The sequence below is a fragment of the Pleurodeles waltl genome, chromosome 3_1, assembly GCF_031143425.1.
Source record: "Pleurodeles waltl isolate 20211129_DDA chromosome 3_1, aPleWal1.hap1.20221129, whole genome shotgun sequence".
NCBI lineage: Eukaryota > Metazoa > Chordata > Amphibia > Caudata > Salamandridae > Pleurodeles > Pleurodeles waltl.
In genome coordinates this window covers 713,177,111-713,321,289 of record NC_090440.1, presented here as the reverse complement: position 1 = coordinate 713,321,289, position 144,179 = coordinate 713,177,111, and the positions used below count along the sequence as shown (strand labels likewise).

At 46.0% G+C, this 144,179-nt stretch overlaps 1 protein-coding gene across 2 annotated transcripts; it reads left to right on the top strand.

Moving 5' to 3' along the window:
• The first annotated feature begins 38,799 nt into the window (after positions 1–38,799).
• On the top strand, positions 38,800–124,467 carry LOC138284559 (zinc finger protein 282-like). 2 transcript variants are annotated; one of them, XM_069223461.1, is made up of 9 exons: positions 38,800–39,021; positions 82,119–82,245; positions 99,058–99,168; positions 100,700–100,813; positions 116,879–116,992; positions 119,025–119,135; positions 120,143–120,253; positions 121,811–121,921; positions 123,456–124,467. In XM_069223461.1, exons 1-9 carry the CDS (start codon positions 38,989–38,991, stop codon positions 124,091–124,093), a joined length of 1,470 nt encoding a protein of 489 aa, XP_069079562.1. In that variant the 5' UTR covers positions 38,800–38,988; the 3' UTR covers positions 124,094–124,467. The 2 variants fall into 2 exon arrangements, with proteins under 2 accessions (XP_069079562.1, XP_069079563.1); XM_069223462.1 differs by having other exon boundaries at positions 38,854–39,021; positions 119,055–119,135.
• Positions 124,468–144,179: the final 19,712 nt, after the last annotated feature.

The following is a 144,179-nucleotide window of genomic DNA, read 5'->3' as shown; positions in this document are numbered from 1 at the left end:
TGATGCCCATCATTCTCCGGTGACCTCGGACTCCCAACTGCTCATTGATTGCAGGATATATATTACTAAATGATAATGTATTACTTACGTTTTATATATTATAATGGTGTGCTTTTCATTTATACGTTCATATATTCATGTGTGGTAAGGTGGTTTATTTGGGCCTAAGTGTTATTTCATATGTGCATTCAAACACAAGCCTGTAGGAATTATCACGAGGTTATGCTTCACATATCTCGAGGGCACATTCTCACAGCCCTCTTTTCAACTAGTATAATTAGAGCGCTATAACTCTTTGGGGGTGATTCTGACCCCGGCGGTTCACTACCGCCGGGGCCAGGGTCGGCGGGAGCACCGCCAACAGGCTGGCGGTGCCCCGCAGGGCATTCTGACCGCGGCGGTTTGGCCGCGGTCAGAAAGGGAAAACCGGCGGTCTCCCTCCGGTTTTCCACTACCCTGGGAATCCCCCATGGCGGCGCAGCTTGCTGCGCCGCCATGGGGGATTCTGACAGCCCATACCGCCATCCTGTTCCTGGCGGTTCTCCCGCCAGGGACAGGATGGCGGTATGGGTTGTCGTGGGGCCCCTGGGGGCCCCTGCAGTGCCCATGCCAATGGGCACGGGCACTGGGCATGGGCACTGCAGGGGCCCCCGTAAGAGGGCCCCACATTGTATTTCAGTGTCTGCATTGCAGACACTGAAATACGCGACGGGTGCCACTGCACCGTCGCACCTTCCCACTCCGCCGGCTCAATTCTGAGCCGGCGTCCTCGTGGGAAGGCTCTTTTGCACTGGGCTGGCGGGCGGCCTTTTGGCGGCCGCCCGCCAGCCCAGTGCAAAAGCCAGAATCACCGCAGCGGTCTTATGACCGCGGAGCGGTGTTCTGGAGAGGGGAACTCTGGCGGGCGGCCTACGCCGGCCGTCAGGGTCAGAATGACCCCCTTTGAGTGGTAACTCAAGTGTATAGCATGTTACTATTTGGCAATAATGTTGAAGAGCATAGTGCTCGTGGCAGGTGGGTCTTAAAAAAAACATATGACTCCAATTTCACCATCAAACTGTAAAAAAACGTAAATTTGGGACAGGTGCCACAGACTGTTTGGCACCGAAACCATGTTTGGTCCAAAGTATTCAGTATATGGTTTTCCCGGCCTCGAAGGAGGATTTGATGTGATTCTTTTGAATGGAATAATATTATAATAAACGTAGATATAGAAAAAACAAAGGGAAAAAGGTTTTAGGAATAGGGGCTCACAGCGAATCACCAAGTTATTTTGTAAGTCAATCAGTCATGAGCATAGTGCTCCTGGCAGGAGGGTCCTCCCCACTCCTCCAATGTTTCTCTAAGAAAAACACAACATAATCAAAAAACGCAAAGACACTCGTGAAATAATAAAGGGTCAAACGTCTGTGTTCAGATATAATAAGGTCCTCATCCAAACAATCAAGTACACTGTAGACTGGGAAACATTAGCATAGATCCAATTTATTCTTGAGGTGTAAATCTCATATATTGGTAAACAGACAACAGCCAACACGTGTTTCGTCTTATGAGAAGATAATCTCATTGAGGGCTGTAAAAAATACATTTATAACCACTATTAAATACATATACTTTGCGTTAAGTCTAAAAATATTACAATTTGGCAAATCATTAGCCGAATTCCATCACCAATCCCCAAGTGACATTGTGATGAACATCATTGTGTAAACACCTAAATTTACTAGATGTGACAGTTCGTGAGTGTTAACAAAGCATGGAGCCACACATAAGTGTAATTATTAAAGGTAATAATAATATAAGAGTTAATAAATCATCTCATTTTAAGCCAAAAGATATACATAACTGATCATGACACCCGCGTGAAAAAAGAACGACGTGGGCCAGCCCATATTAGCCCAACAATCAAAAAAATAATTCTGCGTAAGATAAAAAAAGTGCTCCCAGAATCTCCCAAATTTTTAAGGAAATAGAATCCTTAATTATCAAGAGGAGAATCAAAATATAGAGATTCATACCTCGGAAGATAATTCATTCAATAGTAATGACGATACGGAAGTATTCAAAAGAATGCTTCCCTTAAGGTCCCAACTGATAGTGATCTGCGAGAAAATTGTAGAGATAATAGCCAAATCAGTTGTTAGTTCAAAAGATCTATAATGAGGCTAGCGGCCCGAATTCAAACATACGTAAAGGGTCCAAACAGATACCCACCAAGTACTAAGAGCTGCAGTTAGAATCCGCGTTTATATGTAAGGGGTGTGTGTCTACACCTCCTATCTGCAATCTAAAATTAAAACGTCAAGGGAAAATGTGAAAGAATGTAAGAACACAGATTCGTGGTCACAATAAAACCGCTAACAGCAAAAGACAAACTCGCTTACCATATCGGTAACAGCAGGACACGGAGTAACGTGCCCGGAGAGCAAAATCTCACTCTCTAGTCGGCGTGTAGGCTGCAGGCATGGAGAGGAGTCCGTCTGATAATGACAAATCGCTAGTGATGTAAGAAAGAAAGAAGGGACTTTTTATAATAAATATTTTCAGAATTTTGCTAATTTGAGTGTGAACATTAAAAAACCTATTGAAACAAGTAGTTGATTTTGTGTGGGATTCTGCGTGTGAAATACAATTTCTGGAATTAAAACAGACTAAGTCAAACTCCCAAGTTGAAAAACTTTGATCCCAAAAGAAAATCTGTTATAAAAACAGATGCCCGCATGAAGGGAGTAGGAGCAATTCTACAAAAGAATGGGCATGAGGTGGAAGACACCATCATGTTCATTTCGCGTGGTTGGAGGGAGCTGAGACCAGATACTCAGTTATAGTGAGAGAGGCACTCCCTGTCTACTGGGCAGTGAAGAAGCTGAAAAGGTTCTTGTGGGGTGGAAGTTTTGAGGTAAGGATCACAAACCCCTGTGTTAGATATCTAAAAAGAAGGGTGTGGGTGCCGCGTCACGCGGGATTACGAAATGGGTGGTGACTTTACAAGAATACAACTTTGACATAAAATATATTCCAGGTGTGGAATACAAAGTGGCAAACGTTCTTCCCAGATTGTTACCCAAAGAAGAGACTGATTTAAATGAAACCACAGGATGTGAGGATGTGTGCTTGGTGCACATTTGGGCCCATATTTATACTTTTTAGCGCCGCATTTGCGTCATTTTTTTACGCAAAATTTGTGCAAACTTACAAAATACAATTGTATTTTGTAAGTTTGCGCTGATTTTGCGTCAAAAAGCGGCGCAAATGCGGCGCTAAAAAAGTATAAATATGGACCTCAGTATCCTCTACCAACTGCGCATTCTGAACACACTGCTCGCGCCATGCCTGAAACCCCTCCTCCTTCACACGCTCCACTCACCAATATGCAAAGCGGTCTCCCCTCGAAGTACTCCCCTTTTCACAAGCCGATACAGAGGTCTTCTCTCCTTTACATGCACTGTGAGGGTTGATGCAGAAAAAAACACATCAAGTAGTACTGAAGTAGTCGTAAACACAACAGGTAACGATTGCCAGGGGCCACATACCATTCTAATAGTGTCGGAGGTCACATCTCTATGATGAAGATCCGTCCATGACTTTGATGTGCAGTGTTAGGATCTCCTATATCCACATCCCATCCTCGTCGCCAGTGTAGAAGCTGGTATTAGGAAAGACAGACCAGGTCCAGCTGATCTTTAAAGATGAGTTTATTCAGAGGAATGGAGGTCCCATCTAACCGATCCGAACAACCCTCAGCTTTCTCTGAAGACATTCTAATCCCCACATTCCCATGTTCTCATCACATTCTAAAGAAACATACCCATAGAGAAAATGCAAGTAATCTCATGTGAATGTTGTCATTAACACTTACATAATTACCACAACCCCCAAAACGCTTAATGCGATCAGAGCACAAAAGTCTGAGGCCACAGGAAGCAAAGGCTGGACTGTGCTGCTGCCTGGAAATAAACCACGGCCGTCTTCCAATAGGAAATAGGAAGCTGATTTATATGAAAGGACAAAGAGAGATATGTAGAACTGGTGCTAACTATAATAATCATAGCATGATAGTTATCATTTTTCATAAGCCTAATTGCACTAATATAGCGAATAATAGTAACTAATAATGAACATAGGAGTGATTGAAGTCAATGGAAGGCCAGGTCTATCAGACGATATTAACTTTCTCTTCGTTTGTACTTCAAGGAGTGAGCAGGTACAAAAAAGTTTAAATCCTGTAAGGCAGTGTTGACTTGGATGGAGAGAAAGGCGACAGCCTGATCATGTCGCACCATTAATGCAATACTTTCAACCAGCCTAGATCTGGCCGACCTTGGGAGTCGGTCGGGGATACAAGGAACATATGGACACCATGCGCATCAATTGTGAGCAAAACAGTGCAGCTTGGAGGTTTTACAGCGGGGAGTGGTGAGCCCATTGCACACGAGGACCCTGGAACCTCCAGCTGACAGCCCGTTGAATGTGTAACTTACGGGAGCCTAACAGAAGCTGAGGCAACACAGATCTGCAAGACCTACAGAGTCCTATTAAGTTCCAGGACTTGATCTAAATGAGGTACTCACCTACCTAGAACTTGTATCTCCACACAGTGAGTACACATTTCTTTTATAGAGGATGCGTCCCAACACAAAATGTGGGCAACACAAAACTAGTGTTTGATTAGAGCAAGCTTACTTTCGGCCAACCTGCCTTCATCAAATACCATTTCAGAGAGTGAATTTAATCTCCTGACTAGCATCCATTGGCACATTGCTTTGATATACTAAACAATGTTTTCAGGACAAATTGATCAATTCTATGCACTCCCAACAGAATGGTAACCCGCTTCAATATGTCATATTAACTTTCTCTGCTGGTTTTGCAGCCTCATCTGATCACAAAAGGCGTACCATCAGGATTACAAATATGTGTTCTAGGTTCTCTTCTTGGTATACATGGTAGTTGCCATGGTAAACTAATTACTCACATGCTCTCATTGATACTATAATGTAAGCGCCTCAACAGTAGTAATACCAGTTGCAATTGTGTACATGGTTTAAACATGGCACATTAAACTAATTTGACCAACTAAGATCAATTGTCTAATCTACGATACATTATACTTGGATATGACTTGCTTCGACTGACTCAGGTAAGTTGTCTGCATAATACCTAAATAACCAGATACTAGGAAGGCTGGTCAGTGATCAATTAAAATAAATACTCCTCTTTGCTTCAAGTCACTTCAACCTAATGAACATTTGGGGTATTTTAGTACATTTTCAAGGAACCAACAAGGGAGTACTCACAAAATTAAAATATCCGACTTTGAACCAAAGCTCTCATGACATCAAGCAACTGCAGGAAGTGAACTCAAACATTCCTAAAAGCGCTCCATTGTCTCTTCCAGCTAAGCATCCTTTCACCCTTCTATTCACCATCTGATATCCACCATTTCACCTTTAAATTCTAACATCCACTCATTCATCATTCATTTTTTTACCATTCCCTCCAGTCACACATCCATCTATGCATACATCCATCCAGAGATCCATTCACTCATACATTCATCCTTGGACTTATAAATCCATCAACAAAAGGCTTCCATCCATCAATCGTTCCTTTTTGCCACCCATCAACTTAGATTTTCATGTCTTTGCCATTCTTTCACCAGTCTATCCACCTTTCCATTCACCTATCTATCCACCGACTCATTCATCCACCAACACCTCCATCCTGTCGCTCTTCCTGCCTTTCTTTCATCTGTCATTCCTCTCACCTTTCCTTCCTTTCAATCTTTCATTCTTGTTTTATACATTAATTGTGAACTTTTATCCGTCAAGTTGCAGACAGTGGGGGCTCATAAATAAATCCACCCCCATTGTAGCTGCTAAAGCAGGAGGTTCACAACGCCCCTGGGGACCAGTATAGGTTCACATGGAGACATCTAGGCATGAACATAGGAACAAAGTAATTAGAATAGGAATAGCAGAACCACCTGAACCTAATTACAATAATGACACAGTATACTTTGAAATACTAACCTTGTAACCATTAGCATCTTATAGGGCTGAAAAACAAACTAAAACCAACATTAAATGATCCAAGGTGGAACCATCGAGCCTGATTTGCCAAAGGGAAAACAAACATTAACAATCCAAAGGATGTGATCTTAAAAAAATAGCAGAAGTACATAACCTTGCCAAATCAATGAAACCAACACAGATTTAAAACTCAAATATCTGCTATAAGAGAATATATGAGACAAATAAATAGTAAAAGCACTAAACATGAGGACAAAATCAGCACCCTTAAAGACTCTGAAATCAAAATAAAAAAGACCTTTCCACCCATGCCTCAAAAACCACTACACCTGAAAAGAGAAGTTCTGGATTTGGAGGATAGGAATTGCAGAGGAAGCATTAGAATCTTCTGGAGCTGAGAGGGAACAGAAGATTCTGTAGGTTCATGCATTACATTCTTGGAAAAATGGACCCACAAGTAACCAATACCCACTTCAAGAAAGAAATGGAAAGAGCACATCGGATTCCATCTTGAAAACTGAAGAATAAAAGAAACCCAAGACCAATCATCTGTAAACCTTTAAGATACCAACATACAGAAAGACTTTTTGAATGCATGAGGGAAAACAACCATATACATTGAAATGGCTCTATAATCTTCATATTTCAGGACCACTCCAAATCAACAATAGACATAAGGAAGAAAGTCTAAGCTGAAAAGTATGAACAAACAATTTTCCTTTGAATGTCCTAGAGTCCAAGGAGGACACTGAAATGGAAACTTCAAATCTAAAAGCTAATGTTGTCCAGGTACAGCTTGATCTCTGAAAAAAAGATTTTACAGAATTTTCCTTGGAAATGTCATACTCTGCATAATAATCCATACTGCTGCGTAGCTAATTCTGCAACATTATTAACAACTTTTTACTGTTCTAACATAGATGTTACCCTTTGCAGCAACAAATGTTTTTTCTAACAGCCTTTCAACTGTTATTGTTCTGGCCAATCTCTATAATATAAATTCAAGAGGCCTCATTTTTATTAACTTTATCCTACATTCTAATTTTACCTTAACTAATAAGCTAATGACTTTTATAATGCTAGCTTTATATCTTTACACATTTCTATCAACATGGTGAATGCACTTTAAAGATCTGACCTTTTGTGGTGCATATAAGTAGAAGATAAGTAGGTTGTGTTTATTCTGGTTCAGCTTATAGATCTGAGTTAAATTTTCCTATATGAGATTATGCTTGCTCTGAACATAGTTGGCATGTTCGTTTGACGGTTTTCTCGCATAGAACTGGGTCAGTTCCCTCTATCGCCATTCCCATAAGACATACTTTTTGAGTTGCCAGGGTGACAGGCTGGGGATTGTGAGCTTATTTTTTTGTTTTTATAATTTAATTTTTCAGTTTATACTTTCTCCCTCTCAGCCATGAGGACAACGCAGACACAGCTGGTTGGTGAAGAGGCATAATCACCCGCATATTAGAAGCAAGGCTCAAAACACATAGGGGGTCATTCTGACCTTGGCGGTCTTTTCGCAAGACCGCCGAGTTACCGCCGCGGTGAAGACCGCCGACCGCGGCGGTATGCCGCTGTGCGCATTCCGACCGCTGGGAGCGTTCTGCCGGAAAACCGCCAGCAGCCACACTGGCGGTCGGCGGGAAGGTGGAGACTGGTCAACCTCCACCGCCACGCCAGCAGAACACCGCCCACAGAATTACGACCCACATTTCTGTGTGGCGGTCTTCTGTTGGCGGTCTTCTGTTGGCGGTCACCTCCCCATGGCTCCTGTCACCTCCCGGAGGACCAACGCACAAGGTAAGTTGATCGTCCGTGAGGGGAGGGGGTGGGGGGGTGTTGTGTGATGTGTGCGTGCATGGGGGTGTGCGTGTGAGTGTGTAGAGGGGGTGTGTGAGTGCGTGCATGCGGGCGGGGAGTGCTGCTGTGCCTATGGGCAATGTGTGTAGTTCGGCGGGTGCGCATGTCAGCATGTATGTGTGCGGGTATGTGTCCCCGTTGTGTATGTGTGTGTGTAGGTGGTGTGTATATGTGCATGTTGGGGGTGTGTGCATGTCGGGGTGCGTGTATGTGCATGTCGGGGTGGGGGTGGGGAGGGGGTTCGTACCACCTCTGGGGGGTGGCAGGGGGGTGGAGGGTGTGGGGGGAGGACTCGGGGGGGCAGTGGGGGGTGGGGGAGACCCCTATCAGTGCCAGGGAAGGAATTCCCTGGCCCCGATAGTGCCTACCGCCATGGTTCCCGACCGCCAGAAACCGCGGCGGTAAGCAGGGTCATGATACCGTTGGCGGTCTTGGGTCGACCGCCGGACCGGAGTGCGCAGACTCCAGCCCGTCGGTCATGACCGCCGTGGCTGTCGGAGTGGGGAAGTGGCGGTCGATCGCGGCGGTGACCGCCGCGGTCAGAATGCCATTTTTTTGACCGCCGGTCTGTTCGCGGTCCGACCGCCGCCTCTCCGCCGACCGCCAAGGTCAGAATGAGGGCCATAGTTTTTTATCTCATGTTTATAAATAACAGTGTCAACAGCAACCTGAATGTTATATCCTTAATCACAAAAGGCATGAACCATCTTGCTAGAAAGAAAAAAAATATGGACTACCTATTTAAACTAAAGGGAGACATAGTTATGCTTCAAGAGACAAAAAATGGGATAAGCGAAATTATGTCTTGTAGAAGCAAATAATTTAATTAAATTATATGTTCTAAAAAATAACGATAATGGAGTAAGCATCATACTTTAACAGATTTCAAAGATAACTTGAGGACTATCATTATAGAAGAGAAAAGCAGGAGGAATATTAGCAAACTCCACAAAGAAGATACATAATTTTTTGTTATTAACATTTATGCCCCAAATAAAAACTATACTACCTTCTGTTAATCATTTTATGTGGTGATTTGAATCTCCCTATGGATTGTACAAATATCACACAACTCAACTGCAAATCGCCTAGCAACAGAACATAAAGAAATGAGGGGGTTGAGCTAAAAACTTAACCTAACATATACCTGGAGATTCCATCACTCAGACACAAGGAAATACACTGTTTTTTCCCCTGTACCCCCAACCCCTGAATCACAATTTGTAGACTAGAATTAACTTTTTTCGAATCTCTAACAACTACAAACACAATGTAGAACAGAGAACAATAGAACCAAGATATATCTCAGACCACTCTTGCATAGACTTTGGGGGTCATTCCAACCCTGGCGGTCGGTGTTAAAGTGGCGGCCAACCCGCCAACAGGCAGGCGGTAAAAAAAATGGAATTCTGACCCTGGCGGGAACCGCCAACACAGCCCGCCACTTTAACACTTCGACCGCCACGGCGGGACAAACAAACAGCGCGGCGGTCACCGCCAACAGACAGGCGGCAGACAATGTACCGCCCACACTATCACGACCCACCAATCCGCCACCTTTTCCGGGGCGGGAGCCCCGCCGATAAAAACACAGCGGAAACAGACTACGAACGGGAAAACGCTCACCTCTATACACTCCACGAGGAATCTGGACAGCATGGAACCCGAATTAAACATCCTACCAGCTATTGTCTACCTGCTCCTCTACCAGGAGCACGAACGCCGGCGCAGACGACAACGGTGAGTACTGCACCTACGACACAGGGGAGGGGGGAGGAGAAAAGGTTACGGGCACACACATACGCGACACACCCACCCCCCCACCTCCCCCAAATCCCTACACACCAATGCAGAGCAACAAGTCAGAGTGACACCCCGCAATCCCCCCGGAATAATGCAAAGACAAAATAAATTGATCATTAAAATTGAAGTATATTATAGCATATTTGAAGTTAAGTGAAATATGAAATATCTAAATAAAATATATTACAACATGAACAATATATACATAGCCCAAAAGTCCAGCACATATTGGCTACCTTCCATTGTTCGTGGGCCAATGTGCATAAACACATGGGCAAAGCCCACACACGAGACCCGATTCCATTGGAGAGAACACTGCTGGACATCAGATAATAAAACTACAGGCACCTCAGCCACATGAGTCCACAACGCCAGATCCATGAGGGGCCTCCATGCCCACTGTACCATCCTGGGGAGTGCAAAGCCACAGTCTCTCAAGTCTCTACAGTGGGTGGATTGCCCACTGTACCATCCTGGGGAGTGCAAAGCCACAGTCTCTCAAGTCTCTACAGTGGGTGGGTTGACCACTGTCACATCCTGGGAAGTGCAAAGCCACAGTCCATCAGGTGGATTACAGACTCCACTGGTTATGGAGGAGGCATGTTGGCCAGAGTGCTTCGTGAAGCCCTGCCCAACACAGATCCGGCCCTGCCAATGGGCCAGCGGTGCTTGAGATGAAGGGCCCAGCGGAGTAGTGCTTGACAGGAAGGGCCCAGCGGAGCGGTGCTTGACAGGAAGGGCCCAGCGGAGCAGTTCAGAGACGGCGGTGCCCAGCGGAGCGGTGCTTGAGAGGAAGGGCCCAGCGGAGCGGTGCTTGAGAGGAAGGGCCCAGCGGAGCGGTGCTTGAGATGAAGGGCCCAGCGGAGCGGTGCTTGACAGGAAGGGCCCAGCGGAGTGGTGCTTGACAGGAAGGGCCCAGCGGAGCGGTGCTTGACAGGAAGGGCCCAGCGGAACGGTGCTTGACAGGAAGGGCCCAGCGGAGCGGTGCTTGACAGGAAGGGCCCAGCGGAGCGGTGCTTGACAGGATGGGCCCAGTGGAGCAGTTCAGAGACGGCGGTGCCCAGCGGAGCGGTGCTTGAGATGAAGGGCCCAGCGGAGCGGTGCTTGACAGGAAGGGCCCAGCGGAGCGGTGCTTGACAGGAAGGGCCCAGCGGGGCAGTTCAGAGACAGCGGTGCCCAGCGGAGCGGTGCTTGAGATGAAGGGCCCAGCGGAGCGGTGCTTGAGATGAAGGGCCCTGTTCAGCGGTGCTTGTCACGGCGGGGCCCTGTTCAGCGGTGCTTGTCTTGGCGGGGCTCTGTTCAGCGGTGCTTGTCACGGCGGGGCCCTGTTCAGCGGTGCTTGTCACGGCGGGGCCCTGTTCAGCGGTGCTTGTCACGGCGGGGCCCTGTTCAGCGGTGCTTGTCACGGCGGGGCCCTGTTCAGCGGTGCTTGTCACGGCGGGGCCCTGTTCAGCGGTGCTTGTCACGGCGAGGCCCTGTTCAGCGGTGCTTGTCTTGGCGGGGCCCTGTTCAGCGGTGCTTGCCTTGGCGGGGCCCTGTTCAGCAGTGCTTGTCCCGGCGGGGCCCTGTTCAGCGGTGCTTGTCACGGCGGGGCCCTGTTCAGCGGTGCTTGTCTTGTGTTCCTAGGGAACCAGATCTGGCCAATAATTCCCGCTCAGTCGCCATCCGACCTTTCGCTAGCGGGGCCCTCCTGTGCTGGAGTCCTGGGCCCATGGGTGTCCTCCGTCACACCCGAAATGGGGCTGGGGGGGCCCTCCTGGGCAGCTCGCCTGCTGCCGGACTTGTCCGCCCTGCTGCCCTTGCCCTCCTTCGCCGAATCTCTGGGGCCCTTGCCTCCCTTTGTGGATGTGCCAGGTGACTGTGCAAGGGTAGTGTCCTTGGGGGCAGCCGTCTCAGACCTGTTGCGCCGGCCCTTCCCTTTTTTGGTTCTTTTCCCAGGGGGTGGGCTGGCTGTCCCCTTGCTGCTGGCCGATGTTCCGGCCCTAGGAGCTGGTGGACTCCAATAGCCCAGAACTATGGTCCTAGTAGGTGCAGGGCTTGTGGTGGCTGAGGTGCTGTTTGGACTCTTACGAGATGGAGGGGGTGGGTCAGGTGATGCAAAGAGGTTAATTTTGGAGAGGAAAAACTTTTTAGGAGCAATGGGAAGGGTAGGTGCAGTGGGTATGGGAGTGGAGGAAGAGGATGTGGTTGTAGGAGAGTCAAGTGTGCTGTCTTTGGGTGCAGGTGCTTGTGACGGAGGCTGTCGTGAGATGGATGGCTGTTGGGTGGGTGGCTGCCTGCGTTTGTGTGGTTTGGAAAAGGGGGTGACAGACACAATGGGAGAGGACACAGGGGACGTGTAAATGGCAGTGGGGGTGGTGACTGCACATGTGCGGAGTGCTCTGGTGGGTGTGCTGGTGATGGACGTACTGGCTGATGGTGGTGTGCATGCAGGTGTGAGTGGAGACGTCACAGGGAGGGAGGAGGGAGACGAGGAGGAGGGGGACACAGAGGAGGCAGTGGCTGATGGCATGTCTGCATGTGGATGTTGCTTGTGTGAATGCTTGTGTGATCTGTGGTGCTTATGTCTGGATGAGCTGCCCTTGGGTGTTGATGTGTGTGCAGGCTCGTCTGTAGGTGTGTCTGGGATAGGCAGAGGAACAGGGGAGTGGGACTGGGTGGAGGGAGTTGGAGGAGGGAGGCTGGAGACAGGGACAATGGCTGCCGTCAGTGCTGAGGCCAGAGCGTTGAACGATCGCTGATGGGCAGCCTGACCCGAATGAATGCCCTCCAGGTATGCATTGCTCCGATGCACCTCCCTTTCTACCCCCTGGATGGCATTCAAAAGGGTAGACTGCCCAAAAATGAGCGTCTGGAGGAGGTCAATGATCTCCGCACTGAGGGCAGCAGGGGTAACTGGGGCAGGGCCTGAGGTGCCTGGGGCGAAGGAGATGCCCGGCTTCCTGGCCGAGCGGGCACGGGGCGAACGCTGAGGGGCTCCTGGTTCCGAGGACGTGTCGGTGTCGCTGACGTCTCCACGGGTCCCCGTTGTGGAGCTCCCCTCGCCCTCCGTCTCACTGGTGAACTCGGAGTCGGTTGCAGGGCCCTCCGGGGCCATGTGAGATGCAGCTCCCTCGTGCGCCGATGCCACTTCTCCTCCGACTGATGATGCTAATGCACACATGAACAGGAAAACCAAAAAAAAGGGGGGGGAGAAGAAAGAAAGACATGTTGAGTGCATGCATTGGCGGCACCATTGGCGGAGAGGACAGACACAGAAGCCCCCTGCACACTACGGGGTACACTACTCAATTATTGTGACTTGGCTATGGAGGACAACTGCACACATAGGTGAGGCCGGGCCATGAATAGCTGTACTTAGCACCCTACAGAGGTGGGGGGTAGGGGCACAGGGCCATGCCTAACGGAGGGGCCTAGCCTACAGAAACCGCCCTGGCCTAGAGATAGCCACAGCCCTCCTCCCCCACCCAGACACCTCCACTGTGCGCTAATATAGCAGAATGTGCTGAGACTCACCCCCTTGTGTCTGCTGTGATGTCCTCACGCGCCCATCCAAATCGGGGTAGGCCACCGCCAGGATCCGGGACATCAGGGGGGTCAATTGCCGTGTGGCACCCCTCCTAGGTTGGGAGGCCATCCCCAGCAGAGCCTCGGCGGTCTTTCTGCTCCCGCGGCGGATGTCCTCCCACCTCTTGCGGCAGTGGGTGTCCCGTCTGTTGTGGACCCCCAGGGCCCGCACGTCCTTGGCGATGGCACGCCAAATGTCGATCTTCTGATGGGCGCTGACCTATGTGACATGTACAGGGTGGGAAAAGAAATATCATCACTTTTCTGCATGGTCGATTTGAGTGGCCCCCCCTCCCCAACCTTGCCATGTGGCACATGCTCTCATCTGTCGTGCGTTGCATTCCTCATTCGCTCCCCTCCCCACCATCTTACATCCACCCCACTCAACACAGGCATAGCCCATACAACGTGCTCCCTGTGTACTTACCTGTTGGTCTGGAGGACCGTAGAGTAGCGCATATTGGGGGAGGACCCCATCAACAAGTTTCTCCAATTCCTCAGATGTGAAGGCAGGGGCCCTTTCCCCAGTCGCAGCAGCCATTGTCTCTTCCAGACCGAGGTCACAGCAGCACTTGCAGTATAGGTCCTCTCCTGTGGATGATCAGGTCTCGAGTGATTAAGCAGATAGAAAATGGCGGTCACGCCCGCGCGGTGCGTACCGCGACCGCCGGCGCACATCGTCATTGGCTCATGAGACCCATAGGGTTCAATGTTAACCAATGCTGCTTTGCGCCGCGGTCTTCGACCGCCTACCGCCACGGTGTGGCACGCCAGCGCATTGACCTCACATCCCATTGTCACACTTCACAGGTCAGGCAGCCGCCATTTCAAGGGCCCACATGGCTTAATTTCTACTGCGTCACACAGGCCTAGGCCTTGCATTGCCAATCATACAAGCCATTCAATGCATAGCGAATCGTGTACTGTGCAAGCTGTGGTTACGTACCTGTGGGTTGCTTGACTCTGTGCTCCATGTTGTCCTTCCTAGGCACCGTCCGCTGGGACTTGCGAGGAGATGGAGGAATCCTCCTGTGTACAGACCGCTGGTGGACCTGTCGACAATGGAAGAAAGACATGTCATACTGACATACAGACTTGACTGAGCCACTATACAGGAACTGTGTGCCCAGCTGGAGCCAGACCTGATGTCCCCCATTCGCCAACCGACAGGGATTCCCCCTCTGGTGCAGGTTCTGTCAGAACTCAATTTTTTGGCAAGTGGATCATTCCAAACAACAGTGGCCATATCATCAGGGATGTCTCAGCCTATGTTTTCTAAGGTTTTGTCCAGAGTGTTGTCTGCCCTGATGAAATACATGCGGAGCTACATTGTTTTCCCTGAGGTGGTCGATTTGGCTACAGTGAAGGGTGATTTCTATGCCCTTGGACATATCCCCAACATCATTGGTGCCATTGATGGGACTCATGTGGCTTTGGTTCCCCCCAGTGAAAGTGAGCAGGTGTACAGGAACAGAAAAAGTTATCATTCGATGAATGTCCAGGTGGTCTGTTTGGCTGACCAGTACATCTCCCATGTAAATGCCAAGTTCCCTGGGTCAGTGCATGACGCGTACATCATGCGAAATAGCAGCATCCCTTAAGTGATGGAACAGCTACAGAGACACCGTGTGTGGCTAATAGGTGACTCTGGTTACCCCAACCTGTTGTGGCTACTTACCCCAGTGAGGAATCCCAGGACAAGGGCAGAGGAACGCTACAATGAGGCCCATGGGCGAACTAGGAGGATTATAGAAAGAACATTTTTGCACCAGGATGACCTGAAGGCCAGGTTTAGGTGCCTGCATATGACAGGTGGATCCCTAATGTACTCACCAAAGAAGGTGTGCCATATCATCGTGGCCTGCTGTATGCTTCACAACCTGGCTTTGCGACGCCAGGTGCCTTTCCTGCAGGAGGATGGTCCAGATGGTGGTGTTGTAGCAGCTGTGGAGCCTGTGGAGAGTGAAGAGGAGGAAGACGACGGGGACGACACAGACAACAGGGACACAGTGATACAACAGTATTTTCAGTAGCACACAGGTACGAATCAACCACGCCATTTTACATTTACTTAAAGTCTCCTGCCTCTCTACTGTCTGAGTTTCCCCCCAGTTCCTGTTAACTTAGTTGTGACTTTCCCTTCCGTTTTCAGAGCTGTGGACTCCACTGCGTGACCTCTGCTTTGTTTGCCCATGGACTACAGCTGTGTGACAGTGGTATGTTGTCATCACAATGTAACTGAACATTTTTGCACCGTTATGTCTAATACATTTGTTCAAAATACAAGCAGACTCCAGATTTTTTAAGTGCAATAAGTGATTTTATTAAAGTGCTACATTTAGGAACATGATTGTAAAACGGTGATGGGTGATGGTGGAGTAATGTCCATGGCAGAGTCCAGTTTTCAGTCTCACAGGTGCATTGTCCATATGCCTGTGGAAGGATGGAGCAGGGGCAGTTCAAGGTTGGACAGGGTGACAATGTGGGATGACATCAGGGGGTATCCTTTGCTGGCGGGGGTCTTGGCATCCTACTCTGTCTTCTTGTGAGATCTCAGGGACCGCTTGCGGGGTGGTTCTTCTTCTGCAGGAGGTGGGGTTCTGGTGGCCTGTCGTTGTGTGGGGGCCTCCTGTCCACTAGCGCCGGCGGAGGTGGTAGGCTGTTCCTGGTCCATGCTAGTGACAGGGGCCCTTTGTGGTGCCACATGGTCCCGCAATGTGGTGACTATCTGGTTAAGGGCCACGACGATGGTCCCCATTGCGGAACTAATGTTTCTCAGTTCCTCTCTGAACCCCATGTACTGTTCCTCCTGCAGTACCTGGATCTCTTGGAACCTGGCCAGTACCGTAGCCATCGTCTCCTGGGAGCGGTGGTATGCTCCCATGATGGAGGAGAGGGCCTCTTGGAGAGTCGGTTCCCTGGGCCTGTCCCCCCCTGTCGCACAGCAGCCCTCCCAGTTCCCCTGTTTCCCTGGGCCTCTGTCCCCTGGACGGTGTGCCCACTACCACTGCCCCCAGGTCCCTGTTGTTGTTGGGGTGGTGGGTCAACCTGGGTGCCCTGTAGTGGTGGACACACCGCTAATTGACGTGTCCTGGAGACAGAGGCATGGGCCCGCTGGGTGGAAGCTGTGCTGGTGTTCCCAGAGGGGGTTAGGTCTGGTGTAGACTGTGGCTGTCTGTGGGGAACCGACTGTCTCGAGGTCCCCGATGGGCCGGGCTGGTCATCTGGGTCCAGGGAGACAGAGCTGCTGTCATCACTGGGGGCCTCTTCTGGGGGTGGGATGGACATCTCTGGACCCTCCGTGGCGGTGTGGTGACGTTCGGGTCCTGCAGGGGTATAAGAGTATGGTTATTGCTTCTGTGTGTGGCATTTCATGTAATGGGTGGGTGGCCGTGTACCCCAGTGCTGGCATTCCCTTGTGGGGGCTTTTGTGACGGTGGCTTGTGGGGGTGATGGGTGTGTGCAGTGGGCATGCTTTGGAGATGGGTGTCCATGCTTTGGGGATGCATGCAGGACTAGGTTTTGGGATGGGTGGGTTGTGATGGTGAGCCATTTGCAAGGAGTTGGTGTGATGGGGTGGGGGTGAGGGTGGGGGTATGATTTGGCATGCAGGTGGGGTGGGGGAATGAAGTAGTGGAGATTTGACTTACCAGAGTCCATTCCTCCGCCTACTCCTGCGAGGCCCTCAGGATGCAGGATGTGCAAGACTTCCTCCTCCCATGCTGTGAATTCTGGGGGAGTAGGTGGGGGTCCGCCGCCAGTCCGCTGTACCGCGATGTTGTGCCTTGATACCATGGAACGCACCTTCCCCCGTAGGTCGTTCCACCGCTTCCTGATGTCGTCCCGATTGCGTGGATGCTGTCCCACAGCGTTGACCCTGTCCACTATTCTGCTCCGTAGCTCCATCTTCCTGGCAATGGTGGTGTGCTGCACCTGTGCCCCGAAGAGCTGGGGCTCTACACTAACTATTTCCTCCACCATGACCCTGAGTTCTGCGTCAGAGAACCTGGGGTGTCTTTGGGGTGCCATGGGGTGGTGTGGATGAGGTGAGGGGTGGTGTATGTGTTGTAGAGTGTGGTGAGTGTGGTGGTGTATGGTGTTTTGTGCATGGAAATTGTGTGGGTGATGTTGTGATTTGCCTCTGTGTGATGGTCTACTCTATGCTGTGCTGTCTCTCTCTGTCCTTCAGTCGCAATTGTGGTCGTAAGGGTTTGTGGGTGATGTGGGTGTGTGTTTTATATTTAATTGGGTGTGTGGGAGTGGTGTGTGTATGTGTCTCAGGTGTGTGTATTTTGATTTGTCCAATGTGGTAGTGTTTTGTAAAGGTGTGTGTATTTTGACCGCGGCGGTGTGTACCGCCAATGGAATACCGCGGTTGAAAGACCGCTGCGGGGATTTGTGGGTCGGAATGGCATGGGCGTATTTCTGTTGGCATGACGGTGGAGGTTTGGTCATCGCCAGTTTTGCGCTGGCCGTTGCTGTGGCGGACTTTTGTTGATGTCGGGTTTTTGGCGGTTTGCCAGTTGCGGGTCAGAATTACCGTGGCGGTTTACCGCAATGGTGTTATGGCGGTCTTCTGACCGGCGGTAAGCGCCTTTTACCCCCGAGGTCAGAATGACCCCCTTTGTCTATAACATGTACACTGGTTAAAGTGAGCTCTAAAATATGGAGACTGAATTCTAGCCATCGCTGAACTTCTTGAAGCAATTAATACAGCTATTGAGAAATATTTAAAAGATAACTCGAATTCTGACTTTTTGCCGGTATTTAGCTGGAAAGTGCTAATAGCAACAATCAAAAGTAAATTGATTAGTATCAGATATAAAATGAAAAATCTACAAATTGCAACATGCTAGAACTAAAAAATGAGATTAAATGTCTAGAAACTCTACACATCTATTCTAGAAATAACAGCATTCCTTACCTACTCTAGCAATAAAATATGAATATAATACAGTTAGAAGCACTATCGCACGTAAACCTTAAGACATGTGAGTCAAACAAAGCAGTACAAATTCTAGACTCATACTTAAAATTAAACAATGTAATAATGTAATTACATCTAATACAGACAAATCAGGGACAACTTGAACGAAAACACAGAAAATCACAGAGGCATTCAAATATTTCTTTCAAGGTTTATATTCGAATAATCTCAGTCACAGAAGGTGACTGTGCAAAACATTTAAAAAAGCTGAACATCCCAACACTATCTAAAGAAAACAAAGCAAAAGTTAATTCCCCAATCTTAATCTTAGAGACAGTGGGAATCATTAAACAATTAAAAGAAGGGAAAGCTCCTGGTCCAGATCGATACTTTCCTCAGACTGATATTATAGTAAAAGCGGCCCAAATTGAATTTAGAAAACCTCCAACCTTTAGATTAAAAATAAGATTGTGATTTTTTGTATATTTGTTTGTGAATTAAATAAAATATTTAATCATCTGTGTATCCAATTGATGAATGTTTGTTTCTGTAATTGAGTGTATTATTTTGTGGTTCAGATAATTGAAAATACTTAGGCTGCGGTCCCTGGCTTCCAGTAATACCTCAGTGTGGGTCCCCGGATCCCAATATTGATTCAGTGGGAGTTCACAGAAGTCGAAAGTTTAAGCACAATTGATCTATGAGAAAATGTAATTAAAACGGTAATGTCCCTTTATGCAGAAAGTTAGAGCAGCAGGAATTATTTTGGACCCACTCAAGTTAGCAAAGGTGCCCCCTCTCCTCAGCATTAGTCCTACTGACTTTGAAACCTTTACTTGAAAATATTAGAATAAATAACATTATTGTGGGTATTAATTTCAATTACTTTGCAAGAAAATACAGAGGTCTGTGAGTGCAATATTTTAGTGATTGCTGAGGAAGGTGGCAAATCTATTAAAACCTAGTTAACACTATTGATGACTATGCATTGGTCTCAAGGTACACTCTTAATAGAGATAAATCAGAAGTGAAACCTCTAAATCTTCTGACACTAAAAGAAGCATGAAATGACTCTGGTTTGTCCTGGAAACCTAAAACACTAAAATATTGAGGCATTGAATGTAAGGATAAACTGCTAGACACCATAAAACACAGCGACTTACTAATGCTTCAAAACATAATAGAACTTTTTGAGGAATGGTCACTGAAGTTACTTTCATGGTGGGCAGAACAGAAACTGTACAAATTATGGTAACCCCTGAAATCAATGACTTAATAAGTATGGCCCCATTGATTATATGAGAAGACTTCCTACTCAAACTAGATAAAGCACTTCAATACCCGAAAAAATTTGAGGGAGTTAACTTACCATATTAAAAAAATTACAAATCAGTCTTTATCTTCAAGCGAGGTGCAGGATGGATTACCCAGCCAGAAGACTACTACAATTTGTAGCTGTAAATTGGAAATTCACTGTTCTACCCCAGTGCCCATTATTGTATCATACACAAAATGTGCCTTCCTCACTTGAAATGTATTATGGATAATACAAAATCTGCAATTCTAAAGATAGATGCTAAATTGAATACTCAGATGATAAATTCAAATATGGCATCATCCGGCATAATTCAAAAAACAAACTACAAGGCAGACCCTACCTGGCTACACTGGTCATCTCAAGGGATCCTCTTACCTAGTTTTGAGACCTCACAAGTCCACATCACTTAAACAATATTGAAGTGTATAGGTTCCTAAAAATAAAAACATACTTCACAAACTCAAAGACTATAATAATGATCCCTCCATTCTCCAAATAGTACTGAACTTACATAAGACTGTCCACCGAGTTTGAAGCATACATGAAATGCTACAACAAAACAATTTTAAGGTCATATAATGCAGCCAATCAAAATGGAAAGAGGAATGTCTGATCCCTACCTAACAATGTTCATGTAAAAATATATGGTCCTTCAGATTGAAACGTAAATCACACCTATTTTAGCACATGCCAAATTCATAATTTTTCATATAAGTTTCTGGACACCTCAGCGATTCTTTATACTGGGACTCATGGACCCTCCTACTTGTAGGAATTGTAAAACAAACATTTGAGACCTATCTCATATATATTTTACCGTTCACTCCTAGATTCTTACTGGTCTCAGATCTACAATCTATATCAATGTGATTGTAAAAAAACAGGCAACAAAAGAGTCCACTTTTATAATCACTGGGCCTACAGAATATAAGAATAAAAAAGGAAGAAGATACATTCCTACTAGACCTCTTGCTCATCCTCGGTTGTAAGATTATACTTAACAACTGGAAAGATTCCACTAACATTTCTTGCTCAAACATATTAGAAAGGCTTTTCTATTTAAGGGTTGCAGATAATAATTCATTATCTCATTGTCCGAGGAAAACCGCCCAGAAATCCATCTGAAAATCACTAGATTTATACTAAGCCAATACAAAAGGTCCATGAACTTATACTGAAATTCATCTCACATGCCTTGTTTAATCGCCCATTTTTAGACACATTGCAACATACATTCATGGCCTTTTGCCTTCAGATAATACATATAATAGACGTAGTCAATATCTGTTTAAAAAGCTGTGTATCTATCTAAAATGTCTAATTTAAGATGACATCTCATGCCTTTCCCTTCCTCCTCTCTCTCCTTTGGAGTATCCGAGTTCTGAGATTACTGTACTGTTTGAAAGAAGAAACGTATTTCTTAGTACCCTGTGTCATGAATATGTTATGGAATATTCTGTTAATGACTATATTCGAATACCTTCCCCCCAAAACCCGGTCTTGGTCTTTGTTTTATTACAGTTGTTTATCATTTAGTTAAATACAATCAAATGTACTGAATACAAAAAAACTATAAGGCGATATCTGCGTCAGGCTAACAAAGAATAAAATAAGAAAGCATGTAAGCATTTTGTTTGCAATGATCACACCTGTCTCACCAAATGTTATAATTTAAACGTCGAAATAGAAAAACAAAGACCTGTAATAGCCACAAGATGGTGGCATTGGACAGGAAAAGGTCTTGGCACATACTGTGCTATGCTTTCAATGCAGGACACTACAAATGCCATATTTCTAGTGAATGTGTGGTTGTGAAGTGCTGTATGAAATAAAAAACCCTGATGGAGACATGAGAGTAAACCCAGGCGTGTATTTTTAAGAAGATACTCCAAACTAAACCCTTGTCAGACATGGTACCCAGCCATAGACTCTAGTTTTGAACAAGCTTTATCAAAACGTATTTACATCCTTTCACACAGTGGTTACATTAACTGGTTATGATCACCTACTTTTTAATTTGTTGGTAAAAACACACCTGTTCCGCCGTTGTTTACTGCATATGTGCCCGTTCTGGATTTGACAATCAAGCGTCTCCAGCCCAACTAACTCTGCTGGTCGCTGTCTCTCTGACACTGGGCATTACTTTGCTGGCCTTCTCAGTGCGTCCCCGAGATACCTCACGTCTACTGTGGGCGATACCTAAAACTACACTAGAAAACAAGCATTGGCAAAGCCAATAGGTCTCACCTAAACAAAAACGATTGGCAATGTGTTTTACCACGTCCTACATCAGTGTGGCTGCTGTTCAGCATGACTAAAAGTTAGTGCCATAGAGTATTCTAGAGTGGAGTGGTGTTGAGGGAGTAGAGTGTGGTAGACTGGATTTGTTTGCGTAGAGCATCATGTAGACAAGGAATGAGAGTAGAGTGGTGTAGTGTTGAGTAGAGGGTAGTAGAGCTCAGTGGGTCAGTGGCAGTGTCATAGAGTGCAGTGGCATAGAGTGGAGTGGCGTAGAGGTGAGTGGCATAGATTGAAGTGGCAGAGAGTGTGGTGAAATATGGTGGAGTGGTGTAGAGTAGGGTGGAATGGGGTGGAGTGGGTTGGAATGGACTGAAGACATGGGGTGGACTGGGTTAGAGTAGATGGGGTTGGCTGGACTGGGGTAGACTGGGCTGATTGGAGTGGGTGGACTGGATTGGAGTGGGGTGGACTGAAATGGGGTGAGGTAGATTGGATTGGGATGGATTGGAGTTTTGTGGAATGGAATGGGGTGGACTAGATTGGTTTGGGGCAGACGGACTGGATTGAAGTGATAGGACTAGGGTGGGGTGTGGTGGGGTGGGGTCGACTGGATAGGGGTTGGTGAATTTTATTAGAGTAGGGTAGTTTAGAGCGGGGTGAATTAGAATGGAGTGAGGTGAATTGGACTGGACTGGAGGAAGGTCGAATGGATTGGAGGGGTAGACTGGATTACAGTGGATGGATTGGACTGGAGTGGGGTTGACAGCAGTAGTGTGGATTGGATTGGTGTGGAGTTGATTGGAGTAGAATGGGGTGATTGGACTGAGGTGGAGTGTGGTGGTCTGAATGATCTGGATTAGATTGGATTGGGGTGGACTGAAAATGGGTGCAGTGGATTGGATTGGGGGAGTGGGGTGGATTGGGGTGGATTTGACTGAGGTGGGGTGGGGATTGGGGTGGGGTGAAATGGAATGAGTGGGGTGGATTTGACTGGAGTGGGGTGGAATGGAATGGGGTGGGCTGGGTGTAATGGAATAGAATGGAGTGGGGTTGAATGAAGCAGGGTGGAATGGAGTGGGGTGAATTGGAGTGGTCTGAAATGCGGTGGGGTGGATTGGAGTAGATTGGACTGCAGTGGGGTGGACTGGATTGAAGTGAGGTGGATTGGACTGAGTGGGGTGGATTGTGTTGGAGTGGAGTGGAGTGGAGTGGTGAGGATTGGACTGGGGTGGGTTGAACTGGATTGTGGTGGGTGGATTAGACTGAAGTGGACTGAATTGGTGAGGATAGAAGTGGGGTAGATAGAATTTGGCTCCATTGGGGTGAATTGGATTGGTGTGGGGTGAATTGGATTGGGCTGGATTGGGGTGGATTGGATTAGTGTGGGGTGGATTGCAATGGGTTGGATTGTTGTGGATTGGAGTGGGGTAAATTGAGATGGAGTGGGTGGATTGAGGTGAGGTGAGGGGGACTGAATTGGAGTGGGTCAGATTGGAGTGGGGTGGAATGAAATGGGGTGTATTGGAGTAGGGCAGATTGTTTTGATTGGAGTGAGGCAGATAGGAGTGGGCGGATTGTTTTGAATTGGAGTGGGGTAGATTGAGTGGGGCAGATTACAGTGGGGCAGATTGCTTTTTATTTGAGTGGGGCGGATTGGAGTGTGGTGGATTGGAGGGGGTCAGATTGTTTTGGATTGGAGTAGGGCAGACTTGAGTGGGAGGATTGGAGTGAGCAGATTGTTTTGTAGTGGAGTGGAGTACGCGGATTGCAGTGGGCGCATTGGAGTGGGGCGGGTTGTAGTGGGAAGATTGGAATGGGGCAGATTGGAGTGGGGCAGATTGGAGTGGGCAGATTGTTTTGGATTAGAGTAGGGCAGATTGGAGTGGGGCAGACTGGGTGGGCAGAAGGTTGTGGAGTGGGGCAGATTGGAGTGGGATGGTGTAGAGTCGCGTGGATTAGAGTGGATTGGAGTGGGAAGATTGGAGTTGGGCAGATTGGAGTGAGGAAGATTGGAGTGGTGCAGATTGTTTTGGATTGGAGTGGGGCAGATTGTTTAGGATTGGAGGGAGCAGATTGGAGTGGGCAGATTGTTTAGAATTGGAGTGGGGCAGATTGTGAAGGATATGAGAGGGGCAGATTGGAGTGGGGCATCTTATTTAGGATTGAAGTGGGGCATGTTGTTAAAGATTGGAGTGGGGCAGATTGGAGTGATGCAGTTTGTTTTGGACTGGAGTGGGGCAAATTGTTTTGGATAGGAGTGGGGCAGATTGTTTTGGATTGGAGTGGGGTATATTGGAGTGGGGCAGATTGTTTTGGATTGGAGTGGGGTAGATTGTTTTGGAATGGAGTGGGGCAGATTGTTTAGTATTGGAGTGGGTGTTTTGCTTTCACTTATCTTATGACGAGCTGACAAAACTTCTCTGGAATGCACTTCTTAGTTTAAAGAAGACATTTATTATTATTACTTCACCACAAGGTTCCTGAGAGACGAGATTAGTAGGCTGGAAGCACACGTTTGAAAGGAAAATATATCAAAGTACTTCTCAATTGCAATGTACACAGCAAATATATGTGATTATATCATAGCATAACAAAAGAATAAAAGTCAAAATTCATCACCGTAGGGTACTGCTCTTCATCTTTCTCCTGCCTGCAAGTTGTTGACTCCTGTTCAACTGCGAGAAAGAGATTTTCCACCCAAACGGGAGGTCAGGCAGCTGACATCCGCTCCTGACTGAAGTATTGGATAATTCCCCCCTGCGGCTGCCCAGGGACACCATTTATAGCAAAAATGCTGGCTTGTTTAGGTAAACCTTGACAGTAATGTGTCGAAAGTTGGCCACCGTTTCCAGACATGCCCCTCAAGGTCAGACTGTTTTCTGCACTAAAGAAAAACACCAAAATATGCGCTCTCTTATCACGATAGGGCTCGGTGAGAATTCAAAATACGAAAAACACAGCTTGGTCTACCATGTGGAAAAACACAGCTCATCTGCAATTTCTCAACTGCAATGTCTAACGCCACGATAAAGCCAATAGGCTGCTGAACTGAATACAGAATGTAATGTCTAATGCCATGTTAAAGCCGATAGGCAGCTAAACTGAATACAACATGTAATGTGCTACTGGTGAACATTGAACAACTAATATGCGCAGTGGTGAAACATAAAGTCAGTAGTCAAACACAATTAATGGCATAACAAGTGGGGAGGATTAGTTAGGATTAGAGTGGGTAGATTGTTTAGGGTTGGAGTGAGGCAGAATTTTTAGGATTGGAGTGGGCAAATTAAAGTGGGTAAGATTGGAGTGGGGTGGGAGGACTGGAGTGTGCTGGATTGGAGTGGATTGGATTGGGTTAGTGGGGTGGATTGGATTGGTCTGGGGTGGATTAGATTGAGTGGAGTGGAGGGCATTCAATGGAGTGAAGTGGATTGCCATGGATTAGAGTAAAACGGATCAGAGTGGCATGGATTGGGGTCCACTGCATGATAGTGTTTTAAAGCATAATTTCAGAAATTACACAAAGGAAAGAAACAATGTTGCTTTGCAATATTTAGAACAAGATAATCATCATCATTTGAGAGCAGCACTCATGAGCTTAAGTAAAAGAAAACATGAGTGCAAAGTGAGAAAAGAAGCCTTGGCGAAATGAAAGAAAGTTAAATATAGAAAATAAGTTATTTGCAATTTTGTTTGTCCTGCTGGGCATGTTTTTGCCAGTCATAAGCCTTCTGTTTGCATGGTACTAAAAGTTAAAAACAACAAAACAGTACCTCAACCACATAGGAAGCAGGGGACGGGCATTAATTTTACTTTAATATTACCTACACATTAAAATCCGAATGAACCGGGACCAGAAAACCCCTATTGTCATTTCAAGTATGATGCGTTTGTACTTTTGCTCACAGAAAATGTACTGTTAAAAGTTAAAGGACATGTGATGGCTAAAGGCAAAAGGACGGTGACGAGGGAGCATGGGGCATGCATGATCCTTGGCCCATGTGCTGCAGTCACACATACAGGCAATATCTGGAAATATCCTAAGTTCATTAAGAAGGAGTGCTTTAGGAATGTGGATGCACAGGGGCTTTTTTGGAAACAATTATTTGAAATAGGACATCTGTTGGAAACTATGTTTTTAACAGTGCTGCTTATGTCACTTTCTTTTCAAAATGCTGTAATTAGCAAGTTTTGGTATTGCCAAATAAAATGGTACTGCATATAGCAACCTGTGATAGATGAAAGCCAGATTTGGCCTAGGTGGGATTCGAACTCATGATCTGCAGCTCACAGCAGATACCAATGATGACCAACACTTCACATGTGTGCACCCCAAAAGAAAAAAACAATCTGCAGAGTCCTCATACATACACACACCTATGCACATAGAACCCTACAGATTTACATAACAGGATTTAGCCAGCGCTATTGAACACAATCCTTCAGTCATTAAACAATGCATTCATTACTACATTCCAACCTGGCTCATCTATCCGATATGTATCCTTGAAACAATACAAAAAATAAATATGTAAGTGCAATGTCCACAGAACGCTACCTCTGAACGAGCATCTCAGCATTGTCATGGATTTCAAAAGCACTTGTGTGCTATACGTATGGTTTAAATGAGCTATTTAAACGTATGTAACATGAAATATTTCAAAACAGATGCCTACACCCTGGCACACATTAGTTGCTATCTACAAACGCTACCTAGAGGATGTCTGTTAAACTTTCAAGTTACCAGCTTTGTCCATTCATTTGAAGTGAAATCCTGTTTTTTTTAAAACATATTCTGTAAGTACGGAGAGATATACTCCCCAAATAAATATAATCTGTAAAAATGTATACAAACACAATAATAATATCTACCACCCTACGTGCGTCAGCCGGTATATGCATGATTCTCTAAATGAGCGCTGTAGAGTTCACTACTTATGGTGCAACCTTTTCTTCTCAATAGCTGTAGGTATCCTGATTTTATGCTCACAGAGCTCTTGTGCAGAGAAGATTACAATTGGCGGGAATACCAACATACAAGCAATACAGAAAACAATGTCTCAAGACTCATTGAAATGCACTGCGCTGCAGCAATCTGTTGATATTAACAGTGGCCGCAAGATGAGACTGCAAGAAAAGTAAACAAATGGCAGAGGGAGAACAAGAACCTGGGGAAAAAGTAACAGACACGAGGGAGAGTGGAAAGAGATGGGACAGTGGTGGGTGGGGAGTAAGATGAAACAGGGTCAGGGATGAGGGAAGAGATGTAACGACTGGGGAAGGGGGGGGTGGAGGGACATAAACATAAACCGCTATATGGGAGGGGCCCTGAAAACACAAGCACTCATGTGGAGTGATTGAAAACAAAGAAAAAAGCAGCTCCAAAAAGGGGAGCAGTGGAAGGACACTTCATCCATGCTCTAGGGGACGGACAAACTCAAGAGACAAAATGACCATGCATGCCCTGGCACATAGAAAAGAAGAAAATGCAAGCCACGCTGAAGCTAACCAATGATAAGTCTATGGGCGGGCTGTAGCCCACTAACTTTAAACATGTTTCAAAGAGACACTGCATGCACTTTCTATATGAGACCTGAAAAGAAAACGATTGTGCTGGAAAACACCCTGGAAAACATGTAAAAGTTTACACGCTTTATCTAAATTTCCATATTTTAATTCGAAAATGAACTAAACCAGTCCAAATGGATTGCATGCGTGGATATTTTATGATGTCTATGCTGCAGCCTAAACAATACAATAAAATAAGTATCAGGACCAGGCCCGGTTCTAGTGAGTGGGCCAGGCCCACCCAAACATGACCTTTGGCCCTCCCAGTAAAAGCAAAAGAGGCCACAGAGAAAGCACCTGTTAAGTGCTTCCTCCATGTAGGCAAATGTGATTTTTTGTTTCACTTTTGTTTACTTTAATTATCAGTCAGGGGTCAATGAGAAATCTCTGGTACACATTTTATAGTGCATTGTTTTAATAATAGCTGTTTTACTTGTGTACTGATAGGTAGAAAAAATACTATCTTTAGATGATTGTCCCTATTTTTCTTCTCTCTGAGACAAAACGCTGGGCATGCCTGTAAAAAGAAAACACCCCGGTGGCGAGCTTATCTCATGTCTGAGGCAAGCTGCAGTGGGGAGGTGTTTGTTGGGGAGGAGGAGACAGGGGTTTATGTGCCAATTATGCAGCAGGTGCAGTGCACCAGAGCCCAGATTGTAGGCTACCGCCAGAACTGTAGAAAATTGGGCTCATATTGGCCCACCCAAACACACCCTTGGCCCATCCAGATATAAATTCCTGGTACCAGGCCTGATCAGGAACGCAGGAAAACAAACCCTTTGCACCACGAATATCCATAGGGACCCCTTCCCCTTTGCGAATGGGTTAGCACCAATTAGAAACTGGTGCTAACAGCAATTGTTTTGCGACCGCATTCACGATCACAAAACAATCATACATACTATTTAGATTTGAAGGGATGCTCTGGACACGCCCTTTCCTAATACCAAATCGCAAAACCCAAATTACAATTCGGTAACAAGTTACCGAACTGCAGTTTGGACTTTGTACATCCCAAAAAGCATTTTTCTAGTCGCAAACTTGCAGATTCTGCAAATCGGCTCGTTTGCAACTAGAAAAGTTCTTTGTACCTGTGGTCCTTAATGTTTCAATGTTCGATATATCATTCGACCTCCTATGGAGTTTCGTGGTGCAATGTATGAGGGACTATTATACAATTCTAAAGTTCATAAAATAGTTACACAATAACTATTGTGTGATTTTGATATACATATGAGCATTATATACAATGAACAGTCCTCTTTTGTCTGCTTTTCGCTGCAGGGGGTCTTTTAAGTCAGTAATGGTATGCAAGTCACCCACGTATATTAAAACTAAAGTTGGTCGAGCCACTAAAAGCTTGAGCCAGGCTCTAGCCAGATGCCTGGCTCTGACTCAGCTCAAGATCATTTTATACCTTGAGCTCAAAAATTAGCCAATCCTAGGTTTCCTAGAGGTGATATGTACTAGTGGCTACAACTGCAGCCCAGGCAACAGGTATGAGTCCTGATTTCCACTCAGCATCCTGTCAATCTCGGTAAATCTGCCTGTGCCAAAAATACCTGCACCATAGTCTGTGCCTATTGTGAAGTGCTCTATTTTCCTTGAGCAAAGTTTGTGCTATGTAAAGCTGCCAAAAATAACATGGATTCTGAATGTCACACATGCTCTATTCTCATCCTCCAAGAAGTAAAGACAAATCATTAACCTTTGGTGTCAAAAAGAGATATATGTGTCTAGGGGTTAAATCGAGCAGTGTGAAACTGGAAAATCTGGGCTCAATCCCAACTTCGCTGCTTGACCAAACTGGTTGGTAAATTATGTCACTGAGTCTCCTTTATGTTCATTGTCACATCTGGGAACATCTTCCAATATGGTTTTTGAGTATGTGCACTGTACAAAAGCCTCTCTTGTGTTTGATTTAACAGACTACAATGTTACTCCAAGTATAATTAGAATCTCAGCCACATAAAAGGTGCACAAGGCAAATGACTTGTCTATTAGTTCACTAGCGTCTTTGTTGTCAGGGTGGGGGTGGGGGGCAAAAAATGCTTTTCAGTTGATGTTTAAAAACTCACTTTTAGTAAATACTTTTCAGACAGTCTAATGTTCTAAGGTGAAAAGCTACTGTGTGGTAACTGATTTATTTTATATTCAACCCCCTTAAATAGATTTCAAACAATGTACATCACTCTCTCAAACCATAATCTAAAAACAAGCTTAATAACCATAAGAAGATCTCCTTGTGCATAGTCACTAAATGAATGCAAAGAAAGCACTTTCACATATAGTCATATTTATTGGTAATACATTTGTTATCAAATGGGCATCATGGATCTGCTGCCATATTAGCCCGATCTTTTCTTTAGTGCTGTTTGTTCTGCACAGCGATCAAAGTCCAATTGTTGTGCCAGTACTCTCTATATCTGGAGGTCACACTGTTAATGACTGTTTGATTCCTAAAGCATCTTCCATACCAACTCACGTTGAATGAGTGAGTACAAATCAGTTGACAATATTACGTGTTAATTACTCTGTGAGGTATCTGTGCAACCCAATAACACAATAAAGTAGTTGTTGCACCCTACAGTGAGAAGCTTTATATGAGATGAGTGAGCTACGTCCATGCAGGAAGCCACCAAGCCTAAAGAACTGGCAATAACATTGACATAGCTTTCTAACAAAAGATGTTCTAGCATGAAAAGCATACACATATTCCTTCAAGTTCCAGAACACGCAGAATGCGGTGCTGACTGTAAATGTCCTGCAAAGAGGTCACTCCAATTTGACCAGGAATTGTGCCTCTTAATAGCCTATGCTATAATTATTAATGCTCTCTATTCTATTCTGAAGATCCCAGTGTATGAAGTGCCATGTCCACTAAATATCAATGTTGTTTTTAAATCCTTCAGAAGAAATGTACATTACAAAACAAATTTGTTATTAACTACTCTGAAATTCCTTGAGAAGAATGTCCATACTTTCTATACTGGTTATTCCTAAATGTGTATAATTATAGCAATTAACAGGCCTTGGCAGTGAAAGAGACATCCTTGAATGAAGCACAAAAAAGGCAGCAGCACAAGAGAGCACCAGGCAGACAACATGTTTACCAGTTTCTCATTGGGACACTGGAACAAGTAGTGCACATAGTAGTGTTCATTGTGCAATGTTTTAATGTTGGTAATCTATTATACCCTACATCGTAAGCCACAGTAGTAGGAATAAGAATGAGACTGCGATGCAATGCCTACACAAGAGAACTGCTGGTGTTATACCTCTCGACAGACTATAACACAAAAAAAGCACATAAGGCATACCTCAAAGCAAATTTTACACTTCAATGAGTTCTGAGAGACAAGCCAAGCCAGCATGTATTCCAAACAGAGGTAGCAACAAAAGAAAAGAAACATAATGGAGCTATAGCACAGTGGATACAGGAAGAGAAAATGTAGCATGGCCCGAGACGCAGAGAGAAAGCTCCCTGCGCATCAAGCCATCTGTGTTTTGTATTGAGAAAACAAAATCCCGCTTTGAGAGTTTATTTTCTCCATGCAATGAACTTTGCAGAGAGGGTGCTTTAAATATGGAGGCCACTCAGCAAGCCTGCAGTGCTCTGAATGGAGTGGCAACATGGCAGCTGCCCACACAGCACATAAATTCTGGCCAGGCATGCAGGGATTTCTAAACAGAGAAGATGGTCCTCTGGTCTGAGTGGCAGAGGCTATGTGTTTATTACCCTGAGAGATCTACAGACCGTCACCCAAGTTCAAAATGTCTGCCCATGCATGGTCTATAAGGTTATAGTAAGCAGGACATTGGACATGTCAGGCAAGTCTGCTGGTCTTTGTGCATCTTCAATATCTATGCATGAGCTTGATTATCTATGTGGACATACTCTATGATGTCATTATAGTGCAAGAGCAAATGCAGAACTGGTGATTTCAGGATAATTGACAGAATAGAAGTGATATGTCACTAAACACACACAAACAAGCATGTTCCTCACCCCACTCCTCACTCCCCTCCTCTGTTTATATTATGCAATTGTATTGTCAGGGCAAAGGCAGAGGTGGAGATTTATTAAAGGCAATGAGGTTAGAGCATGTAGAAAAATGGGAAAACTTGGTGGGCTTGGGGGTGACCCCCAAACTGAAACTAATAAATTGTAAATTACGTGACTCTATGGATATTATTATGATAGAAGCACAAAGACAGATTTGGAGACTAAGGCCATTGTTCTGAATAGAATTCAGGTGATAAAGAATGTACATGGTAATTATTGCTACCCTCATGTGGGGTATTTAATGGATAGCATAGTTAACTTTTTCTTAGTTCCCTACCCTAAAGTGAGGCCAAACATGTGGGATCAGTGCTTACCACGCTGTACGTTTTGTATTTATGACTCAGCATTTTATTCTGACATATTTCCTCTGGCGTTTTCCATTGAAATCCATCAGAAGAAAATTGTATAGCGTGGGAGCTGGTGTAAAACTCAGAATTCTGATCTGCGTGCAAGCTTCCATTTGTGATTGGATTGGGATTTAAAAACCAACTTTGAATCAGGGTCTAAGTAAAGTTTGTACATGTATAGAAGGAAGGATTAGGTTATCTCAACAGATATTTGCCTAGCTCTGTATTGCCGCTGTTATGGCCTCACAGTGCTGTAGGGTTTGAATATGCTGTATTGTATTGTAGTTGTAATTATACAGTTCTTCATGCTCTGAAATAGGCGCCAAAGTGCATTTGAGGAGGGGCAGCACACTACTCCACAGAGTGACTTAGAACCTGATTCACAAAGGCAAACTTACATTTTTGCAAAGTTTACAATTTTTCGCATTCACAAATGTATCTATGAGTATGACTGCAGAGTCTCCACACATCGATAGGATGGTTGAGAAAACTGTAAAAGAATGTTTGTCATATGCACAAGTAAAAAGATATGCCAAGCGCCTCTGTCCCTATGCAAGTTCTGGAAAAAAAACCTTGCCAGAAGGTAGAGATGAATATAGTTGGACATTTTGAACTTCTACATCCATCTGAAAGATATATAATGGTCTTGGTGGTGTGGTAAGAAAGTGTCACTGTATAAGAGCATCCCGAACTGTGTTTCTGAAAGAGGAGTTTGCAAGGGAAGGCTTTCGCAAAACATTTTGACAGACAATGGGATACAATTTGCCTCACAGGAGATGCAAGAGTTTCTTAGTGGATTGTCGATTTCACATCAGCACACTGTACTTTGTGTTCCAAAAGTAAATTGTCTGGCAGGAGTTAAGAATAAAATGGTAAAAGTATGCATGCAGAGAGCATTACATTGCAGAGTACAATTGGCACAGTTTTTGAGAGAAACTTTGTGGGCACGGAGGACCACACCTCATCAAGTCACAAGAATTTCACTTTCTGAAAGTTTGAAGGGAAGAACGGTTGAGTCCAAATTAATTCTACGATGGTTGTTCTTGGGGAGTAAAGTGAGTCTTTCAAGGACTGCTGGAGTGAGTGAGAAAGTGAAAAAACATCAACAGAGGGACAAGAATCAATGTAATTGCTCTCACAGGTATAAGGGAAAGTTGTGGAATGGTGGCGATATAATGTGAATGAAAAGAACTCAATTTGCGAAGAAAGGAACTACAATGTTTTGGGTCCTTACAAGATTAAGGAAGTAAAGAGGAAATGTAGATTTGGAACCATGCGATGTGTGGAGCATGTCACAATTGGTGAAGGCCATGAGTACTAGTAGATGGTCTGCCTCAGCTAAACAAGGATTCATTGTTGATCGATATCATGCTCATCCTGGGAGAAACAGAAAGAACCCTGATGAATGAAGGACTTTGTCCGGACAAGAACTGTACATATTGGTTTATTCCAATTACACCTTTGTTATCAGTCATTAAAATCATACTGTTTCTTTGAAAAAATATAGTTTAGTGTTGTATTTCTTCCATAGTTTTACTTTGTTAGTTTTGATGTTTGTTTATGCCTTACTCTTTTGTTGCGTTCTTTGTTGTTGGTACAAAGTGGGATGTCCTGTGTTTTGAACTGATGTGGTTGTTTTAGAACACACTCATGTCCTGACCGTCTATTTTGTAACGAGAAGATCCTTCCTCAGACAATGAGTGGTGACAACTGCTGTGTTTATTAAACCTTAGACACCTTTAAAGAAGTCTGTAGTATTATTGCAGCGGTCTCATGACAGTCCTGCTGAGAATTATTAGTATGGTCGAATACAAATACTTTAGGTCAGATGAGAATCATTGTTTATGTCCAGTACGTATAAAGTGACCCTGCTAAAAAATATTACCACTGTTACGTAGGTGGAAGTTTGATCTGCCGACAAGGTTTTCCTACTGACAAGGGCTGCAGCCCAAATCTTAACAACAAAGGTTAAGCAGCACCGCTGAGAAATGCTGGCACTGTCTAGTAAATGTATGGCAGTCCCGCAGAGATCTGCTGTTATGGAGTGACAGCAAAAGCGTGGCATTCTAGCGGAGAAATGCTGCTACTATCAATGAAAGTATAGCCGGCCTTTTGAAATGAGCATGTACATGCGATGTGATGCAGATGTGATTGATTTGCCGAAGTGCACTAGCAGCTGCCAGGTATCAGGCTGCCCCACACTTAAAAAGCAGTAACATTTCATGCCCCTACAATGATGAGATGCCCGAGTATAGGTTTTCCATTTCTGGCCCAAGCCGGGGACCTCAGAGCTGCACACTGTCAGTGTACAAAACAGGTGCTCCAATTAGGGCCAATGTGCTTGTTTGATCAAAGGAGATTAGGTGGCTGCATAATATGCATCACACAGTGGGAATGAAAAGGGTGATGATATTTTTGCCCGGGTGGCTTCAGCGTCTTCAGCCAGGCTAAAGTGAAGCTATTTAGAGGCAGTTTTAGAGAGAGAGAAAGAGACAGAGAGAGAGAGAGAAACATTACAGGAGGGTAATCTGTGACTGCCTTTCGCTGCGAGAGGATTATGTCCTCAGACCGGATGGGAGTGTTAGCGCGTTGGTCCTTAGTAAGTAAACTTACAAGGGGACTATACGTCAATGAACATTTTGATTCGCATAGTGTGTTCTTACCATAGTTTGGTACAGAAACAATAATCAACGCGCAATAATCAATAACCATTAGTCAAATCAACAAATAATGGAGTCAGTAAATTTCACACACCATGACTCTTCAGCCATGAATAACCACACCTTTAATTATAAGTTTAGTAAGTTTATTTCCCTTTCACTAGCAATACTAAGTCATGAATCTTAATCATCAACTCAAATCAAACAATCCTAATAACACTTGTTAATCAACAAGTCGCAGAAGATGTGATCTAATCAAAGCTTGAATCAGAAGACATTCTAATGCATCAACACAGAACATTAGTAAAACCCAATTCAGCAAATCTATGACATCCATCAGGTTCAGCAAAATAGATCGTCATTTGTCTCTGTAATTTGTCAGTCGTCATGTGAGTAACCTCAACTATCTCAGATTAGCATCAGCATGTGGGGCTTCATGCAAAACACATTTTTGGAACACAAATTTGGAAAAAATATCTACCTAAAGGAAAATATCTATACAGCGCAGTTGGTACCTAGAAAGAAAAAGCATAAAAATGCAATTCAGTCATTGTCATATCTACCTATCCACGGTATGGGTCAGCATGCAGAATCAGTCATTGTCCTCAGGTCATCAGTCGATCAGCAAAGCATCAGGCTTTCAGTCAGAGAGTATGAGCCCAATGACAGAGTCTCGAATCTCCTCTTCTCCCAAAATATCGCCTCATAAAAGCAGGAGAAATCTGAAGTCTTTTCCCTTTGTCACGTTGTTATATCAAAGTTTCCTAAACCATCCCCTTATTTCAAATTGGTCAATTAATCATACGTTATCACTCTAACCAATAATGTCCATTTACCAAATCTATGAATTCAAATATTCCACAGTTCACATATCGTTGATTGGTCTGCTTTACAATGTTCTCATCATCCGGCTCGTCAGGTATCAATTATGTTGCATCTTTGTCTCCAGTCAGTGTCTTCATTTCTTCATTGCTCACGTCCTGGGAAAGTACATCTAGCACTGTTAGACTTTTCATCCTTGGCGTGGTCTCCCTTAACTTTTTGCCTCTGTTTCCCAGGTTGTTGATGTGTGCTGGACTCTGTTTTTGCTGTTTTTGTTACTCTGGGCACTTTACCACTGCTAAGCAGTGCTAAAGTGCAAGTGCTCCTATACAAAATGTGGATGTAATTGGTTTATCCATGATTGGCATATTTGATTTATTAGCAAGTCCCTAATACAGTGCAGGAGAGGTGCCCAGGGCCTGTAAATCAAATGCTACTAGTGGGCCTGCAGCACTGGTTGTGCCACCCACATAAGTAGCTCTCTAAACATGGCTCAGACCTGCCACTGCAGTGTCTGTGTGTGCAGTTTTAACTTTAAATTCGAATTGGCAAGTGTACCCACTTCCCTTTTCTTACATGTAAGGCACCTCTACGGTAGGCCCTAGGTAGCCCAAGGGGCAGGGTGCAGTGTATGGTTAAGGTAGGATATAAAGTAATGTGTTTTATGTCTTGACATTGAAATACTGCTAAATTCCCTTTTCACTGTTGCAAGGCCTGTCCCTCTCATAGGTTAACATGGGGGCTACCTTTAAATATGATTGAAGTGTAGATTCCCTTTGGGAGCGGAAAGACAGGTGGAGTTTGAAGTCTCTTAGCTCACAATTTAAAAATACATCTTTTAGTAACGTTGATTTTAAGATTGTGTGTTTGAAAATGCCACTTTTAGAAAGTGAGCATTTTGTTGCTTATACCATTTCTGTGATTCTGCCTGTTTGTGGATTCCCTGTCTGGGTCAGTTTGACAGTTGGGCTGGTTGCACCTCACACTAGACAGTGACACAAAGGGAGCTGGGGTGTAGTCTGTATTTCCTGATGAGCCATCTGTGCTAGGAGGGGGGGTCACTCACACCTGAAAGGGCTGTGCCTGCCCTCACACAATGCAGTCTCCAACCCCCTGGTGAGTGTCTGGGGCCTGCCCGAGACTGTGCTTTGTGGAACTATCCTGCAGTTGCTGCTTCTGCCTGTGCTAAGAAGACAAAGACCGGACCTTGTGTTGCCTTCCTTCTTGTGAAGATCTCCAAGGGCTTGATTTAGAGCTTGCCTCCCGTTATTTGAAGTCTCAGGGACAGCAAAGACATCTCTGTGCCAGCACCTGGAGTCTCTGGAGAGACTCCTACTCTGCCAAGTGCTGCCCATCCAGTTCCTGGAACCCTGAAAAGAAAAGCTGGCAGCCCAAGAGTGAGAAATCCACGCACAAAACGCAGTGCGGGGAAAAGATCGACGCAACTCCGATCTGAGGCTGAAAGATCGAAGCGCCGGCGGCTTAGCGGCTGAAATTAGACACTCGCCTTCAACGCGACCCGAAGATCGATGCCTGGGGCTGGAGAAACGACGCACTGCATCGCTGACGGAGGCTGGTGAGATCGCAACCTGTGCTGCGTGGTTCTCGGATCATCGTGCGGCTGGATTTCCCACGCAAACACCGCTGGGCGTGTAAAAATGACGCAAGGTCTGCCCGGACCCGAGAGTGCTGACCGGATCGACGCATCACTCTCCTGTAGAGAGAAGAAACAACTAAAGGAGAAACGACCCAAGGTCTCGATCGTGAGTGATATTGACGCACCGCAAGCCCTTTTTGATGCACACTCGTCTGTGCAGGGTTATTTTTGACGCACCCAAGGTACATTTTCACGCTAACAGTGTTAGTGTGTGTTTAAAACTACATGAAGACGCTTTTTGCATTTTTTGTGATAACTTGACTTGTGTACTGTGGATTTTTGTCGTTTTGGTCTTGTTTTGTTTAGATAAATATTCTCTATTTTTCTAAACCTGTGTTGTGTCATTTTGTAGTGACTTCATTAAGTTACTGTGTGTGTTGGTACAAATACTTTACACCTGGCACTCTGAAGTTAAGCCTACTGCTCGTGCCAAGCTACCAAGAGGGTAAGCAGGGGTTAGCTGAGGGCGATTCTCTTTTACCCTGACTAGAGTGAGGGTCCTTGCTTGGACAGGGAGTAACCTAACTGCCAACCAAAGACCCCATTTCGAACAAGCACACATTACACACAAATTGCTACCTTGCGAATAAACTCATCTCCTGTCAATCGGTTCTCATAGGAAGTTTCTGTTAAGCATTTTATTAAACAATGAGCAGTTCATAGTTATTTCACTCTGTCAGCATTTTCATTAAACACTAAGGAATACAGCTTCAGCATGACACCTGGCAACTAGTCCAAGACACTCTCTAAGTTAAGACCTACAATTAATAAGCAATAACATAATTCATAACTCTTAATATGACATATTACTACATTAGTATAATACATTTTCAATATTTCATATGGATTAATCATATTTTAGTACATTTCGCGAACACTGGTGGCCACTCTTCGAGGTCACAATTTCAAGCGTGCACAATTTTCTATGTTATTTCATTTTTCTACATAAGTCATTATTCAAAATACATAAACACTCATTAATAATTTCTAATTAAGCCATGTGTATTAACAGGAGTGAAACCAAAGCCACATGTCTAAACCACAAATCTCCAATGTGCTCCACAAATGGCCCATCTCCAACCTGTCCAGCAAGTCTCACTATTAAACAGCACACCAGGACCTCCTCTGGTTGAAGCAGGTAGGACCTATAACATTGCCTGGCTTAAGTATAAAGGGCACATGCCTGTGCCTCTTTGCTGTGCCAGTATTTCTGTCTGTTTCTAGCTCAAGGGCTTGATCCTTCCGCTTCTTTGAGCTTTCCAAATGAAGATTATTTTGAGTTTATCACACTTTTTCCTCTTAAACTCTAGGCTGTCATTCCATTATAGAATGTAATACTTTCATAATTCTGTTTTGAATTAATCTTGTTTAGATATCCGTATTTCGACGGTTCAGATAGTTAAAATTACGAACTAAAAACTCTTGCCGCAACTCACTCTGTCACACTACAAACTTCACCACTAACTGGTCTACCTAAAAAAAATGTGACGTGGTTGCATCGCAATGTATCACGGTATCAAATAGTAATTATAGAATCTTTCTATATATGCTACTTTCCTAAAGGGCTTGCTGGGTTCTGCGTACTGATACTGCTTGCGTTTCTTTGACTATGTTTTTAAAACCTACAACCCAATGCGTGGTGTAACACTCAGTAGTGTTATCGCTGGAAATAGCTCTTGGAAGCTGAGCGACTAGTGCATCTTGTCCGTGTTTCTTCCCTGCGAATGACCCGTGTTGGTGCAGCTTTAAGTGCCTCACCAGGACCTAGCTTGGCTACTTATTGAGACTGCGCATGCCCAGTAGCTGCACTATGTCTGCGTATGTGTTATGGAGAAGTATCTTTTACTCGCGCGTGCTGCGAGCTGATCCGTGTTTGTGCACTATAGTATGAATAAAGTTTTCTCTGTGCGCGTGCTCTGTGGATTAGTGTCTCCCTGACATGTTTTTGGTGTTCCGGGTATTGCAAGGGATTATAATTCGCTGCTTCTTTGGCCAGGTTTTCTTTGCTTCGGTATTTTGGAAGGAGGTGTTTCTCTGACTTCCAATGTTCTGAACGCTACTGTAACTTTCCTAAAACTACTCCTCTGAGTTGTCATCTACAAAATAAACTCGGAATGCGTGGTGAAATGTCCCAGCGTCTAGACAAGGTGAGTGAGCTTTTGAACTCGACAAGGAAGAGTACGAGGCAGTAAGGTTATCGGGGAATTGAGTCTAAGGAAAGTTGGGCACTTGTGAATCGCACAGTCTGCCCTTAGTATGGCTTCACAGCGCTTTTGGGTAGTCCTCCGAATGAATTTCCAAACGTTACACCTGATTTTGTTTTGTGTAGGTATGCGGTCCATTTGGCGAGTAGGACACCGTTAATGCAAGTTGCACACATGGCTGGGAAATGCACCCTTTTATACGCAGTTGGTTAATGTTGAATCCTGGTTGGCGCAGTGGGGATTAGCGATTTGTGTTATTAAATTTCTAGCAGGTCACAGCCTCTGCCAGAACCTAATGAGAACATGTGAATCATTACTTTAACATTGTATTGAATACAGTGTAAGCTAGGCCACAGCAAAATGTAAAAATATTGCCTTTAATGCAAAAAAGTGATTTCAAAATATATAGTTTTTAGTAGTACGCATCCAGACTGTTCCAACTGCATATATTTTTTGTTGGTCCATGAAAAAGACACGCTCCAGAACCCATTTGGCAACTTCCTACCGTTACCTCCTAAAAACAATGAATCTTTGGACCATTAAACTTCAAGTGATTCCGTCAGTTAAAACCTATATTAACTGTCCAAGGGCACCTGTGTTTTTTAACAAAAAGTGTGTGAACTCTTTGTAAAAAAAAAAAAAAAAAGAATGTATAGGTGCCACTTTCTGTTTATGTTCAGCTGTCACAGCGTGAGCTTCTGCTGCGGTACACTGTGCTTGGCGCGAGCTCTCGCTGTGACGCGTGCTGCATGTTTACGTCACTATGTTCTATTTAGCAGCGCGCTCTGTATATTTTTAAATAACCCATGATTTCTTTTATTATACACTTGTGACATTAAGTTTAGAATTTGGTAGTTTAAAGTAATAGGTCACATGCGTGTAACATGTATTTTGAAAAGTATAACTCTAATATGTATATGTAAGTGCAACATCGATTATGACAGTTTACTCTGTCTCACTGACGCTCTTGTCATGCTGGTTGTGGGCTCCTGTTTTTGAGGCTTAATAAAGAAGTTCCACACTGGATCCGTGCTTGGAGAGCCACATTTATTTTTAAATACTAAGGCACTTGCAACAGCGTGCCATAGATCTGGCCCACTTCAATCTCTGGTTGTGAGTTAGACCAGAGGACTAAGCCAAATTGCCTACCTTTTTATTTGGTTTGTCCCGGTTAATAGGTATGTTTTGTAGGTATACAATATGGGCAAGGGCTTCTACTGTACCCATATCTACTCTCAACAATCTGATTTCAGCTCATAAACCTTTTGAAACAGGCACTCTCCACACTGCAGTCTACAGATAGAAGCTTGCCCTCTCCTCTTATTTTATTTCCTGGTTACCAGTTGACGAAATCCCTTCAATCCACATCCCATCATCCCCAAACCTTTAGTTTAAATATAATGTTTTGTCTCCTAAAGTGGTCAGTACATCTGGGAATTTTTGTTGGGGCATTGCACTGGTTAGCTCTTGCAGACTTTCTAATGACAGTTAGAAACTCACTGAAGTCATTTGTTTTGTTTTTATCTTGAGGTGGGATAGTTGACATTTTTATATTTTAATAAGTCTGATGATATTTGAGTCTTCCCTGTGGGTTTTTGTGAAGTGTTAATTCAATTTTTTTTTTGTTTCAAGAACTGCGTTATTCTTTGCATTTTTTTCAGTAATTGTGCTTTGGTCTCTGTTTTACATATTGCCTCATTATTTTTTAGCCATGTATTTTGAAAAAATAAGTAAAAACATTTTTCAGCTATTTGGGGAGTTGTATGTATTAACATATATTACATTTATGTGTAAAGATGTGGCTGGCCTTTCAAAAATTGTACTGCAGAATGGGAATTGTTGTACTGCAAAATGTGTGCTTATTAAGCATTCCACTGTGCGGGGTCATTTTTTGTGTTTTTATATTACCCGAGGTAAACCCAAAGGAGAAGGTGAAACCTTCAGACACTTCTACACTGGTAATATAATGCTTGAACTCATCTCTTGTCTTGCCTGCTCCACGTCTGATGCCACCACCTTTCTAAATGCCTAAAGCGTCTTTTTAGAAAATTATGTGAAAAAAATGCTCCAGCTTAAACATGCAAGCACAAGTCAAAACCTTCAGCACGTTGGTACTCTAGATGTTGGTGATAATAAATGCTCTATCTGCATGTAGGAAAGAAAATGAAAGGAAAAACAAAAATCATTAAGATTTCATAATAATCTGTGCAACATGCAGACAGTTCATCACATTAGCCAAAAAAGTACTATGCCAAAACCATCAATGAAATCACAAGCAGAACATTTTTCAAGTCAAGCACCACATCAGTCCCCTACTTGACCCACATATCCCACTCTTCACAAACAAGTACAATGCCATCAACCTCTTTTTCCATAGAACAGTAAAGAAGATCCAACAGTACGTAGGCATCACCACACCTGCTTCTCCTTTTACACACCTACTGCTGCTCGTAGAATCCACCAAGGATCATCCTGCAAAGCCCTACCTCTCCCATATCTCGTTGACGTACTTAACTCTTAAAAAGCCACTTCCTTTGAAGGTGTAGTCTTACCATCGTCTCACTTCTATTCATCGTGCCAATGCCTCATTCATCCAAGACAGGTTAGATCTTCCCCCTCCTAATGAATCCTACATTAGACCATGATGACCCTGCCAACTAATGGCCCATCACTTACCTATCCTCCCTGTGCAAGATTATTGAAAAGCACTCTGCACTAAACTCTTAAGATTACTGCTAAGCATCTCCTGCATAAAGATTGGTTTGACTTTAGATCATGCTGCAGCATGGAGACCACTACCTTACACATCATAGACAGTGCCCTACTGCCAAATAAATAAGGGAATTTTCTCCTAGACAGCTCATCTGCCTTGGACACAATGGACCAGCCAACCCTAATTTACATCCTGGGGTTACAAGTAGGATCACTGACGTGCCCTTCACTGGTTCTCTTCCTACCTTTCAAATCAACACCACCAGTTTGTTCACATCGGCACAACCAGGTCACAAAAGATCCCTATTAGCTGGGAATCCTTCCAGGAATTCATTCATACTGTGTTGTGTCATTTTCATATACATTGAGCTTCTTGAGGCATTATTTGCAGATAACAGCATCAAGATTCACTAAAACGCAGACAGTACACGCACTATGTGAAAGTCTCCTCTGCTCCAGACATCTAATGTCTCAAACCCTGCCTGCATCTCATCTAGACCTGAATGTCCAGCATCTACCTAAAGCTCAACACATCCTAGACATTATTCCCGTTATTTCCAGAGATCAAGGTGTAAAGAGTACAAACCTTGCATTCAGCTTGGCCACCAACCTCACCCTCAAGGAACACAAAACTAATTTAGCCTTGTACCATCTCTCTCATCTACTCCTCTAGAAAAAGAGAAACTGTTTCCTACAGAAGATGGCTTTGAAACTGTTCTCCAGGCTCCGTACTCTCTCATCTGAATGGTGGTACGACCTTGCTCCACGGTCCATCTCCGGATCTAGGGTGTATAATAATGTTATTGTCGAAATATGGATCTCCAAATGTATTCATAATCACTCAACCGACCCCTCTAACCCCGACGTGGGCAAAGAACCCAAAGAAATGGTATCTCCTTCAGTGCAGTCATCATCGGTGTCATCACCGTGTGTAACTGGTTACTGGATTGAATCTGTACCTAGAACCCCCAAAGCCAAACATAAAAAGTCTGTTTGCCTTTTAAAAGTTTTGCTCTCCACATTCACAAGTGGAACCTTTTTTATTGAAATCTCCACACAAGATCCACCCCTTACAAGGTCTCCAGTAGAGCAGTGTCTCCTCTCTGTCAAACTCTTCTTACCCCTCTGGCGCTCAACAGAAAGGGAAATACACTTCCACCTCAAATGCTCATCATCCAGAGGATAAACGGGTAAACATAATGTTAATCTAGCACATGAAGCTGCTATAGCGTTTCCAATTACACTTTGAATTTCCAATAACACTTTGCAGAGACTTCTAATAACACTTTGCAGAGACTGAACAGCAGCATCTACAGCAAATTGAAACTTGATATGTCTTTCTTAGCGGATGCCTACAGATTAGAATGTGTTATCACTTCCTCTTTAACATAGGTTTCAGAACCTAGTCAAGACTGAGTACGGCAGGCTTAGATTGCAAAGCCACTCATGTCAGTGTCTCCAATAATGCACTTTCAAAAGTCAGAGGCAATACAGCAAAGCAACCTAAAGCTGTTTTTTTTTGTGTTTTCTTTTTTACAAAAAAAACTTAACAGGCGAGTAGCCTTTTCTCTATCAACCTATGCGACACGTACAAGTTACTTACCTACTGTAATGCTTTTTCTGGTGGATACCTTATCTACCTGTGGATTCCTCCCCTTTTGAATACTCCCAATGCACAAGCATTCAATGAAAATCATTTATTTCTATCTCTCCACATCGACCGTGAGGTACCCACAGGTAGATACTGTATCCACCAGAAAAAGTGTTACCGAAGGTAAGTAACTTGTTCTTCTGATGGATACCTCAACCTGTGGAGTCCTCACCTTTTGAATAGAATCTCAAAGCAGTACCGCACTTGGAGGTGGGTGCCTGTCTGGCAATACTAAGAAATCCTGCAGCACTGAACAGGCAAAATGACCGTCCCTCCTAATTTCTGAGTCTAAGCAGTAATGTTTTGCAAAAGTGTGGAGGGATGCCTTACAAATGTCAACAACAGGTACACTTCTAGCCAAAGCAGAAGTGGCATACTTAGCTCTGGTCGAATGAGCTCTAATACCCTTAGGAAGATCCTTCTGTGCTAGCAAATTATATATATTTTTGCAACAAATGACCCACCTTGTCAGTGTTCTTTTGTGGACAACTTTGCCCTTCATCTTGCCCATATAGCCAATGAAGAGCTAATAATCCATCCTGAAGTCTTTCATCCTGTCCACAAAGAAGCCCAGTGCTCTCTTCTGATCCAGATGATGCAGCCTTTCCTCTTCCTTCGAAGGATGGGGAGGAGGGTAAAAGGATGGAATGGAGATAGATTGGACTAAATGGAAAGGAGTCACTAACTTAGGTTGGAAAGGCGCCCTGGTTCTCAAAAACACCTTATTAGCATGGGAGGTAGTAAAAGGGGGTTTCACACTAAGAGCTTGCAGCTCACTAACACGCCTAGCCCATGTGATCGCTATAAGGAAAACAGTCTTAAACGTAAAGAACCTCAAAGAACAACTATGCAATGGTTCAAACAGTAAACCCATCAAATATGATAAGACAAAATTTAAGTCCCACTGAGGCATTATAAATGGAGTGGGAGGAATCCTATTAGTCAATCCCTTAAGGTACTTTAATAATATAGGGGACTTAGGCAAAGAGGGTTGATCAGGCAAACAGAGGAAAGCCGACAGCGCAGATAGGTAACCCTTCATTGTCACTGCTGCACAACCTTGTTGCACTAAGGAAAGAGCAAATTGCAAAATATTAGACAAATGGACCTTTAAAGTATCAGTGTGTCCCTCCTCACACCATTTGACAAATTTTGCCCATTTGCCAGCATAGATAGTCTTGGTGGATTGTTGCCTGGCCGATAAAATAACATCCACCACTTAAGGGGGGAGAGAAAAAGAATTGAGGTTGCCCATCGAAGATCCGCTGCAGTGTCTCTGGAGACTGTTATTGAGTCCTTGAGGTTTCCTTTGTGTTGAAGTCACTGCTTGCGGAGGCACCACTGGAGAGCCCTCATGTGTCAATGTACATGAGTGGCCAGCAGAATACAGGAAACTAACAGACCGAGCAGGCGTAGGACCTTTAGGACCGGAACCACCGCTCCATCATGAAACATTGGAATCATAGCCTGTATGTCCCAAATTCTCTGAGGAGGAGGAAAGGCATGATTCAATGTTGTGTCCAATACTGCCCCTATGAACAGGAAGCGCTGAGAGGGCTTCAGGTGAGATATGGGCACATTCAACGAAAGGCCCAGATTGAACAACATCTCAGTTGTCATCTGCAGATGGCGCAACACTAACTCTGGGGACTTGAATTTGATAGGCCAATCGGCCAGGTAAGGAAATACAAAAAAACCCTTCCTTCTGAGATTCGCTGCAGCCGCTGCCATCACCTTTATGAAGAGTTGAGGTGCGGAAGTAAGACCAAAAGGAAGGATAGCAAACTGGTAGTGCTGCGACCCCACCATTAAACAGATACTTCCTGTGGGGATGTGAAAATACGCATCCTGCAAGTCAATAGAAATCATCCAGTCTTCCTTGTCCAGCACAAGAAGCATCTGTTTCAGGGTCAGCATTTTCAATTTTTCCTGTTTGAGGAACCAATTCAAAATCCTCTGGTCCAGAATGGACCTCAAACAACCATCTTTCTTGGGAATCAGGAAATATCTCGAATAACATCCCTGACCCCTTTCCTGCTCCAGAACCAACTCTACTGCACATTTTGTACCTCTTGTTGAAGCAACAGTAGGTGCTCTTCTGAGCAAAAGGATTTTTGGAGAGGGAAGGGAGGGGGAAACTCCTGAAAGGAAAGGGCATACCTAAAATGCTCAGCCCCTACAAGTTTGATGTTGGGCGTGGCCTGAGTGCTGAAGGTGGTGGACAAATAATCACAGCGCTCCGGCCTAGTAATATTCCTGTTAAAAACTTGCCCTGGGGGCCGAACGTCATCCCTCCCGGCCAGATAACACACCTCAGTGCTGGAGCAGTCGGATGGTCTAGATTCGAGGGGACCCTGAAAAATCAATCACAGAGGAAAGACTAGGGGGCTGAAGCGGGCCGAGTGACGGTGCCCTGAGTGACAAAGTCAGAGAAAAAAGGAGGAAGGGCGCAGCGTAACACGGCACTGGAGATGCGGCAGAGACAGACTGCAGCACTGCCCAGAAGAGACGTGAGGTGAAACAGGAGGGCCCGCGAGAAGCATCAGAGGGTGGGTGGCACATGGGCCCCCACCGAGAGGACGGAAGGAAGGACAGCAAGGTGGAGCGGCAGCATCAGCGTGGACGAGGGCCGCTTAGGAGCGAGGTCCGGGTGTGGTCTGGACGGTGGTGCCGTAAGTGAAGATGCCAGAAAAAACAAAAGGACTGCTGTGGAACAACCCAGGAGAGCGGCGCCGAGGTGCAGTAGGTCTAGGCCAGGGCGGTGCCCCGGAGAGAGGCGAGGCGGGCCGAGGAGGCCTGTGAGGAGGAACAGCGCAGCAGAACCGCTGCAAACGCGAGCCGCACAGGAACCCGTAGTGACGTCCAGGACAGTGGGTGGCCGGTAGCACTAGCAGACGCACGAGACAAGAGGTCAGTGGAAGGGGGCGGACCAGAGACCCTGAAGGCCAGGAGGGACACAGAGGGGATCATAGTGACAAAGCATGTCGCCAAGAATAGGGAAGGAGATTAAGAAGGTGGAGTCCCCGGGCACCATTGCAGTCGTTGTGGGCCCGCGCGCCACCGGGCAATAGCCAGCAGGAGTACAGGCCCCTGAGTGACCAGGGCCTGTACCTCAAAAAGCGCAGATGGAATCATAAGAACTGAGGCCCCCATGAGAAAAGTGTGCTCCTTCTTACGGCAATAAAGGCCCGACAATAGCCCAGCCCACTTAACAGAGCGTTTTCAGCTCCGAAGACACAGGCAGGCCTAGAGCCTACTGGACTGGTCATGGGGAAGCCCACAGGCAAACAAGGAGACTCACAGGTGGAGACTCCAGGCACGACCCACCATATGCGGGCCACAGAGGGGGAGAATGAATCTATGGCCTCAACGATACAAGCACAATTCAACCGAATCTTGGCAGCTATAGCAGACACTAAAACCACGCTGCAGCAAGACACTGGAGTGGTGTCTGCGGGCCGGGGGCTGCTGCGGGCTGAGCATAGGAAACTTGCGGAAAGGATGACAGAAGTGGAGAAAGAGGTCGAGGACATGCATCCAACCCAGCGAGACCTCAAGAAAGGAATGGGAGGATTAGACGAAAGAGTGCTGAAACTGGAACGGAGGGCTGAAGACGCCGAAGGGCGTAACTGGAGAAACAGTGTAAGAGTGGTGGGCCTGCCGGAGGGTACGGAACAAAATGACATACCTGGAGAACTGGTTTACTTCAGAAGTAGCACCGGGCCGCCTGACATCCTTTTTTGCTGTTGAGCGAGCACATAGGGTCCTGGGAAGGCCCCCACAAAGAGGCAGACCTCCACACCCAATAGTGGCAAGACTTTTACATTTTAAAGACCGGGACACTCTTTTGCAGAGTGCAAGATACAATGGCCCCTACACGATTGACAATGGGAGAGTAACACTATTTCCAGACTACACGTTGGCAGTCCAATCTAAATGGGCCTCCTTCATGTCAATTAAGAAAGCACTAAGTGTAGGAAAGTACCATCTTGCCTGGCATGTTACCCCCATTTTTCACTGTATATATGTTGTTTTAGTTGTATGTGTCACTGGGACCCTGCTAGTCAGGGCCCCAGTGCTCATAAGTGTGCCTGAATGTGTTACCTGTGTTATGACTAACTGTCTCACTGAGGCTCTGCTAATCAGAACCTCAGTGGTATGCTCTCTCATTTCTTTCAAATTGTCACTAACAGGCTAGTGACCAATTTTACCAATTTACATTGGCTTACTGGAACACACTTATAATTCCCTAGTATATGGTACTGAGGTACCCAGGGTATTGGGGTTCCAGGAGATCCCTATGGGCTGCAGCATTTCTTTTGCCACCCATAGGGAGCTCTGACAATTCTTACACAGGCCTGCCACTGCAGCCTGAGTGAAATAACGCCCACGTTATTTCACAGCCATTTTACACTGCACTTAAGTAACTTATAAGTCACCTATATGTCTAACCTTTACCTGGTAAAGGTTGGGTGCTAAGTTACTTAGTGTGTGGGCACCCTGGCACTAGCCAAGGTGCCCCCACATTGTTCAGGGCCAATTCCCTGGACTTTGTGAGTGCGGGGACACCATTACACGCGTGCACTACATATAGGTCACTACCTATATGTAGCTTCACAATGGTAACTCCGAATATGGCCATGTAACATGTCTATGATCATGGAATTGCCCCCTCTATACCATCCTGGCATAGTTGGCACAATCCCATGATCCCAGTGGTCTGTAGCACAGACCCTGGTACTGCCAAACTGCCTTTCCCGGGGTTTCACTGCAGCTGCTGCTGCTGCCAACCCCTCAGACAGGCTTCTGCCCTCCTGGGGTCCAGCCAGGCCTGGCCCAGGATGGCAGAACAAAGGACTTCCTCTGAGAGAGGGTGTTACACCCTCTCCCTTTGGAAAATGGTGTGAAGGCAGGGGAGGAGTAGCCTCCCCCAGCCTCTGGAAATGCTTTCATGGGCACACATGGTGCCCATTTCTGCATAAGCCAGTCTACACCGGTTCAGGGACCCCTTAGCCCTGCTCTGGCGTGAAACTGGACAAAGGGAAGGGGAGTGACCACTCCCCTGACCTGTACCTCCCCTGGGAGGTGCCCAGAGCTCCTCCAGTGTGCTCCAGACCTCTGCCATCTTGGAAACAGAGGTGCTGCTGGCACACTGGACTGCTCTGAGTGGCCAGTGCCATCAGGTGACGTCAGAGACTCCTTCTGATAGGCTCCTTCAGGTGTTGCTAGCCTATCCTCTCTCCTAGGTAGCCAAACCCTTTTTTCTGGCTATTTAGGGTCTCTGTCTCTTGGGATTCCTTAGATAACGAATGCAAGAGCTCATCCGAGTTCCTCTGCATCTCTCTCTTCACCTTCTGCCAAGGAATCGACTGCTGACCGCGCTGGAAGCCTGCAAAACTGCAACATAGTAGCGAAGACGACTACTGCAACTCTGTAACGCTGATCCTGCCGCCTTCTCGACTGTTTTCCTGGTGGTGCATGCTGTGGGGGTAGTCTGCCTCCTCTCTGCACTAGAAGCTCTGAAGAAATCTCCCGTGGGTCGACGGAATCGTCCCCCTGCAACCGCAGGCACCAAAGAACTGCATCACCGGTACCTTGGGTCTCCTCTCAGCACGACGAGCGCGGTCCCTTGAATCCAGCAACTCTGTCCAAGTGACTCCCACAGTCCAGTGACTCTTCAGTCCAAGTTTGGTGGAGGTAAGTCCTTGCCTCCCCACGCCAGACTGCATTGCTGGGAACCGCGACTTTTGCAGCTACTCCGGCCTCCGTGCACTTCCGGCGGAAATCCTTTGTGCACAGTCCAGCCTGGATCCACGGCACTCTAACCTGCATTGCACGACCTCCTAAGTTGTTCTCCGGCGACGTGGGACTCCTTTGTGCGACTTCGGGTGAACACCGTTTCACGCATCCTCGTAGTGCCTGTTTCTGGCACTTCCGCGGGTGCTGCCTGCTGCTGAGAGGGCTCCTTGTCTTGCTCGACGCCCCCTCTGTCCCCAGACGCAATTGGCGACATCCTGGTCCCTCCTGGGCCACAGCAGCATCCAAAAACCCTAACCGCATGATTTGCAGCTAGCAAGGCTTGTTGGCGGTCTTTCGGCGGGAAAACACTTCTGCACGACTCTCCACGGCGTGAGGGATCCGTCCTCCAAAGGGGAAGTCTCTAGCCCTTGTCGAAACCTAAGCTTCTACTGTCCAGTAGCAGCTCCTTTGCACCCACAGCTGGCATTTCCTGGGCATCTGCCCATCTCCGACTTGCTTGTGACTTTTGGACTTGGTCCCCTTGTTCCATAGGTACCCTCGACTGGAAATCCATCGTTGTTGCATTGCTGGTTTGTGTCTTTCCTGCAGAATTCCCCTATCACGACTTCTATGTCCTTTGGGGAACTTTAGTGCACTTTGCACTCACTTTTCAGGGTCTTGGGGTGGGCTATTTTTCTAACCCTTACTATTTTCTAATAGTCCCAGCGACCCTCTACAAGGTCACATAGGCTTGGGGTCCATTCGTGGTTCGCATTCCACTTTTGGAGTATATGGTTTGTGTTGCCCCTATCCCTATGTGTCCCCATTGCATCCTATTGTAACTATACATTGTTTGCACTGTTTTCTAATACTATTACTGCATATTTTGGTATTGTGTACATATATCTTGTGTATATTTGCTATCCTCATACTGAGGGTACTCACTGAGATACTTTTGGCATATTGTCATAAAAATAAAGTACCTTTATTTTTAGTATATCTGTGTATTGTGTTTTCTTATGATATTGTGCATATGACACTAGTGGTACTGTAGGAGCTTCACTCGTCTCCTAGTTCAGCCTAAGCTGCTCTGCTAAGCTACCATTATCTATCAGCCTATGCTGCTAGACACCCTATACACTAATAAGGGATAACTGGGCCTGGTGCAAGGTGCAAGTACCCCTAGGTACTCACTACAAGCCAGTCCAGCCTCCTACATTGGTTGTGCAGCGGAGGGATAAGTGCTTTGAGACTACTTACCACTCTTGTCATTGTACTTTTCATAAGAGAAAAATATACAAAACAAGTTCAGTGTGTGTACACATAACCAAAAAGTTTTGCATTTCCTCTTTTCACTCTTTTCTAAGTGCTGAAAAGTACTTCCAAACTTTCTAAAAAGTTCTGAAAACTTTTTTCTCTTTTTCTATCACTTAAACTCTTTCTAAAAATGTCTGGCACAGGCCAAAATGTTGATCTGTCCAAACTTGCATATGACCACCTTAGCTGGAAAGGAGCAAGGAGTCTCTGTGTAGAAAGAGGTTTGAGTGTAGGGAAGAATCCTTCTTTGGAATTATTGCTTAACATGCTTAGAGGACAAGATAAGGCCATAAGGGCCCCATCTGTTGAAAAAGTAGCTAATGGTTCCCAATCTGATCCAGGGACTCCCCTAGGAAAAGATTCAGGAAAGAAACTTCCTAGCCTGCCCAATACTAGACAGCCTAGCATAGTTGGTACTGAGGTTGAGTCACACCATACAGATAGTGTTGTCTCACATCATAGCAAAAGCATTCATTCTCACCACAGTAGAAGTGATGTTTCTGTTAACCAAGCTGTTAGGGTGCCTTCTGTAAGGGACAGGTCTCCTTCTGTCCATTCTCACCACACTTCTGTTTCAAGGAATGTCCCTCCCACCCACCCTGATGACAGATTGTTAGAAAGGGAGCTCAATAGATTGAGAGTGGAACAAACCAGACTGAAGCTCAAGAAGCAACAGCTGGATTTGGATAGACAGTCCTTAGAAGTAGAGAAGGAGAGACAGAAACTGGGGTTAGAAACCCATGGTGGCAGCAGCAGTATTCCCAATAGTCATCCTGCAAAAGAGCATGATTCTAGGAATCTGCACAAGATAGTTCCCCCTTATAAGGAGGTGGATGACATTAACAAGTGGTTTGCTGCACTTGAGAGGGCCTGTGTTGTACAGGATGTCCCTCAAAGGCAGTGGGCTGCTATCCTATGGCTATCATTTAGTGGAAAGGGTAGGGATAGGCTCCTTACTGTGAAAGAAAGTGATGCCAATAATTTTACAGTTCTTAAGAATGCACTCCTGGATGGTTATGGCTTAACCACTGAACAATACAGGATAAAGTTCAGAGAGACCAAAAAGGAGTCTTCACAAGACTGAGTTGATTTCATTGACCATTCAGTGAAGGCCTTGGAGGGGTGGTTACATGGCAGTAAAGTTACTGATTATGACAGCCTGTATAACTTGATCCTGAGAGAGCATATTCTTAATAATTGTGTGTCTGATTTGTTGCACCAGTACTTGGTGGACTCTGATCTGACCTCTCCCCAAGAATTGGGAAAGAAGGCAGACAAATGGGTCAGAACAAGGGTGAACAGAAAAGTTCATACAGGGGGTGACAAAGATGGCAACAAGAAGAAGGATGGTAAGTCTTCTGACAAGGGTGGGGACAAATCTAAAAATGAGTCTTCATCAGGCCCACAAAAACACTCTGGTGGGGGTGGTGGGCCCAAATCCTCTTCTAATCAAAACAAAGAAAATAAACCATGGTGCTATTTATGTAAAATAAAAGGCCATTGGACAACAGATCCCAGTTGTCCAAAGAAAAGCACCAAGCCTCCTACCACTACAACCCCTACTGCTACACCTAGTGTCCCTACTAATAGCAGTGGTGGTGGGAGCAAACCTACTAATGGCCAATCCAAGGGAGTAGCTGGGCTCACTTTTGGTAACTTAGTTGGGGTTGGTCTGATTAGGGAGACCACAGAGGCTGTGTTAGTCTCTGAGGGGGCTATTGATTTAGCCACCTTGGTTGCTTGTCACGTTAACATGGATAAGTACAAGCAACTACCCCTAATAAATGGTGTTGAGGTTCAAGCCTACAGGGACACTGGAGCCAGTGTGACTATGGTCATAGAGAAACTGGTCCACCCTGAACAACACCTACTTGGTCACCAGTACCAAGTAACCGATGCTCACAACAACACACTTAGCCACCCCATGGCTGTTGTAAATCTCAACTGGGGGGGGGTTACTGGTCCAAAGAAAGTTGTGGTAGCTTCAGATTTACCTGTAGACTGTCTATTAGGGAATGATTTGGAGACATCAGCTTGGTCAGATGTGGAGTTGGAGGCCCATGCAGCAATGCTGGGCATCCCAGGGCATATTTTTGCTTTAACAAGGGCTCGGGCCAAAAAGCAAAAAGGACAGGGTGACTTGGATCCTGGAACAATGGACCAAGTGCTCCCTAAAGCTAGGGCTAGTAGAAGTAAAGCACTTCCTACTATCCCTCCCTCTACAGTGGATTCTACTTCTGAGGAAGAAGAATTTCCACCCTGTGCAGAACCTACACCAGAGGAGCTGGAAGCAGACACTGCTGAGCTTTTGGGTGAAGGGGGGCCTGCCAGGGAGGAGCTGAGTGTGGCACAGCATACCTGTCCCACACTAGAGGGTCTAAGACAGCAAGCTGTCAAACAGGCTAATGGGGATGTCAGTGACTCTCACAGAGTTTACTGGGAGGACAACCTCTTGTACACTGAAGCAAGGGATCCTAAACCTGGAACTGCCAGGAGGTTAGTGATTCCTCAGGAGTACAGAAAGTTCCTCCTAACTCTAGCCCACGACATTCCCCTAGCTGGACATCTGGGACAAATGAAAACTTGGGACAGGCTTGTTCCCTTGTTTCATTGGCCTAGAATGTCTGAGGACACAAAAGAGTTTTGTAAGTCCTGTGAAACCTGGCAAGCCAGTGGCAAGACAGGTGGCACCCCAAAGGCACCCCTTATTCCACTGCCTGTGGTTGGGGTTCCCTTTGAAAGGGTAGGGGTTGACATAGTTGGCTCCCTTGACCCTCCTACTGCTTCAGGCAATAGGTTTATCTTGGTGGTAGTGGACCATGCCACAATATATCCTGAAGCAATTCCTTTAAGGACCACTACAGCACCTGCAGTGGCAAAGGCCCTCCTGGGAATATTTTCTAGGGTGGGCTTCCCAAAGGAAGTAGTATCAGACAGGGGAAGCAATTTCATGTCTGCTTACTTAAAGGCCATGTGGAAGGAGTGTGGTGTGACTTACAAGTTCACTACACCCTATCATCCACAAACAAATGGACTGGTGGAGAGATTTAACAAAACTCTCAAAGGCATGATTATGGGACTCCCAGAAAAACTCCGCAGGAGATGGGATATCCTTTTACCATGCCTCTTTTTTGCCTACAGGGAGGTAGCCCAGAAAGGAGTGGGCTTCAGCCCCTTTGAACTCCTCTTTGGACACCCTGTTAGGGGTCCACTAACACTTGTCAAGGAGGGTTGGGAACAACCTTTAAAAGCTCCAAAGCAAGATATTGTGGATTATGTACTTGGCCTCAGATCAAGGATGGCTGAGTATATGAAAAAGGCCAGTAAAAACCTTCAGGCCAGCCAAGAGCTCCAGAAGCAATGGCATGATCAGAAGGCTGTTTTGGTTCAGTACCAACCAGGGCAGAAAGTGTGGGTCTTGGAGCCTGTGGCCCCAAGAGCACTCCAAGATAAATGGAGTGGACCCCACATAATTGTTGAAAAAAAGGGTGAAGTCACCTACTTAGTTGACTTAGGCACTGCCAGGAGTCCCCTTAGGGTGCTCCATGTCAATCGCCTGAAACCCTACTATGACAGGGCTGATCTCACCCTGCTCATGGCAACTGATGAGGGACAGGAAGAAGACAGTGATCCTCTACCTGATCTCTTCTCTTCCACAGAACAAGATGCTCTAGTGGAAGGTGTAGTTTTGGCTGATTGTCTTACTGCTGAGCAGAAAGACCATTGCATAAATCTCCTGGGTCAGTTTTCTGAACTCTTCTCTACTGTGCCAGGTACCACTTCTTGGTGTGAGCACACTATAGATACTGGAGACAGCTTGCCTGTCAAAAGTAAGATCTATAGGCAGCCTGACCATGTCAGAGACTGCATAAAGCAAGAGGTGCAGAAAATGTTAGAACTGGGAGTAGTTGAGCACTCTGAAAGTCCATGGGCTTCTCCTGTGGTACTTGTACCAAAACCTCATTCCAAAGATGGAAAGAAGGAAATGCGGTTTTGTGTAGATTATAGAGGTCTCAACCAGGTAACCAAAACTGATGCTCACCCTATACCCAGGGCAGATGAGCTCATAGATACACTGGCATCTACCAAGTATCTAAGCACTTTTGATTTGACTGCAGGGTATTGGCAGATCAAATTATCAGAAGATGCTAAACCTAAAACTGCATTTTCAACCATTGGAGGCCATTACCAATTCACAGTAATGCCTTTTGGATTGAAAAATGCACCTGCCACTATTCAAAGGTTGGTGAACACAGTCCTGCAAGGGCTGGAAGCTTTTAGTGCAGCATATTTGGACGATATAGCTGTCTTTAGCTCCAGTTGGGATGATCACCTGGTCCACCTATGGAAAGTTTTAGAGGCCCTGCAAAAGGCAGGCCTCACTATCAAGGCTTCAAAGTGCCAGATAGGGCAGGGGAAAGTGGTTTATCTGGGACACCTTGTTGGTGGGGAACAGATTGCACCACTTCAGGGGAAAATCCAAACTATTATAGATTGGGTTCCCCCTACTACTCAAACTCAGGTGAGAGCCTTCCTAGGCCTCACTGGGTATTACAGGAGGTTCATTAAGAACTATGGCTCCATTGCAGCCCCTCTTAATGACCTCACATCCAAAAAGATGCCTAAAAAGGTATTGTGGACAGCTAGCTGTCAGAAAGCTTTTGAGGAGCTGAAGCAGGCCATGTGCTCTGCACCTGTCCTGAAAAGCCCTTGTTACTCTAAAAAATTCTATGTCCAAACTGATGCATCTGAATTAGGAGTAGGGGCAGTCCTATCACAACTTAATTCTGAGGGCCAGGATCAACCTGTTTCTTTTATTAGTAGGAGGTTGACCCCTAGAGAAAAGCGTTGGTCTGCCATTGAGAGGGAGGCCTTTGCTGTGGTCTGGGCACTGAAGAAGTTGAGGCCATACTTGTTTGGCACTCACTTCATTGTTCAGACAGACCACAAACCTCTACTTTGGCTAAAACAAATGAAAGGTGAAAATCCTAAATTATTGAGGTGGTCCATATCCCTACAGGGAATGGACTATACAGTGGAACATAGACCTGGGAGTAGCCACTCCAATGCAGATGGACTCTCCAGATATTTCCACTTAGACAATGAAGACTCATCAGGTCATGGCTAGTCTTATTGTCCTTCGTTTGGGGGGGGGCCGGGGGGGGGGGGTTGTGTAGGAAAGTACCATCTTGCCTGGCATGTTACCCCCATTTTTCACTGTATATATGTTGTTTTAGTTGTATGTGTCACTGGGACCCTGCTAGTCAGGGCCCCAGTGCTCATAAGTGTGCCTGAATGTGTTACCTGTGTTATGACTAACTGTCTCACTGAGGCTCTGCTAATCAGAACCTCAGTGGTTATGCTCTCTCATTTCTTTCTAATTGTCACTAACAGGCTAGTGACCAATTTTACCAATTTACATTGGCTTACTGGAACACCCTTATAATTCCCTAGTATATGGTACTGAGGTACCTAGGGTATTGGGGTTCCAGGAGATCCCTATGGGCTGCAGCATTTCTTTTGCCACCCATAGGGAGCTCTGACAATTCTTACACAGGCCTGCCACTGCAGCCTGAGTGAAATAACGTCCACGTTATTTCACAGCCATTTTACACTGCACTTAAGTAACTTATAAGTCACCTATATGTCTAACCTTTACCTGGTAAAGGTTGGGTGCTAAGTTACTTAGTGTGTGGGCACCCTGGCACTAGCTAAGGTGCCCCCACATTGTTCAGGGCCAATTCCCCGGACTTTGTGAGTGCGGGGACACCATTACACGCGTGCACTACATATAGGTCACTACCTATATGTAGCTTCACAATGGTAACTCCGAATATGGCCATGTAACATGTCTATGATCATGGAATTGCCCCCTCTATACCATCCTGGCATAGTTGGCACAATCCCATGATCCCAGTGGTCTGTAGCACAGACCCTGGTACTGCCAAACTGCCTTTCCCGGGGTTTCACTGCAGCTGCTGCCAACCCCTCAGACAGGCTTCTGCCCTCCTGGGGTCCAGCCAGGCCTGGCCCAGGATGGCAGAACAAAGGACTTCCTCTGAGAGAGGGTGTTACACCCTCTCCCTTTGGAAAATGGTGTGAAGGCAGGGGAGGAGTAGCCTCCCCCAGCCTCTGGAAATGCTTTTATGGGCACACATGGTGCCCATTTCTGCATAAGCCAGTCTACACCGGTTCAGGGACCCCTTAGCCCTGCTCTGGTGCGAAACTGGACAAAGGGAAGGGGAGTGACCACTCCCCTGACCTGTACCTCCCCTGGGAGGTGCCCAGAGCTCCTCCAGTGTGCTCCAGACCTCTGCCATCTTGGAAACAGTGGTGCTGCTGGCACACTGGACTGCCCTGAGTGGCCAGTGCCATCAGGTGACGTCAGAGACTCCTTCTGATAGGCTCCTTCAGGTGTTGCTAGCCTATCCTCTCTCCTAGGTAGCCAAACCCTCTTTTCTGGCTATTTAGGGTCTCTGTCTCTTGGGATTCCTTAGATAACGAATGCAAGAGCTCATCCGAGTTCCTCTGCATCTCTCTCTTCACCTTCTGCCAAGGAATCGACTGCTGACCGCGCTGGAAGCCTGCAAAACTGCAACATAGTAGCGAAGACGACTACTGCAACTCTGTAACGCTGATCCTGCCGCCTTCTCGACTGTTTTCCTGGTGGTGCATGCTGTGGGGGTAGTCTGCCTCCTCTCTGCACTAGAAGCTCCGAAGAAATCTCCCGTGGGTCGACGGAATCGTCCCCCTGCAACCGCAGGCACCAAAGAACTGCATCACCGGTACCTTGGGTCTCCTCTCAGCACGACGAGGGAGGTCCCTTGAATCCAGCAACTCTGTCCAAGTGACTCCCACAGTCCAGTGACTCTTCAGTCCAAGTTTGGTGGAGGTAAGTCCTTGCCTCCCCACGCCGGACTGCATTGCTGGGAACCGCGACTTTTGCAGCTACTCCGGCCTCCGTGCACTTCCGACGGAAATCCTTTGTGCACAGTCCAGCCTGGGTCCACGGCACTCTAACCTGCATTGCACGACCTCCTAAGTTGTTCTCCGGCGACGTGGGACTCCTTTGTGCGACTTCTGGTGAGCACCGTTTCACGCATCCTCGTAGTGCCTGTTTCTGGCACTTCTGCGGGTGCTGCCTGCTGCTGAGAGGGCTCCTTGTCTTGCTCGACGCCCCCTCTGTCCCCAGACGCAATTGGCGACATCCTGGTCCCTCCTGGGCCACAGCAGCATCCAAAAACCCTAACCGCACGATTTGCAGCTAGCAAGGCTTGTTGGCGGTCTTTCGGCAGGAAAACACTTCTGCGCGACTCTCCACGGCGTGAGGGATCCGTCCTCCAAAGGGGAAGTCTCTATCCCTTGTCGTTCCTGCAGAAACCTAAGCTTCTACTGTCAAGTAGGAGCTCCTTTGCACCCACAGCTGGCATTTCCTGGGCATCTGCCCATCTCCGACTTGCTTGTGACTTTTGGACTTGTCCCCTTGTTCCACAGGTACCCTCGACTGGAAATCCATCGTTGTTGCATTGCTGGTTTGTGTCTTTCCTGCAGAATTCCCCTATCACGACTTCTATGTCCTTTGGGGAACTTTAGTGCACTTTGCACTCACTTTTCAGGGTCTTGGGGTGGGCTATTTTTCTAACCCTTACTATTTTCTAATAGTCCCAGCGACCCTCTACAAGGTCACATAGGTTTGGGGTCCATTCGTGGTTCGCATTCCACTTTTGGAGTATATGGTTTGTGTTGCCCCTATCCCTATGTGTCCCCATTGCATCCTATTGTAACTATACATTGTTTGCACTGTTTTCTAATACTATTACTGCATATTTTGGTATTGTGTACATATATCTTGTGTATATTTGCTATCCTCATACTGAGGGTACTCACTGAGATACTTTTGGCATATTGTCATAAAAATAAAGTACCTTTATTTTTAGTATATCTGTGTATTGTGTTTTCTTATGATATTGTGCATATGACACTAGTGGTACTGTAGGAGCTTCACTCGTCTCCTAGTTCAGCCTAAGCTGCTCTGCTAAGCTACCATTATCTATCAGCCTATGCTGCTAGACACCCTATACACTAATAAGGGATAACTGGGCCTGGTGCAAGGTGCAAGTACCCCTAGGTACTCACTACAAGCCAGTCCAGCCTCCTACACTAAGGGAGGAAGGAATCCACTACTCACTGTTGTTACCTGCAAGATCATACTGAACGGTAAGACCCAGTTCTATGAAGACCTAGCGGTGGTGTGGGACTGGCTCGACTCATTCAAAACAACAGGAACTACAGCTGCCACTAGAGAGCACCGGAACGAGGACCCACAGAAATCGAGGAAAAGACAGAGGAGACCACGAAGCAGACCAAGGCAGAGGAAACCAAGTAAAGTGGAGTCAGACAGAGATAGGGCAGCAGCACTACATGCAGCAGCGGATCTGCTGCATAAATCAGGAACGGATTCTGAACAGGAGTCACAATCAGGAAGCAGTCAATAGACTCTTGAGTCCAGGGGATGCACGTAAACACATAAAGTGCTCACTGGGGTGACACCTCAGTCAGTGGAAGACCTGATCTGAAAGGACGGGCAGCCAGAAGACGCTACGCACTGGCAACAGAGAAGCCAGTGCCTTAGGTCATGAACAGGGAGGACACGAGGAAAGATGAAACAAACGGGAATGAGACTGCTGCGGGCAGGCATGATACCTACCAGGGACTGAGACATCCAGGAACGCCTGACATCCCCAGACGTCTGGGGTTGCTTTAGAAAAACAGAGGGTCTCCGCACCTGTAGCCTGGGCCGGACCCCCACGATGGAGCAATGGGTAGGCTGGAGCAGTCCATGATGGTACCCTAGGCAGCCCCCTTCATCTACCCACCAGCCAAGCTGGGTGAACTGGACCAGATGTGTTTAATTTTTTAACTTTGCACGTTTGGACGGCCGGCCGTTGCTGGGTGGTCCTGTGGATGGGGAATTTAGAGTTGGGGATTGTTTTGTTTAGACATTTCTGGAGTAAATAGCTTACATATATGGTTGGTAGGGCACAAGCGTAGACAAGAGTTGGGGCACAGATACATGACATACATAATCCACAGATGGCAAGGGAGGGTCACACATTGACGTGCATTTCCTGGAATGTAAGGGGAATGGGGTCAGTGTCTAGCGATATGCCATCCACCGCTACCTGAAGCGCAGAGGGGTACAAATAGCCATGTTACAAGAAATCCACCTGGCAGACACAGAAATAGACCGCCTCCGTCGAATGTGGCGGGGACCGCTATTTGCAACATCCTACTCTTCCTATGCATGAGGGACCCTGCTATGGATAAAGGCGGATATTGCCTTTGCACCCTCTCACTCTCTGATAGACAATGAGGGTAGATATATCCTGGTGACAGGTAGGTTATGGGTAAAGAAATCACGCTAGGAAGTATATATTCACCTAACCATGACCAACTGGCCTTCTTGCAAACCCTGTCCACACCAATGAGGAAACTGGCAAGCAGTGCATTGTTGTTACGGGGAGACTACAACTGCGTGACGGATGTCCTGCTAGACCGCTCTACTCCTACCTTACCAAGTGCTCCTCCACATAAAATATCTGCGGCTTTGCAGAATGGCAATGTAGTTGGGGCTTAGTTGACATCTGGAGGGTCCATCATGGAGAGGATCGGGAATACTCCTTTTATTCACCCCTACACTCACTAGATGCCTTCCTCTGCTCAGATCAATTGAGTGGAAGCATATACTTCACGGAATACCTCGGGCGCACGTTGTTGGACCACAGCCCCATACTACAAGGGTTACATGTATCTGCCAACAGACCAATGATCCCCATGTGGTGACTGCAGCCGGAAGTGCTAGATGACCCAGTGTATTGGGAGGTGCTACGCACAACTATAGCTGACTTTTTCACCTCTAATCAGGGGACAACTACATCCCCCTTGGTGGAGTGGGAAGCGTTCAAGGTGGTGATATGGGGCCACTGTCTGGGACAATCGGTGGGCATCACTAGGAAGCCCACTGCAGAACTCCACACATTGGAGACACCGATACACACATTGGAAACGTCCACGACCACAAACCCTACAACTTTTCAACAGTTAATAGATACTAGGAAACAACATTGGGAGGTAATGGAAAAACTGAGATGCCACAATTATAAAACATTCATGAGCAGAATCTATACAGAGGAGGGTAAATCAGGCAGATTGCTGGCATGGCTGATCAGGCCTGAATCCAGGGTGTCTCCCTAATGACACAACTAAAGATGGCCACTGGAACACAGGTACACGATTACATGACATGAGATAAAACAGGCAATAAAAGACATGGCAAAGGGTAAGACACCAGGCAATGACAGACTCCCAGCGGAGTTTTACGCCACTTACGCCACCCTGCTGGCACCGAAGCTGGAGCTCCTCTACGCAGAGTCGCTATGACTCGGGTCTCTGCCTGCCTCGACTCGTGGAGCTGCGGTGGTGCCTCTGCCCAAGACATCAACAGTTGGGGAACCAGTAACAGCATTTTGTCCCTTATCTATGCTTTATATGGATTTTAAAATATTACGGAAGAGGTTAGCAACCAGACTGCTTCCACACATGCAAGCACTCGCACACGAAGATCAAAATGGTTTAATCCCTCAGTGGAGCACATCAGTCAACCTCAGGAGACTTTATCATGTACTTTACCACACAGAGGTCATGACCCAACCAGCAGCACATCTCTTGTCGATAGACTTAGAAAAGGCGTTCGACTCCGTACGGTGGGACTACCTGATGGGGGTGATGAGTAAGATGGAAATGGGGGAGGACTGGATGAAGTAGGTTGCCCTACTGTAGGAAAAACCGACGGCAAGGGTTAAGACAGGCACCACAGTTTCAGAAGAGTACAACATTTACAGACGCACCAGACAGGGTTGCCCGTTATCGCCACTTCTATTTGCCCTGGCAGTAGAACTACTGGCAGAACATTTTCATCAGCATGGGAAGGGAGAGGGCATTCAGATAGAGGGCATAGAACACATCATATCCCTGTATGCGGATGACATCTTACTGTATCTGTCCAGTGGTGGAGCAGGGGTGGAACGAGCGATGCAACGCCTGGAAGATTTCAGCATAATATCAGACCTTAAGGTTGACAAAACCAAGACCTATCCGTTTCTTTGTCAGCAGGACTTGCCTACCCCATGTGACAATCTGGCGGGCCTACAATGGGCGCCAGTGACCTTCAAGTACTTAGGCATCCATGTATACCATCAAATGGATGATATGAAAGAAGGAAACCTAGGCAGGGCGCTACGCACAAGCGTGACATTTTGGAGAACCTTGAGCCTTCCACTGATGTCTAGGGTGACCCTCTCCAAGATGGTGATGCTGCCCCAACTGCTATATTATTTCGCCAATACACCGGTGAAATTACCTGGAGCATGGTTTAAACAGCTAAATAGCCTGCTCAGAGATCTGGAATGGGGATAGGCACAGAGTCTCACTAAATAGCATACAAAGACCAGCAGGGTTGGGGGGACTGGGGATACCAGATTTTGAGTCCTACTACCAGGCGGCTCAACTACAATGGGTGACTAGATGGATAGCTGAGACCGAGGAACAGAGCCCAAATCGGTTGGGGCTAGCACCTAACCAGAGCAAACGAATTGCTAAATTAGTACAACAAGAAACTCGGCTGCAGTGGACTGGAGTGTTGATGCAAGCAGCCATATATGGGTGGCGTAGGAGTACGAGACGAATGAGGGAGGCCCTGAGGTATACTCTAGCACTGCCACTGGTGGGACTACCCCATGAGAGACCAGTGCGTTACTTTACTGAACGCCAACTAAAGGTATGGACGGAAGCAGGGGTGACCACGATAGGAGACTGCTTTGAAATGGGGACGCTGTGCCCTGGGCCAACCTGGCAGATACATTTCAAATCCCACCTGGACAATTCCTGTTATATGAGGCACTAGTGAACGCTTTCCAGGACCTCTGGGAAACAGGACCAGAGAAACCCCACAACACCAGGTTCTGCACACACTGATAACCCTAGGCACTTCCACAAGACAAATGACATAGATATATAAGGCACTAACTGAGATGAAACGATCACCTATGGCCGCACTCAAAACCAGATGGGAAGAAATGCTGGGACATGGTATTCCAGACCCGAGCTGGTACAAAATCCTCCCATGTCCTGATAATTTATCGTGCAACACTAGATTAAAATGCATACAATTTAACTATCTCCACATGACATATCTTACCCCACACAGACTTCAAGTGATTTACGGAGGGGATACTAGACACTGCCTGAAATGTCATACACCAAATGCTGATTTCAAACACATGGTGTGGGAGTGCCCACTTATCCAAGAGATCTGGGAGGCAGTTGTACAACGCCTTGGGGATCGGATTGGGCAGACACCTGCGTGGACAATGTTAGCATGCTTGTTGGGAGACTTCCCTAGACCCGCCAGGAGTAAGGTGGGTACAAGGTTCCTGGACTTGGCTCTGGCCCTGGTCAAGTGTAAAATCGCGATGGCAGGGAAATCTGGCACTGGAATGAAGGTAGAAAAATGGGCAAAGGAGATCACTGATTGGGCCGGAGAGGAGGGACGGATTCTGCGCCGAGAAGATGCGCAGGGCACTAGACGCAGACCTATGGCTGAGCTACGGCAGGAGGTGTTGAACAGATGGGAAATACCATCAACACCGGGACTGAGAGGCGAGCGGAACAATATGAGGGTAGAAAGTGCGATGGACGGGTCAGACCAGGGTGGAACATAGTAGGGTTAATTTTGGACCAAGAAACATGAGAGGGGCAATAGACCAAGTAATCAGAGGAGGGAACAGACATTACACCCCCACACACTGTGTATAAATAAATAACATTTTAAATGGGGAATGGCTATCTCGGAATGTTGAGGACAGAAGACCCATGCCACTTCAGGCATCAGATCACGACCGATTGTGCCATACACTTTACTAACATGCCCTTACCCACATGCCCGCATACTTAGAAGGAGAGGGGGTCCCAGAGATCTTCAGGTTAAGTTCAGGTTTAAATTAGATTGCAAGCTATAATGCAGTCATAAATGAACATGTCTCTCCCCACACCTGGGATTCTAATAAAAAGAACACAGAAAGAGACGTACAGGACAAAATAGGAACAATAGCGAAGAAATGTTGATGATTATTTTTCTTGTACTACTGACGAACTGAAAGTTCTAAAACCAAAATATATGTTTAACAACAAAAAAAGCATTAAAGATATCTTAAAAAAAAAAAAAAGTCTGATGTTATAAACTCCCACTCTTGGAGAAAATGAATTAACCTCCCCCTTTAGGCAGCACATGCTGCAGAAAGGGGAGAGAACTAGGGCTGCTTCCCTGTCAGGTTCCCAGTAGAGGATGAAGAGGAGGAGGAGGAAGGCTGCTGAGTGGCACCACATGTTCTAAATCTTCCACAACCTCTGTAGGACCTGTAGCGGGGGTTGGCAGGTTGTTGACTTTGGAACTGCTGCCTCCCACGAAAGAAGGAGCTACAGCCAAACCCCCTAAACCTATGCACAGGTCTATAGGTCGAGGAGAGTGATTGAAGACCTAAAGACTTAGCATTGGCTTTGCTGTCCTTGAACCTTTCAAGTGCAGACTTGGCTTTCTCACCAAACAGTTTGGATCCATCAAACGGGAGGTCCATCAAAGTGGATTGTACATCCGGGGAAAACCCCGATCCTCGAAGCCATGCATGCTTCCTAATGGCCACTTATGTTCCCATGGCTCTGGCAACAGAGTCAGCTATATCTTGTCCAGGTTGAATAACCTGCCTAGCCACTGCTTAACTATCCTGCAACAATTTTGTAAAATTTTTCTGCACATCCTGCAGCAGTTTAGGAACAACCTCTCTCGCCGAATCCATTAGTGCATGGATATGCCTGCCCAGCACCCATGTAGCATTAACTGACTTTAATGCCATACTACACGAGGAGAAGATCTTTTTTGCAGATTGTTCCATGCGTTTTTATTCCCTATCTGCCGAAGTTGAAGAGAAGGATCCAGGAGCTGCTTTTGAAGAGCAAGAAGCCTGGACCACCAGACTCTCAGGTGAATGATGCTGAGTAAGAAATTGTGGGTCACCTGGCACAGCTCTACATCTTCTGGCAATCACCTTGGACACAGCTGGAGTAGTGACAGGTTTGGGCCACAGGTCCAAGACCGGCTCAGCCAGAGTATCATTAAAAGGAATTAAAGGCTCTGAGGTAGCAGAAGAGGTGCTAAGAAATTCGGTCAGAATGTGTGTTTTTAATTCCAAAGTGGGTAATGGCAGTTCTAAAAATTCAGCTGCCTTCCTTATCAGCTCATGATAACCATCAACTTCCGGAGGAGGAATACCCCCAAGCGATAACAACTCCTACTCCGGAGAGGTATCTAATCCACTAGCCTCCCCAGTGCCTTCAAAACCATGAGAAGGTAAAGGAATTTCCCCTTCCTCAAGTTCTTGTTGCTCCTCATAATACTGCTGCCCTTCTAAAAGCTTCAGGGCTTTTCTTCTAGATCTCAGTCTAGATTCCAGTCTCTGCGTCGATAAAGCATGTCCCGACATCGAAGATGCCTTTCGTGGCACCAGTGAAGCCGGAGCCAGCACCGGGTTGTCAGCCTGAGTGGAGTGACTCTACGCCGGACGAGATTTATCTGACCTCAGTATTGGCGCCGTCGTCTCCAATGGCGTTGGAGCCGTTGGCATGAAAGGTAAGAAAGTAGCATGTTTATATGGCGCCAGGAGTCCTCCAGGACTAAAGGCCAAAGGTCCAGTGGAGTCCATCGGCGCACCAGCAGGGGCCATAACTGTATTAAAAATGCTAAACCTAGCATTTGAAAAGGCAGACGGGTATGTCCCCGGAGTTGGAAAACCCAGATACTCCTGCTGAGGCTGAGCCTAACTTGACTCCTGAATTTCGTTCTCCTGATCAGTTGGAGTAACAGGCAAAACCATGCAGGACTAGTCAGCGATGCCAAAATTCCACCAAAGACGGTGCCGGTGATACACCAGGCGACTTCGGCTGAGGAGGAAATAAGGTCGGGCTAACCTCCCAAATCCTACCTGCAGCCTACCATGGCAAATTCCTATTAGCAGAATGGGCAGTCCTGCCATGCCAGTGAACATGGCGCTGCCCTCAACTCTAATTAAAGAGACTCATTACTCAGTCTTAGATTGAGCACACCACAAGTGTGTGCGCCCTTGCATCAACACTTAGCTAACATGTGCCATCACTGTAAAGTGCTCCTGAGAGTTCTAATGTTTTCCATGACATGTGAGACTAGTTAGTCAGGTTCAGATTTTTGCTTTCCATTCTAGGTGTTAAGGTCTTGGTTTTATAATGTGAAAAACAAGACTACAAGTCCAGGAATGCAAATTAAAAAAAACTGGACTGAATGGACAACTCGCCCAAGGAACTTTGAAACTTGAGAACTGTGGTACCTTCACACTCATCACCTACTGCTTAAACGTGAGGTATCGGCCCACTGATAAGTGTTCTGTGTGCGAGGCATGACCAGCTAAGCAGTCTTAGCACTAGACTGAATGAGGGTTTTGCTTAGCAAGGAGAGAAAAACAAGAAGTGGTGGTATAACCCGCTCACTCCTTGGGTGCTGTGTGCTCCATCCTAACCACAAACGTCCTGTTTTTTTTCCTCCTGCCTTGACCAGGACGCGAACTTGGGCATCAGAGCCCTGCAGGAGTTGGGTATGCTTCAGAGGTGCCCCTGTTCTCTTTTGTTATGGGCACAGGTGAGAAGGACACATAGTGAAGGGAGTCAGGCTGTGGAACCTGACCCTGTCACCCCTGGAAGAGTATCCCAACTGGAGTTGGTTGCCAATAAGGGTCACGTAAGAAGTACCGCATGATTGAGGCAGCCGACGACAGGATTGACCTGGTGGTAGATGTGGGTCTAAGTCCGGGCTGCCAGCTAGAGCCACCGCAACTCCATGCGGTGGAGATGGGCGAAGCAAAAGAGATGTTAACACGTGCAGTAGAGGAAGGGCCATGCATGCACAATTTATCCTTATAGGATTTTCAAAAGCCTACAGTTGCAGTGTTTTTGAGTGGGACCTCACGCCGCAGACAGAGTATTTAGTAGAAGCAATGGGACATTGACACATTATTGCAGTTGAACTCGGGCACTGTGTTTGGAGCGTGAGGTGTTTCTAAGACAGGTTATAGGCAGAAGGCTACTATACAAATGGGCACACATTGTAGTAAGAGGAGATTTTCTGATACTCCCAACTGTTGTCCTTCCTCTTCTAGGAGCATGAAGGCAAGACAAAGGAGAGGGTTCATTGGAGGACACAATTAAAACAATTGTTTTGTAAACTATGGGGGTGATTCTAACCCTGGCGGTCGGTGTTAAAGCGGCGGCCAACCCGCCAACAGGCTGGCGGTCAAAACAATAGAATTCTGACCCTGGAGGGAACCGCCAACACAGACAGCCACTTTAACACTCCGACTGCCACGGCGGTACAAACAAACAGCGCGGCGGTCACCGCCAACAGCCAGACGGCAGACAATGTACCGCCCACACTATCACAACTCACCAATCCGCCACCTTTTCCGGGGTGGGAGCACCGCCGATAAAAACACGGCGGAAACAGACTACGAACGGGAAAACGCACACCACTACGCACTCCAGGAGGAAGGAGGACAGCATGGAACCCGAATTAAACATCCTACCTGCTCTCGTCTACCTTCTCATCTACCACGAGTACGAAGTCCGGCACAGACGACAACGGTGAGTACTGCACCTACGACACACGGGAGGGGGGAGGACGAAAGGTTACGGGCACACACATATGCGACCCCCAACTATGTACACACCAATGCAGAGCAACAAGTCACAGTGACACCACCCAAACACCCCTGAAAAATGCTATGACATAATCAAATTTGGAATAAATATTTATGTACCAAAAAGCTCCTGAAAATTATCGTACAACCATGAAAGATATTTACAAGAAAACAAATGATATACACATCAGTGTATAACTGAAGTAACAAGTCCTGCACATCCTACGAATTCATCATGTCCGTGGGCCAAAGTTTTGAGAAACAAGGGCAAAGCCCACACAGGAGACCTGAGTCCTTTGGAGAGAACACTGCAGGGGCATCAGATGTAAAAACTACAGGCACCTCAGGGGGAAGGGAAGGGGGGGGCACCACAGCCACATGAGTCCACGACGCCAGATCCACGAGGAGCCACCATGCCCACTGTACCATCCTGGGGAGTGCAAAGCCACAGTCTCTCAATGTCTCTACAGTGGGTGGGCTGCCCACTGTACCATCCTGGGGAGTGCAAAGCCACAGTCTCTCAATGTCTCTACAGTGGGTGGGCTGCCCACTGTACCATCCTGGGGAGTGCAAAGCCACAGTCTCTCAATGTCTCTACAGTGGGTGGGCTGCCCAGTGTACCATCCTGGGGAGTGCAAAGCCACAGTCCATCAGGTGGATGACAGTCTCCACTGGTCAAGGAGGAGGCATGGTGGGCACAGTGAACCATAAACAGTGCTTGAGACGGCGGTGCCCAGCGGAGCGGTGCTTGAGAAGAAGGGCCCAGCGGAGCGGTGCTTGAGACGGCGGGGCCCAGCCGAGCGGTGCTTGAGAAGAAGGGCCCAGCGGAGCGGTGCTTGAGACGGCGGGGCCCAGCGGAGCGGTGCTTGAGATGAAGGGCCCAGTGGAGCGGTGCTTGAGACGGCAGAGCCCAGCGGAGCGGTGCTTGAGAAGAAGGGCCCAGCGGAGCGGTGCTTGAGAAGAAGGGCCCAGCGGAGCGGTGCTTGAGATGAAGGGCCCAGCGGAGCGGTGCTTGAGACGGCGGTGCCCAGCGGAGCGGTGCTTGAGAAGAAGGGCCCAGCGGAGCGGTGCTTGAGAAGAAGGGCCCAGCGGAGCGGTGCTTGAGATGAAGGGCCCAGCGGAGCGGTGCTTGAGACGGCGGTGCCCAGCGGAGCGGTGCTTGAGAAGAAGGGCCCAGCGGAGCGGTGCTTGAGACGGCGGTGCCCAGCGGAGCGGTGCTTGAGACGGCGGTGCCCAGCGGAGCGGTGCTTGAGACAGCGGTGCCCAGCGGAGCGGTGCTTGAGATGAAGGGCCCAGCGGAGCGGTGCTTGAGAAGAAGGGCCCAGCGGAGCGGTGCTTGAGAAGAAGGGCCCAGCGGAGCGGTCCTTGAGATGGCGGGCCCCTCTTCAGCAGTGCCTATCTTCACGGCGGGGCCCTCTTCAGCGGTGCCTATCTTCACGGCGGGGCCCTCTTCAGCGGTGCCTATCTTCACGGCGGGGCCCTCTTCAGCGGTGCTCTTCTGCACGGCGGGGCCCTCTTCAGCGGTGCCTATCTTCACGGCGGGGCCCTCTTCAGCGGTGCTCTTCTCCACGGCGGGCCCTGTTCAGCGGTGCTCCTCTCCACGGCGGGCCCTGTTCAGCGGTGCTCTTCTGCACCGCGGGCCCTGTTCAGCGGTGCCTATCTTCACGGCGGGGCCCTGTTCAGCGGTGCTCTTCTCCACGGCGGGCCCTGTTCAGCGGTGCTTCTCTCCACGGCGGGCCCTGTTCAGCGGTGCTCCTCTCCACGGCGGGCCCTGTTCAGCGGTGCTCTTCTGCACCGCGGGCCCTGTTCAGCGGTGCCTATCTTCACGGCGGGGCCCTGTTCAGCGGTGCTCTTCTCCACGGCGGGCCCTGTTCAGCGGTGCTCCTCTCCACGGCGGGCCCTGTTCAGCGGTGCTCTTCTGCACCGCGGGCCCTGTTCAGCGGTGCTCTTCTCCACGGCGGGCCCTCTTCAGCGGTGCCTATCTTCACGGCGGGGCCCTCTTCAGCGGTGCTCTTCTGCACGGCGGGGCCCTCTTCAGCGGTGCCTATCTCCACGGCGGGGCCCTCTTCAGCGGTGCCTATCTCCACGGCGGGGCCCTCTTCAGCGGTGCTCTTCTCCACGGCGGGGCCCTCTTCAGCGGTGCTCTTCTCCACGGCGGGGCCCTCTTCAGCGGTGCTCTTCTCCACGGCGGGCCCTGTTCAGCGGTGCTCCTCTCCACGGCGGGCCCTGTTCAGCGGTGCTCTTCTGCACCACGGGCCCTGTTCAGCGGTGCTCTTCTCCACGGCGGGCTCTGTTCAGCGGTGCTCATCCAGCAGGTCAAGGGAGCCAGACCTGGCCTGGACTCCCTGCTCAGTCACCCGCGGACCGTGACGTTTCTGGACCCTTCGGGGACGGACTCATGGCCTCTTTAGTGTCCTCCTTCCCAGCTCGGATGTGACATGTGGGCTCCTGCTGCCCTTCCGCTCCTTTGATGGGGCTCTTGGGCCCTTGCCTCCCCTAGATGGTGTGGCTGGTAAAGTGGCCGCACATTGCTCCTTGAGGGCAGCCCTGTCAGTCCTCGCACGGCGGCCCTTGTTTTTGCGGGTCCTCTTGCCGGGGGGGGGGGGGGCTGGACGTGTCCTTGCTGCTGATCGATGTGTCACTGCTGGCAAAGGGTGGACTCCAGATCCCATACACAACAGTGACACTCGAAGCTGGGCTGGTGGTGGCTGCGGTGCTCTTGGGACTCTTTGCAGATGGAGGGGGGAGCTCATCGGAGGGAAAGAGGTCAAGACTAGCCAGGAAAAGCTTTTTAGGTCCAAGGTAAAGGGTAGGAGAAGTGGTGATGGGAGTGGAGGAAGAGGATGTGGTTGTAGGAGAGTCAGGTGTGCTGTCATTGGGTGAAGGTGCTGGTGCTGTAGGCTGACGTGAGGTGGATGGCTGTTGGGTGGGTGGCTGCCTGCGTTTGTGTGTCTTGGAAGAGGGGGTGACAGACACAGTGGGAGAGGACACAGGGGACGTGTAAATGGTAGTGGGGGTGGTGACTGCACAAGTGTGGACTGTACTGGAGGGTGAGGTGGTGATGGAAGCACTGGCTGATGTTGGGGTGCATGTTGGGGTGCATGCAGGTGTGAGTGTAGACGTCACAGGGAGGGAGGAGGGAGACGAGGAGGAGGGGGACACAGAGGTGGTTGTGACTGTTGGAATGTCTGCATCTGGGTGTTGCTTGGGTGAGTGTTTGTGGGATCTGTGGTGCTTGTGTCTGGATGAGCTGCTCTTGGGTGTTGAGGTGTGTGCAGGCTGGTCTGATGGTGTGGATGGGATAGGCTGAGGAACAGGAGACAGAGACAGGCTGGAGGCAGTAAGAAGAGGGAGGCTGGAAACAGGGACAATGGCTGCCGTCAGTGCTGAGGCCAGAGCAGTGAACGCTCGTTGATGGGCAGCCTGACCCGAATGAATGCCCTCCAGGTACGCATTGCTCTGTTGCACCTCCCTTTGCACACCCTGGATGGCATTCAAAAGGGTCGTCTGCCCAACAATGAGCGTCCTCACCAGGTCAATGAGCTCCGCACGGAGGGCAGCAGGGGCAACAGGGGCAGGGGCTGAGGTGCCTGGGGCGAAGGAGACGCGCACCTTCCTGGGCGAGCGGGCACGGAGCGTAGGCTGAGGGGCTGCTGGGAGGGCAGGGCGGGGCTGGTGCGCTGGGTGGCGGCTGTACCTGTAGAGGTGGGGGGCCCGGATGTTGCCGCCACCGCTAGGGAGCTCCCATCCGAGGACGTGTCGCTGTCGCTGCTCTCACCAGCGGTCCCCGTCGTGGTGCTCCCCTCGCCCTCCGGATCACTGGTGCCCTCGGTGTCTGTTCCTGGGCCCACCGGGGCCTTGTGTCCTGCAGCTCCCTCGTGCTCCAATGCCAAATCTCCTCCGCCTGATGATGTTAATGCACACATGCACAAGAAGATGAAGAGAAAGGGTGGGGGGAGAAAAAAGAAGACCAGGTTGAGTGCATGCAATGTCAACACCGTTGGCGGAGAGGACAGACACAGGAGCCTCATGCACTAAGCCGCGCATTCAGGGTACACTACTCAGTACTACTGACTAGGACAACAGGCCAAGAGACGTCAAACGCGCACATGGGTGATGCTGGACCATCAATGGCTGTACTTGTCACCCTACAGAGGTGGGGGCCGGGGGCATAGGGCCATGCCTAAGGGAGAGGACTACACTACAGAAAGCGCCCTGGCCTAATGTCACCCACAGCCCTCCTCCCCCACCCAGACGCCTCCACTGCGCAGAAAGATATGAGAATGTGCTGATACTCACCCCCTTGTGTCTGCTGTGATGTCTTAAAGCGCCCATCCAATTCAGGGTAGGCCACCGCCAGGATCCGGGACATCAGGGGGGTCATGGTGCGACTGGCACCCCTCCTAGGTTGGGAGGCCATCCCCAGCAGTGTTTCTGCGGTCTTCCTTGTTCCGCGGCGGATGTCCTCCCACCTCTTGCGGCAGTGGGTGCCCCGTCTGTTGTGGACCCCCAAGTTCCGGACTTCCTTGGCGATGGCACGCCAAATCTCGATCTTCTGATGGGCGCTGACCTATTTGACATGTACAGGGTGGAAAGGAGGGAATCATCAATGACCTGCATGTTAGATGTGATTGCACCCCCCCCCACCAACTTTGCCATATGGCACATGCTCTCATCTGTCGTGCGTTGCACTCCTCATTCGCCCCCCACCCCACCAACTTACATCCACCCCAATCCACACAGGCATAGCCCATTCCATGTGCACCCGGTGTACTCACTTGTTGGTCTGGAGGACCGTAGAGTAGCGCATACTGGGTTGAGGACCCATCCACGAGCTTCTCCAACTCTTCAGACGTGAAGGCAGGGGCCCTTTCCCCAGTCGCAGCAGCCATTGTCACTTCCAGACCGAGGTCACAGCAGCACTTGCAGTATAGGTCCTCTCCTGTGGATGATCAGGTCTCGAGTGATCAATCAGCTAGGAAATGGCGGTCACGCCCGCGGCTGTGCGTACCGCGGCGGTGCGTACCGCGACCGCCGGCGCACATCGTCATTGGCTCCTGAAACCCATAGGGTTCAATGTTAACCAATGCGGCTTTGCGCCACGGTCTTCGACCGCCACGGTGTGCCCCGCCAGCGCATTGACCTCACATCCCATTGTCCCACTTCACAGGTCAGGCAGCTGCCATTTCAAGGGCCTACATGGCTTAATTTTGACTGCGACACACAGGCCTAGGCCTTGCATTGCCACACATACACGCCTTTCAACCCATTGCCATTCTTTAACTGTGCAAGCTGTCTGTACGTACCTGTGGTTTGCCTGACTCTGTGCTCCATGTTGTCCTTCTTAGGCACTGTCCGCTGGGACTTGCGAGGAGAAGGACGAATCCTCGTGTGTACCGACCGCTGGTGGACCTGTCGACAATGGAAGAACGCCATATAATACTTCGATACAGACTTGACCGTGCCACTATCCATGAACTGTGTGCCCAGCTGGAGCCAGCCCTGATGTCCCCCATCCGCCAACCCACAGGGATTCCCCCTCTTGTGCAGGTTTTGTCAGTCCTCCATTTTTTGGCAACTGGGTCATTCCAGACAACAGTGGCAATGTCATCTGGAATGTCTCAGCCTATGTTTTCAAAGATTTTGAGCAGAGTGTTGTCTGCCCTGATGAAACTCATGCGGAGCTACATCATTTTCCCAGAGGAGGGTGACTTGCCTACAGTGAAGGGTGATTTCGATGCCCTTGGACATATCCCCAACATCATTGGTGCCATTGATGGGACCCATGTGGCTTTGGTACCCCCAAAAGACGATGAGCAGGTGTACAGAAACAGAAAAAGTTATCATTCGATGAATGTCCAGGTGGTCTGTTTGGCTGACCAGTACATCTCCCATGTAAATGCCAAGTTCCCAGGGTCAGTGCATGACGCGTATGTAATGCGAAATAGCAGCATCCCCTATGTGATGGAGCAGCTACAGAGACAACGTGTGTGGCTAATAGGTGACTCTGGTTACCCCAACCTGCCTTGGCTACTGACCCCAGTGAGGAATCCCCGGACCAGGGCAGAGGAACGGTACAATGAGGCCCATGGGCGAACTAGGAGGATCATCGAAAGGACCTTTGGCCTCCTGAAGGCCAGGTTTAGGTGCCTGCATATGACAGGGGGATCCCTGATGTACTCACCAAAGAAGGTGTGCCACATCATCGTGGCCTGCTGTATGCTTCACAATCTGGCATTGCGACGTCAGGTTCCTTTCCTGCAGGAGGATGGTGCAGATGGTGGTGTTGAAGCAGCTGTGGAGCCTGCGGAGAGTGAAGAGGAGGAAGACTCAGAGGACGACACAGACAACAGGGACAGAGTAATAGAACAGTATTTCCAGTAGCACACAGGTAATAATCACCCATGCCATTTTACATTTCCTGAAAGCCTCCTGCATCTCAACTTTGTCGATTTCCCCCCAGAACTATAAACATGATGTTTGATTTTCCCTTCCCTTTTCTGTGCTGTATGAGCCACTGCGTGACCTCGGCTTGGTTGGCCCATGGACTAATGCTAAGTTACCTCGGTATGTGTAATTCACAATGTTAATAATACGTAATTGATATGTAATGTGTCATACATTTGTAAATAAGACAGGCTGAGTCCTGATTGATTTCAGTGCAATGTGTGATTTATTATTAGTGCATAGATATTGGTACATGATAGTGAAACAGTGATGGGTGGGGGTGGAGTAATGTCCATGGCAGAGTCCAGTTCTCAGTCTCACAGGTGCATTGTCCATATGCCTGTGGCAGGATGGAGCAGGGGCAGTTCAAGGTTTGACAGGGTGGCAATGTGGAACAGTGGGAGGACTTCAGGGGGTATGTGATGCTGGCGGGGGTCTTGACATCCTACTCTGTCGTTTTTTTTTATCTCAGGCTCCTTTTGCGGGGTGGTTGTTGTTCAGCAGGAGGTGGGGTTCTGGTGGGCTGTCGTTGTGGTGGGGCCTCCTGTCCACTAGCGCCGGCGGAGGTGGTAGGCTGTTCCTGTTCCTGGCTAGTGACAGGGGCCCTGTGTGATGCCACATGGTCCCGAAACGTGTCCTCTATGCGGTTCAGGGCCTGGACTATGCTCCCCATAGCGGTTGAGATGTTGGTGAGTTGGTCGCTGAACCCCATGTAGCGTTGCTCCTGCTGTGCCTGGATCTCCTGGAACCTGGCCAGTACCGTCGCCATCGTCTCTTGTGAGTGGTGGTAGGCTGCCATGATGGTGGTGAGGGCCTCTTGGAGAGTGGGTTCCCTGGGCCTCTCCTCCCCCCCCTGTCGCACAGCATCCCTCCGAGTTGCCCTGTTTCCCTGGGCCTCTGTCCCCTGGACGGTGTGCCCACTCCCACTGCCCCCAGGTCCCTGTTGTTGTTGGGTTGGTGGGTTACCCTGGGGGCCCTGTAGTGGTAGACACACCGCTGCTTGACCTGTCCTAGAGACAGAGGCATGGGCCCGCTGGGTGGGAGCTGTGCTGTTGTTCCCAGAGGGGGTTGGGTCTGCAGTGGCCTGTGTCTGGGTGAGGGGAACCGACTGCCCAGAGGTCCCCGATGGTCCGGGCTGGTCGTCAGGTTCCAGGTCGACAGAGCTGCTGTCATCACTAGGGGCCTGTTCCGGGGGTGGGATGGACATTTCTGGTCCCTCCTGACCGGTGTGTTGTCGTTCGTGTCCTGCATGGGGTAAGAGGGTATGGTTATTGTTTCTGTGTGTGCATTAGCTTGCGTTTTATGGGTGCCCTTGTCCCCCAGTGCTGGCATTCCCTTGGGGGAGGTGTTGTTAGGGTGTTTTGTGGGGGGGGGGATGGGTATGTGCAGTGGTCATGCTTAGGTGATGGGTGTCCATAGTTTGGGGATGGCATGCAGGGGTTGGTGTTGGGTGGGTTGTGCTGGAGAGACATTCTCAGGGAGGATGTGTGCTGGGGGGTTGGGGGTGAGGGTGGGGGTTAGCATGCTGGGGGGGGGGTGAAGTGGTTGGCCTTGTACTTACCAGAGTCCATTCCTCCGTGTACTCCAGCGAGGCCATCAGGATGCAGGATGTTTAGTACCTCTTGCTCCCATGTTGTGAATTCGGGTGGAGTGGGTGGGGGTCCCCCGCCAGTCTTCTGCACTGCGATGTTGTGTCGCGAGACCATCGAGCGCACCTTCCCCCGTAGGTCGTTCCATCGTTTGCGGATGTCCTCTCGATTTCTGGGATGCTGTCCCACCGCGTTGACCCTGTCCACGATCAGCTGCCAGAGCTCCGCCTTCCTTGCTATGGTGGTGTGCTGAACCTGTGAGCCGAAGAGCTGGGGTTCCACTCTTATGATTTCCTCCACCATGACCCGGAGTTCTTGGTCCGAAAAGCGTGGGTGCCTTTGTGGTGCCATGGGGTGGTGTGTATGAGGTGTGGGGTGGTGTATGTGATGATGTGTGTGTTGGTGTGTGGTGCTTTGTGCTTCTATGTGGTGTGTGTGATGTTGTGGTGTGCCTCTGTGTGTCTGGCTATCTATTCTCTGATGTGTCTCTCTCTCCTTCGTCTCTGGTTTTTGTTGGTAGGGGTTTGTGGGTGATGTGGGTGTGTGTTTTATATGGTATTGGATGTGTGGGAGTGGTGTGTGTATGTGTTTCAGGTGTGTGCCTTTCAAATTGTCCAATGTGGTAGGGGTTTGTAAAGGTGTGTGTATTTTGACCGCGGCGGGGTGTACCGCCAATGGAATACCGCGGTTGAATGACCGCCGCGTGGATTTGCGGGTCATAATGGGATTGGCGTATTTCTGTTGGCGTGGCGGTGGAGGTTTGGTCTTCTCCAGTTTACCGCTGGCCGCTGATGTGGCGGACTGCAGTGGAGGGCGGATTTTTGGAGGTTTTGCAGTTGTGGGTCAGAATGTCCGTGGCGGCTGGCCGCGGCGGTATTGTGGCGGCCTTCTGACCGGCGGTAAGCGGCTTTTACAGCCGAGGTCAGAATGACCCCCTATGTCTAGTTTAAATGCCCCTAAGCCGGAGCCTTCTAATGATGACTAGTATTCTGACATCTCCAGCTCGGGAACAGAGAGAAGGCTGCAGAGCTGTGTCATAGGACTCTCGTTGAACAAACAAGGTTGCTGGATTTGAGCAACAGCACCACCGAGCGTGAGGGACTGAGTCTGATCCCACACTGTGTAACAGCCTAACCCTTTTGGCTAACTAGCAGCACCTCACCAGAACCCGAGAGTAAAGGTGATTTGTGGCAGTCCATTGCATGGCCCTCTAAGACTCCTCAGGGAAGTCCTGGTGGAACACGTCATACCCCTTTGTCTCAGTTATGCACATCCCATACATGCAAAGACAAATAGAAGCAGAGTTTGGTTCAATACATTTATTGAAGCAACTGCATTTTATGTAGAAAGGCATGAATTGCAACTTTTAGGAAAATGAGGCATATTACCGTTTGATCAGTGACTAGGAAAGTGAAACAAAGGAAAAGACCCACCATACTGTCACAATAATAATTCTAAAATCCCTACATGCAGTACTAAGATTCTACATGAGCAATATCAATGTTAGCCCCAATCTGGCCATCTAGTCTGTGGAAGGACAGCCAATCCCCATACCTGTACTCTAGTTAGAGAAGAGGTCTGCTGGTCTGCTGGGAGTCCTTCCACATAGGTGAAGAGAAGGCACAGAGTTTCAGCAGAAACTGCGACCACTATGTGCAGCATGAGACGGCAAGCTGGCTGGAATGTCCCCTCTAAGGTGGTGGGGGTGGAGTGTTATTTTATAATAAAACATCTGATGTTACAAAAACTGCCCAGATGTGACAACACATATTTTGCTTGTGTAGGGGAAGACATCATACTCTTTGTACCGACAATACCCAGTAAACTATAATGTGCAGCCTTGGGTTGAGCACAAGATGAATTTGTTGTGCAAAGAAATGAATAACCAATTCTGTGCTAAAGGGCAACTGAGAAAAAGAATAATAAAACATCTCCACTAAAATGAAGCTGTGCTAAAATAATAAGAGGAATAAAATGAAATGTAACTAGGTAAAAAGGCATTGGCCTAGAGCTAAAATAATGTTCCCTTGTAGATGCTAAAATAACCTCACAACAGCTGATCCCTTCAAAACAAAAAAGGAAAGTACATTAATAGGAAGATGTTGCCAGAAATTCTGACAAGAATAAGATGGAATATAGCAGAAATGGAGCAAGAAAATCTGCGGCTTTACATATGCTATTTGAACAAAACAGACTGTTTGGTCCTGATTTGGAGGAGAAGTTACACAATGTTCAAAGAGAAGAAACGCTCCTTATCATTTTGACAGAACCTTGGGGCTCCTAGCAATTTTTGGCAACTGTTAAGGATAGGACAACAGCAGCAACAGCTTTCGTTTGCTAAGAGGCAAAGAGTTAATAGAAACAAGAATCAAGGATACCAAAAAGATAGTTGGTGTCTCAGTCCACAAACCAGCTTTCCTGACTATGCAGAGTAGGGCTTAGTCTAGCCAGTGGGAGAAAAAATAAGATCTTTCGAAGCAGAATGGGAGAAATTTACTTCAGATGCATAGGCTCACCAAGTGGTGAGAGAAGGATACTGATTGTAATTTTTGAACACTCCTTTAGAGAGTGGGACCATTCCTACACTAAAGTTTAGAAATCCGATCAGGGAAAGGCATTAAGACAGCGACACTTCTAATGGTGAAAAGTTATGAGATAGGAAAGAGGTAGCAAAGAGTATTCAATCATATTCTTGGTCCCCAAGCCCTCAGGACAGATTGGTAATAGACTTTAGAGGAATGGACAAATGGATAAAGAGAATTCCATTCAAGGTGGAGATGTTACAGAAAATAATTCCATTGATTGCAAACAGGTTTGTCATAATCACAGTGGGCTTACTGGATGCATACTTTCGCATTCCCATTGCAAGCAAACTTCAAAATACTGAAGACGTTTGCTTTCAGAAAGCACTATCAGGTTCAGGTATTGCCCGTTGGGATCAAGTCGGCCCAAGAGTATTTAGAAAAATGATGCTTCTTTGGTGACACTTTTACATCTGTAAGGCAGGAAAATCTTTCTGTTCCCAGGCAACTGTCTTCTCCAAGCCCAGTCAAACCCACAGGTGTTGGTAGGATGAAATGTGATGAAGGGCTTTCTTCAACATTGTGGACTTCTGATTATCATGGAGGAATGCAAGCTAGACCCTTTCCAGGACAGAATATCGGAGCCTAGTTCAGGACAGACATTGGCACAATGTGTCTGCCAGTGGATAGAGCAGCAGTGCTAAGGGTGACACTGACCTCTTTTTATATTCTGAGCAGAAGTAACAGCAAGGTTGTGGCTGAAGGCACAGGGACACATGGTGTCTTGTGTATTCCTAGTGCCGTAGGCAAGACTACATTTGAGACCGCTGATGTCACACCTACCATATATTGAAGATCTTCATTGGAATGGGAGGAGATGATTCCAGTGATGAATCTGATCCTAGGACAAATCCATTGGTGGCTAAAGCCAAAGTTTTTGGACAAGGGCTTCCCCTTACAGTCCTCTGCAGAGATGGCAATCACAACCGATGGCAGCTCCAGAGGATGAGGGACAACACTGTTTAACAAGGAGGCACAGGGAAAATAGTCGTTAAAGGACAGCCTGAGGTCATCAAACTGAAGAGAATTATCTGCAATCTTTCAGGATTGATACATTTTCAAGAAGGACGTTGTCAATCACCATATGGTCATCTGAACAGATAACACGACTGCAGTATCGTATATAAACAGACGGGAACTAAATACCACTCTCTCAGTTTGGTAGCATTGAGGATTGGGGTTAGGAAGAGAGTGCTCTCCTTTCCGTGAAGGCATTTCACATCAAAGGAGTATACATATATTTGGTGTTTTTCTTTTGAGAACTGTATTTTGTAATGTAATATACATAAGAAAAAAACGGTGCTAATTGAAAGTATATGTAATTAATAAATCAGGGTTCTTTATTTACGTTCTTTTGCTTTATGTATATATTTGGAGCTCCACTCCACAGAGTCTCTTGGTGCTTTGACTAGGAATCAAGATGAGAAAAGCAATCGCACTAGGCAAATTACTAGTTGAGTAATTAGGTTTTGAATATGTTTCCTAAATCTTTGCAGATTGTTCCATAATAGCCACGAATATTTTATTCCAAAAGCAGACTTCTGTGAGCAGAAAAGCTCTCATACCCCATTGTTCATATTTAACGTTTGCAATGTTAAAAATAAATTAATATTGAAAATGCAAAGACCACCATGAAGTGTACGTCCTTTTTTTTTATTTTTTTTGTTAAGAAACCATAGACCAGGGCAGTGGATCATCTTAAAACTCAAATAAGCGCCCCTTTCCCTTTATCAAAAATAAAAATTAGCTTTTTTTGTAAATGGATATTTGTTTAGATTTGAAGCCAGTGCAGCTGCCTAATATGGTGAGATACCTACTCAAATTTTGTTCAGATTGGAACTAATTCTGGATGTTGTATTCTTTAATTTTGAAGCTTTTGAATTTTCTTATTGGTTAAGTTGCATTAGGCTGTGTTGCAGATGGTCATGCAAGATTGGATGAATTCACTGAGCATTCACTATTACTGCTGGTACATGCTAGAGTTTGTGGTCAAAGAAAATCTGGTGATCCAAGTTAAGGCCCAAGTCTAACCATAAAGCCAGCCTTCTAACTACAGGACAAGACAAGAGCCTTTAGAATTCAGCCAGAGTTTGGCTTCCCATTTATTGAGCTTGTTACTAACGATCACGGTTTCTGCTTTCACTGGACTTAACTTTAGAAAGTTTTTGCTCCTTCACCAGCATGGCTTTCATGAATTACATGTGATAGCTGAGGAGGTCCCTGTCAGGTTAAAAATTAGACGGGCATCATCTACATAAGGATATGTTGTTACTTTGAGTTGTTGCAGCAAATTTGCCAAATTCAAATAAAATGGTAGATAAAGAGAAGCTTTGAGATACCCCCAGCATAAAGGTTTAGCTTTTTTCCAAGACTCTAATATCTCGCATATGGAAACAACATTACTTCTTTGATCCAGTCTGGCCAGTTTTAAAGGGTGAACCCTGTACACATTATTTCATCATAATTGGGGATGAATGGATTTTCATCTTTTGTTTCTCACAAGGTTGTTATGTGACCTATTAATGGAGGTCTTAACTTGTATCTTCCCTGTCGAAAGATCCATCTGTTTCAAATGTTGTTCTATGCATCAGGTCCTACCTCTTTAAGCCAAAAATTGAGGTCGAGGTACAACAGTATAAAAATACAGTTATAATGTACCCCAAAATGTTTGCAAAATCTATTTCCCATTTATTCCACTGATGTCGAAATCAACTGCAAAAAAATGGATAATGCCCAATGCAACATTATTGGTATCAGAGTGTTTTTGTACCTATTTGTTACCATGACTTTAAAAGAGGAAGCTGTGTATTAAACATGCATGTTAAAAATGTTGCTCAAGAGGGTAAGCTCCCCTTAAGAACACCATCAGATAATCCTAAAAGATCTAAAGATCTTGACATCTGCCATGAGTGCAAAAGAAATGAAAATCAGAGGGGACGGACGAGGACTTAAGAGGAAGAACGCTTTCCTTTCTGTAGTAATTTCTCCAGTCTTAGTTTGTCAGCCTCAGCTGGTCCCCCTTTTGAGCATATTTGAGTGTTAGATATTCATTAATTGATGAGGAAAAGAAACCAGAAAGTGAAGTCCAAGTAAATTCAATGTATGTTTGGCTGGCCTGGGCTATAGGGAGGGGTGATTACGGGGGCACGCTGGTCCATATCTTTCCAGTTGTTGATATAGCTGTTGCTGTAGTATTTTTTCTTCAAAAAACAACAACAAAGAGGGGCAAATGTGGGAGATTCGGAGGGAGTCCTCCTGGTCCCGTGCGTAAAGCTCCCGACAGTCAATAAATCAAAAAGGATACACACGGTTCCAAAAAAGCCAAACGGTTTCTTTCGCACTCAGTGGTTCTGAATTCAATGGAAACCTCAAATGGTCGAAGCAAGGGCCCTCACTCACCTTCCGGTGACATGCTTCATCATAGGGCCAAGCTCCTCGTCAGGCCGGCACTGCAATGCCTGACGGGCCCCACACAGGGGCTCTTTGCCGGAGATCTTTTGGAAGTAATGTACAACCGGTCAAAATTCGTGAAGGATTGGTGTTGGGAAAATTAAAAATGACTAGAGGTAACAGATCTGCAAATTTATTCTAATACTGAAACCTCTGACATGGTTAAAAACAATACACAGGGATATGGTAGATTAATGCCTACACTCCCCATATAAAAATAAAGTAGTATGTTTACTAAATCTCATAATCGAGAGTAGTAAAAAGAAGTAACCACAGGATCCCCTGTGTTACTCAATATCGTAGGTCAACATGTTTCTCGCCTTTTTTTTAGCCAATATATGGTCTAATGCGATTCTTCAGGACCATAGTACATACCTAATCCTTAAAGCAATTAGGACTTCCGCAGTACGGGAATCCAAAAACCCTCCAAATATTAAAGGTAGGGCCTCATCGGGGAGACTTCAGGCTTTTAAAAGCCACTATGGTTTAACGTGGAACCAAAGATACCGGACCACCTACGCCTGATGTAAAACCTCTTGCTTCGACCATTTGTGGTTTCCATTGAATTCAGAACCACTGAGTGCGAAAGAAACCGTTTGGCTGTAGTATTTTTACCTGCAAGACAGGATGCTGTACATGTACAGATAATACACAAGTGAGTAGCTTGTTCTGTATTTTACATTACATGGTTTCTGAGTGTGTCTTGATATTATTCTTTCAGGGTCCAAGTACATTCCATGATGTTGCCGTCTATTTCTCTGAAGAGGAGTGGAGCCTTTTACACGAATGGCAGGAGGAACTTTACACAAATGTGATGAAGGAAATTCACCAGGCCTTGATCTCATTGGGTAACAATGCAATTTCTATCTTTATAACAACATTTTATGTTTTTTTGTATATTTGCGTTTACAATACAGCTTATTTTAATGTGTATTTGTTTTGGTTGTTACCAAGAATTTTAGTATCAGAACCACTAGAGGACAAATGGACAACTATACGAGTTCCTAGGAGAAAAATAAACATGCAAAAGTATTTTTAAGCAGACCTTGACTTCGAATAGCAAATAAGTTATCTTGTCATTGATCCACTAAAGAATGGTCTTTTATAGTAATATGGAGATGTACTGGTGAATACATTGTGTGTGCATTTGGCTGGTAGGTTACTAACAATTTGTACCTCTTTTGTCATAGCCCCTGCACACACAATCTGAGTCTGTGTCTGAGATAAGAGCATCCCTGCATGTGCTTTAAAAAAGTGATCCCTATCTGTGATGTAGATTTACTCATTAGTGACCTCTCACCTCTGACTTCCTATGCTCATTTCCTAGACAGTCGGATACCTTCTAAAAGCTTGATGTAGCTATGCGTAGGTTTATGGCTAAGGTCCTTTTCGTTTCATTTCTTTGAAACTCATTGGTTCTTTTTTGTTTCTGGTTTCTTTCAAAAGACTGGTCTTCAACTTTTTTTGTCAGTCACTGCCTCAGACTATGGCGGTCTTTCTAGAAATGTTTGTGGCCCACAGATTGGGTTTTCAGTCACAGATGACTTGCTGTACAATAGTGATCTCTCCATCAGTAAATGTTGTTTTGTCAACCTTTCTTCATTGTTGTTCATAATTTGTGATCGTACCACGGCTCCTAAAAATCATTGTTGAGCAATCATTACATTAATGCAAGGTGTAGGTATCTGCTTTGAATTCAGCGAACAAAGCTGTTAACATTCCTGTGTTTGGGGCCCTCTACAGCTATCTTTGATAAGGGCGTAGGGCTCTAAACATCTGCTTGTCCACGTTTGAGGTCTTTTCACATTATGGGTATCTGCCTTTATCAAAAGCCCATTCAATTTCCTAGTATTTCAGACATACCAGATGTCCTCCCAACTAAATATCCCAACTTTTATGAAGGATGTACCAATGTTATGATCATTTATTTAATTTTCAATCAGTTAATAACTACAGTGGGAATCCAAGCAAAAAGTAACTAAAGTGATGCTTATTTACTTATTTTAAATTTCAAAAGATTCACTTGGGTCTTCACCTGCCTGAGATTTCACCACAATTTTTTATGCTCCAGCAGACTTGTTGGTAATGTAGGCTTGGTCAACTTTGACCTATTGTGCCATTCATGTTCATAACCCCAAGTTGTAGAAATTCAATTCTATCCCCCATTAGCACAGAAGCAGAGCTTATGGACATGCCTGGCCACGGCTCCTCTGTGCTCTGTTTGATTTTTCCATTTTCAGGCTTATCTAGCTTCACCAGACGGGATTCTGATTTCATGTATCTGTGCAGTTATGACTGACATCTTTCTTTTTGATAATGCCTGATATTTACAGGTCATACATGCAATTTCTCAAAAAGTTATTTTGCTTTCAGTAGGTGACTATTATTATGACTATATTATTACAAATCCAAGTTATACGCAAATGGAGTTAAATGTTTTTATTTTGCTAGACATCACATGTAGCAACTTACAAGGAGGAACCTGAAATTTCAAAACTGAGACGTGTTAGGAATTTAGCTTGGTTATATATGCACCCCAGTGTTTATTTAAGTCAAAAAATGAATTCCAGGCTGTGCTTTTGTCGCTCTGGGCTGAGCTGAAATCATAATTAGCTTTGCTCGCCTAGCACTTTTCTAGTCAAGTTCGGGAAATTGTTCACAAGGTGGTTTGAGAGAAATCAAACTCTTTCATATTTTATGCCAAGAGCCATAATGAATGTTCATACTTGAGCAACAACATATGTCAATCAGGGGCGGCTCCTCCGCCAGGTCGGAGGAGCATCGCCCCTCAACCAGCAGCAGGAGCTGCAAAACTTTAATAGAAACAACATAATAAACCCAGTTTATTATGTTGTTTCTATAAAAGTGGGCGGGACACAGGAGTGACGCAAGTACGTTTGGCCGGCTGTCTCGGGCCGGCCAAACATACATGCGCACTGTGGTTTCTCCAGCCCTGCACTGTGCTGCTGGGCTGTAGAGAGTCTGCACAGGCTCCCAGTCTGACTGGGGGCACCTAGCTGGGTGCCCCCAGCCAATCCTGACGCTGCTTTGAGCAGCATCAGGATTGGGCGCAGGGCAGGCTGGGAGCCTTTGCCTACAGCCTGCAACAACGGAGCAGAGCGGATTGAGCGGTGCAGGAAAAAGGTAAGTTTGATTTTTAATATTTTGTTTTTTTGGGTCCCCCACGCCACGCCTTCTCCGCCACGGCCCCTTTTCCCTCCCACCAGCCACGACTGATGTCAATCAGTCCTATGAGCTGTTCAATATAAGAATCATAGGTGGTGTGTTTTTCATAATGCACCAAATAATGTTTGTTATAGAGAGAAGCATTAGTTAAAGTTTGCTGGCGATTACAGCAAGATTCGAGGTAGGCTGTCATTCCCTCATTGCTATTTTGTAACTACTCAATGTGGTTTTATTATGAAAATCCCTTCAACATATCTCAGTTAGTTAAAGGGATACAGGTAGCCATTTAAGCACTTTACCAAAACAATTATTTTTCCGGGGCATTCTTTGCAATGATGTCCATTTCATTTCATGGATATTTACTGTAGGACGCTGTGCTCCCGTCTTTATTATACATTGCATTCCAATCTTCTGACTTAAAACATGGTACACTAGAGATGCTTACTTGTGCCATCAGCAGAGGTACAGTAGCTCCTGCTTTTTGAGTCAGCACAGACTTGTGGGATGGATGTTAAAAAACTGATCAGCAATGGGTGGGCAATGTCATTTGGAGAACGTTAGGGGCTGGAGAGGAGACCAAATCAGCCCTCTTTATCAGAGCTAACAGAAATGTTTCTGACTACTGTCTTTGTACCTTCCATATCTTTGTACAGTATGTGGGTTTCTGCTGATCATCATATAAATGTACGATTGGAAGTGTTGCCCGAGAAAGTATGAGCTAGAAACACCGGGCTAGCCCCATCATGCCATTGTTTGATTCTCAAGTGCACATATAGCAATCCCTTGATTGTCGTTGGCTCTCTGTTCAGAGTGGATATCTGGCAATTGTACATGTGCAGACACTTTGGCCCTCATTACAAGTCTGGAGGTCTTAAGACCGCCAGACCCGTGATGGCAGTCTCACCGAAGACCGCCAAATTACGAGTGTGGCAGTTTGGCCTAAGCCAAACCACTGATACTCCGCCTGTCCCGTGCTTTTCCACGTTCCGCCGGGCTGGAGGTGAGCACCTCTGGCTGACGCTGGAAGACTGCCAGCATTTTTCTGGCAGTCGCACTGCCAGAAAAAGCTGGCAGTTGTGTATTCCGGCGACAGGAATCTGCATTCCTGTCGCCGGGATACTCCTGCACACACATCCATATACCTGCACACACATCCATATACCTGCACACATGCACCCACATACTCCCACACACACCCATACTCACCCACACACTTGCGTCATACTCCCCATTCACACTAACATACATACACAAACACCGCACTCATGCACGCATTCACTCTCCCAGCGCATACATACATTCACACCCCCCTCCCCAGCACATACTAACATTCACACACCCCTCCCCCTGCACCGCATACACACACTCACCCGCTCTCCCCATCCACTGACGCACATGCACCCGTTCTCCCCATTCACTCACACAAACCCGCACCCCCGTCCACTCACACAAGCACTCACCCTCCTCCCTGTCCACTTACATACAAATGCACATGCATACATGCACTCACCCCTTCCATCTGCTCAATTGCACTCACGCACTCAATAGCTAACACACGCACTCATGAACTCACCCCATCCACAAACACTCACCCCCACCCCATCCACAAACACTCAAAACACCCCCACCCCATCCACAAATACTCACGCACTCCCACTCTAATCCACTTAAACAAACGCACCCCCGCCCCAATTCACAAACACTCAAACACGGCCTTCACCCCATCCACAAACAATCACTCACTCACGCAGACACGCACCCACAAACACCCCCGCATTCACGACATTCACACACGCACACACACACACACACCCTCCTCTGTTGGATGATCCACTTACCTTGTCCATCGAGGAGGTTGTCCAGGACGGGACAGGTCCTGGCACTTCCACCGCCAGCAGCGCCCTGCCATCAGGACACCACCACGGCGTATTACATGTTGTAATATGGCCTGTGGCAGCCTTTTGGCGTGGTGGTGCCGACGGTGGAACTGCCTCTTCACTGCCGACCGCCAGCACGACTGGTGTCAGAATTCCGCCCGATTTCGGGCAGAATTGCGCAACTAGTCTTAGTAGGGCGGTCTTTCAGTGCAGCCAAAGTCGTAATGAGGGCCTTTGTCTTCAGGATGGGCCCGGCCACTGGGGGTAAAGGCTTGCACCTCTCATAGGAGGCCAGAAATTGGATGAAAATATTACAACAACAAATTCTACGTAGAATTCTCTTTCGTCGTAACCGTAGTTTTCCAGATGCACTGTGTCTGCTGCTGTTTGCAAAACACTCTTAAATGCCACACACCTCTTATGTTATGATTACTTCCTACAAAATGCATGTTTTGCAATTTTGTAAATTGTCTTTAAATGGTGATACTTTACATTGCAAGTAATTAGTTTCAGGGGCAGAAGCGTTATCCTGCCAACAGCTGCTAACCTTTAAAAATGAAACTATAATAAGCAATATTTATAATAGTTTGATTTTTAAAGGGGCGGGCCATGGGGGGATGACAGCCATGGAGGGGAGTGCGCAGAGCACTCCACTCAGTGCGCATGAATGTTTGGCCGCCGTCTCGGGCCTGCCAAACACACATGCGCACAGGGCTCTCTCCAATCTGCCACTGTGTTGCCGGGTTGGTGAGAGCATGGATCGCCCAACCAGGGCGCTCCAGCCAATCCTAATGCTGCTCTGAGCAGCGTCATGATTGGCCACAGGGCAGGCTGGGATCCTGTGCCTGCAGTGCGGCAGAGAGCAGCAGTGTGCTGAAGGTAAGTTTTATTTTTTATTTTTTTGGTCCCCCTCCACTTTGCCCAGTTGCCAGCTTTGACTGATTAGTTTGGCAGATAATGACTTGCATTCTACATTTCATACAAAACTAAACAAAATAACGTTACCATGAATATAGGTTATCCTGTAATAGCTAAATAATACTGTAAGCATCTGAAATAAATATACATTTTAGCTTGGTAGATTGGTAACAGTAGTCCTTTTAGCATCGTGTCACTGAAATATTTTTTGGATGATTTACCAATGCATTCTACCATCTGGCATCATATTTTCGTACAGTAAAGGTTTTTGACAGCTGGATCATTTTGATTTACAGGTTTGAATAACATGGGATAACATTTCTCTTTGTGCCTCTCTACTGGGAAAAGGCCAGATTTTGCAAGCTAAAACTAGGCGATAAAGCAAAGCATGACTCTGAATAAAAATTAACTCTTTCGCTGTGTGGGTTCTATATCATTTGTAGGGTAAAGTTGAGGAAATTTGAAATGTCATATGTGTAAAAAATGAATGGCTGTAAAAATGTTCCTAAGGTTAATTTCATACCCTTCAGCAGGGTCTGGCCTGTAACATGTTTCCTTTACTTGCCATGTCAAGAACAATTTCACACCCTGAAAACCATATTGATCACTGTTTCTTGTTCTGTGTTGTTTCTGATGGAATGACACTGCTGTTTTTCAGATTTATCTAATCTTTTTTTTTATTGACTTGGCTACGTATTCCTGCATTTGGCTTCTATACATATATCTAAATGCCATTGGTGACTTGAAGCCCAGATTTGTCCCACATTAACACTTTTTGTGCACACAGTTTCTCTGTAGTGTGTCTCGGGACATTACCAAATTAACTGCTTGGAAGTTGTGTTCTGTCATGCCACACTTAGGGCCTGATTTGTATCTCGGCACTATAGATACTCCGTTGCAGTGGCAACTGAGTATCTATACCACCAAAAATATGGTCCGTCTGCCAAATTTATATGTGAACAGACCTTAGGTTTAATCACAGCAGAGCCTACTCTGTCTCCGCTGTGGTTAAACACCTCCAACAGCCCTACAGAGTGAGGGCCGTCAGAGGCAGACCTATAATAGTGCCCACCTAATTAAGATGGGCGGAATTAGAGGTCAATTTTTGCTGCCCATCAATGCCAGGTAAACCCTGGCAGTAAAAACTGATAAATGCTCCCCTCGCCATGGGAGAGGACTTGCACAATGAGGGGACCATTTTCTTTTTTTATTTTCAAAAAGAAAATTGCACTTCAGTATTTTCTGTTTGAAATAAAAAAAAATGTTTGGTGCGAGGCTCCGTCATGTTGACGGAGCCGTGTACCAAACTGTAAACAGCATTGACAGGACATGCTGGGAGGCCTCTGCCAACAGGTGTATGAGTGGGGGGGACAAATCGGGCAACTTCTGCACTAGCCAGCCACAAAGGAGTGGACATCGAGTGCAGTACCCAGTGTCATAGATCCTGACGGTACACAGGCCATGTTGGGGCCAGAAGTGGCCTCTGCGTTTTGAAAATCCTATAGATCCCTCCGTGCCGCGAGACTGCGGCCCCAATGCGAAGTGGTAAACCTGCTTATTGCTGAGATCCCCCTACTGACTTTGACCACGGTCAAAAGGGAGGCCTTTGAACAACCCCTGACAGTAAAAGAGCTTAGCAACGCCATCGCAGACCTTAATCTGGGCATAACCCCAGGCCTGGATGAGTTCCCTATGGAATACAGCTGGTTACTTATTCTCCTGTTGCCCACCTCTCATAGATGTGCTCCTCGAGGCGATCGAGTTGGGCTATCTCCCACTGGACTTTGACTTAGCTACTATCAGTTTAGCTATTATTGTGGTCCTGTTGAAGCCAGGCAGGCCTCCGGACAAGTGCGCCTTGTACTGGCCCATCTCTCTTATCAACATCGAAGTAAAAAATGTACCCTAAACTGTTGGTGCAGTGCCTGACCTACATGATGTGACACCCGGTCCACTAGACACTGCACCATTAGGGCCACATTGCCCTGGACAAATTGTGGTAACTACACTGTGCTACAGCACTGATGCACCTGGATTTTGAGAAGGCATTTCACTCTCTGGGCTAGACCTTTTTCTGGGAGTTGCTGACCAAAATGGAGCTGCAAACTAGGTTTTGAGCGTACGCCCATACCTTGTTGGCTAGGCTGCAGATGTGGGCGAGGGTGAATGGCAAGCTGTTCCCCCAGATTTTTTATTTGCTGAGGCACCAGGCAGGGATGCCACTGTCACTCCTTTTTGCCCTAGTCATGAAGCCTCTGTTGATATGATGTGGTGCCCAGGTTTGGGGGATTGACTGGGGCATGGCACTGGAGGACAGAATAGGCCTCTATGCCTACGACGTCCTTCTGTTTGCCGCCCATCCAGCTGAAACATGACCTCACTACCTTTTTATTCTTGACACTTTCGGGGATGTGTCGGGTCTGGCAGTAAATTTGCCAGATCCCTGCTAATGTGTCTTGGGGAGCAAAGCTGACGAGACCTTTCACCCGACCATGCCGATCTGGCACCTAAGCTTTAGTTACCTAGGGATCTACATGACATTGGAGTAGGACCTGTCCTGGAGCCTCAGCCTGAGTCCCATTACCCGGTCCATTGAGGCTGACCTCAACAGATGGATCAAACTTCTGCCTAATCTTCTTAGTAGAGTGGCCCTGTATAAAATGATGGTTCTCCCATGTCTCCTTTATGTCCTCCAGAATTGCCCCTTCCTTGTTCCTAACCAGTCGTTCGTAGCCATGACCTCCCGCTCGGGTAAATTCCTTTGGTAAAACTCAACCCCCTAGGATCTCCTTCAACAAACATGTTCCTTCTCCATACTAGGGTAACCTGGCAATGGCCGATATCCTCCTCTATTATTGAGCAGCATATACTTTTTTTGCCGAATGACTGGATGAGTGGAGGGTGGCCAGACATGACCTGTCGACTAGCGGTCTCTGATTCGGTTTTGAAAATCTTATGTGCATGCTCTATGGCGCACCGATCCCTGGCTCGGTACTGGAGATCACAAATTGGTCTTCCTGACTTGAAGGGTTGCCTTGCGATAGATGGGATGGGACCAGCGGGTGACCCTAGAGACTCCACTGTGGATGGCAGATGTCTAGACTGGGTAATGCAACTGGAGGGGTTTTGGGGATGGGCTAATATTGCCATTTCCTGACTGGGGGACATCGGGGCGGGAGCCCACATTAAACCGTTTCACGACCTTCAAATAGCCTTCTCCCTCCACAAATAACAGTTCTTTTGTTACCTCCAACTTCACCACACACTCTGTGGATAATGAGAAGCACTGGCCGGATCCCCCATTACAAGCACTCCCAAACCCCCTCTGTTAGTGTGGCTCCCTCTGGGCCACTAGCTATAAGGGGTATATTTCAGCTATTCAGGGCCTTTTTTTTTTTTTTTTTTTAAATATATTTATTGGTTTTATTTTTCAAAATATGATACAAATTGTTCAATTTGCAACCACAGGATAAACCAAAACAGTGGCTAATTATCTAAGTCATGAAACAGTTACACACCCCCCCAATATGCACTTCACGGAACACTTCTAATCTTGCAGTATCATTTCTGGCTGCACCCTCCATAGGTTTATCCTTCATTGTTTATTTTATATAGGCATTCGTTTGAGACCAGTGTGGACCTTGCTTTGCATGCATGGGTTCCCTAAATGTCTGAGGGGGGCATCAACTAGATTAGTGTATGCGGGTGGCTCCCCTGGTTTTCTGCTCCCCGCGTCACGCCAAAACTGTGGTGACATAGATTTAGTGGGCGATTATTACTAGAGAGATGGGAGGAGATGATGTGTGTACGCTGTGTTGCCTGGGTGTCCTATGAATTTTGTTTCCGTGATGGGGGGTGCAGGGGAATTTATGCTGTGGTTGTTGCGGATACGCGCGCCCCAATTCAAGGAGGCTTCTCATCGTTTTTGGCCTCCAGCTTTGTTACCATATCCTCCCAGGTAGAGCATCCTGTGTGTTGTCGCCCTTCGCGCACCATTCTTTTTAGTACCTGATATTCAGTGCAAGCCCAGCGTATTATTAGAGAGTACCAGGATTTCAGATCGGGAGCCTTAGAGGCTTTCCAATGCATTGCTATTAACCTTTTGTACATTAAAAAGGCCAGGTCTATAAATTTGTGTAAATGTCTTTGTTTTTTTGGTCTCTTCCTGAGTCCCAGCAGGCAGGACCCGGGGTCTGCTACCAGTGCAAGTCCCGTTAGTCCAGATACCTCCTCTACCACCTCCGCCCAGGCCATTTGTATATTCGGGCAATCCCATACCATGTGGTAAAAGGGTGCTGACGGAAATCTGCATCTGGGGCATATTGATACTGCATCAGGGAACATGCGCTTTATTCTGGCTGGGGAGAGATATGTTTGATGCGTGTAATTGAATTGGGTATATCTAAATCTGGGATTCCTTGACACACCTCTGATGTGGGACAGGGCCTTGGGCCAGTCTTCCAGTGGGATCGGGGTGGGGAGTACTGCATTCCATCTACCCCATGCTTTCCCTGTCTGTGTATCAGGGGTCTTGTTGAGGATTCTATATAGATTGGATATTGTTTTTGTTTGATCACTATATTGTAGAAGCTGGTGAAGCACAGGGGAGATCTCTGGTTCCGAGGTGCCCATTCCCCATATTTTTCTGATTTCGTGACATACGGCATGATATGTCAGGAACTGTCCCGGATTTATCTTCGTGAGGGCCTGGAGGGCCTCGAACGTCATTAACTTACCGTCTTCATAGCAATCCCCTACGGTCAGTATTCCTGCTTCATTCCACAGCTTTACAGCTTGCATTCTAGCTGCATTTCCCAACAATAGGTAATTTAGCAGTACGTGTGGAGAGTATGGGAGCTTATCCGCTCTGTTTTGCACATATCTGGCCCAGCACGCATGCGCGGCTGCAAGCAATGGGTTGACCAGTGCCACTTTGGGGGGCTTTGTCGACAGCCAATTTAAAAGGGGAGTCCCGTTCCGCCGAGGCTCTAGGCTCGTAGGTTCCGCTTGCTCCAGTCTGTGGATCCAATATTGGACCCATTGAAGTTGTGCGGCTGCGTAGTATTTTTCAAAATTCGGAGTTCCTAGGCCACCGTTATCCAGCGGGCGTTGTAGTGTGGATAGCGCCACTCGCGCTCTGCCACCTCCCCAAATGAGCTGCAGCAATGCTGTGTTTAGATTGCTAAAGAAGCTTTTGGGAATGATTATCGGCAGGGCCGCAAAATAATATAGAAACCTAGGTAGAATCAACATATTAGCAATCGCCACCTTGCCGGGTGGCGAGAGAGGGAGCTTGTTCCAGAATTGTAGGGAGCCTTTTATAGATGTTAGCGCCTTCCCCAGGTTCCCATCTCTTAAGTCTTCCGTGGCATGGTATATGTTTATCCCTAGGTATTTAAATGTTGTAGGGCACCACTTAAGGTGTCCTACCTCTGGGGGATCATGGTTGTTGGGAGCCCTTTTTACCAGGGGAAAGACACACGATTTCTCCCAGTTTACCACAAGGCCAGACAGGCCTCCGAATTCAGCCAATAAAGATATTACGGGTGGGATAGCTGCACAACCGTTCCTGATATATATCAAAGCATCATCTGCATATAATGAAATCGTGTGATGTAACCCATTCCTAATAATTCCCCATTCGTGCTCCATGAGGTGAACTTTTGCCGCTAACGGTTCCATTGCTATGGCAAACAGTAGCGGGGATAAGGGGCATCCCTGCCGTGTCCCCCTAAAAATCGGGAAACTATCAGAAATCACCCCGCCTGATTTCACCCTCGCGCTCGGGCTAGAGTACAATGTCCGAACCCAGCGGATGTAATTAGGGCCTATTCCCATACGGGCCATCGTGGCCAACAGGAAGTCCCACTCGAGCGTATTAAAGGCCTTTTCTATGTCTAATGAGAGCACCATTTCCTCCTGTGCATTCTTGGGGGTATCTCCTATTATGCCCAGCAATCTTCGAATATTTAGGAAGGTGTTACGCTTGGGGATGAAGCCACTTTGATCTGCATGTATCAATAAGTGCATGAGGGGAGCTAACCTGTGGGCCAATATTTTGCCTAATATTTTGCAGTCTGTATTTAACAGTGATAGTGGTCTATAAGATTTCACATCCGTGTGATCTCGACCCTGTTTAGGGAGTACCACTATCATAGCTTCCCTTTGAGATATGGGTAAGCTTTCTTTAGTCCACGCCTCCTGGAACACTCCTAGCAGATGGGATTTCAGGCTGGGTAAATAGGCTTTGTAATACTCCGAAGGGAGGCCATCCGCGCCGGGCGCTTTGTTCCTGGGCAGCTGTGCAAGGGCTAGTTCTATTTCTGCTGTTGTTATAGGGCTTTCAATTCCATCTCTATCTGTTTGTGGTAGTTGGGGTAGGAAGGAGTCCGCCAGAAAGGCCTCTAGTTGTGTAGCTGTGCACGAAGTACGTTTAGTGTATAAGTTAGAGTAGTAATTCCTAAACGCCTCGTTTATTTCTGCTTGTGTAGTAGCCATCTCTTGCGCGCCCACCCGGATGGCCCCTATCGGAGCCTGCTGTCTATCCTCGCGGAGTAGCCACGCTAGCATTCTGCTTGATCTATCTCCTTCCGTTTGCAACCTGGTTAAGTAATATTTATAGTCGTGGCAGCGGAGCCTGCTATCTGCCTCATTGTATTTTAAGCGCTTTTCTTTAAGGACAGTGCTGGTAATTTCACCCCGTGCTACCGCTTTTTCCGCAATCCTCAGCTCCTTCTCGAGTTTGCTAATTTCCGTCTGTAAGGAGCGTCTCACTCCCCACGTAGTGGACATACATACTCCACCGGCCACTACCTTGTGGGCATCCCATTCTATCGCCCGGGTTGTTGCAGACATAGCGTTTATTTCCCAATATTGGCCTATAGATTTCCCCAATGTTGCAGTGAATGCTTGATCTTGTAGAGCCTCCGCCTGGAATCTCCAAGTGGGAATTACCTGGCGTGCCCTGCCCCAGTTCAGAGTTGCCCGCAGAGGCGCATGGTCCGAGACTGTCTTTGCCAAGTATTCGTATTCAGTGATCAGCGCCCCTATTTCGCGGGTGCCCCATATTATGTTAATTCTAGTGTGGGTGTTGTGTGGGACCGAATAAAATGAATATTCTTTTTGCTCTGGATGGCCTAACCGCCATACATCATATAGGCCCATAACATTTGCCCATTCTTGCAGGGGACTTACGAGCTTCCTGTTAGTTGATGCGCACTGGTGGGCGCTGGTTCTGTCTAATGCTGCTACTGGGGTGCTGTTAAAATCACCTCCCCAGATGGCTAGTGGCATGGGGTGGGTCAGCAACGTTGGGGTGAGAGTGGTAAGAAAGCCTGTGATGCCACTGTTGGGGGCGTATACCCCGACCACAGCCATTTGTCTACCATCTAATCTGCCCTCCATTACTGCGTACCTCCCTCCCTGGTCTACCTTGTGTGTTGACATGAGGAATGGCACTCCCGCTGCTATCCAAATCAGCACCCCTCTCGCAAAGGTCGAATATGTTGTGCCTATCAACTGGCCCCCCCACTTCACGCGCATGTCTCGTAAATCCCCCTCTAGCATATGTGTCTCTTGCAAAATAGCGATATGCACTCCTAGTCTCTTAAGTCGAGCATGCACTCTAGCCCGTTTGCTCGGCGTCCCAAGGCCCCTGACATTCCATGTTAATATAATATACTGGTTCCCCATGTTGCTTCTAGAAGACATCTTGTAGGGTGCAGGGGCTATGTTGCTGTATTGTGGGCCTGGGTTTTAATATTGGCCCACCTGGTCTCTGCCTTTCTGCTGCTAACATTTAGATATAGCGGGTGCAGGTCCATCTTTAGTGCATTAAGTAATTCCGATCGCTGCATTTCTACTAAGCTACTAATCCCCACCCCCCTAATTAAGCCCCCTATACTACTTACAGCTACAGTGAAACTACAAAACTTAAAAATGTGTAACATAACTTTTATCCAGTTGGATTTGCTTAGTGGGATTCTCATATCTTACAGATGTGGCTCTTGTAAGGGGCTCACATCATGCCGCAGACTGAGTCTGCCAATATCTTCAGGCGCCCCCCCTTGGCATATTTCCGTTCCCTCTGACCCCACCCACCCACCACATGCCACCTGTTTGTGCCCCAAATCACTTAGCTTAGTATTTATATCAAAGATGTATATTGTTGGAAGCACTTTATCCCCACAACTCGGCAGTGTCGTGGAATCTCTGTAAGTTTTCCAGTTGCAATCGCCATCCCTAGTGGTCACTCTGGACCTGAGCAAATAATTTATAGATCATCGGCAGATCTCGGGGTGACCTTCGGCCCACCTAGTTCTCCTGTTACCGTGGATGCGGAGCTGGCTGTGTCTGAATCCGGTTCCAGCTCCACAAGTCCGTCGGGAGTTATACTGCTGCTTTGCATGTGTAGCGGCGTCTCTTTAAGCACTTTTGCTCTTTCCTCTGCTGCTTGCCAGTCATTGGGCTGGCCTCTGGTGCGCCGTTTGGATCGCTTCCCTGCAGTGGATCTCCCCCGTTTCTCGTCCCCCTCTGCGTCTTCCCGGGGGTATGCAAGGCCCTTAGCATGGAGCCATGTCCAGGCGTCCTCAGTGCTGGTGAATATATGGGTACGGTCCTCCATCACTACTCTTAACTTGGCTGGGAAGAGCAGGGCATATTTTATGTTCTGTTCTCGTAAGCGTTGCTTGATTTTAACAAAAGAATTACGCTGATTCTGCACCTCTTGCGTGAAGTCTGGGTAGGCATTGATATTCGAGTCTTCATACTTGAACGGGCCCTTATTGCGGAATTGTTGCAATATTGCGTCTCGATCTCTGTAGTTTAAGAACCTGGCAATCAATGGTCTGGGGGACTGGCCGGGGGCTGGAGGCCTACCCGGGACTCTGTAAGCCCTTTCAACTGAGAAAAACTTGGATGGAGCCCCATTTAACACCTCCTTAATTAGCCACTGCTCTAGGGAAATTTCTGATTCCGGTTGACGCATACTTTCCGGAAAGCCCAGAAATCTCACGTTATTTTGGCGCGCCCTGTTCTCCAATTCCTCGGATCTTCTCCAGAGTATCTTCAGCTCTTCATCCATGCGCTGAATTTGTTTTTGGTTCCCTTGCGCTATTGGAGTTAGTTCCGCTATTTCAGCTTCAGTTGTTTTTACTTTTTCGGCTAGGCTACGATGATCCACTCGTAGGAGATTCAAGTCTTGCGCGACTGCATCAATTCTGCCCTCCAGGGATGACTTAGTGTCCAGTATTGCCTGCAATACTTTCTCGAACTGAGCAGAATGCGCTAGAAGTGTGTTTTCCAGTGATTGTAGGGATGGGCCAAATTGTTGATCTGTAGGCGTTATCACTTGGGTAGTTCAATCTGGGTTCTTGACTTGGCTCTACCGGCCATTTTGGCTGTTATGAGATTGCCTCCCAATCTGCAGAGACTTCGCACTGGTGGGCTTGCAGTTAGGTAGCAAAGCAAAGGAACATCCAGTCCTAGTTTGGTTTATTATGGCCTGTATGTTCAGTGACAAATATTGCAGTCATTGATGAATTCAATGTTCTAACTATACGTTCCCGTGGGGCTGTCCACCGGGCCCACTGAGATGCGTAGAGGATGCAATCGTTAGGGGAGAACACTTGTTTCTTCTTGTGTGGCGGCAGGGCTTGGTGCCAGAGGTTTCCCTCAGATAGAGGGGAGGATTGCTGGACGGTCGGGTGAGACGCTGAGACGCGGGAGAAATCACGGGTTGAGGCGCTCGCGGGGTGCTGCGAATATACCTTGTGCAACTAGGAACATTTGCGGCAGGGACCCACCGCTAGGAAGTCCAGGGCAGGCCACGCATCCACAGTCCAGCCCAGCCATCCATTCTGCGTTTGTTGAATAAGCTGTGCTCCCAGCAGCACGCAATCCGCATCTATCTTGCCCAGTTGCGAGGATGGAGCGGTGGGGTGAAGGGGGGGGGGGGGCGCTTGCCGTTCCCAAGGTTTACCTCCTCCGTATAATTTTGGTGTTCCCCTCCTCGTAGGCGCCCTCCTCACCTTATTCTTTAATGTTTCTTTTCTTTTTTTTTTTTTTTTCTTTTCTTTTTTTTTTTTTTCTTGAAATTAAGATATTTCTGCACCTGGAATCCCCGCTGCCTGCTGGGCCGCCGCCGCTTCGCTTCTACTCTACCGGGCCTCTTCACTGTTCCTCTGCTGCTTTCATCCGTGCCGGTCGCCGAGATCTAAAATGGCGCCCCAGCTCCTCGAGTCGGTGTCCCGGGGCGCCCGGCAGGATAAACTGTACGGTCCACTTCTGGACGCGTCACTTCTGCTCTCCCAATCGCGGGGAGGCAGGAGGCGGCCGCGCCCGGCGAGAGCGCGACCGGGGCTGCAGCCGCAGCTCCCCCCGCCCCGCGCTGCACCCGACGCGAGTCCCAATCTCGCCTCACACGTGGTCCGGGGAGCGCTCGCAGCGTGAGTTGGGTGCCCCGGTCTCCCCCAGCCACGCCGCCGTCCCGGCCGTCACTGCCAGGCCACTGGGGGGGCGCCTTCCAGGATGTCTCGGAGTGGCCGGGGACGGAGCGCTCGGATCAAGCGACCGTCCCGGCCGCCATCTTGGCTCCTCCCCAGCTATACAGGGCCTTTGTCAATCAACACCCTCCCCCCGTACACTATTGCCCTTCAGGAACCATTGAGAGGAATAGTTGGGCCTGTGGCCCCCTGTACAGTATCAACCTTGGGGGAGCGTTGAGCGGGATGGCTGGGTCCATTGAAGGAGGTGAAGTGGAGGCAAGCATGTATGGCACCCCGTATCTTGGTCATTTCTTTCTGTTATGCCTTATCCAGTTGAAATTTCTCCATTGAGCCTCCTACACACCTAGGCACTTATGGAGAGCTCAATGGCTTCCCGACCCCACCTGTACTAGATGTGGGAGGGATTCTGGGGATTTCTGCTACATTGTCTGGAAGTGTCCCATTATCCACAAATTCTGGGTGTTTGTTTTCGTGACTGTCTGCAGTGCTGGGCCAGAGCACTGAGGCATCCCCAAGGCTGTAAAGTTGGGTCTGGTGGATGATCTGGGGTGGCCCTAGAGGGGACCGCATGCTGTTTGGGCTCGGCACACTGCTGGTGAAGAGACGTGGGCAAACATTGGAAGTCACTAATGACCCCAATGTTGAGGGAGTGAATGGCGGGAATGGACCACTCCAAAATGTGAGATGATCTAATATACCGGCCCAAAGATGCCCAAGAAACACTCAAAGCTGGGGCAGAAATGGTGGTCCTATTATGGATTAAACACCAAGTCTTTGTGTGTCCAGAGGGCAGAGTTGGGTGAATGTGGGTGTTATCTGAGAGTGTATATGCAATATCCGGAGCAGATTGGTATTGTGTGTGTTGGTCTGTGCCCTATGTAAAACCAATAATGTATTGCTATTTAAAAAAAAAAGCAGTTTTGAAAGAAACCGCAGTGATGGTGGTTCCTGTCAAAGCTTCAGAAATAACTGCCAGCTAGACAGTAATTACTAAATTTTGCGGGCCGCATCTCCCTCAGGGTGATGGACTAATTTATGTCTCCCTGATGGAGAAATAGGCCACCTGCCATAAAATAAGTCAGGCCTTAAGTTAGATGCTAGCTCCTGGTAATTTGGTTTATCGTAGAATAAGCAGTAGATTAATGTTTTTTACTTCTGTTTCTTTTAATGACAGGTCCTGTTATTGCTGCCTCTATCTTTTCATTGCGAGCCAAGGACAAAGAAGATCCGTGCAGCATGGACCAAACTGCCATCCAGAGATGGGACGGAACACATTTTCCCTCAAGTAAGGGGGATATTTGCCTCACTTTTCTGGTGATCATATAGTAACTAAGGTGTAAACAAGTATGAAAAACTCAGTGGGCCTCATTATGATTTTGGCAATCCCACCACAGGACCGCCAAACTCACAGGGAGGACGCCTTATCGGTGACATTCCCTCCGAGTGTATTACAATGTTCATGCCGGGCTGACCAGCGGGAACAATTTGATATGCGTTCCCCCTGGGCTGACCGGCGGGAATGTCCTAACACTCCTGCACTCTTGGAATGCACACTGTCTGCAAAGAAGACAGTGCACATTCTGACTGCTGGTCAGGGGTTCCCTGCACTGCCTAGGCCATAGGCATGGGCAGTGCAGAGGCCCCCCTGTGAACCTCGTCTGTGGCTTTCCGCCAGCTTTTTGATGGTGTGGTCCGGTCGGGAACCATGTTTCTGGCAGGGACGCCGGTCCCCTGGTGGGTCCGCCCATCAGTGTTGTAATTGGGTGGTCAGACTGTCAAAGTTGCAGCAGTCCGACCATCAACGTGAGAGTGGCAGTCCTCAGACCTCCACACTCTAATGCAGCTCAAAGTCACAACAGCTACCTATAAAACAAAAATGTGTGATGCCATTTCCTTGCCTCAGACAATTTTATATCTCAAGCTGGCATCAGTCAAGGAATAGTTATGTACCCTAGCATATGAGTTAAGGGTTCAGTGAGCATATAATTACAGGTTAATTCTTCTATTGAATGGAATTCATGGGTCCTTCCTTGTCACTACTGTGGGATTTGAACACAATATCATTACTGTTCGTATATATCTAAATTGTACAAGACACGATGGCTCCTCCAAAGGCAAAACACCAGCTAACATTCAAATATCAATGGCATCCTAGTAACTTAGCTCCCAGGGATAACTGGCCACTAGAAACTAACAAAATCAAGCAAGTTGTACTGGTATTCACCATTTTTGCTGTCTGTTTTGTTGATTGTCATCTTTTTCTCTTTCTAAAATGTAACCCTGAACTCTCCGCTTTTGTGTCTTTCCATGTCTCATTTTCTGTCTTGCTTCAAATATGCCTGTTCTTTCTATTTCAATCTTTTCTTCTGGCATCTGTAACTCATGTTTTATCCACCTGTTTTGGAGGCAGGTTATTTGATCCGGATGTGTTTTCACACAGGACTCAGAGACACATTTGTGACAGCTCTTTGAATCAAGCATGATGAGTTTTAATGTAATTTTGTGGGATGGTGCCCAAGTTGTTTCTCTTTGATTCTGGTTTTATTACCCATATGTGTTTTTGTGCGTCACTTACACTAAATTATAACACACTCAATCAGCACACACTATATTTACCGCACTACGTTTACTCTTGCACAAATCTAAATGACTGACATGATAGGAATACCCCTAACTCAAGAAAAACAAAACAAATTGTTAAGCTTTTCAAATGGAATCAAAGTTGAATTACTTAAATTGAGCATATGGAGTTAAATGTAGCATGAAAGCTTTGCGTGTGAAACTGTAACTCATGGCCTATTGACTTTCTATAACAGGTGATACAGTTACCAATCCAGTTGCTGTATATGGGACAAACCAAAACGAAAATGTGCATCTAAGAAATTTGCGAGAAGTACCTGGACAAGAAAAAAATGATTGCCTCAACACAGGTAAGGAATTTGTGGGCTGCTTGCAATGTTATGATTCAAGACTAGATAAAACACTATTAACTGGAATGATGGAAATTATATGGTCTAGCTAGAAGAACATGACCTACTAAACAGAAGCTCAGGAAATAAATCCTGTAATTACCATAGGATTTTCTTTTTCAGGATGAGTTACAGGTTTGTTGACATTGAGAGAACAGTTGGTTGCCTTACTTTGACTTAAAGTGCCAAAGTGCCAGGGGTCCGTCTCTCCCAACGGTGCTGAGAACTTTTTTTTTTCCTTTAGACCAGTTTGAGGTTAATCCTTTATAACTTTTTCCCAAAAAATATATCCAAGCCAAATGTGCATCTTTATTTTTTCAATAATATTGAGTATTGTAAAGGTACCAGGAATGTATGATTTCCCTTGAGGCGGTTGAGAAAATAGTAAAAATATGGTGAACGGCCTTCTTTTTTAAGAAATGTGGAAAAAAAAAAAAAACTTTTTTTTCTAAAACTGGCATCAACAAAAGGAGTGAAAAAATTAAGGGGGTTATTCTAACTTTGGAGGAGGTGTTAATCCGTCCCAAAAGTGACGGAAAAGTGACGGATTTACCACCAGCCGTATTACGAGTCCATTATATCCTATGGAACTCGTAATACGGCTGGTGGTATATCCGTCACTTTACCGTCACTTTTGGGACGGAGTAACACTCCTCCAAAGTTAGAATAACCCCCTAAGTTTCTACATGCTTGAAATTTGTAAAATGAAGATGCATGACTATAACAGGTGAACACAGAAAGCTATACATTTCTGAAAACTAGACACAATTCTCAATTTAGCAAGGAGTCATTTGTGTGGATAGCTTAATCTTTTTCCAAAGAACTAACTTGAAATCAAAAGCAGTGAAAGTAGATAGGACAAAAAGAGAGACAAACACCAGAGTTATCACCTGTATTCTTTTGTGCTCAAGACCACCATACAAAAGTAAAATACTGTTACGTTCATCAGAAATCTTGCAGTCGTAGCTATATATTGTGTTCGGCCTTGTCCAGAAACTCGCAACACTGGCACCCAAAAACTGAATTATTGCTCACAAAGGTTTTTCCATCTGTAACAATCATGCATCACTTCTTACAAAAATACTGAATAAAAATGGGTATGAAGGAAATCTGTGTATTTAAAAAAGAGTCTAAATTTAGGATTACAGATTTTATCTCTACATTTTCGGTTGCACTGCTAGGTGCTTTTGAATGTTTTTTTTCACAATATGTGTTTTGTGCACATTGACTTGTAATTGGAAGCCAAAAGTATAGAGACATTTAATTGATGATAACAAATATCCTGCATTTCTGCACTTTTCCCTGATAGAAATGGTACCCCCCAAATGATGGGGCGGCCTATCTCACCAAAGAGGCACAACAACATGATTATGTGAAGAGGAGAAAAGATGATTTGCTAAGGCAGACTTTTGTGGTGGTTGTTGACTGTTTTGTTTTTTGGAGCAGAGGCACCCAAAGAAACCTAAGAGTACCAAATGTGTCTAATAACTAGAGAACCCAGAGAGCTCAGGTGGATTTGGCTTGCTCAGAACCAGCTACTTTGTCATAGCCAAAATACCATGCAAATATCAAACTTTATATCAAATCACAGAACATTCTGACATTTCTGTAAGGGAAGGTGGCGGAATCTGTGGGGAACACCAAACACCTGCCACCCAGCATTCCCACACGTCTGCCAATAAAAATAACCACCCTCTTGTTTGGGTAGGCCCATCGTCTGGACATGAAAGGCCCAAAAATGCACCATGAATGCCTCAGAATTTTTGCTTTGTATTTACATCTGTCCTTCGGTTGTAGGTCGCCGCAGAATCTCAGGCCTGTTTTGACCTCTCCCATGGGAAAACTACTAAATTGCCACTAGGATGACTGAACAATTCAGTCCTGGGGTCAGCAAGCAGCCATGTAACACTTAAACCCTGGGCATTTCTGAAAAGTAAGGAGCCAGGTAAAACTAGAATATTATGGCTTGCAGAGATCATACACAGACAAGGATTCCTACTTAGAAAACTTTATAAACATCAGGGGGAATTGGAAAAAAACTATTTCCCCTTATGGCTCACATGAATGACTGCAGTATTTGCTTAATGGCTTAGGTAACTTCTGGGAACACTTTCAATGATGTCACAGAGTGTCATTGAAAAGAAATGAACAATCCCCAGGTGGGGTAAGCAGAAACGATTAGAATTTCCACTGGAGTATAGCATTGATTGAGGAAGTCCTCCATTTTTCATGTCTCAGCAGACAAATTGTGGTTGGTCATGGCAGTTATATGATGGTCTGGCATTTGGAAACTTTTTGCTGTGCTCGAGTCATTTTGTTTTAGAAGGGGGTAGTATTTGGTATGTTTTTAGTGTAGTCTGGAAAGTCGCAGTTACAAAAGACAAGCTGACAATGTTGGGAAGTTTCAACTATTTAGTTCCATTAGTTTCATAATGAAGGAAGGGATTATTTGTTTGTATGTGGCTACTTTGATAGGAATTAATGATAATTGTGAGATATTCTACAGAGTAACTGTGGGTGTCATTTTGGTGTGCATTGTGGGGGTGATGTCCACTGGTTTTTGTTATGACAGATGGTCTTGATTTTCTAAAAGTGTTGATTGGTGGATGTTGACATCTGACATTGAGGTGGGATGTGTGGCTCAGGGAGTAGATTAATGCAGCGGTGGACTTCTTTAACAGTGGAACACAGTTTTCAAGACACTGCCTCTGTTCTCCTGCAAGGTTTAGCTCTTCGGTTCAGCCAACTTATCAAACGGTCAGCTAGGGGTACTCTGGGCAGGGGTAAACTGTAGTACTTTAGTACCTTAGAGCCTCCCTCGTAAAACATTCTATGCCCCCCTATACAAATGACATTACACTAGTAAATGTTTTATCAGTGTTTGATGACTACTGTGCACATAGCTTGCTATAATTGAAGGTATTTGTTTAGGGCTAAAGTAGAACACAACGGAACAAATATTAAATACTTCAGTATGTATTCGGTACATCTTGGATTGTCCCTGCTAGTCCAAAGAGGTCATTAGCCAGCATGAAGCTTCCTTACCCAACTCTGAGAAGTTCTTAGCTGCCCCTCGCATTCCCTCAGATAACCGTCACAAACACCCAACCTCACGCTGAAAACTCCTCTATTGTCTATGACGATCACCCAGCTCTGGAGAACTTCATTGCTCTCTTAAATCCTTGCTTAGTACATAAGAGATCTACAGCTACTCCTATGTGGCCATTGCAGCCATATGACCCCGACACTAGCTCCAGGAAGCCAATTATCTGGCAATCTCAGCCCACGTGACTTAGTTTCATCCTGCCCTGTGCTCTCCAGCCCACTGAGTTCCCAGACAGTAGAACTGACAGTGCAGCTCAATAGTTCACTCATCTACAGAGCCAATTGGACTGGCTTGTTTCATAAGAATCCAGAAGTATAAACCCTACCCAAAGAAAAATAACTTTCATCTTTGCAGGAACCTTGTTTAAATCAACTTGTTAAATCAATCTTGAATTTTAGTAACAATAATGAGCCTTCTGCCTAGAACAGTGTTGAACCAGCAGGTCTTAAGTTCAAATCTTTGTAAAATAGGCCAGTGCACAGATCCTTGAGTAACCTGCAAGACACTAGTTCTAGTCGTGGGAAGAAAGGATAGTTGGTTTTACACCATGGCTAACATCTACATGGGATCTACGAGTCATAGGTTTGAATTCTTACAGGACTTCATTCCTTGGGCATTAGTACATGAACAATACAGAGTTGAGTGACAATATTATTAAGTGCAACATTTATTTTTCTGTTTTTACTTAAAGTATGCTTGTATGCTTTTTACAGTATACATGGCATACTGTTAAATGGGCATGCTTCATTCTCCCTGTGTGTTTAGGGAAGACGTCACTAAATATCTGTTATCCCCTTGTTCTTCTGATCTCAAACAAAATGTCTGCATTTTTGCTTGGTAAATGATTTCCCTTTACTAGGGAGCTACTAAAATGCTTTTCACAACTCTGATGTGTTGGGCAGCGTATACTGTGACAAAGTAATATTTTTCCTTTATGACCTGCTGACTTGTGTGTCACCCTTTGGGGATACCTTTGACTCCTCTTCTGGAATACTTAAGGACTGCAACATAGAGAGGAGTGGGAAGGTGATATCCCCTTTCTTTTGTTAACTTCTTGTCAACCAGACAAATTTCTCAAGATCAGTTTGTTGCTCAATAATTCCCACCTTTCCACAGCTTCAATTCTGAATGCTATTTTAGTGCAGAAGATTGAGGTGGTGGTCAAGTGAGGAAAGGTAGAGAAAGGAACACTTGGAAAGTAGATTTGCAAATTAAAATCCCAGTTGTGAATTAGTGGAGTAGGGTATGTGATATTTTCATGTCCCAGTAATTGCAATAACAGTAAAATGCCTTGCATCACAGGGAGAGAGCAAACCCTCAGGAAGTCTATGAGGAACCCCTGTTAATCCCTCGGACCTGGTACAAGCTGGTTTTCGTCCTCGGCCACGGTTGCTGTGTGCTGAGGACGAGACCAGTTCGTCCTGCACCCGGCCCACATGGGAGCAGAGGCGCTCTCCCCATGAGCCTCCCACCCACCCCACGCAGGGCAGGGATGGAAGGGGAATCGCTTCCCCTTCCACTCCTGGACCCTCCCTCAACCCCCCCAGGGACTTCTGATGACATCCGTGCACAAATCATGCGCTGACCTCATCAGAGGTCACCTCCCATCAGCTTCCAGCACGATCCTTCTCTTCCGACCAGGAGGTGGGGACAGGAGAGCCATGAAAGGAAAGGAAAGGCCTTTCCTTTCATGTCTCTCTCAGCATTTCTGCTGGGCAGCAGAAATGCCCACTAGACACCAGGGAGTCTTTTTTTATTTTTTTTTATAAATATAAATAAGGCGAGCGGGCCCCTTAGGCATGGGTCGCTCCCGAGGGGGGCAATTTTTTATAAGGCAAACATTAGACGCCAGGGATTGTTTCCTTTTTTTTGTGCAGGAGGGGAAGGACCCCTTAGGCAAGGGTCGCTCCCCTGGGGGCGAGGGGGAATCTTTGTAGGCCATTTGTGCCCCGCTTGGGGGCAGATAGGCCTATGTTTATTAGGCCAATCTGCTGCCAAGCGGGCAGAAACCACTAGACACCAGGGATATTTATTTTTTGCATCAATTTCACGCAAGGGGAGCGACCAAAACCTCTAAGCACCAGGGATCATTTTTTTTTTTTTTTTTTAAATTTCTTTAGACGTGGGGAGCGTCAATTTCACGCAAGGGGAGCGACCCCTTAGGCAAGGGTCGTTCCCCTGGGGGGGAAATTTATTTTAGGCCATTTCTCCAGCCCCCCCCCTTGGGGGCAGATCAGCCTATTTTTATTAGGTTGATCTGCCCCCAAGGAGGGCAGAAACCACTAGGCACCAGGGATTTTTTTTTTTTGCGTCAATTTCACGCAAGGGTCGCTCCCCTGGGGGGTGCGGGTAGCAAATTTATTTTAGGTCATACCTGCCCCCCTTGGAGGCAGATCGGCCTATTTCTATTAGGCCGATCTGCCCACTTAGGCACAGGGGAATGGTGTGTGTGTGTATGTGTGTGTTTTGTTTGGGGGGCAGCCCCTTGGGCAAGGACCGCTTCCCATGGGAGCACATTACTGTTGGCCATATCTGCCTCCCTTTGGGGCAGATCGGCCTATTTTTGGAAGGCCCATCTGCCCCCTGGGAAGATTGTTACTCCCACCCCAAATAAATGGGGCCAAAGTTGTTCTGCCCACCGGTGGGTAGATGGAGCAGTTACCCCCAATCCACTCCCCGGGGAGGCAGAAAGCCTACTAGATTCCAGGGAATTAAAAAACAAAAAGTGGGGTGGTGGCTACCAACCAGTATGGGCATGGTTATGCCCCCACCCCAACTGAAGAGGGTAACAGCCTTTCATCTCCCCCCCCCCCCCACCGCACACAAAAACATTTTATCCCACAGCAAGAGGACATTTGATTATTTTGGGTTTTGGTTTTACATTTGGGCCATGAGAGCTTGTCTAACTCTCAAAATCGCCCCACTTGGAATGGTGAGGGCTGCACTTTTTGGACTTTGGGACGCTGCCATGTAGAAAAATCCATAAGACCTAGACACATCTTAAAACTAAACATCTGGGTGAGTCCAGGGTGGTGTGCTTCACATGCACCCTGCGCCATTTTCTTACCCACAATGCCCTGCAAACCTCCAACTTTGCTGGAAATCACACATTTTTCCCACATTTTTGTGATTGGAACTTCCTGAATCTGCAGGAATCCCAAAAATTCCTACCACCCAGCATTGTCGGATCTATACCGATAAAAATTCTGCCCCACTTGTCAGCCTAAAAATGTTTTTTTTCAAACTGCCCTTTTGGACCCGCTTTGGTTCCCCCTCAATTTCGACATGTTTTTGGCTCTTACCTGTCACAGGCACTTGGCCCTCCTACACAGGTGAGATATCATTTTTACCGGGGACTGAGGGGAACGTTGGGTGGTAGGAAATACGTCCCGGTGCGGTGATCCCACACAGAAATGTGGGAAAAATGATTTATTTTTTTTAAGCTAAATTTAAGGTTTGCTGAGAATTCTGGGTACGAAAACACTGGGGCATCCACGCGAGTCACACCTCCCTGGACTCCCTCGGGTGTCTATTTTTCAGAAATGTTTGGTTTTCGTAGGTTTTCCTAAATGGCTGCTGAGCCCAGCACTAAAAACGCAGGTTCACCCCCCACCAAAAAAAACAGGTAGTTTTGTATCTGATAATTTTGATGTGTCCACTTAGTGTTTTGGGGCATTCCCTGTTGCAGGCACTAGGCCTACCCACACAAGTGAGGTACCATTTTTATCAGGAGACTTGGGGAAACGCTGGGTGGAAGGAAATTTGTGGCTCCTCTCAGATTCCAGAACTTTCTGTCACCGAAATGTGAGGAAAAAGTGGGTTTTTTGGCCAAATTGTGAGGTTTGCATAAGATCCTGGGTAACAGAACCTGGTGGGAGCCCCACAAGTCACCCCATCTTGGATTCCCATAGTTGTCTAGTTCTCAAAAATGCACAGGTTTGGTAAGTTTCCCTAGGCCCTGGCTGAGCTAGAGGCCAAAATCCACAGCTAGGCACTTTGCTAAAAACAGCTGTTTTCTTTAGGAAAATGTGATGTGTCCATGCTGTGTTTTGGGGCATTTCGTGCCGCGGGCACTAGGGCTACCCACACAAGTGAGGTACCATTTTTATCGGGAGACTTGGGGGAACACAGAATAGCAGAACAAGTGTTATTGCCCCTTGTCTTTCTCTACATTTTTTCTTCCAAATGTAAGACAGTGTGTAAAAAAGACATCTATTTGAGAAATTCACTGTAATCCACATGCTATTATGGGCACCCCGGAATTCAGAGATGTGCAAATAACCACTGCTTCTCAACACCTTATCTTGTGCCCATTTTGGAAATACAGAGGTTTCCTTGATACCTATTTTTCACTCTTTATATTTCACCAAATGAATTGCTGTATACCAGGTATACAATGAAAACCCATTGCAAGGTGCAGCTCCTTTATTGGCTCTGGGAACCTACGGCTCTTGATGAACCTACAACCCCAATATATCCCCGCATCCAAAAGAGTCCAGTAGACATAACGGTGTATCGCTTTTGAAAATCTTACATCGCAGGAAAAAGTTACAGAGTAAAATGTGGAGAAATTTGCTTTTTTTCACCTCAATTTCAATATTTCTTTATTTCAACTGTTATTTTCTGTAGGAAAACCTTGTAGGATCTACACAAATGACCCCTTGGTGAATTCAGAATTGTGTCTACTTTTCAGAAATGTTTAAGCTTTCTGGGGTTTCCAGCACTGGTTTCACACCCATTTCTGTCACTAACTGGAAGGAGGCTAAAAGCACAGAAAAAAGTAAAAATGGGGTATGTCCCAGTAATATGCCAAAATTGTGTTGAAAAAATGTGGTTTTCTGATTAAAGAATGCCAGTTCCTGGAAGCTGGGAAGATTGTGATTTTAGCACCGAAAACGCTTTGTTGATGCCGTTTTCAGGGAAAAAAACACAAGCCTTCTTCTGCAGCCCTTTTTTCCCATTTTGTTTTTTTAAAAACGAATTTTTTGCTGTATTTTGGCTAATTTCTTGGTCTCCTCCAGGGGAAACCACAAACTCTGGGTACCTCTAGAATCCCTAGGATGTTGGAAAAAAAGGATGCAAATTTGTCGTGGGTAGCTTATGTGGACAAAACGTTATGAGGGTCTAAGCGCAAACTGCCCCAAATAGCCAAAAAAAGTCTCGGCACAGAAGGGGAAAAGGCCTGGCACCTGAGGGATAAAGGCCTGGCAGCAAAGGAGTTAAACGGCAAAATTAGAATACACTGAGAATAACTTCAGAGATCAGCAGTGCTTATTCTTTCAGCATAGGGCCCAGCAGCCAGTATTTTCACAATCCCGAATTAGCTGCATTCATCACCATAGACCGGTATGATATTCCTGTGTGGTTCCAATGTCAATAGCGCTTTACATTCCACAATAGTGCGCTGCTAGAATGAATACCTGCTCCTCTCATTAGCAGCCGCGTTGTTCACCAACATAGTGCTTTGAGCCAAGTCAAAACAAACAAGTGTCAAAAAATGTGAAAATCCACTGTCTGGGATAATAACACTACGAGTTAAATGTCAAGCCCTCAATCGGAATCCTTCTGACTGCGAGGCAAATGACTATACAACGGAAAGATCTGCACCGATCCTTCGTAGGAGTCTGAATCCTCAGACTTGAAGCGGAAGGCTGGCAGTGCTTCCAGACTGGCATCACATGTGTGTACCAACTTATTTCAAATATCAACTCAAGCAAAGTGTTGTCGAAGCAAAAGGGGTAGTTGAGTTGGTGCAAGAGCACCTGTACCACACAGGCTGAAATCCCCTAGAAACTCATCTTCAAGAACCTGCTGAATTCAGGAATAATCTGCACCGCTCTGGGGGCAAAAATCCTATTCATAGACCTTCCTGACATCATAACGTCTATGGTAGCTCTGCGCCTTGCATTATGGGGGTTGTAAATTCCTGCGTCACATTGATAACCCACTACTGACTACAAGAGTGAAACACCCTTTGTCTTTCGTACGCTCATCTCTCCTGCCCTTGCCGCCACTCTGCTAAGGATCGGAGCATGGCCATATACCTCACCAGACTGGTATTGGACCGTGGGCGTATTCGTGTCTCCTGTCAGTGTGACGGGCGGAATCCTGTCAGCGTTCATAGTGTTAATTCTCAGCTCCCTGTTTCTAGGTATAACACTGCTGCTCTGTTTATCAACACGATCCAGAGTTTGTAGCATCTTCATCAACACAGCAGGAGCTACAAGCAAGGTGAACAGCAGGGTTTATTTTATCTTAGGCTTTTGCACCCTTGACCATGGCATTCCCTCCTGCTTGAAGACCACTGCCTTAGGGAGATCTGCTTTTAAGTCTCTCGCTGTATCCAGGTGACCAAGATGAAGTTGGTGCTGCTGTCACTAACAAAGGAAGTGTCTTAAACCCTAGGTTTTTGTTTTAATTAACCTAAGCTGAAACTGCTTTTTTATTAGCTTGCCCATGAATGAAAGATGGGTCAACCAGTGATAACCCGAGGGGCCATTTGCTAATTTCAGTAGAGGTGGCAGAATCTGCCCAACCGTCCTTGCTCTTTCATTCAGGGAAACCATTTGCTGTGCTAAGGAGATGTGTGACTTTGTCTTCAATGAGGGGTTCGTGGTTGAAGAGTGGTTAATGATGTTTTCGCATGAGGTGGCATGGGCTGTTTTTGGAGGCCTGTAAGTGTGACTGAGTTGAAGGCTGTCTAGTGTGGTGAGGTGTGAAGACTGGATCAGCAGTACTGTTGATGTGTACAACTGATGTGAATATGCTGGCTGGTTTCTTAGTTTTGGTATGAAGAGTCCATCGCTTGCATTGTGTGTCTAGACACAATGTGGATTTAGGATGTCTCAACCAGGTGTCACAGCGTTGAAGAGACCTCTCCTTCCATATTACTTATCATGGCTGGCAAATGAGTTTTTGCTCTTTTTAGCTGATGATACAAGGTTTTTACTAAAGGAGGCTTACGACTTTTATGTTTGTAAGGTCTTCTTCGAGCACAGTTTTTCGCCTTAATTTTTATTGTCTAAGATTGCATCATATTGCGACTGCAAGTTCTTGAGAGTAATACAGTGCAGGCTAACTTTTGCGTTTTCCATATGCCTGTTTTAAAGGGTGGGTGGATGTAAACGTTGCCTTGTACTGTGAAGTAGTTCAGTGCACCTATTTGGGAGTTTACATTAGTGATTAGATTGAGGAAGAAGCCACTGTGATTAGGTTTTGATGGAGCAGCTTAATGGGGAAGTTTATGTTCATGTTGATTCTAGAAAGAGAAAGTTCAACTGTGAAAGTGGCCTCACAAAGTAACTTAGGGGGTGTCATGTTATCTGTGGGGAAAGGAAACACCTTTAGTGATACTGATTGATAATCAGTTGCACGTCTACGCAAGTCAGACCTCCAGTTGGCATCCCAAAGACTTGATCACCAGAAAAACATACCATCTATGGCAGATTATCAGTAACCCCCAAAATACATCACACATAAGGAATCCTCATCCGAGGTTGTGGTTGACTGGAGCCATGTCAGATTTGTAAGATTGCCACACGAGGTACACCCATTTGCATACAGCCACTTAAGATTGATGTCATCAATTTGAGGATCTTATGAATGAAGCCAACATCAGTCAGATATTATGAAGAATGATGTTACTGGGGTGAAATGCTGTAGATGAATGTAAAGATTATTGCACAAATACTACCTGAATCCACTGGCGTCCTTGGGCCATGAGGAAAAAGTCTCCAACATATAGCTCTTTCTCAGCTTTGGTCATAAGCTGCCCTGATAGTGATAGAGCAGAATTTATTTTTTTGTTTTGCTACAGCATTTTTCTCATGGTTCATCCTGCTGTTGTTGGGACTAATTCAGGTAGGAATCTCCATAGACGTACTTTTAGCAAGCACCCAGGAGATTTCCTGTTCTCCATGAGGTCAAGCATAGGCAAAGGGTAAAATTGAACTGTTTGAATGTCAGAAAGGGCATTTGTTTCTTCGCCATATGTTTTATTTCAAAGCTATGGTATTGTATAATGTTGCAACAAGTGCATGGCGGCTGCCAATTTATAGCTCAGCTTCAAGTGTACAGCCAGTGTGCACTCTGGAAACATTGAAGAAAATGAAGTTGGGGATGTAGCAAGTTTTGAGCAAAAACACTTCCATTTAAAAAAACAGAAAGACGGGCGCGTTTGCTGTGATCTCTGTTGGTGCTTCAGGATTGGCAGAGCCTGCTTTAGCTCTGTTCTCCAACGGGTAACATGTTTCAGTTTACGAAGATCATGTATTTTTTAATTTGGACCATATGCAGCTTGATGCTTTTTCGGTTTAGGCACAGAAATCTTCTGCAGCATGTAAGGTGCTAATTACCCATCCGTTAACCAGAGAGTTTCACATATCCTCCTATGGCAGCATCATTCAGTGAGAGGGCGGAGATTTAAGGAATATATACGATAAAAAGAAAAAGACCTTCAAAGATGGGAGACTGATTCTGTGCTAACTAAGGGCCGGATTTAGATCCTGACACATGGGTTACTACATCACAGCGGTACCGGATATCCCGTCCACTGAAATCTAAACACCATAGCAAACAATGGTATTTAGATTTTGACGGACAGGATATCTGTCACCATTGTGATGGATAATCCCTCTGCCGAGATCTAAATCGGGCCCTAAGTCTTCAAGTTAGAAAGAGGACATGAAGCTGGTGATACAGAAAGTACAACCAAATGCACACCACTGTTCCAGTGTGTAAGGAGGGTTTTACGTCAAGCATAACAAAACCAAGGCAATATTAAGGCAAGAAAATAATTGAGGTTGGGATTTTAGTTTCACAATCTTTAGTAATACTTACAAAGTCAGAAGGCACAAACGAAATCAATGTCAAAAACTTCTGTTCTAGAGCTTGACATCTTCTCTTACCAGGAACACAAGAACACACTGTAGAAGTGCTTCTTAGCATCAGAAGTACATCCTGTCACACACAACCTGAATTGGTCAGGAAAGGGGTCAAAAAACGACTTCAACTTCAATAGAGGCTGAAATGACTTTTGAAAAAGGCCTTGAATCAGTTTTGTATATTTTGGAGCTTTATAAAAATTAAAGCTTTAAAGAAAAGACTCCTACCAAAGGAACCAGATCCTATAAGATGTTAATGGGTGTTCAGAAATACCTGTAATAGAAGTGACCTCAGACACCGTAGAAGAGGAATCTTACTTACATGTTGATGAAGAGCAGATTGTGGTTGAAATGGAGATGATTAGATAAGACTACACAATCCAGTCCCCAGAGTAGGTGAAATATCCCTCTAGCACTTTCTCACCACAAGAAGACCAAATCATTTTTACATGTGTGCTGCAAAGAGAGGATTCAAACATTTCTTGATTGGGATTATTCACCAACATCAATGTTTGGCTAATACATCCTTATGCAAAAAAGATGATCAAGCAGAGTTAGCTAATCCAGCACATCTAACATGGTGAATCGAAAAATAGATCAGAACTACAAGCCTCAACCTCAGGCCCTCATGAATATTAAGGCGAGGATAATTTAGTTTGCTTTTGCTATCACCCCAACGAGGAGGAAAAATTGTATCTCCTGAGCGGCACTTGGAAAGGAGAGAACATAATTGGAAACCGTGAGAGAAAAGAGGGCTAAAGCTCATCGTACCACATGAGAATGGGTAACACAAATGCACATACAGAATGGTATGACAGATCATAGTGAAAAGCTATGCAAAAAGTGTTGAAGTACCTGCCTTCAAGAAGAAAACAGGAGATATAATTGTCAGTTCAGGACAAAAGTGAGTGAATAAGGACTTCTAGGCCCCACTAGACAAAGCAGACACCTCAGCAAGGAAAATTTTAGCCGCATAAAAAAATTGCAGTATTTGTTTACTTCTCCTCGCCTGACTCTTCCAGTTAAATAAGTTGCAAAATAATGCAAGTTTGAATGAAATGCTTCAAGAAAATCCAAAATCTGCTTTTTATTCTAGCCCAGTTGGTAAACATAGGTTTTGCTTTAGTGAATCCATAAGCAGAATTTTGCAACTCTATTTATTTTAATGAATTACTGTTGGATAAAAGAGTTTCATAGAGTGCAGGGTCAAAAAGCTGTGCATAAGACCGGTAAAACATATTGGAGCAAATCTGGCCGTTTAGACCTGCCATAGCTTCATGCAGAGGTGCCCGAGTCTCTTAAATATAGAATTGGATGATTCCATTCCAGGTGGGATCAAGGTCTGCTGCACTGCATCTCCTAATCTTTTTTTTTTTTTTAAACCTTATATAGGTTTATATAAACATCTTAATTTGCAGTTCAGTACTGTGAAATTATTTCTGAGTAGAATTAAACGAACAATCTGAGATTCTCAAATGCTCAAATCTTACAAAAGGGTTTCCACGTATATAAATCAGTCTGAAAGTGAACCATTTCACAGTAGCCTTTGACTTCCTTTATTTTTTAAACTGTTGATTTATTTCACAATAGGCTGATTTGTTCATTGAGTAGTAAAACCTGGCTGTAGTACGAAAGGCAGAATCCGCACACATGAAGACAGATAGTTGTAGCAGGGTGAACAGGGTTTCCCAATGACAGTCCTCACTTTAATTTGAAGGAGCCTCCTGCACACCTCGCAGTAAAGACCGGAGTATGCACAGCTAACCTTCAACACGGGCCCTGAATGCAAATCCTAAGCCATTTACCTATCTCGTATAACGTCATGGTGGTCAGTTAAACACAAATAGGCTGTCTGCAGTCCAACTAGGCCAGCAGAGGTCAAACCCCCTCTAGCTGATGCAGCAGGCTGCTTTGGCAATCTTTTTTCAGCAAAAATGCTCCTGCTGCCGCAGCATGAACACATTCAGCAAACAATCAGTGGAGAACTTGCTCGGCAGTGGCCGTCTTTCTCAGAAACAAACTTCCAAAACCGGGGCTTGCTTGTGAAAAATGCAAATAAATAATGGCCCTAAGTCGTTCTTCCTCGACGTGGGTGACATTTTTTTCTCTATGAAGGGTGTCTATCCATCACGTATTTGTCCCAGGCAAGAAAAATGTATGCTGCTGCTGCCAGTGAAAGACTTCTTAATGTGTAACTGGCTGGGATGCCGCCATCATAAGGGGGTGGTTCTCCCATATATACATGAAAACGAGGCTTTGTGGAATCACGAGATTTCGATGGACACATTCCCCACTGATTGGCTCCCCTGGAATCTGAATGTGAACCAGAATACCGCATGATCTACAGACAACAGAAGGGGCATCATCGTATGACCTTTAACCAGCAGAACTTCAAAAACATTTAACCATATCGTTATGTATGATATGTAACCTCAAGAGGATATGATTCAGCTATGTCCTTAGTCATTAATCTGTTTGCATTATACGAAAACATATGTGATTATACCAATAGTAATACTTGTAAGCAGATACTGCAAGCACACACTGTGTGATATGGTCGTGTATAGAACTACTTTTAATGGTTTTCGGTTTGAATAAGTTAGAATCATTGAAGGACAATTGACATATATGTGAGTGTGCATGCAATGTTTTAGTATGAGTGAATTGCTGGTTGGCATCGCTAATGATAATTTACCGGTTTCACACATGATGTAATATGTCTTTGTTAAGTTGAAGTGATTTCTGACTATGTTCATGTTGTAGAAGATTGTGTCAACATAGGTAAAATATGAAAACATTGTAGAAAAACATTCAATAAATATTGTTTGGTATGTTTTGGCTTGAGATTATATTGTGAATGTGAAGATTGGGGGAGTTATACCAACATTAAGCAGTTGAGTTGGAAGATTTGTGTACCTATGCAGGTGGCCTACCTTGGTTCTGCCACTCTCGATCTTGTTTTTCGGGGTCCCTCCTTTATTTAGTAGCCCCACTGATGTATTGCTAGGCCCCTGCTCCGCCAAAATCTTAATTGACAGAAGTATTCAACTGCTGTCTGGAACCGACCAGCCCCTAACGGTTTCATATTCTTCTGCGCAGCGCATTCCAATGTGTAGCTCAGTGGTTGGAAAGCATATTCCGCCTACGGTATCCTATCTGAATCGAGGTTTTCGTGGAGGGGTCTATTCCGGTAAATGGAGGGCTTTCACAGGCAAATAAAGCTTTGGACCTGTACTAGGCGAGAGCTGTGTGGAAGGCTTAGTTTGAAGTAGATCCTGGAAACCAGTGCTGGCATTTCCCGAGAAGTATTGCCTCTTTTATACGGGCCCCTAATTCAGCTGTTTGTTACAATTTGTACCCTCTAAAATTCAACTGGTTTCGCCAACCCTACATATACAAGGAATTGTAATAAGTCATGTTGGAATTAATTGCAGCTCCTACTGTATTTGCACGTTGTTGTCAAGAGAGCTAAGCATACGCTTTATCAAGTGGGAATACTTGTAAGCACATTTTTAAAATAGTGAGTATGCTAAATTCCAAAGTTTTATTTCCCACTAAAACTAACTTCTAGATCCTTTACCTTTGCAGCCAGTAGGATGGTCACTTCCCTGATAATGTAAATTGAAATGTTGAGGAGCCATGTCTCCAGTCCTGATAGTGTCCTATGGCATAAACTGTCGACCACTCTTGGCCAAAATGGAGCTGGTCTTTGTTGCTTAATAATGAAAATTGATTTGAGGGCTGCTCTCTCTGTGGTAGGCTTCTTGGGAATGGTCACGCCGGTATGATTTATTTTACAATGAAATGATTTGTGATGTTATACCACCTAATGCTATCCACTAGGGTAAGCAACGATGCAACTCTTGCAATACTTGAGAGCAACAGAGGGAATCGGAGGCTGTACTTACAATTAAACTATTCAGTTCAATACAAATACAAATTAGACAGCACTACAAACTGCATGGCACTTTTTCCGTGTGTGGTTTTGACTTACTGTGCACACTTAAATACTTTCCTTGTTTTTGACCTTTTCTTTAGAATTCCCATTTCTTAATACTGATAATTGTTTGAGGAAGGATGCAGGGTCAGCCACAATTCTGAATGATCACTTTGATACCGAAGAAAGAGACAGCAGTACTGGTCCCAGCTCAGGTAAGCAACCAATGTGCACTGTGTCTTAAAGGACTGGCGTTAGACCCTGGGAGACCTTGTTTCTCAACATCTTGTTATGTGCCAGTGTTTTAACAAAATGGGATTGGTCAGTGAACAACCTCCTTTTAGCAAATAACATATTATCTTAAATTGTAATTTCTCAGATCTGCATTGAAGGAGCAGCAGTCTGTTTGACCTGTTGCTGACAAGAAAGAGAGTGGGCTTTGAGCCACCCCTGTACTATTCATTAGCTTGTTTGGTTCAATCCCCTTCACCCATTGTCTGTTACATCTTGGATCGGACAAGAGGAGTAAACATCATTCAGTTCAATCTTCTGGCTGCTTGGTGTAATATTCCTCCTTCTAGGAATTGTTTCTGGTGCAGTACGCAAGGGACTTTTTAAATCTCAAAAGTACACTCAATCAAACTTTTTGTTAAATTTAATAGTACTTGATGTTCATATGCAGCAATTGCTGTAGTACGTCTGGTTCTTTCATTTCCTCCTAGTATGTATAATCTTTTCTGATCGATTGAGTTGTTTCATAGTGCTGGAGTCTGGAAGAGCAAGTATGTATCATTTCCCAGGTCAGGAAGGATTGCTGGTTTCTTTGAAGGAGACAATGCAACAAGCAGTACGCCACTTTGAAACATTTTGGCGTATTTGCCTTTTGGCTCCAGTTGGAGTCCGATCATCGACGCTGTCTGCACCTCTCCAGACCCTTGATCTTAATCTTGGAGGAGAGGGGTCAGAGGAGGGAGCCGGTCTGCCCATGTTGTCACTTTTGTGTGTGAGGGAAGTCTACACTGTTGTTGCCTGTGTTGTGCCTGTGAGTGATCACACTGCTGCTACATATACAGTACAGTGTGTGAAGCTTGCACTGCTGATGGTTGTATTATATCCGTTCTGGTCTGTGAGAAAAGGTTGCCCTCCTCCTGCACATGCTACCTGCTGTGTGCTGGAGGCTGGCCCTGCTAAAGCCGGTGAAGAGCTGTTATGTAAGGAAGGGAAGCTTGCAGTGCTGCTACCTGTTTTGTACATGTTTTATGTCGTCAGAAAGACGTACATGGCCACTGCCGGTGCTGAAATCATTTTTTTGTATGAGGGAAGCGGACACAGGCTGGGAGCTGAAGGAGAGACCTTACAATACTGCTGCCATGCTGTACCTGTCTGTCCTAGCTTTGTTATTGTTCTGCACACCAGGGAATTTTGCCAGGTTGAACCTGATCTGTGTGTGAGGGGGATTCGCCTTCCTGATCCGCACACTTTGGGGGTCATTATGAACATGGCGGGAATCCCCGACGTGTTCATGCTGGCGGTCTTATCACAGACCGCCAGCCCCCTTGAGACCCTGCCGGCCAAACTGTGAACATTCTGCTGGGCCGGCCGGCGGACAGACGGAAACGGCTCCACATGGAGCCGTCGTCAATGCTGCTGTGCGGCGGGTGCAGCAGCACCCGTCGCACAGATCACTGGGGCACTGCACGGGGGCCCCTGCACTGCCCATGACAAATGCTTGGGCAGTGCAGGGGCCCCGGAGCACCCCTTCCGCCAGCCATTCCCTGGTGGGTGAACCTGCCAGGGAATGGCTGACGGAACAAGGGTTCTTTATCCGCAGGGCAGCACTGCTAGTCAGGCTGCATGGCGGCGGTAGCCTGGCAGTGGTTGAAGGCCGCCTGTGGTGGTCCCCACTGTATTCATTATGTGGCGGTTGAAACCGCCATGCTGGTGGCGGAAATTTCCGCCGCCCCCGGCATGGCGGTCTCGACCGCTAAGTTCATAATGAGGGCCTTTATATCTTATGTGTCTGAAATAGAGGAGTTTGTATTTGTCCGGTCAGTGCTGGTCTTGTGGAAATCATGCATGGCTCCTCTGTTTTACCTCTTGTGTGTCCGAAGGGAGTGTGCATTACTGCTGTTCATGCGGTACCAGTTGTCTTTGTGAGAGGTTCTAGATGCTGCCTATGCTGTGCTAGGGCTAGGGTACGTCTCTCAGTAGGGCTGTAATAGTCTTCAATTTTTATTTTAACACCAGAGCATTCCATTTCCACATCAATTGTTTCAGTTCGTATAAAAGAGGAGGAGAATCGTTTCACTGAGGACCGTCCGCTCAGTAAGCAACGGAAGGAAATCAGCAGTCCGACGGGTGAGTAATTAGACATTTCCAGTTTAGCAATACATTAATAGGATTTTTGCCTTGAACATCACCCTTTCCAATCTAAGGAAGCAGGTAGCGCTTGTCATGCATCCCTACTGTGATATCTATGTAATCCATCCTTAGGCCAACCAGCTCTGCTCCATGTTTTAATCCAGTAAACTTCATAACGTATTGTCTTTTTAGATTTGGAATCATATGGAAAAGTTCCTAAACAGACTTGGCCTTCAAGGGAGGGTGTTGAAAGGCTTCCAGATACAGATGCAAAAGCATTGTTTAGTCTGTGCTTCTCGTTCAGTCATGTTTGTATTTATATTTACATCTGGTTATGGAAAGCCCAGCACACACCAGTTGAATTCCTGGCACTCTTACATAAGCATCAGGATCCCTGTGAAAATAGGTTAACCTCCCCGAGGTTTTCATTGCCTCAGCTATAACTAATAAACAAAAGAAGTGGATTTTACTGTCCCACTCCCCCAATTATCTTAAAGGAGCTATTCGATCCCCCAACCGGTGGGAACTCCAATTTCCCTCACAGATATGTACGCACAGCAGATTAGGAGATTATAAATTTTTGGTTCTTGCAGGACGGGAAGTTATTTAGTGCACTTGGGCCTTGTCAGGCTTAGGGTAGGACATTCATTCATGCCCTCATCCACTTCAGTATCGAGTATCTCTTGAGTTACTAGAAAAGATTTGTGAACCGCTGGAGCTAGGGCGCTAGAGGATGTCAGTCAGGATTAGCATTTGCACATTTTTGCAGTACACAGAAGGACAGAACATACTGTAGACTGTTTTAGAAGCGCACCTCCTTTGTCTGTTTTCTAACATAAAGGCCTTCAGTATGGTGCTTGTAATCACTTCCTCCATGGTTCCCCTCCTCACCAATTGTCACTCTGGATTTTCTGCGCCAAGAAAAATGAATTTCCTACAGCCTGCGCCAGGAATGAAAGATTGACTCTGTGATGTAATCTGTGCCGTTTCTTCTTGCTTTCCAGGATTTTCGTTTCTCAATACTGGATCTGGTTTGAGGAAAGAGGACTCTAACTTGAATTTGACGAATCATCCTAACGAAAAAAAAAGAGACGAAAACACGAGCCCCAGCTCAGGTATCCTGAAATACCTCAAAGTTGCCATGAAGCTGGCATCTGACAACAGGCAGCACCTTCTTTAGTTAACATTGTCACCTAAACATCCACTGTACCGGGTTTATCTCTATAATTCCATACTTTGAGTGCAGGTATGTGGGCATTGCAAATTCCCTGCAAGGAATTTTTCTTGCCTGCGCTTCACTGCAGCTATGAACAACAAATTGGTGATAGGAATGCTTGAATTATTTAATCACTAGAGATCCCTTGGGACACATTCCAGGCCTTAGCTTTTCACAAAAAGTGCCACTCTGGATGGTGTCTCTCTGGCTAGAGACTGGGCCATATCAGCCTTGGTCATGCGCTAATAGGAACAGTCCAGGAAGGAACGCCATCCCAGGTCCCTTCCAGATAAGAACCACAAGCATCCCCAGACCAGTTTAGGCCTACTTAGGCCACGTCAGCGAGGTATAGCTTCAGTGGGTAAGCAGGTAGGGCACCTACATCGGGGAGTATGTGTTTCACTTGGAGCATTCACTACAGTCACTGGAACCCAACCCCACATCCACGATGAAGCCTAACTAGACCGAAAGTGGGCTCGCTTGTGTTCCCATCTGTAGTGGTCCTGACCTGGCAGTTCAAGGTGATCTGTTCCAATTGGAGCAGGGCCACATCTGATTTGCATATACCAGGCTGTCTAGAGTGGCATAGTAGTAAAAATATGATGCATTAGAATACTACAGCAACTAATTAGCTGTGGCTGAGATTAAATCATACGTTCCACCCGTCACCTTTTTGTCTTTCTCAGTGATATGCTAAATACCAATTTGCTGTAAGAGTAGCACCAGGAGGGCAACCCGCACTGCATGACCCAGGAAGGGGAGATGAGGTGAGGTGATAGAGGAAGTGACAACAGCAGGGAACATAGACAGAGCCCAGCTGGAAAGTCTGCAAGGAGTGGACAGCTGGATGAGGTGATGTATGCAGTGAAAAGAAACCACTCAGTGAGCATCTAACATTCAGAGAGAACACACACAGGCTGTTGTAATCGAGCCAAGGGGTACAGGACAAGATAGGGCTCTTCTGGGATGTCTAAAATAACCTTAATTGTGACCCCCTTTTTCACAAGAATATTGAGAAAAAACAGAGGGTAGGAAATTAAGCACAGACACCTTACCATAAAGTTTTATTTCTGCAGATAAGTTGCCCAGTGCCTGATGATTTATTATCATTACTTAAAAAACAGTTTCTGAAAAGCTGTGCCTCTGATGTGTACCAGAGGTCAGGACTTTCTTGGGCCGGGCATCTACTGTTTGCCCATTCAGTATTTCAAAGGACAAGCATATTGTGAGTGGATTTCACTTACGCCTTGACACTTTCTCTTGGGGATGTTTCAAAGACCTTTGCAGACTGATCAAGCATCTGGTCCCCAGCTGTCTGAGATGAGACCTATTGTTGAATATTCAGGCGGATTATTGTGCTTTTCTCTCCTATTTTTAGCAGATGTTATACTCCCTGCGGCATCTTCTCTGTTTGAATGCGATATACAATATAGTTACATTTTGCTTTCAATTGCAGGAAACAACGTTCTTCCATTGCCTGTTTCATTACGCATAAAGGAAGAGGTTGACGCCTACTCTATGGATTATCGGGACAGTGAAAGGATAGAAAGCATCAATAGTACAAACGGTCAGTAAGCAGGAGTGAAATGCTTATCCTACGTAGGTCTTTACCACTGGCAATTTATTTTATTCTCCACAACTTAGACTGCTCTGGCCAGGCACAGCTGAAGGTGCTCAGTTCACCCCACGCATTGCTTTGTCCACTGCTTTGGCCAGTTCTCTTGTTGAGGCTTATCTAGAAACAGATGCTCTATCTTTGATTGTCTGCACACAGGAATAGATGCTTTTTCCTATTGAAAAGTGGTGACAATCATGGATATGAGTATTATGTATTGTCAGTTTTTTTGGCAATTGGCAACACAATTTGTATGTTTCTCTTGTATGACTGTTATGTAGAATTTAGAAAATTGTGGCATGACACCACAGTGTTCCCTGCATTATCTTTATTGACATTAATGAGATACATTATATGGGACTGACTTAATAATTGGTAGATGGAGTAAACTATTCTGTCGCCCTGACTTAGTACCCGTCTGCCAAATTTAGAAATGTCCATTAGCCCGATGGACATTGTTACCATTCACAGGATGCGCCTTGACAGTATATTGGAACTTTGCCAGACGGCCCCATGAAGCATGACTGAGCCGTACAGTAAAGTTTCAAAACTTCTTTTATTTTCAGAAACAACACCCCAAAGTGGGAATTTGTTATTGTTTTGGAAAATAAAAAGAACAATGGCCCCCTTGTTCTGGGTGTCATCTCCCATGGCGAAGGCAGCATTTTTAATTTGTACTGCCCCTTACTGCCAGCATTTTCTTGGCAGTAACAGGCAGTAAACATGGTTAAGTGTCCACCAGTCTAAACTGGGCAGGCAGACATATAGCCATTTTTCTGACCATCCTTACTCCGTCGGGCTACCTGAGAAGTTTGTCCATGGTGGAGTCAAATTAATATATTACACATTTGGTGTTTATACTGCCGATAATCTGGCTTGTTTTCCTTGTTCCCAAATGTTTTCACTTCTCTACACCACACATAACAAAGTAAACTTAGCACTACATACAGGAAAACATGGATGGATTATATATATATACACACACACACACACACATATCTCCATGTTTTCCTGTATTTTCTAAAGCCAAGCTATGAGTTTTTGAATGGGTGTTAATGTGAATGCTTGCAACTTTAGAAAATATAACTAATCTAAAAAGCTATGAATATTTTTATAGAGACTCTTCTTTTTTAATCATGTGCACAAAAACATGTGTTTTCTTTTTATTCTCACTCCATTCAAATTCATTTTCTAAAATGTTTTATTATTATTTATATATATTAGCCAAGATTTAGCTCATGGGATGGAAATACCTCACATACAGATCATTGTGTAACTAGAAAGAGGCAAGTTAGAATCCACCCCAATTGACTGTTTTCTATCCGTCCTGCATCAATAAAATGTTTACAGTTGTCATTTTAACGCTTCTTCACAAGAGGCAATTCAGTAGAGAGTGCATACTGCACAAATGTGCATTGGCATTATATTGAGTTTTGTTTCGTGTGTACTAAAATGCTAACTTCCAAAATTTCATTTACATCTATAGGTGGCGAAAACATAAAGAAACAAAGTAAAGATCTTAATTCTGCACTTTGCACACAAAACGCACAGCCTTTTAAAGCATCATTAAGAAAGACAAACCCAAAGGTGCTCCTGAGCCCAGAGAAGGGAATACTTTCAGCAAGCCACCTGTGGTCACAGGAAAGTCTGGAAGTTACGAAAAGTGCTCCATGGGAAATGGGTATCAGTAACCCCCCGCATGTGGATTTACATCATGGCATCAACAAAGTTGGGGACTCAAATAAAAACGGCTGTGAGCCAAATATGAGAAATGTAATGTATACGTCAGGCCTTCAGCAGAACCCACAAAACCAAAGACCATACATGAGTACTGGGTATGAAAAGCACTTTATTCAGCAGTCAGATTTTCTTAGATTGAAGAAAACACAAGCAGGATTGAAACCACGAGAGAGGCCGTACGCATGTCCGTATTGTGAGAAAAGTTTCAGTCTGAAGGGTGATCTCAATAGGCATCAGAGGACACATACAGGTGAAAAACCATACACATGTAGTGACTGCCATAAAAGCTTCAATAGGAAAGATAATCTCAATGAGCACAGAAGAATACATACTGGAGAGAGGAAAAAAAATGAGAAAAAATTCCAAATATCACAACAAACTTGAAAAACAGAGGGTTGAAATCTACAAGTTCAGATGCAGAAACATATCCAAACTTCTAGATACTTATCTGGACAGAGGGATCTGTCAGAAAAATAGAGAGCGGTGCTAAATATGCAGGAGCAATGCAGCAGGCTGCAAACAAAACAAATGTGTTTTGCCACTGTGACTGTTAGCAGAGAACCAGAATATGCCTACTTTTTTTGCAAGAACGTTGCATCAGATATTACACTTTGATAATATACTTCTTCAACAAGCCTTAAAGGTACAGCCTTCATCATCTTTGACAAGGTATCCACAGAATCAAATGTGAGACGGTTCACCCTTCCAACATCATGGATCATCAAACACTGAAGCAGGGAAACACTTATAAAACTGTTAAAAAAAAAAAATAGACCTACAGAAAATAATGCAGGAGTTCACTTATCCTCTTTAAGTTAACTAACTTCAAAATTCTATTTTGTTAAAAAAAATATAATACAACTTATATTAGATTTTTGAAAGTGAGAATGTAGCTATTGCAACTACACTGTGTGAACAAATGCTTACCAACAAAAAAGTACTCAGATTCGGTTATATGCAGCCTGCCCTTGACCTTTTTCAAGTGTGTTGTTCTCAGAAAAGTCAATGATGTGCTTGGAATCCATGTTTTTGAGGGTGCAGAATAGAGTTAAGAGGATCTGGTGATAGATTCTCTGTATGCCCAAAAGCCTTTCCATTGAGCATGATGGATTTTTTTTTCTATTTCTGGATTTGATATGCTTTGGACCATATTTTCAGAACTGGTAAAAACTATGCTGATCGCTGGGTTCAGTATAGGAAATGACAGCTTAGAGGCTCAAAGATGTTGAAGAAAACGGTGGTCTTTGTTCACTTACTCTTTTCAATAGCAAACACCTGCTCAGGTTTATCAAGAACATAATGTTGGACAAATGGACTAATAAAATAGTAGTTACTACAAAACTGGACATTCTACTCAAATAAAAAAAAAATATCAATGGCTCAGACCGTAGAAACGTAAGGTGCCGGTAACTATGCAGTTTTCTACATAAAGAAGCTAAGACTGTACGGCACTAAGAGATGCAAATAACATATAGGACAAGAAATTTGGCATAATAATGATAATTTTTTAATTATTATGCTTCATAACGAATATACATTTTTGGCAACTCTAAGCATCATAAAGACAAGTGTTACTTTGACCTGGTTTAATGGTCACCTATTTAGTAATGCTGGCAAGATAAAGCTGAGTTGGGCTTATCTGGATTCAAATTCAAGACCTTCTAGTCACATTGGTTATAAGAAGCATGTGAGCCTTTTGAAATTAGGTCAATTTCAAGATGCAAGGTTCATCATAGCTGCGTTCCAGCATACCTGAAAAGCTTGGTTGGTATACATAAATGAGCATTTCCCACGGATATAACAAAGAACGCCAAACAAAGAAACAACAAGAAAGAATGAGCGGATGGTCACCTGGAATCTTGCGGACCACGTATTGGAATAGCATCTGGAATGTAATATAGGAATTACCTACACTGTCTCGCACTATCTTCTTAGCTAATATTTATTCTGCCAACAGTGTATTTGTCTTATTTTTGTAATTTTGAAATGTATTTATTGATTGTTCACGCTTATATTTTAAATTTCTCACTTTACTAATTGTGGCAATATATTGAAAACATAAATAAATAAATCTATTCTAAATAAAAATTGCAAGCCTGCATAGATTTACTTCTTACAACAGTGGCTCCTCAAAACAGAGTCAAGCATGATTCTTTAACATGTAGTGTTTAGAGGATAGCCAATAATCTAATGTGTTCCTTGCGAAATATAAATGTATTAAATAAACCAAACATGGAGATATTAACCTCAGCGAAGGATACAGTAATAGCACTGAAAGAAATACCATTTGTGATAGATGTAAGAAATGTGAAAGTGAGTAAGGTCATGTAGTTATGTATTTATCTGGCCTTTTTGTGATGCGAACCTAACCAACCTGTACAGGGCCAAAGACAAGTATAAAGTCAATGAGTTTTAGGAGAGGCAACTGGTGTGTGGGCTGTTAATGCATTGTGATATAAAAAGGTGTGTCTTCTACTCTTTCCATCGTTCTGGCTTTCCTGGAGGGTCTGAGGATGTCTTTCCAGATCCTGGGCTCTTACATGGAAAAGGCCTGCTGCCTTGTTTTTCTTTTTTACACGTCTTAGTCTGCAGTCTACAGGCTGCCTGCAGGTGTGCCAAGAATCACCTAGAATGGGTAGCTTGTCTGCAAGATAAGCAGGGTGCTGCTGGTGATGGCTTAGTAAATTATGCAGTTGGATTAGAAGATGGTGCAGTCAGGAAAGTGGAGCCAATGGAGTTCCATCAGTATGGGGAGTGATGTGATCATATTTCTTCAGACCCTGGATGAAATGTGCAGTATCATATTGCAGACCTTGAAGGTTGCCAGTGTGGATTCTGGGAGGCCGTAGAACACAGTGCTACCACCATCCAGATGCAAGAATATGAGGACATGAACAACAGTTCTGAAGTAGCTTTCTGGATGAAACGGTTTCACTTACTTGAGAAGAGCTGGTAAATTGCTGTTTTTGTTATTTTTGCAATGTGTTCCATGAGGGTGAGGTTGGCGTCCATGGTGACTTCAAATAACTTGCCTTCAGTGAAAGTTGGGGTTTGAGGCCATCAAAGTTAATGTCATTGAGCCAGGTTTCTACTTTTACATGTCTGTTGTTCTTGGCAAATCACAGGGGTTCTGCCTTGGTTGGGTTTAGCTTCTGGTAGGCTCTGGACATCCAAGCTCTGATGATGTGCATGCAGCATTTGACCCACTGGATGTCGGAAGCAGAAGAGGCTTTCGGTGTATTGGTGAATCATGATGCTGCTGTTGGCGATTAGAACACGAAGCGGCTAGAGCTTAAAGATAACAGAGGACTGCATGGAGCCTTGGGAGAACTCCGCAGGTGACAGAGATCTTTTGGTATCTAGAAATACCCATGTAACCTGGCGGGATAGAAACATTCTCTGCAGAGCAAAGACATGTACCCCTGCCCTGAGTGCCCAACTGCAACGTTGTCTGGATCCTAAGGCTGAATTTTTTGTCATAGATGAACATGGATCATGCACGGGCGCCATGACATGGGCCTGTATCATGGATTGTGGTCATGCTGGAGGGGCACCTAGAGATCTATCCTCACAGTGGTGGAAGGCTGCCACCTTTGCCAGGAGTTAAGTAGCACAAACGCAGTGGTGGCAACATACTGTATTGTGGTCCGTAGTAGTGAGCAGGTCCTTTTTACCCTATGTCATTGGAGTGAGGCCTACAGGCTCACTCACCTTTTCTGTGTGCTTAACTCACCCTTAGCATGCATCAAGTAGGTTTGTGGCACTGCATAGTGCAGAGGAGCGGTACAGTACAGGAATGGAGCAGAATGGTGTAATACATGTGTGGATAATAAATGCTTTGAGTTTCTGTATGCCGGAGAGGAATACATTACCTGAAAGATCTAGTGCTGTGCAGTGCATGCGCAGGGAAGGCATGTGCTGGATGCACGTGTGCTTGCATGAAGTGTGTTTATAAGGATCAAATAAATTGTACAAAAAAATCTCAATTTCTTTGAAGCCAGCATTTTTTCCAAAACGTTCAAGCATCGCGCTGTAGTCGTGATTTACTGTCAAAGAAAAAACTTATATTTAACTAACTTTGGAAACTTGAGTGCTAATATTTAAAAATAAATTGTACAGAAAAATTGGCATTTGTTGCAATGTTAACTCCGATACATTACAAAGAGATGTTAGGTGTTATTAGTTATGTTGTATAAATTTGAACTGCTACTGCTAGGAGTGCACTTCTGTTGTGTTTAATGCTCTGAAGCCTGTGCACAAATCACTTTAGGGTATGCTCTAACCCACTTCTAGAACAGCAGCAGAACATGTCCTCCTAACTACTGAGAGAATGTGGAGATACAGCCACCCAGATTCCATGTGCTGTATCCATTGCACAGTCGAGACCAGTGTCAACAGCAGATGTTCTGGAGAAGGGGACTTCCCATGGTTTTGGAGAATAGCAGGTGGGGGCGAAACAGGAGACAGAAGTTTGTCCTAAAATGTATTTTCCTCTGAAGGACAAGGAAGGCTCTGGAGTAATGAAGTTGAAAAACGAAGAATTTGTAGAGGACTCTCAAGAGTACGGGGAAAATAAGCCTGGACAGATGCTGAAGAAGCAGGGGCTCAGGCTGGTGCTGACGCTGTTCACAACAACCCAGATGTGAGTGTCAAAAATGGAGAACATATAAACAAATGGAGGACAGTGGTTCTAGCAGCGTGTGCAACCCACCTCCTACGCAGTCAGCAGTTACTGCGAATGAAGAGGATCCCCAGCATGTACAGTAATACCCACCGCTGCTGTCGTGATGTCAAACAACATGGGAAGTCTGCACATCCTCGAGCAAAACCCATTTTTTAAAGAAATATTCTTGGTTTGCAAAAAAGCTGCAGGTAGTGACTCAACCCAGTGACTGCCAGTTTCAGCCGAGAAACTCCGTATTTATGTCCAATTTAAAGGAATCTGATCTTTATCCTATATAGTCCGTCAAAGACTGATGCCGTCTTCTCACAAGCCTTTGACCTTTTAATAAAGCAGTGCCCTTCCTCAAACTGCAGGCAACGCACGTGTCCGACGCCTGTGAGAATCACAAAGAGCCTCTACTCTGACTCAAAGGCCCAGGTTAGATTGGGCCTCAGCAACGCAAGAAGCAAACTGGTCATCAACAACTGGGGATTGGAGCAGGGTGGGTTCACGGCACCACTGCTTTCAGTCTATAGACCGGACATGAATACCCTGAAGACGTCCCCCGGATTGACAGAACAAAGATCCCCCTGGTCTACGCTGACTCCTCCATCGCCCAGGCTTGGACACTGCACAGTGCATGTTCGGCTCAGTATAGTGGAATGCCACTGCGCGAGAAACACCTTCAAGCTAGTAGTATATTGTGAGTGCCTGTGGCCTGCGTGGTACCTGTATTGTATTTATCAGTAAGGCAGAGTAATGGAAAAGTGCAAGTACCTTCTTGGAAGCCAATGGCCTGTCTATTGCTCAACATGCCCAACATGGGAGTGCGTTTTTTCCCCCAGAGAGTGGAAGTGTATTGCTAACGACCCTAAAGTGGGGGGAGGAAACCTAGACTCTAAAGTGGGGGGAGGAAACCAAGCTCCTTCATACATTTCATTAGACCCTGCTTTTACGTTTGCAACCTGTAGATTACCCTTTTATTAGGAGTGTCACAAAGGCTGTGTCTGCAGAACAGCTTGCAGAGGCACTTGAAAAAGGAAACCACCCCAAACTGGTCCTATGTCTCTAAAATATAATCATGTTTATCTGTGCACATACATGTTTGAAATATTAATTTGTATTTCTGAAATAATAGTAAATGTCCAGAAGTGCATATGCTTTCTGAAGTATGAATTCATGTTTATAGGTGTACACACTGCTGGAAATATGAATGGCTGCACTTGCTGTCTGAAGATTCCTGCTGTGCAGCGCTACTCGCTAACCAGTTCAGTAACTTGAATAACATAAAAAAACAACCCAGCCACTGTGTCACATGAACTGGATATGGGCTCAGTGGCGGTCGCCACAAATCTCAAGGGGAGTGGTGGTTAGGGGGAGAGGTGGGATTGGGAAAGGGGGAGGAGCTAAGAAAAATGTATTTTAAAAAAACGTACCCTTTGCTGTCGCTGCCGTCTCCTGCTGAGTTGCTCCTCTTCCCTCGAAGTGGTGACCCAGCATTCATTGGGACACCAGCACAGGCTCCCCAGCAATCCTGGCACTGCTTACATGTTAAACCTAGCATGAAAGCAGCATCAGGATTGGTCTGAGCAGCTTGGACTGCCACTCAGACACAACCATGGGGTCTGTGCAGTTTCTCCAGCCTGGCTGTTCAGTACAGCCTGGCTCGAGAAACCTGAGACGGCCAGTCAAACAGACATGCGTACTTGGGTGCACTCTCTCCTCCTCCCCCCACCCCGCCACCTCCCGTGGCCCAGCACACCCCTCCCTTCACATGCTGCTGGCTGAGCCAGCAGCTGAAAGATAAAACTATAATGAAATAGCGTTTTATCTTTCAGCTCCTGGCTGGCCCACGGGGGCGACGCTCCTTCGCCATTGCGAAGGAGCCGCCCCTGCATGGGCTTAAAAACTACAGACATTCTGGAGAGGTCTAAGAATAGATTTGCATGAGGGTATACAGTTGACATTTGTAGCTGCAGAATTTTACCTTTCCTGGCCAGGGGACTCAGATCAGGCAGGGCATCTGTACTTCATAGAGCATGCATTCCCTTCTGCCCCAACAGCAGTCAAGCACCTCCCACAAAGCATGCATGCACTCAAATACCAAGTAGCACACAGGGCTAGAGTAAACAGGACAAAGTGCAGAGGAGGAAGGCAGCAGTTAAAGAGAAGGTAATTTGTATTAATCCTCTATTAGTAAAAATATTTGAAAGATGATGGTCACGTAGTGGGGCCGTGTGAATTTATATTCCACCTTACGAACAGTCAATCTATAACAGTGATACTCAAAGTGCGGCCCTTTTGACCTTTACATTAGGCCCCCAGGGCAGCAGTAGCACTAGGCTGCTGTTTACTCGACTCACCAGGCAATACTTTATTTAAAGACTATTGAAGATAAAGAAAGGAAGTAAGGAATTTGTCCTGAACCGCTTAACTGCAGGTTAAGAAATCTTGCAGCAAATGTCTGCAACTATGATAAGGGTTCTTAAAAATTCAAAAAGTATATTTCATTTACATGCAGGACCATTTCATTTTACTACATCTGGTTACATCAGTGCATGGAGAAGTATTTTTCTTTTAAGAACTATAGATTTCAAACATAAATTCGGAAACATTCATTCTTACCCCCACTTTCATAACAATGTCAATAAAGAATTAAGAGGCAAGTCAGTTACCTGCACTCTGATTGGCCTGATCTGCTATTATACATGGACAACTTCATAGTTTATTAAATCAAACACAGAAGAAGGGTTCGCACACAGCGCACATACTGAAGTCATGCATTGTGAAGTCCTCCTACATACAATAATGAAGAAAATGAAGGGAACATGAAATAAAACAATTGCCTAGGATCACACAATTTGGTAAAGTGGGGAAGCTGGGATTAATGCCACATTTTCTGGTTTCACATTGAGCGATTCAGCCACTAGATCTATATGCTTTGCTGCCCCCTACACCCACCATAACACCACAACCCCTCCCCATCCAGAGCCCCCTCCTTCCTTTGATCGCCACGCTACTAATATCAGTGCGGCCCTCGGTCACACCACAGACAAAACTTTGTGGCCCCTGGGAAAATGAGTTCCTATGATCTATAAGGATAAAACTGTTTATTTTCGCAACAAATCCAGACGCAACCACTAGATGGCACAATAACACAGCAAGTGAATCCAGAACAGTGTTATGCTAGAAAAAAAAAGTCCACACTGATTTTGTTGCTTTTAGTACGACACTTTCGAACCCTGTGAGCTAGAGGAATGCCACTGGTGGGAGCTATGACATCGGAATCTGTCAGGATAAGCTCATGCCAGATTTGTTGATGTGTATTTTATTTTAGAACACAACATAACTTGTAGCCAGTATTTAGTAGTTGGATGAACCACTTTGTGGATGTGTGTAGTCGCCAAATCTGGAGTATGCTTTATTCTTGGAAACCGACGTAAATTGTAGCATATATATTTGTTAAATGCGGAACAGTTGCGCTGGGGTTGGGGGTGAGTTCAAGGGTGCATAAGCAAAATGTGTGTGGGCGGTGAAGGTTCAACCTTAACTATATCTGTAATATATATTGTACTATATAAAATGTGATCTTTATCAATTTAAAAGGATATTCGTATATGCAACTATCATCCACTTAATTCAATTAAAAGCATACGGCTTAAAACAGAAAATTGTCGTGGAAATCCCAACTCAAAAACAGGCGCTGAGCGAAAGAGAAGAGACAGCTACCTTGCTCTCTACCCAACACTGGTGCGCAGGAAGAGGAAGTGACATCAGTTCGTGATATATGCCTCAGTGCAGCTGGGACTGGTTTTTCTTTTCCAGATAACTAATAGTAGAGAATGTTCTTGAAGCTGAGGCAGGGATAGGAGGCTCCTGAGAAGAAAGTTCACAAAATGAATGTGGAAATAAAGAGCAGAGAGAAATTAAAGTCAGTCCTTCACATAAATGGATCTTCACACCATTCGCAGTTATAGGACAAAGCTAGCACATGTCAATACCTTTAATGCCTTAGCATTCTACTACTTTCCTAAGAAATGAATATTTTAGGCGCTTATAACCTTCTGCCAGAACATTTTCTATATACGTTAGGCGTGTTTCCGATTTTATGAGGCACCAGGAGAAGAAACAAACTCTGAGGCCCAGATTTGCAAAAAAGTCATGCAATGCAGCAAGACAACGTGCTGGGCTGTGTGACAGGGAGAGAACAGGAATGCGCCATATCCATTAAGGTATGATGCATTCCTGCTCTCTCCCTACGCTGGCACACTGAGGGCTGCCTACCGCCAACGCAGGCACCCTTGCACAATGGCATGGCACAGGCATGATTGTTTTGTGCAGAAATCAATCAATCAATCAATCAATAATATTGATAAAGCGCGCTACTTACCCGTGAGGGTCTCGAGGCGCTAGGGGAGGGGGTTACTGCTGCTCGAAGAGCCAGGTTTTGAGCTGCCTCCGGAATGCGAGGTGGTCCTGAGGTTGGCGGGGAGAGAGTTCCATGGCCGCCAGGTAGAAGAAGGAGTTCCCACCTGCCGTTGTGCGGCGGATGCGAGGGACGGCGGCGAGTGCGAGGTTGGCGGAGCGAAGTTGACGGGTGGGCGTGTAGAAACAGAGGCGACGGTTGAGGTATTCGGGTCCCTTGTTGTGGAGGGCTTTGTGTGCGTGGGTGAGGAGCCTGAAGGTGATCCTTTTGTTGACGGGTAGCCAGTGCAGGTGTCTCAGGTGGGCGGAGATGTGGCTGTTGCGGGGTATGTCGAGGATGAGGCGAGCGGAGGCGTTTTGTATTCGATGAAGACGTTTCTGGAGTTTTGTGGTGGTTCCTGCGTATAGGGTGTTTCCGTAGTCCAGGCGGCTTGTGGCGAGGGCGTGGGTCACAGTTTTTCTGCACACCTTCCTGCACAAAAACAATCATCAGAGACATTTCCCCCTTTCTAAAGTTGGGAGATACAAAACTGAAGATAAAAATTAATAAAATAAGCAGCAATTAGAAATACAAAAACAAATTCCAAAAGAGGCATCGGAGATACATTATTTTTCAAATATTTTCCATTGATTTATATAGGTTGGTTGTACAAAAAACATTAATATGTATTTTCATGCTTAAAAAAAGCAGCCAACCCACTGCTAAAGCCATGAACAACAAACTACATTTCAAGTGGAAGCAGATGCCAACGTAAGCCAAAGCGTGTATTTATAAATAAGAGAACCAATAAGCAAACTGGCTAAAATGTACAGAAACGTAAAACAAATCTCAGGATTTCCTTCCTTCTACATTATCAGAGCCTACTCAAGGGTACAGGTAGACTTGCTTGGACGGCACCTGCTGGTTCACTGGCCACTTGTAAGTTAAGTATTCATGGCACACAACAAAGCGTACACAACCATTAGATCTTGCACCAGTGCCAGGAACTTTCACCGGTTCGATGTTGCAGTAATGGTCGCCTGCACTGCTGGCTAATGAGGATTATGATACTCTTGTCGACACACGCTGACTTCCCTCTTTTTGTTCATGAAGTTTTAACACTCAGCATGCAACAGTTTATGTATCTATGTCATCGTATTTTGTAACTTTGCGCCGCTTTTGCGTAAAAAATTGATGCAAATGCAGCACTAAAAAAGTATAAATATGGGACGAAGGGCCAGATTTAGAATATGGTGGAAGAGGCACAAATCCCGTCTGCTAAATTCTAAATTAAGCCTAAATCCTATTGTTTTATCGGATCCTACACTATAACAACTACGGATACCCTCAAACTTGTAGTTTGAGGAAGTAGATATTGACATAAAATGACATAAGCAAGAACAAATATAAAAAATATGCATACCAACACATGCACAAGATCTAATCACAGATTACTCGTTTCAGTGGTATGCAACACAGATTGAGTTGATTTATGGTGCAAGCTTTCTAGGTGCTATGACACAACTTAATAATGTTCACTTTGAAGCTCAAGAATTATAAAAGGTTTAGTCAGCCCATTCTCGGTTAAGGCTGGTAGCTGATGTCTGTAGTAGGAACTGCTGTGGTGTGCTAGAAAATGTTCCTGAAAAATCCTGTACAAATCTTTGTTCTTTTACAGATGCCCTGCTGAGGATATACATCAGCAGCCAGATATGGGGTTCACACCTGTAAGTGCCATCTCTGCCTTGTTAGGGGTCCCTACAAGAACAAAGCAAAAACACTCCTTGAGTTAGAGGCTCTGGCTGCTGACACACTAGCCCTTGTGGTTCGTCTCAGCATCTGTCTTAATCACCAGTGCAGACAGTCGGTTTGATCACAAATACCTGAACCGAAAGGGTGATCTCAGTCTGGTTGTCTAAAACGTAAGCACTCACAAGCACATTCTTTCCATTCAAGAGGTGTGCATCAGAGGAGAGGACAATTTTGAGGCACATTGGCTTGGGTGAGTGGCCCCTCTCTACTGTGGATTTTAGCATTTCCCTGGACTGCACTCAAGAAGATTAGCATTAAATGGGGTCAGACAATCATAGATCTAATTCCATTTGGAGAACACTTTTTCAATTCTGCTCCACCAATCTTCTGCATCTGATGTGAATTGCCCCATTTCCTAACAAATTGTTTACTGTAATAAAGCATAAAGTCAAAATCATACTGGGGCGCAATCGAACTAACCTCATCAATACACATGCAACTCACTTCAATTGCATGCCATCACTGGGATGGTGGCCTGCGTGCATCAGCAAACCACCATGTCTATGATCACATTTTAAAGGAAACGGGTCTACATTTAAAAAAGGAAAGTTTACCTTTTTTGGTGAGAAAAGGCCTCTTTTATCATGGTTTGCCCCTATTTTTTGCCTGGTATTTTATGTAGTCTCAAAGTTGTTAGTGCCCAGAACCCCTGTCCACCAGGTTCCCTGGGCCATATCTCTTTCCTAAAATTGTTGTGATGCATTGGCACAATTGGCAACACATTTAGCTGCCACCATAAGTCCTTAGTAAATGGTACTTGGGTATCTAGGGCAGGGGGGTGCTAAGGGGGCAGCAGCACAGATTGTGCCACCCTCTAGGGCCATGAATCCAGAAGCACCCAGCACTGCCATTGCAGGCTGAGTGTTCTGATGCAATCCTAAAATGCAAACTCAATGGCACACAGCCTGTGTGCCCTGTCTACTATACACTGCATGCGATATAGGTAAGTCACCCCTCTGGCAGGCCTTCTAGCCCTAAGGCAGGGTGCACCACCTTTTGTGTGTGGGTATAGATGCATGAGCACTATGTCCCTACTGTGTCCTTGTCAAACCTGGGACATAGTAAGCGAACAGAGAAGACATTTTAAATGCATGTGCTGGACACTTGTCAGTACGAGTTTCCAGCTACATAATGGGTACTCTGAACCCTGGGTTGTTTGGTATCAAACAACTCAGAATGATAAATCCAAACTGTTAACAGTATTGGATTTATTGCAAAATGTAATTAGGGGGTCACATTAGAGGTGCACCCTGCAAAAGCTAACTACCCTGGCATGAGTGCTGGATGGTCACAACCAGCCTACCACCGCCAGACAAGATTCTGGAAGCCTGAGGCGAGAGATCCTCCCCCCAGGAGCGTGCACTGCCCTGCTACTGAGCTTCAAAGGGCTTACTGCCCTTGAAACTCAAACCCCAAGCCTGCTGCTAGCAGCAGACGGCCACCCCCATTGCAAACCCTCAACCGTGGCGGGAGCAACGGAAGGAAAACAATCAAAGATCAGGAGGAGTAGTCAGCCTCTGCTTGCACCACCCCTAAGGTGTTGCATGTGAGGTGACCTCTCTATTTAATTTTCCTTGCACAGAGGGAAAAATAGCCAATCAGGTGTGGGGAAGTGACCTCTGCGCACAGGAAGTGGTCACATAGTGCATGTAGTCACCCTAAGCTAGATGACCCATTGGTCACTCCTAGGTACTCCCTTAAACATGCACTAAATACAGTATTTAGTGGGCACCCCTAGACCACAGAATCAGATTCCAAGGACAAAAGAAAGGCAGCAAAAAAGAAGACCCAAGGCTTGAGAACTGAAGTCCTGCTGCACCAAGAAAAAGGTGCCAAACCCTGCCTGCTCACCCAGGACTCCACAATTGCCACTGAGGGGTTGCTCAGACATTGGACAGACTCAAGAAACCACCAGAGGACCTCCATACTTCAAAAATCTCTGAAGATCTCCCTCTAGAGTGAAGAAATCACTCTCCTGCAAAAAAAGACCCAAGACCCAGTGAAGACCACTTCACTGACCGGCTGCTGACCAAGGAATCGAATGCTGCAGCTGGACCAAACTCCACCCGATGGACCGTGAGGACAAACCCTGCAAGTGTGCCAAGTTTAGTGGTACTGCATCCTCCAGTGGCCAAACCGTGCAATAGCCCCAGGTACTGGTCACCTAACATTGGACACCCAGAAGGACAATCCAATCTGGACTGAAAAAGGGCCAGGAGGAAGCCCCAGTTGAGGGACTTCAGAAAACACCAGGACCCCCACCAGAGTGCCCCTACTGACCTGCAAGTGACCCTTGATGTGACCTACCTACCTACTGCTTCCAGGGGCACTTTTGCGCACAGCTCCTGGCTCACCAATTTTCTCTGCAACTGGCTGCCCTGTGCCCTGCACCTAAGAAGCAGTTGTGCCGTAAGGGTCCCCCACCCCTTGCAACCTCGACACTCCAAGGGGTCCCATCGGACTTAACATTAAGTCCACCTGTGCAGTGCTTTTCCAAGTTGTCCCTGCAGTGCCTGGCACCAGCTTCAACAACTTTCTGCAGCTGCTCCAGCTGAAACCGAGAACCGCTCTAGCTTCTCCAGCTGGTCCACCAACGACCTTGACATACCTGCAAAAGAAGACATTGATAAACACATTGCCAGATTTTGTATGCATTTTAAAGTATTTCTCCATTGATTCCTACGGTGCGTAATTACGCACTAAAAGACTATTTTTGCTGAAAATTCATAACTTAAAAAGTACTTACCCGATTTTGATGATCTTGGTCTTAAAGTATTTTTGTAAATTGGTCTTGAGTTGTTCTTTTGAGTGCGTCTTTCATTTAGTTCAACAAATGCTTTGCACTTCTCCAAGATTATCCTAAATGCTCGACCAAGCTACCATAAAAATTTGAACATTAGGTGGTCTAGTTTTTACCTCTGTAAACCGTGTGGTTGCCCGGACCCCCTACATAGTGTGCCTGATTTTGCACATTAAATAGAGGGCCAGTCTCCTACATTTTGTAAGTTTCTTTGAGCTGGCAGTGGTGCCCTGGTCGACTGCCTACTCTCCAACAAGATTTTTTTTATATTCATAAATGTTACTACCCCAGCTGGAGAACTGGTAACTTTTTAATGTTTGCAGCCGAAATATGGTTGCAAAACATTTATACATCCCTCAATGGATCACTATTTGGAAGGTATGTCACAAATACAACCCCTCCCAAACATGGATTCCTTATGGGTTTCTAGACTCCTTTTGCGAGTTGGTAACTTAATACCAAATAGCAGATGGGTTTAGCGCGCATCTAATAGCAATTTTGCTCCCACAAACCCTGTGATTTTGCGAATCACAGGCTACATGATGGTAAAATGACTTTGTCCATCAGGCCCCTACAACCTTATCTACTTTACGTACATATATACCCAACCAATTGGCTCCTGACTTTGGTACTGTTATTTTTGCTGCTCTGTACAGCTTTTCATGTAGAAATGCTCCAGTTGTTCAAATAATACAATATCAATATATTTCCGCTACATGGCCGAAGACCAGAAGCAAGAAATTTTGACTTAGACTTCTCTCAATGACATTTCGCTGCTATTCTAAAACTGAGGTCATCTATATCAAGTGGCGCTGAGACTAGAAACTGTTTTGCAGCTGTCTTAATATAGAGTTTTGCATGCTGGTACCACATAGCACATACATACATCAGTGAGGGCACACTGCCAGCCTGCGTGTGCACCTACAGAGCTTTACCAGTCACCTTTCTACCACTGAATCAGGGCGTGCTCTCAAGCTCAGTGACTTCCTATGCAAGGACCTTTGCTCTTTTCTGCTATTTATTTGCTCCAGCCCCTTCTGATTAAACCACAAAACATTTGCTTCATGACATGTTCTGTTATGTTAGGTTTATTTGTATAGCACACAAATCACCTAGGAGGGTATCCTGGCTCTGATGCAGGAGGTGTATGGACCAAGCCCAAGACTCTAATGTGCAGGGGCAGGTCGTTCCAGGATTCTGGACCAAGGTAGGAGAAGGCACGGCCACCGTGCTACTAGGAATCCGGCTGAGTGGAGGTGGTCTAGTTTTTACCTCTGTGAACCGTGTGGTTGCCTGGACCCCCTACACAGTTGCACCCAATGGACCCAGCTTATCCCTTCATTCCCACCTTTGTTCCAGCTGTTTAGTCAGGGTCTAAGTAAAGGACATGAAGCTCCAGGAAGCAGAGGATCCTTCAGGATCTAGACCAAGCCCTGCTCTGGAGACACAGTGTATCATTGAGTACAGCATAGCTTCTCCAGGCCAAAAGTTCTAATGTGCAGTTTCACAAGAGTTGTGCCTGGTTCATTCTGGAAGTGGTGCTCGCTACCAGGTCTGTGACACAGAGAGCTCCAGTTCATCTCCCTCTCTGGGCACAGATCAGCACCCAAGGTCTCCATCTGCTCTGGTGACTGCGGCCGCTTGCACCAGAAAGTTATCAAAAATGTTCCCAATCTGTGACTGTTCTGCACAGGTCTTTTCAGCAATGGTTGCTTGGGTATACCTTGACCCAGTAGTGGTTGAAAAAAAGGAAGTTACTTTATTTCAAGCTGCCTCGTTTATTACATCCCTCCTTCCCTCCCTCCAATGATATAAATATTCAGACTGCCATGTGGGCTTGGACGTAATACAGGATATCTTCTGTTCGGTGATCCGTCATAGCTCCTACAGAGGGAATGAGAAGGGTTTTCACATTAGGGTGATTAGGAGATATGGCACAGGTTCCAGTCTAGAGGAGGAGGGTAACAAGAAAGACTGGACTCGGAGTTTTAGAATTACGATTAGGTCATTGCTTTATTTTCCTTGTTTGATTTGAAACATGATGCATTTATTTTGATTTCATTTTAGTATCAATTTTTTGTTTTGTTGCTAAAATAATGATTGTTCTATTTATATTTCAGAGGATGCCCCTGAAATCCATTACCCTCATGTAAGTACTGGTTTTACACACCTAAGTGCGGAGAATCCTTTTGTGTAAAAACGAAAGCCACTATTCAATGGTGGCCTCCACCTTGACCTCGCCCTTTGTTTTTGATGATTGCTGGGCCATGTGATGGGTTGGTTAGTTGGTCCCTCCTCTCATGTCCTGCCATTGATTTGCCATGAGCCTTCAAAGCCTACTACCTATTGTCTGTTGGCACACCATTATTCCATACTATCACTGGCTTTCTTTTTTTTAAAAGTAAAGTTTAGTTACTTTTATTGTTGTATCTCCACAAAATAGAAACAGTTAGGTAAAGAGGTCGGCACTAAGTAACGTGTCGAAAGGGAATCTACGGATTGACCGAAGGGGAGAAATATTTATACAGTTCTGCAGTATAATACATGAGAGTCTGAGTATGAAGAGTCAGGGAAGGGAAAGGATAGGTTTAGGGTGTAGGTTCATGCATGGAGACCATCAGGGTGTGTGAGGCCGTCATTGAGAGGCTAAATACAATGGGGAGGTGATGTAAAGCTGAGGAAACATAAATGATGATGAGAAGGGATGAGGAGTCCAGTTTGTACAAAATAATACATCTTCTCAAGTAGGGGCTAGTGTTCAGGGTGATTTCCTGTCACCATCATTTGGTTCATACACAAGGATACTTCTTCTGAGTGGATCGTGTTGTTAGGACACTTTTATTCTCCAAGTCATGGCATTTGTTGCGGATCTTGTATTGATGCAGCAGTTCAAGAAAGTGAATAAGGTGGCCCATGTGGTGTTCAGAGGTGTGTGGGGAGGGATTGTTTGCAATCATGTTTTCAATGCTGTGGCATTCACAGATCGATTGCCACCAGTGGCAGCTCTAGGGCGAGCTGTGATCCTTCAATCTACCGTGATTTTCTGAAGAGCAGTTGCAGTCAGCAGGTCCAAACTTTCACTTTCAGCTTTGCATATTGATGGAGAATGTCTAAGGTTTGGAGAAAGGGTGGTTTCAGTACGAGGCTTGAATTCAGAGTGACAGCGCTGACAATAGAATTCAGCACTGCCTCTAACTCTAACTCGTTTTTGCTATTTTTCCTGAAAAATAGCATGTCTCTCTTGCTGCACGGGGCACATTGTATCACTAGCCCATGATCATGTTTATCTGGCCGGTCTTGTGACCACAGACCTTAATGGAGGATAAAGCTTATCGATTATGTGTTAGAGGCCGATTTATTGTATAGGTGGGCAAACTCTATTGATTTAGGCCCATATTTATACTTTTTGACGCTAAACTGCGCTAACGCAGTTTAGCGTCAAAAAATTTAGCGCCGTCTAACGCCATTCTGAAGCGCCATGCGGGCGCCGTATTTATGGAATGGCGTTAGCCGGCGCTAGCAGACCGGCGCTGCCTGGTGTGCGTGGAAAAAAACCACGTAGACCAGGCAGCGCCGGCGTAGGGGGAAAATGGCGTTAGGGCGTCTTAAAATGGGGCAAGTCAGGTTGAGGCAAAAAAATCGCCTCAACCCGATTTGCGCCATTATTTTCGACGCCCAGACGCCATTTAAATGACTCCTGTCTTAGTAAAGACAGGACTCATGCCCCCTTGCCCAATGGCCATGCCCAGGGGACTTATGTCCCCTGGGCATGGTCATTGGGCATAGTGGCATGTAGGGGGGCACAAATAAGGCCCCCCTATGCCACCCAAAAAAAATTAAAAAATATAAAAAATTATACTTACCTGAACTTACCTGAATGTCCCTGGGGTGGGTCCCTCCATCCTTGGGTGTCCTCCTGGGGTGGGCAGGGGTGGCAGGGGGGGTCCCTGGGGGCAGGGGAGGGCACCTGTGGGCTCAAAATGAGCCCACAGGCCCCTTAACGCCTACCCTGACCCAGGCGTTAAATAGTGGCGCAAATGCGGGGTTTTTTGACCCGCCACCTCCCGGGCGTGACTTTTGCCCGGGAGTATAAATACGACGCATTTGCGTCGCCGTCATTTTTTTAGACGGGAACGCCTTCCTTGCATCTCATTAACGCAAGGAAGGCGTTCACGCAAAAAAATGACGCTATTTGCCCATACTTTGGCGCTAGACGCGTCTAACGCCAAAGTATAAATATGGCGTTAGTTTTGCGCCGAATTTGCGTCGAAAAAAACGACGCTAATTCGGCGCAAACGGAGTATAAATACGGGCCTTAATCCCTTGTGGAGCCCTTTGTGAGAGATAAGGCCCAACAGCGGGAGAGGTGGAATCACCTCAGATGTGACAACGCCAATCAGGATGGAACTCCACAGTGACACGGCTGCTGTGAGAAGGGAGAGACATTAAGCCTCCTCTCTTCTTGTCGACTTAGAGAGACCCACAGGTGGCACTAGAGAGAGGTACCCAAGTTAGAGACCAGAAAGGATGGAGTGTCAGAGAGACGCAAGGGGGGCTGGCACTTTTTAAAGAGAGAAGTGAGAAGAATCAAGCTGCAGTAGGCCCAACTCCATGACCTATAATCAAGACAAGATTGGAGCGCAGCCTCGCGGAAGAAAGGCCGTGATAGTCTCCAGTGGAGGAGTGGTTCTGAGGACAGAGGCACTGCAGTGTGGATGTAACAGGCACTCAAGAGTAGGCACACTCAAGAGTGTGGTGTGTCGCTGGATGAATGGTGCAAAGACTGCCAAATGGCCATAGGGTATCAGGTCGGTGAGAGAACAAATAGCAGTATCCGTAGAGCCCCCAGGTAGGCACCAGTGGAAGTGTGTGCCCCCGCCCAACTGTCCAATTGAAGCCGACCAATGGACTGTGAATGCCTCAGGACCCACTGAGTGAGGTAAGAGAGGACTTCTCTCCCTAAATGTATAGCTGGGAGAAGCCAGTAAGCTATGGAACTTTAGATACCAATAGTCAACCTCTTGGTATTGGACTGAGAGAAATATATGAAAATATTATCTAAAACACCCAAACAACGTGATTTTGCCAAAATATGAGGTTGTGAGGTTACTGCAAGGACCAAACTACCATGGGAGTGACCCTCCTAAGAGGGCTGCATACACATTGGCAAAAGGCTGGCCTCTTCCTTTGATCCAGAAGAACACATTGGATACATTTGCCTATTCGAAGAAATTGCTAGTGGAGCACCCGGAAATACCACTCGAAGATGGCCCTGGGACAACCCTTCAGACAAGTAACTGATCCATGCTTGAAGGAAGTGTTAGTGGTGATAAAAGAATCAAAAACCATTCAACCACAAAATAGACACTGCAGCCCTAGACATTAACCTCCTGCATAAAGACCTAGGGGACGTTTCTGAGAGGCTGAGGGCAGTGGAGGACAATGTCTAGGGACACTCACCACACATTGCTATGGAGGAGGCCCATTGGTTTAAAAAAGACATCCTGCGTTTTCTGCTAAAGATGCAGAGGATCACTCTCGTAGGAACAACATTTTTATAACGCAAGCCCCTGAAAGAGTGGAAGGCCCATCAACTGAACAATGGTTGGAATCTTTCAACCTGGGAGCGTTGAAATCAAGGGGATTATTAGAAATATTTTCAGTAGAAAGGGCCTACTGGGCTTTGGTTCCCCTGCTACAACCTGGCGATCCGTCTAGGCCGGGCAAGCATTGCCCAAAAACTCTGTTTTGGGGACAGGCACACAGGTGTTCACACTCTTATTCCTTGTGTTGTTTAAGTGAAACATTTGTTAGGCTAATTAGACATATTTGGGTGACAGGTACACTATGAATTGGGAAGGTGGGTAGTTTAGAACTCAGAGCACAGTCATTCAGATTGGGAGGTATGGTGAAGGGAAGTGGGAAAAGTTGCTGCAGATGACCAAACAACAATACTGGTAACTAATGATACAGGTGATGGTACAATGATTCCCATGAATGTCTGGTTTATTCATGTGGATGAATGGTAATATGAGGGAGACCAGGGTAGATTCACTGAGGTACATCTTTTGGAATATCAGCTGAATGGAGAACAAGATTAAAAGAGGTAAGGTTGACACCTTGCTCTTCAGATATGGACCGGACATGGTGTTCTTCCACAAAACCTGTCAATTGGGCACAAATTGTCCGGTCCCCAGCAGGGGTAAGTATAAATCCCCTCTACATGTGAGATGTATAACCGGCTCTAAGGATAAAGTTACTCGGGGTACAACAAACTATGTTGATCCTAATAGATAGCATCATGGCTGACCTGTGGGCACAGATGCCAGCAGCAACAGCATCACTGAATGAGGAACAGAATATTGAGATATCTGCATATCTACCACTGGGACCTCAGGCCAACTCCCTTGACAGAGTTGGATCCAAAATACAACTGTCAAGAAGAGTAGTGGTCACGGGAGTAGACATGAATGTAGTGATGTTGGCACAGCTAGATAAAAAGGTGCAGCGAGAGTATTACCTTTTAGGGCTACAAACCTACTAGGGACTGCAAATGCCCCAAATCTGATAGACATATGGTGAGAGATACACTACAGTGCATAAGTTCTCCTACTACTTGGCTGCCTTTCTCGGTTTGGCTGATTTTGTAAAGTCCAAGGCCCGTATTTATACTTTTTTTAGCGCCGCCTTTGCGCCGCTTTTTGACGCAAAACGGCGCAAACCTACAAAATACAATGGTATTTTGCAAGTTTGCGCCGTTTTTGCGTCAAAAAACGACGCAAATGCGGCG

Bases quoted from the DNA above. Each gene is read 5' to 3' on its own strand.
- LOC138284559 (XM_069223461.1), top strand. From the start codon at position 38,989: ATGCGTGGTGAAATGTCCCAGCGTCTAGACAAG. The intron at 100,814-116,878 runs GTAAGGAATTTG...CCTTTTCTTTAG, and splicing joins AAATGATTGCCTCAACACAG to AATTCCCATTTCTTAATACT. The intron at 119,136-120,142 runs GTGAGTAATTAG...CTTGCTTTCCAG, and splicing joins GGAAATCAGCAGTCCGACGG to GATTTTCGTTTCTCAATACT.